This window comes from Lagopus leucura, unplaced genomic scaffold (assembly GCF_019238085.1).
Source record: "Lagopus leucura isolate 7727_CA_CO unplaced genomic scaffold, USGS_WTPT01 Super-Scaffold_100009, whole genome shotgun sequence".
Lineage (NCBI taxonomy): Eukaryota > Metazoa > Chordata > Aves > Galliformes > Phasianidae > Lagopus > Lagopus leucura.
Window position 1 is genome coordinate 27,996,803 of NW_024962266.1, and position 120,860 is coordinate 28,117,662.

General features: G+C 48.1%; 4 protein-coding genes and 1 long non-coding RNA gene across 6 annotated transcripts; 2 read left to right on the top strand and 3 right to left on the bottom strand.

Moving 5' to 3' along the window:
* Positions 1 to 10,330: 10,330 nt before the first annotated feature.
* WLS (Wnt ligand secretion mediator) lies at positions 10,331 to 34,364 on the bottom strand. The gene is made up of 12 exons (XM_042874009.1): positions 34,214 to 34,364; positions 25,615 to 25,887; positions 19,347 to 19,471; positions 18,078 to 18,239; positions 17,504 to 17,640; positions 16,981 to 17,149; positions 16,720 to 16,817; positions 16,302 to 16,365; positions 15,780 to 15,923; positions 14,094 to 14,177; positions 12,440 to 12,593; positions 10,331 to 11,836 (listed from the first exon to the last, which is right to left on the bottom strand). Exons 1-12 carry the CDS (start codon positions 34,317 to 34,319, stop codon positions 11,727 to 11,729), a joined length of 1,626 nt encoding a protein of 541 aa, XP_042729943.1. The 5' UTR covers positions 34,320 to 34,364; the 3' UTR covers positions 10,331 to 11,726.
* A 16,783-nt stretch (positions 34,365 to 51,147) lies between these two features.
* Positions 51,148 to 64,032, top strand: LOC122181231 (biotin-dependent 3-methylcrotonyl-coenzyme A carboxylase beta1 subunit-like). Its single transcript, XM_042873619.1, has 13 exons — positions 51,148 to 51,209; positions 52,277 to 52,588; positions 54,128 to 54,324; positions 55,149 to 55,327; positions 56,238 to 56,318; positions 56,731 to 56,909; positions 57,300 to 57,492; positions 58,503 to 58,594; positions 59,498 to 59,654; positions 60,398 to 60,520; positions 61,508 to 61,653; positions 62,103 to 62,184; positions 63,825 to 64,032. Exons 2-13 carry the CDS (start codon positions 52,281 to 52,283, stop codon positions 63,906 to 63,908), a joined length of 1,821 nt encoding a protein of 606 aa, XP_042729553.1. The 5' UTR covers positions 51,148 to 51,209; positions 52,277 to 52,280; the 3' UTR covers positions 63,909 to 64,032.
* An 876-nt stretch (positions 64,033 to 64,908) lies between these two features.
* Positions 64,909 to 70,881, bottom strand: RPE65 (retinoid isomerohydrolase RPE65). Its single transcript, XM_042874177.1, has 14 exons — positions 70,871 to 70,881; positions 70,305 to 70,387; positions 69,452 to 69,602; positions 68,824 to 68,931; positions 68,607 to 68,748; positions 68,354 to 68,501; positions 67,797 to 67,878; positions 67,386 to 67,518; positions 67,154 to 67,293; positions 66,713 to 66,842; positions 66,063 to 66,177; positions 65,878 to 65,972; positions 65,666 to 65,777; positions 64,909 to 65,060 (listed from the first exon to the last, which is right to left on the bottom strand). The coding sequence occupies exons 1-14, from the start codon at positions 70,879 to 70,881 to the stop codon at positions 64,909 to 64,911; spliced, it is 1,602 nt and encodes a 533-aa protein (XP_042730111.1).
* A 1,596-nt stretch (positions 70,882 to 72,477) lies between these two features.
* Positions 72,478 to 83,828, bottom strand: DEPDC1 (DEP domain containing 1). 2 transcript variants are annotated; one of them, XM_042873720.1, is made up of 12 exons: positions 83,773 to 83,828; positions 83,282 to 83,547; positions 82,408 to 82,552; positions 81,076 to 81,194; positions 80,531 to 80,661; positions 80,175 to 80,222; positions 79,194 to 79,334; positions 77,868 to 78,731; positions 77,088 to 77,260; positions 75,971 to 76,147; positions 75,515 to 75,700; positions 72,478 to 73,519 (listed from the first exon to the last, which is right to left on the bottom strand). In XM_042873720.1, exons 1-12 carry the CDS (start codon positions 83,818 to 83,820, stop codon positions 73,379 to 73,381), a joined length of 2,439 nt encoding a protein of 812 aa, XP_042729654.1. In that variant the 5' UTR covers positions 83,821 to 83,828; the 3' UTR covers positions 72,478 to 73,378. The 2 variants fall into 2 exon arrangements, with proteins under 2 accessions (XP_042729654.1, XP_042729656.1); XM_042873722.1 differs by lacking the exon at positions 77,868 to 78,731.
* Positions 83,829 to 87,125: 3,297 nt separating this feature from the next.
* On the top strand, positions 87,126 to 104,160 carry LOC122181608. The gene is made up of 3 exons (XR_006179502.1): positions 87,126 to 87,211; positions 101,195 to 101,437; positions 103,575 to 104,160. It is a non-coding gene; the product is annotated as an uncharacterized LOC122181608 (long non-coding RNA).
* The last annotated feature ends 16,700 nt before the right edge of the window (positions 104,161 to 120,860 follow it).

Consider the following 120,860-nt stretch of genomic DNA (forward strand, 5'->3'; position numbering starts at 1 on the left):
ACAGCTGCACGGGGGTGGGTGTCACAGCCCTGCGGGTGTTCGGAGCCGTGGGATGTGGCACTGAGGGATGTGGGCACGGTGGAGCGGGCTGGGGGCGGACTGGGGAGCTCAGGGGGCTTTTCCAACCGGAATGGTTATGCTGTGGTGCAGCTCAAACTTCAGGAACTGATACTTGAGTTTTGTAAGAGAGAGAAGGAGATAATCCTGGTTAGAGAAGCACTGAGCAAGAAGAATGCTTAATGTTATAAACTTACTCAGGGGTTTTAAACTGCAGGAGGGGAGTCGACTCTGAAACAGTAGATAACAGCAGGACAAGGGGAAATGGTTTGAAGTTGAGGGAGGGAAGATTAAGGTTGGATGTCAGGAAGTTCTTTGCTATGAGAGTGGTGAGGTGCTGGAACAGCTGCCCAGAGAGGCTGTGATGCCCCGTCCATCCCTGGAGGTGTTCAAGGCCAGGTTGGATGGGGCCCTGGGCAGCCTGGGCTGCTGTGAAATGGGGAGGTTGGTGGCCCTGCATGTTGAAGGGGGGCTGGAGACTCACCATCCTTGAGGTCCCTTCCAACCCGGGCCATGCTGTGATTACTCAGTGCCCACAGTCAATGAGAGCAGAATGGGAAGAAACGTTTGGACTCCAGTGGAAGCTCATCAGCAGACAGCCATGCCTGGCTCCTCCATGGCTCCTCCATGATGCCATCACCAGCCCAGCTCCACAGCACTCCTCCATTCCACAGTTGCACCACCAGATCCGGTGTCTCCGGCTCACCCAGTGTCCCAGGGCAGCACAGTGCTTTGCATGGGATTTGCATGAGCATGGCAGGGTGCAGCAGGCCTGGTGGCTGTCAGGGCTTGCCCAGCATCCCAGCAGCCCGGCCTTGTGCAGCTTGCAGGGTGTGGTGCTGCGGGCCCTGAGCTGCCTGCAATCTGAATGCAGCCCAGAAGCCTGCAGTGAGATCTGGCTACGGTTTGGTTCTATGCCAGGCCAATTTTTGTGATGTTTCAGGAGGACACAAGCAGCTGAGCTTCATACGTGCCCCGTGTTCCCCTTCTGTCCATTCCTAGCAGCGTTTCTCATTATCACCACAGTTTTTCAGACTTCCGACAATGGCAAGAAACCCTGTTTTTCAAGTTTTTTTTCCCAAAGTAGTGCAAAAGAGCCTGCTTTTATTCAACGTGAGCCATTTTTTGAGGGTTGCTGTTTGAATTTTGATGTAAAAAAGCCAGAGGGGGGAAAACGACACAGGAGATCTAAGGAACGGAACTTAGCGAATCTCTATTTAGAAAGGAGGGGTTTTGCTCAGCCTCCACCGCTGGCTCCCAGGAAGCAATGCCCTCTTGTGGGCTAACTCAGCAGCTCTCCTGGAATTCATTGATAGTCATCAGCTTCATTAAGCACTGCTGCCACGCTTCCTGGCCCCGTCCCACCCGGGCTGGCTCAGCAAGAGAAGAGGAGGAATAAACAGAGCCCACTTTACACCGTCAGGCAAACGGAAAGACCTCCTTGGAGCAGCTGTTCCCTGGGCTTTGAGAAACACCAAATAAGCTGCGCTGGGGCTGCACGACTGATGGAGGTTTTAGCAGCAAAACGATGGTTCTGGTCTGGCTGAGCAATTCCTCTGACAAACAACAGGATTTGCTGTTCCAGCCGTTCTCGCAGTGATGAATGAGATTCATTTCCTTTTATTCACTTATTCTTTTTTTTTTTTTTTTTTTTTTTAAGGTATTTTTATGCTATTTGCAACCTGTGCAATGCCTGACAAATAGTGACCGTATGTCTGAAAAATGACAGTGCCAGCATGGGGCCAGCGGGAACTCATAACCTGGGTGCAGAAATGTGAGCATCCCAACCTCCTGATTCTCACCAGAGCAGCTTTGGGGTGCTCCCCTCCCTCATAGGCACTGGTTGGGATCTCTGGGATGAGGAGGTCCTGGTGGTGGGCAGCAGCTGGATGGAGCGAGGCCACACAGCAAAGCACACAGCAGACCTGAGCTGTGCACCTTCTGTTAAGCTCACGCGTTGCTTTTCAGCCAGAAGGGAAAGGTGGCACGAGGGGACACTCCTGTGCCAGAGCCACCCTAACACTGCTCCCCTGTGTCAGTCCGAGTGCACTGGGCTGAGTTCTTCAGAATGGCACAAGCACAGTTATTCCTTTCTCCTCCAAATACTGATCTATTAAACTGTTTATTCTTGTTAGCGTGAACCAGAAGCCTAAATCAAAGACTGCACAATGTCAAATACCCTCAGTCCCTGTTTGAAGAACATGCCTGTATTCTGCATTTAATCCCACCAGGACGACTGGGGGAGGCAGGGTAAGGACGAAGTGCCTTCCTCAAGGCCTCATTAGCTCAGCAATGGGCTGAGTGGCAGCTGTGCAGCACAGCACACTGCTGCACCGAGGTTTGGTGGAGCAGCAGCCCCGACCCCCTCGTCCTTCTGTCCCTGTGTTGCTTCCACACGTACCCATAGCTGCTTCCTTCCAGCACAAAGTGTCAGTTTGCTGTTGCAGCTTGCTTGCTCCATATGACACCTGTGTTTCAGTCTTGGCTATTGCAAAGACTTCTTTTTCATTTGATTCTTTTGTTTTGCTGCCCTTAAACCATAGCAAAGTGCATAAACACCACCTTGAATGTGAGGTTTTGCAGCAGCCCATGCCTGTGGGATTTGCTGCAGCACCCAGGGCGGAATCCTGTCCACCACATTTATCTCCACTGAGCTCTTATTATTCTGTGTGTAACAACGTTCAGAGTTCAGCCAAGGGACACACTGCAATAACAAACCTGGAGAACAGAAGATCTGCTCTCAGCGCACACTTCGGCCACACTGATGCAAAGCAAGATTTCTTCCGTGCATCCTGAACACCAGCTCCTCCTGCTGTGTCAGCCACACTTTCGCCAGCTCCAGCAGTGAATGAAGAGATGCTCCAGCTCTGTTGTAGCACATGGCCGGAGCAAACCCCCAGCCATGGGGCAGGAGGACCCAGCAAAGCCCATGCCTGGGGAAGGGCTGCAAACTGGTGCCACAGTGCCACAGGTGAGGAGCACAAAGGGTGCTCCCAGCACCCCAGGGCACTTTCCTTGCAAAATAATCACACACTCAGTATGAAGAACACTCAGTGCACAATGAGCTGAACAAGAGAAACAGCAGCGGCTGCATCAATCGCTCCCTAAAAGCAATCAGCAGGGCTGCTGTTGGCAGGAGGATGCGTGGGGAGCAGTGTGTGCACATCTGAACAATTCAGCTCCTGGCAGGGAGGGGGACACGATGCTGCCCTTCCCCTGGCAGGAGCTGAGACAGGGCAGGAGGCAGCAAGCTCACACTTCCTAGGTTTTCTTCTTCCCAGGAAATCTCCAACATTTTCCCCCGTGCAAAAAAATCTTCAACATTTCCCCCCCCTATTTTATTTCCCTGCAAAACAGAGATTTTGACTTGACAGCTTCACTCAACTCACGCTTAACTGTAAGTACACAGAAAACAATCTGCAAACAGCCAGGAGCAGGCTGGGCTTTCCCCCAGCCAGAACACAGAGGTGTGCACCTGTGATTGCTTTTGGGAAGGCGTAGCCTCAGACACCTGGGTTTGGTTCACTGAGCAGTCTGGAGTAATATTGACAGAAAGGTAGTTCAGAAATAACAGAGAATGATACCCACAGCCACAGCAGAGCGAGGTTTACCCTCAAGCAGAGCAGCAACCAAGTTCTGACAGGCATCTGTGGAGGGAGAAGTGGAGGTGCAGGAGACGGTCTGCTACAGTTTGCAGGTCAAACATCACTCATCACTGCAGTGTGCTGGAGATCCCCACCATAAGTGTGCATGCATCCACGCACCCAAATTATGCTGGCAGCAGCCAGACAGCTCATGGCTGCTGTGATGTGGGCTGAGCACGTTCTCAGGGGTTCCCCCCAGCTCAGGGCAGAGCAGCTGGGGGTACAGACCCTTCTAGGCAGGATGCTGCCAAAATTGGGCCTCGCTCCCCGTCCGCCCCCAGCTCTGAGTCACGCTGGCTGTGGCATTGCTGCTGGCAGAGCCCATGACGGCAGTTGCTGCTGTTCCAGCGGTCCCAACGTGCCCCCTCACCCAGCACCCCATCCCAGCTGAGCAGCAGCCCTCCTCCCCCATGCTCTACCCCAGGGCCCTGGCACAGAGCTCCTTGCATTTGCACAACCTGAGTTAATGAGCCAAAATCTTGGCTGTGCTGGTGGATGCTGAATGCACTACTGAAGGAGACAGACCCAAAGGAAAGAAGGGTGATCGGGGAGCACAGAAGGAATGTCTCCTAATACCCAATCCAAACCTCCCCTGCTGCAGCTTAAATCCGTTACCTCTCATCCCTTATGAAGCATGTACATGGGAGCAGTTAAAGATAAGGTGATGCCAAATTGCTCAGTTGAGCCTTCAGTTTCTGAGCACACCCCAACACAGTTTTAGTGCAGGACAGCCCTGCAGTGCGTGGTGGGCACTACAGCAGGGGCTGCCTGAGAATACACACACCCTCTGCAAGAGCATCGCCTCCTGACCCCAGGCTAACAGCAGGAGCAGGCCACCATGCAGCAAAGAGGAGAGTTTTTTTCCTCCTGAAAGCTGCAATCATTGGGCAGACTTAAGAAACACATCTAGACAGATTTTTAAATGCTGCTTTTGGCATTATTTTCAATTTTCTGACCAGTTCCCCTCTTTCCTATAGCACACGTGGGTGGGGATTCAAGAAAAGAAAGTTGTTTTTCCCTCCCCTCTCCCATAAAGCTGAAGGCAGGGAATGAGGAACATGGCTGGACTGTAAATCAGTGCAATGCGGGCAGCATGTTAACACCATGCCTGGGGCTCCCGAGCACTGCCTCTACTCACAGATTTCTGGTGCTGCATTTCCTGCTGGTGTTGGGGGGAAGCCTCGCACCCGCCAGGTACAGACGTGCCCCAGCAATGAGGTTAGCCCTGCCTACAACAAGGATGAGCATTCCCTCCTGATTTTTCTGGAGCAAAACCTGCTGTTCCAAAAGCAAAGCAGCTCACAGAAAAGCTACAGATCTGCCTGGCCCGGAGGAGCAGCCTGGAACAACAGGATGAATTCTTTCTGTGTTACAGCTGGCACGAGGTCGTACCAGTTACTGCTGCTCGGGTCTGCTCTCCAGGGCCTGCTACAGCCAAGGTGCTCAGCAAAGGATGGGGTAATGGGGGTAATGGGGTAACAGAATCATAGAATTGCCTGTGTTGGAGGGGACCTCACAGATGAATCTCCAACCCCTCCCCACAAGCAGGGCCACCAACCTCCACATTTCACAGCAGCCCAGGCTGCCCAGGGCCCCATCCAACCTGGCCTTGAACACCTCCAGGGATGGACGGGGCATCACAGCCTCTCTGGGCAGCTGTTCCAGCACCTCAGCACTCTCATAGCAAAGAACTTCCTCCTGATATCCAACCTCAATCTAGCAGGTGGCTCAGGACAAAGCAGACTGAGAGCAGTGGCCATAGCAGTGCAGCACTGATGCCTGTAGCTTTGCCCTCCTTTCCTCATTCCTCCTGCTCTTCATTATGAGACGCAACCTCAGAAGTAAAAACATCAGAAGATGGGGTGCAGCAGTGCTAGTCCAGTGCCCAGCAATACCCATTAAGCAGGAGGTTGCTATGCTGCCACTCATTTCCATCTGTCTTCAGCATTTTCATTAGCACCTCGCTGCTTCAGGCATGCTTTGTTGACTTGCACTTCAAAGCACAGACAATGGCAGAAGGCAGAGATGTGCTTTTACTCTCGGGGAGCGCTCCGAGCACCGTGCAGCGACAGCCCACACATGTACAGCAACACTGCTTATTATCCAGAGCTGTTTGTTACATTAATAGGGCTCCTGCTTGGCTCTGGGAAGTAGGATACCTCGCTAAGCGGGCTGCTTGTTGCTGCCACACACGTGCAGGTGGGCACTCCTGTGCTCCCCACCTTTTCCTCTTGCAGAAGGGTTGTCCAATTCTCTGCCCCACGTGTACTGCTGGCATCGATTCACGGGCCGGGTCCAGATGCAGGAAGGAAGCAGCCCCAAGCCAGCAACAAATGCTGCGTGGAAATAATAAGCATCACTGATCGAGCAGCACTCAGGCTTCTGGGTGGCAGGGAGGAAGCCATGCAGCAGCTCTAAGAGGAATGCTGTCATAATCATTTTTCCTCTAGCAAAGCAGCAGGGGAAGTCTGCAGGGCTTCTTTCTGTCCATTAAACACTTCTGATTCGACACCTCCTAATCTGAGTGTTGTTTAACAGGTCCTCAGCAATTAACCACAGTGCTGCTGTCAGCATTTCTGAGAATTAAAAGAACTCTAGAATACAAAAAGGAAAAAAAAAACAAACCACAGAGATTAAGAATAAGATTTGAGGTATGCTTTAAACAAGCTCGAGATGCTGAGCTGCTGCTCTAAGGAAAGCCCACATTAATGCTCCATTGCCCCGTGTCACCTCCAGCTCCCAGCAGGCACAGCCCAGGACTTGGGCATCACATCACACCAGTTGTTTTCCAGCATCCCTGCTGCCAGCCTGGTTTTAAAGGCAAAACCCAGAGCAGTCCACTTGCTCTGGATGGAAAGGCACCTGCTGGCTCTGCACTGCTCCTGTGGGGAGGCAGCAGCTACCAGTGCTGCCCAGCTCCACACCACCAGCTGTAGTGATCTGAAACATCCTGATATGAAGGGTGTCCCCAGGTTGCAGAAGTTATAGGTGTGTGTTACATCAAGAACTGTACCATCACTCCCCAGAACGATGGCTCTCAGCCATCCAGCTCACAGCAAACAACCCCCCCCAGCCCAGCTGAGGCTGCAGGCTTCCGTGCACAAAGCAGCAGATCTGTAGCATGCAATGAAAAAAGAAATGAAGAAAGTAAGTATTCAATTAGTTCACAAATAAGTGAAGCTTATCATGTGTCTCTTGGTAACAGGAGCCCACACAACACAAGATATAAAAACTAAGTCCACTTCTGTCCTTGCATCTGTTGGAAGCGTCTGCCAGAAGTGGTGGCAGAGGAGTTTGCTTTAAACTTCTGTGCAGCTTCCAAGCCCAGATGTTTCCTCCCAGAGCAGTGTTACCTAAACCAGCCATTTCAAGCAACACCCGGGTAACTTGGATGAAATAAAGAGGGGGAAAAAGTACTCAAGGGAACTGTAGGACAACTGCCTAAGTAGCTCCAGTCTTATGCAAAGCCAGCTGACAGCAAAGAAAAGAAAGGTTCACTCTGTACTTGCTGCTCTCCAGAAGTACAAAGACAGAACTTGCTCATCTTCAGACCTCTCACAAGTGCAGCTTAAGAGAGCTTTAGAAGCGTTTGGCATTATTGCAGTTCTTCAGGCTCACGTGTGAAAGGAGAAATGAATTGCCTCTTCCCACCTGCTGGCCAGGCCATGAGCAGAGCTGAGCTCCTCAGGCTGCACATCTGCTCTCCTCCCACTCGGACCTGGAGGTGCTGTAGGTGATCAGTGCTGGGACTGAGGGACAGAGGGTGAGCAAGGCAGAAGCAAAATTGGTATCATAGTGTGCATGAAGATGTGGTAGCAAGGGGCAGAAAAAGCCTGATAACACACAGGCATGGCTCTAATCACTGCAGAAGTCTCATGAGCTGCAGAGCACGGGGGAAAACTTCACCTTCTACAGTGAAAAACAATGAGTGTGGGAGGCAAGCAGCCGTGCAGCCATAAAGGTAAGCACCTGGACACAGACACGGGCAGTGCTGCTCCCTTGCTTTGGAAGGATTTGCTCTGCTCAGACTCCTGAATACAATTTTTGAGGCACATGGGCTCCATCAGTAATGTGTGATTTCTTTCAAGCACGGCCTGGAAAAGCTTAAAAAGCAGTACATGCCCACAGAAACAGAGATACAGCTTTTAAAATGACATTTACAGGTCTGTCAGTTGCTGTCAGTCCAGCTCCCGTTCCCTAAGCTCTCCCCCAGATGTGTCTGCATCATGGCCACTCAGCAGACGGAGGACTTCTAACTGCTCTGGCTCTCATTAGGTGTGATGCTGGCTGCAGGTACCTGAGCATCATCTCACAGCCCTCACAAATCCTCTTTGCCCAAATCCCATCATTAACGGGGCTTCCAGAGATGATCTCTCAACCACCATTCCTGATGTTTAAGAGGTATTTATTAGCCTCAAGGACACACTAACTAGCAATTCCTAGCTTACCCACTCCTTCAGCTGTAGGCACTGCTGCTCAGAGGCAGACATCCCCTTTTCAAACAGCCCTTTCTCAGGGCAGTGTGATCTGGGGTGGCTGCTCCTCATCTGATCCCAATCAGCCAGCTCTGCCTGGGCTCCCCAGCTCTGACAGTTCTGACAGCAACCACATTTTCCATTCCAAATGGAAACCAGCTGTTTGCCAGAGCTCCTCCTGCAAGCAGGGCACGAGGAGAGGCACTGAGCAGTGCTGCACCAGGAAACCTCCAGGAGGATCCCAGCCCTTTTTTGCAGCAGAAAGCATTCCAGAGCCTCGTCTGTTCTGGAGCCCCAACGCCCACCCTTGCATGAGCCAGGGCTGTGCGTGGAGCAAAGCCTTTCTCCAAGGATGGAGAGAGCAGAGGAGAATGCCGATGCCTGCTCATGGAGTTTCCTTGACTTGAGATCACAAACTGGCTGTGGAGAAGATGGTATTTAAACTCCTGGTGTGGGAGCTCAGGAAGGCTTGCCCTGAGCAATCTTCACAGTTGGCACAGATGGGAGGCAGGAGGAGACTGCAACTGCAGCCAAGACAGAATCTTCATTTAAAACTACTTCATTTAAAACTCTGGATCTGAAGCCTGAAGTTCCTGTTGGTTTCCTACAGCAGTTAGTCTCTGAAACGTGAGCACTCAAGAAGACACCTCCTCCTGCAGAGTAACATCAGGTGCTGAGTAGAAAAGCAGCCTCTCACACACGAGAGCAAAATCCTTCCAGAAGTAAATCTGTTGGCAGCGGGCAGAGAAAGCAAAGTGCCCACATTCAGTCCTCAGGGGGTTGGCAAAGGCTGAGCACAAAGAACTGCTCCGGTGGCCCAGAGCTGGAGGAAATTCAGTACAAACCAACCTTCAGCCCGAGGCCACGTGTTGGCTTTGCAAGACTTGCAGCCCCCAGCTCGCACAAAGCTCTTGCAGATTGGCTCCTTCCACTAGCAGCATGGCTGCTCACAAACACCCCAGATGCCCTCCCTGTGCCTCCCCAGTGCTTGTGCCCCTGCCCAGCAGCACAGGACGAGGCTCTGGGGATACCTCTGAACCCGAGCAGCACTTGCAGGTAAAAAGAACTTCTACAAATACCCAAATTTCCCACACTTTTAGGGCTTTTTTTCCCTGTCATTAAATCCAATGAACACAACGCTGTCAGCAGAGGGCAGCAAAGGACCCCGGCTGGAGCCCGATGCCAAGCGCGAGGAGGGAGCCGCGGTGTGGGAGGCTGCTGGAGGCTTCATGGTTATTTAAAATTCATGAATTTGCTCTTTTGCAATCCATCACGGCCTGGAAGCACTGCCTTCCCTTCAGCTCCTCCCTGAGCCTCGGAGCAGTGCTCAGCAGGGAGCTCCCCTGCAAGGCGCTGTGTTATCGGGGCAGCTCCTGCTGCAGTGGTTCTGATTTCGAACTCAATCTGCTCTCACCAAGTTTTCTGTTGTTTCCCAAGCAGAACCACTGGGACACTTTTATTTCCCCATCTTGAAGGCAGCAGTCACGTAATTTAGTGAACACAGCATCCTTCAGCTGCTCCATGGCTGTCCTGAGAGCAGTTTGCCTCCTGTGGGACGGCTGTGCTGCTCAGACCAACCACACACCTGCTGGAGGCACCCGGAGCAAGCCAAAAGGCACCGCTTTGAGCATCCACACTCAGTTGTTGCCAGAAGGGTTGGAATTTTACTCCATGCCCGGAGCCTTCCTGGGGTGCAGGGAACAGCCCTGAGCAGCGGGCATTTGGAACATGGAATAGAGCAGCAATGGAGGCGGGCACGCAGACCTTTAGGGGCTGTGGTGGAGCCTGAAGGAAAACCAAACAGTGGTGCAGACATGCTCCCATCCCATGCTGTACATCCCCAGGGCTGTACCCACTGCAGCTGGAACTTGGCAGGCCCTACAGAAACCAGGGAGAATCAGCACTGCCAATGACTGCTCCTAAAGCAGAGAGCTGCAGGACAAAAAGCCATTGGCATTGCAGCCCAAAGCGTCTGAAAAATGAGGCAAGAGAATCATTCAAGTGAGTCATGGAATCATAGAATGGTTTGGTTGTAAGGGCCGAACGTTTTCCCAGCACCACGCTGCACAGCTGCTGCCTGCAGTGAGTGCCAAATGCAAGGAGCAACCCTAGTGGGAAGGCTGTAGCTCTGCAGCCATTGACCAGGCCTGCAAAAACCACAATATTGTATATTTTATTTAAATTAACAAATCTACATGTTTTCCAGGTTGCTTAAAAGCATTCTGTAAAAAGTGAACTCAACCTAAACAAAAAAAGGATATACTTTCATAAGATCCAGGAACTATTTCTGAGACATATGAGTAGGGCTTAGGAAGTAAGAAATAAAAAAGGACACACACACACACACACACACAAAGCTCACACATACACACGCCCCGTAAACAAGTTGTTAGTGTTTGACACAAAATTTGGTTTGAAAGCTGCAATGCCCCATCTGTAAAGAGCCTTTACAAAAAATGCAATGCTATACTACGCTGTAAAAGAAACCATGGACACATCTATGGGAACAACATAAATATCACATAAGAACCCAGCCTAAGAAGAACATTAAAGTTGCAAAGTCGAGCGCTCAGCCGAGGGAAATGCAGGAGCTGGGGCTGCATGCGTACATTTAACTCACTTTGTGTGACAGATCTGCTGCCACACGTCCTGCTGCTCTGCCTAGCACTTGTTTCCTCCAGCACGTGGCTCATGAGCTTCACTCTGCCACCTGAGCTGAAGGCCCCAGCACTTGCACTGGCAGTACAGGAGCACCAGCATCCCACCTCACAAAAACACAAACTTACCAAAAACGCTCAGTGTTCCAGTTCAAGTATCCAAACCCATCCAAAGGGACTTCTGGAAGTAGCATTCAGCACGTCTGTGCTACAGTGATTTCAGTCATTCAGACACAGCAGCAGATGAGTGCCTTCACTTGGAGCGGGGCACCCAACACCGCCCACAGCTCGGGTCAATGAGGACTGGGGCAGGAGCACACGCTGCTCCTGCAATCTGGTTTTCACATTCCCCTGTATTTAACAAACAGGTGTGAAGCCCACTGATGGAGCACGGGGGTTCTTCTTCTAGGACTTAAACAGGCAGCCTCTTTATTTTTAATGTTTTACTGGGCACGGTGGGGATGGGTCAATGGTTGGACCTGATGAGTTTTTCCAACCTTAATGATTCTATGAGAAATGAGGCCAGCCCGAGCCCTTGTTTGAAGTCACACACAAGGAGAAGAGCAGAAGTGCTCATCCACTCACCATCAGCACCAGCTTTGTGCTGCCCAACAAAAACTTGAGGTCAGGTCTGCCACCTCCTAACATCTGAATGTGCGACTTTGCGACGTTAATGCTTTTCTAGCAGATATTTATGTGCTTGAGAGTAACACAATATACACAGCCCTCCCCCAGAAATAACTACACCATATTAAAGTTTACAAATGTTCTGCTCGGTGTCACTGCTCTGTGAAAATACACAAGCTGTGGTGCTTAAGAGGCAAGGTACATCAGACACGGCCCCTGCAGGAGAGCACTGCGTCGTCCTGTGCCTGCCACTGCACCCCTCGGTGTCACTCCTGAGCCTCCTTGCGAGCCAGCTTATAAACCTCTGTGGGACCATCCACGTGGGTGATGGTGGTGGTGAGCTGGAGCTCCTCCCCGCTGCTCACCCCCAGGTCACCTGCAAAACACAGCGATGCCATCAGATGGTCCTCACAATGCACCGTTGCACGGTTCCAAGGCAAAAGATCTGTTTTACTCACTCTGGGCTCTCAGGAATTACCTGAGCCACGGGCTATTCTACGAACGCTGTGTCAGGGGATTGGAACTAGGTGATTTTTGAGGGCCCTTCCAACCCATTCTGTGCTTGTGTGAACACTTTTATCCGAGGCCATTACAGTGCCAGCATGTGGGCAGAGGAAGATCTCAGTGCTACTGTAGGTCACTGAAAGGCAAACAAGAGCACTGCCACTCTCCACTTGCCCAAGTTTCTGTTCCCTTCATTTTGGAGCTATGCGGTTACAACTGGGCAACACCAAAAAGTACAAAAAACCAAGCCACGAGATTTTAGACAGCTATGGCTGAATACTTAAACCTGTCTAAGCTAGTCAATAATTAGATGTCTGCTAAGACAACAGTGCTCTGAAGAACGAGCCGTCATCTGCACAACATTTCAGTGTGCTGGACGTGCAACTTCGCCAATAAGGATGCACAAAAAGCATCACCCACTTTACATCTTTCTTCCAATGTAACGTTTGCAAACAGAGCACTCGGGGCCACTTACCATTCGACTGATCCTCCCCGTAGTTCTTGTGCGACGGCGCATACAGGAACATGAGTGCAAAGACATAGAGGTTCCACATCCCGTAGATGCCGGTGAAGAAGGCACTGTTCACCTGTATCGTGATGTCCCCCCACTTCCAGTGGCCTTCTGTCACCTGCCCATCAGAAAGCAGTCAGTTAGCTGAGTTAGCTGAGCTATGAATTCAGCCTGCTAGAATGCAGATGTGATGCTACAGCTCCAACTTGGAGAAATGAGAGAGGTGTCAGTTCCATGAGACCAGGGCTCTAGGTACAAAGCAGTGCAGCTAGGCTGGAATTCTCTGCTTCAGTCCCAGTCTGCAAGGAAAAAACACTGCTTACAATGGGACTGCATCAGGCTTTCTTTAGTTTATCGTTCTTACACGAGATCAAATCCCTCGCGTTCTGCAATACATGGCTGCCACAGCTGATGTGTTCAGCAAAGGCCGCCACAGAAAGGGCAGTACCTCAGAGACAGCCACTTACATCTGAGAACATGAGACTTCTATAAATAGACCTTCTATACAAGGGGAAGTGGCATGAATAATGCCAAGAGTGATGTGCTGGGTGCCTTCCTGCTGCCTCTCTCTTATAAGGCCCAGGCTGCCTGCAGCAGCCCTCAACACACAGGGATTTGTCAGGACTTACCCAACCAATGCTAATATTACATGGACCATTCGCACTGAAATGCTGTCTTTCCATTAATGAAAATGACATGTGACAGTAGCATGCCTTCTCCTGATATGAAAATGACAGGACATTCTGCTCCAAAGAGAAGCCACAGCAGCACAACCTCGCCTTCAGGGGAAGACAAAAGCTCACCTTGAAAAGAGCTGCTGGACAAGAGCCTTTGTGTTATACCTAAAGTCACCGATACTCAGTGATGAACCAAATCACCAACTGGCATTGCTAAGGACTGCTTCAGCCTAGCAGGCTTTTAAGAACAAAATCCTTTGCTACTGTGTTTGCCACTGGGACCCACCATGTACCCCACAGCATAAGCAGGGCAGTGAAAGAGAACCTACTCCTCCAGGGATAATTCCATTGGATTGAATTTGCAAGGCTGTACACTACTGTTCTCCTGAAGCTGCAAGCTGCTTATGCTTAGGAACAGCCATAAATGGCAGCTTTGAAACAGATGCAATCTTAACTACAAACTGTTACTTGAAGTAAACCATCAAAGTATATTTAAACAGCTATATAAGCTCATGCATGATGCAGAGAGACTGCATCATAGCTCAGAATAAGTAGGTATATATCCTGCTAGAAACAACAGGGTTGTAAAGTCAGAGCCCGGAAAGACCGAATTCTGGCATTTCTTTGTGGGTACAGAAAGCCACCAGATTCTTTTAATGTGAACAGAACGATTTTGCTCTTGCTGAGTTCTCAGAAATGGCTGATATTTCAAAAAACAACAGAGCCTGCGAGCCAAAGGCCTCGGGGGAACTTTCAGCTGAAGCAACTTCATGGCAGTGTTTCAAATACATGAAAACAATTTCTTGAAAAGCGACTGATTACCAAACGTGCCTATAAGATGCACACCTGGTCTCTCTGAGCCTCAAGTGACTCCACCTCATCAGCCACTGGAGAAACTGGGGGTGAGATTCCCCAGCACAGCTGGGTTTTGTCACACTCACCTGGCTCACGATGAAGAAAATGACTGTCATAGCTGCACAGGCCAGGGTGATGAGCATCAGGAACTTGAACCGAAAGATCAGCCCCTGTTTGGAGAGAAATGTCACCGGTCACATTAACAGAATCCACAAAAACACGTTCTTGTTTTTAGCGTGTAAAGGACGCAAGGATAAAAAAAAAAAAAAAAGGAAGAAAGAAAGAAAGAAGAAAAAAAGGGTCCAACCCACGAAACCCCAAAGCAAAACAACCTCCACCCACTCCTCTGCGCTGCATTCATGACAGCCAATATTCTCCGCTCCCCACACGTCTGCATTCCTCCCCAATGCTCCGAGCAGCCGTTCGTGTCCTGACAGCTCTTGCTTTCCATTACAGCTGCTTTTGGGACTGATTGACGAAGAGTTAACGTGGGAGAGGAGGCAGGGCAGGCTGAGCTACGGGTTCCATCCATGGGACAGCCTACCTGAGGGCTCCCAGTCTTTGTTAAGCAAACACTGTGCAGTATTCAGGTTTTAGCAAGACAACAGGACACTGAGCTGTGATGGCAGGGGTCTGCTGGGCCAATTCCCACCCCAGAGCCTGCAGGAAGCTGCAGCACTGCTGAACCCTCACCAGAATTACAATTTACATTCTTCTGCAATGCAAAAAGCAAGACCAACTATTTAAGGCTCTCAGCTGGGAATCCTACTGTATTCTGCATTTGCTTTTGCCAGTTAAGTTTTTGCTTTAAAAATATTCGTATATTTTAAACAACTTCTGGAATTTTGATGGTAACGTCTGTGCATACACAATTACTGGGCTATAGAGTAACAATAAATGACCATTAGTTTTACTTTCCCAGACCAGGCTCATGCTTGCCAGATGGCTCTACGGCCACAACAGCTCTATAACAAAAGCTAACATCCTCTGCCTCTTGCTAAAGGGAAAGATGGAAAAAATGCTAAATGTCTGGTGTAAATTCTTTCAAGTGCCATTTTCTACTGTTCACGTGCATTCCTGATGAGTGATAACCAACCTGCTGAAAGCTGACCATACTGTACAGAAAGATGCTGGTCACAGATGTTTACAGAGCTGTGAAAACAACAGGCTCTCTCAGCTCAAGTACCTGAAGTGAGCTGCTCACGCTGCATAGCAAGTAAAGAGCGAGGACAGAAACAAGACTCAGGGGCTACAGAGGGGGGAAAATAAGCTGAATGCATCTGATTTTGACCCTAGTGTGACAGTTTCCCTCCTGCACTTTGGTTAGGAAAAGACAACCCCATAAATCTGAATTCATGTCATTAAAAAAAGAGGGTGGTGTTGGTAATATTTACCATTAAACATAATAATTAATGTTAGACAAGGAGAAACCAGGGAGCACTTTCATCACTTTAAATGGGGGTATGGGCAATTTTAATCTATCCCCCAACAGAGTTCAGCAAGCTGGGAGACAACCACCACTGACAAACCAAGAGCTGGTTTACATACCCTGAGAGATTAAAACGATCACAGCCAGAGACCCCAAGAAAGAAAAAGATGCCATGGCAGTCAGAGGGAACAAAAAGGCAGCTGGGAGATTTGAGCAGATAAGAAAACCAGCGAGGATCAAACCTCCCAGCTCAGGCCTGCAGTTAACAGTGAAGGTTCCAGTAGAGCCCTCAGGTGAAAAGCCATTTTAAAAACAAAGGCTCCATGCAGCAAGGAGTGACTACCTCGTAATGCAGGCGGCGGGCCTTGCTCATTGCTGGCAGGCTGGACTGCTTTCCACTGATGTTTCTGAACACTTGGAAGACCATAAAACACAGGAAGAGAAAATAGAGGCACAAGCAGATTCCTGCGACTATAATAAAGGCCATCTGAGTGGCAGAGTCAAAAGAAAATGGCATGAAATAACAGAAAAGATTATTTGGGTGATGATTCACTTCTAACATGATCCCAAGAGTCACTGTTAACCTCCTGGTGGGAAGTCTGTATTAACAGCAGGACCTGGACCCCCTGTGCTGCCTCACAGATTTCGATGTCTCCAAGCACAGCACCAGTCCCAGCATCTGGCACCAAACCTCCCACTACGGCTTCATTGTCCACCATGGGACCCTGCTGTGCCCGGCTCTGATCAGCCAGGAGGAAAAAGGCCTCCTATGGCTGCAGCTATCAGGCAGCAGCACCCACAGGGCAAGCCCACCTCCCTCAGCCACCAACAATGTGTGCTGGGCCTGGACTGGGTAGAAGGATACAGCCAGCTCTGTGCCAACCTCGGTGGTCCAGATGCTGTAGAAGGGATTTTTCAGCTGCACTCCCCTGCAAAAAGAAGACACAGAGCTGTCATAGAAGCCAAGAGGCTTACAGAGAACCCCACATCTGCTCTGCAGTCTGCAGAGAGCTGCCCCTGCTGCTTGTCCCCGTGGGGGAGGAGGACACAGAGGTGGGAGGCATGTCCTACAGGACAAGATGCACAGATGTGAGGAGCCCAAAAGCCTCAGCATCTTCACTAGGAGTCTACTCCCTCCTCATGAGACAGGGCTGCACATCCACCCACAAAGCTCCTTGCTCCCAAGGCACCATAAACCTATGTGCTTGAAATCAAACCCCAACCTCTGCCCACTGCTCAGGGAAGGCTCCTGGGGGACGTGGCTGGAGGGCAGTGACACCTACCTCTCACACATGTCAAAGATGAAGAGGCAGAAGGAGCCAACAGCTATGGGTCCAACCTGCTTCCAGTACCCCGAGAGGCGGTTCCGCTCATTTTGGTCCTAATGGAAGGATGGGGAGGAGAAAAGACGTGAGAAAGAACAAGTTAGCCTGCAGTCCTCTCACCTGGAACAAGTTCCCAGAGCACCGTTTGCAATGCCCACCGAGGGATTCTGGTATTGCTACAAGGGGGCACGGAAACGCCTTCTGTCCTGTCATACCCACCATCATGTGCTCTCCGCAGAAGATGATCCAAAACGACAGCAGCATGGCATAGAAAATGCCTTGTCGAATGTCTCCAAAGAGCAACATCCAAGTCCAGTCAAATCCGATGGAAAACCACTCCACTGGGATGTTAATGAATGTCATGGAAATTCCCAGAGCAAAGATGACCCTGCAGAGACAGAAACACCATCTCTGTCCAGTTTGCAAGGAGGGGACCTGGAGCCACAGTCAGAGCTGTTCCCAGCAGGGGACAAGAAAACCCCACACTGGGCAGCGGCAGCAGATTTTCAAGGAGGGACTCAGCTCCTCTGGGGTAAATGCAGCTATTCCTTTTCTGGGGGGTTTGTGTAACAGAAGAGAGATGCTATGGACATCTGCTGGAGTGGACAGGAGGGAGAAGAGACAGTTCCCAATCCTCAGCTGTTTGCCCTGCCTGGCACACTGACTGGCACGGTCAGGAGCTGCTCAGCATGGATCTCCTTTGCCTCAGGGCCACCCTTCCCAGCGCAGTGCCCTCACTCACTTCTCCAGCAGAACAGGAGCGCGCGTCATCAGCGTGATCCGCCTCCAGTACCAGACCATGATGATCAAAATGCTGGGGGTGAGGAAGGTCTTCATGGCAAACCACACTTTTGTAAAGCCGCCGTTTTGGTGGATACCCTGGGGAGAAACAAGGTGCAGTGTGACATCTGTATGACTTTTGATATCATGACTGTTTATGCTTAGGGGAGCTGGCAGGAGAGGCATGCATTTACTGCGCAAGCACACGTAGATGCAAGCACCCTTTGAAAGTCGTGGTCTGGCCAAGGCAGGAAGGGAGCAGCTGCCTGCTTAGCACCCAGACCATCCGAGGAGGCCTCAGAAGTCCCGGAAACAAAAGCCAAAACCCACAGCTTCCATCATGAGGCAGAAAGCGGTCAGAGAGGCACTTCTGACACAGCGTGGAAAAAAACGGACAGAACTGCTCTCAGACAAGTAACAAGATACTCGTGCAGCCAAGTCACCACGGGTGGGAAAAGCAGAGGCCAAATTAATGCAGCTCTCCAGACACAAGTCCTCCCACCGCCGTCTGCAGCCACCAGCAGCGGCCGGCTCACCACCAGGCGGATGTCCTTGATTTCCCCGATGCCCACATTAATGCCCTTCCTCTCGTTCACGGGCAGGCGGATGTTGATGAGGTAGTACTTGTGAGCCACGCTGCCGATCTCCATGAAGGGAAGGAAGTCGCAGTCGTAGTGACGGCCCTCAGACTCCAGGGTCTAAAGAAAGGGAGGTGGCAGCACAGTCAGCTGCGCCCCGCACAGCGCACGGCCACGCGAGCCCCAGCAGCAAACCGAGCATCACTGGTGCTGAGATCACCTGCTCATTCCCATCCTATCCTAAGGCCTGGGGAGAGCCTCGGGACACAGACATTTGAGGACGCAGGGATCTTTTAATTTTCTGTTGCTTTGGGTCATTGAGTCGATAGCATTCAAACTCAAACAGGTTCACATGTCAGGCTCCTAAGCCCGAATTCAAGTAAGTGCAGCCTTTCAAGATGGAAGATTACTTTGGGACCCAAAGTACCTCCACCAGCAAATATAGCTTGAGCCAAATCTGCAACCTCTCCCACATGATTGAATTTGGAGTGTCTGCAGTCCTGTTTTACCAGCAGCACTCCCCTCCACACCTTATACACATTTACTGTGCACGTATGGCTCTATGGAAGAGCAAAGGGGTTACTGGAGGTAGAGGTGAACTTCTGAGAGAGACTATGAGACAGGAGAACAAGGCATAGGGCTGAAAAGCATGCCGAAGACACCAGATTGATTTCAGCACAGGAATTACAGTCTGCAGCATGAGAAGAAATACATATTCAAACAAGATGCTCTGTTCTCACTGCTCGTTGTGCTCGTTACTTATAAGCTTTGTAGCTTTTATGCATAAGCTCTGTAGCTTGAGGCATTAAGAATTTATTTTAAGAAACTCCCACCCTGCCACATTCTGTGAGTGCTGCAGTATGCTTCTTTGCCACTCCTGAATAACAAGCTTTTGTGCATCACAGAAGCAGGAGACAGAAAGGTCTAACTGCTTTCGAGCAGTGTGGGGTACACAGATCCTAAAGCCTCCGACTCTGCCTGCAGCTGGATCTATGCACTGACCTCACACCTCTCTTACCTACTGTCTGACCTCATCTCTTACATCACCAAACAGAACCAGACTGCATGTGGAGCTCATTCGATTTTTAAAGCTTTGGAGCCAAGAACGGCAACAAGCTTGAAAGCTACAGGTGAACAATTCTAAGAAACACCAGAAAGAAAAGCAAGAGAACAATTCCCACTGCTCTCCCACACCTCCCCACCTCCAGCACCACCAGAACACCTTACTTTTGGGGAGCCAAAGGTGCATTTCAGCTTCCTGATCTCTATTGCATGTGCTATTTCTTCCCAATCATTAAACATGTCATCACGATACGCTAAGGACACATCCAGGGTAATTTCTGCATTTTCTTCTGTAAGAGAGAGGAAACATGGAGATTCTTAGGAGTGTTACAGACCACCACAAAGGTAGGACAGCCCCAGCATGTTGAAAGGACCTATGAGAGGCACATAGTTACAAAGGATGGAAATTTTTGCATTCCAAATGTCACAGTTCAAGTGATCTTTACCAAAACATTTATCTCCTCTATGGTAGAGAAGAAAGAACCTGAAGCTCTGGCATCTTGCTGACATACCGTGACATAGCTGTGCTATGGGTGTGGGTGAAGAGCATTACTTATTCATGCAGCATTAGGAGCAATAATCTGGAATCCAGACAGTTGCAGAGAGGCAGGCAGGCAGCCAGCCATCAGCAGCCCTCACTGCGGGCTGGCAGGGGGACAGAAGGACAGGCTGGCACACACTGCTGCTGCAGGCAGCACAGGGGTACACAACAGCCCCTTCCACAACAGGACGTGGCAGACTGCATCACAGCATTTGCTTCCAGTTGACACTGAAGCAGCATTTGCTTACACAAAATAAGATGAACCACACAACTGCATGTGCTGTGCACGGTTAGATGAACTGTGTAAAGGAGAAACTATGCAACTAGTGGTACCCCTTGTTCATCTGATAGCACTAGTCATCCATCAGCGTAATGCTGGGTTTCTGCTGGATGTAGATCACCTACCATAAATATTAAGGCTCAACACCTAAAATAAAAAGGCCTGGAATATGCTCCTTAACACAGCAGTTTTCTGCCAGAGATCTTAAATGGAAGAATAAAAGGGTTGCACTGATCCTCGGGTGGGGAAGGGGTCATGGAGACACTGCTGGAGAGTCACAATGCACTACAAGCACAAATCACTTAAAACTGCCCATAACTGCTCTCAGAAGGTAAATCAGGGTTCTTGGAGTGATGTGAAAGCATTACCCCAAGTAGCTTAAAAAAAAGAATAAGGAAAAAAGAGAAAAATTGCAACACAGCTATGTTGTCCTTGCTGGAAAAAGGAAAGGCTGCAACCTCAGAAATGACTCCTACACATACCATGTAAGTGAAGCCTTTCTACATCAGGATTTTGAGGTCCCCCCAACCCAGCACTGACAGCTTTCTTCCTGCACAGAGGCACCAGCTTGCACATCAAACACGCAGAGCTGATGCATCCAGCTATAGAACCACACAGCATGTTCATACTCTCCCTTAGCTGGAGGGAAAACTAGAGGGGCAAATAATGAATTAGGAAGGGAGGGTTCCTGGGCTTCGTGTCTCCCCTGGACCTCTTCCTAGGAAGAATATTGGGAATATGGGGCATACCTACCTTTAAAAATGCTCTTGCTAGGATCTTGCTGTAAGGAAGAAATGAGGCTAGAACACTTACTGAGGGACTCTAAGCGAGTCAGCTCATGAAACTGAAAGAGTTACAGCTGAAGTCTGCCAAGCAGCAACACAAACAGCTTAAAAACCCAAGGCAAGCCTGTACCAGCTCCACCAGATGTAAAATCCTCCTCTTTACCAGGCACGGCTCCAAGGGAAGGCTCTGAAAGAGGCACGCGTTCTGCAGCATGTGCGTGCTACAACCTAGCACTAAGTAAAAGCTTCCATCCATCAGCAGCCCCTCAGAGAGCTGCTGGAGCTTCACGTGCCCTGCTGCTCACTGTGCCAGGGCCCAAACGCTGCTCCTGCTGCAAGCTGCTCATGCTTTCACTGCTGCTAATTGCTCACACTCGCAGGTCCCTGGAAACATGCAGCAGCGTGCCTGTGGCTCCAGGCCAGCAGCCTGTGGGTGAGCTCACACACACACACACACGTGTCCCACTGCCCTGTGCAGGGAGATGAGGAGGTGTGCAAAGCTGTGGGCACCAACCAGAGCTTCCTGAGTAAGGGCTGTGCACAGGAATGGGCTGCAACGAAACACGAGCGCTTGGTGAGCTTTGAAGTGCAGCACAGAACGCTCTGCTGCTCCAAAAGAATCTGGCCTTCATAATGCTGCAGGAGAACCTTGCACGTCCACAAAGAACTGTGTGTATGGGATATGCACATCCCATATATTTGTCCACTTCTTCAGCCATTTGTGTGGGGACTAGGTGGTGGCATGCCCATCCAAAAGGATGGGAAGGGCCGTGGATGGGATCGGCGGTTTCAGCTTGCTATTTGTGTAGCGTTTGGAGGTGGTTCTGTTAGGTCTTAATGTGGATGCAACTCGATTCTTCTGAGCATTTTTTTTGCACACATGTGATCCATACCATCTTGACTGATATCGAGCTCCTTCCCACAGGCACTGATTAGGTTTCCATGAAACAAGCAGTTGCCATCTCAGATCCGCTATTTAGAAGACCAGTGCAAACAGATAAATGGGAACATAAGGTTGAACTTGGCCCAATTAGAAAGAACTGCAAACTCCATTTCAGAAGCCATAAAACCAACTGGAATGCTTGGGACTAAATCCAACAAAAACAGCTTTCGTTATTTCATCTCTGTAATCCAAGTGTTGCTGCTGCCACTGAGGATGAAAACCAGACAGCAGAAAATATATACCAGCGTATGTTTGTGAAATGATAGATTATCATCCATGCCTGAATTTCCATCTTTCTCTACATCAGGGTAACATCTCCCCTTAGATTAGAGTTTGGTGTGAATACCCTCCCTGGGGATCAATACATACATCTCTGTAGGGGAACAACCAAGGACCATGACTTGCTGTTCGGCTGAAACTGAATGAGGAAGAGTTCCTATTGCTGTACTCCACTGTTCCATGGAGGCGTCCACCTCCAGGCACCTCTGGCATCTTCAACCCCATCACACAAACCCATATGGGACAGTTCTGGGACCAGAAAGCGTGAGAGCAGCCACATCCCAAGAGATCTCTGGCCAGTGGTACAGGGTGAGTATTGCCACCTTGCCGACAGATAAGCAAACAATCTGTTATTTTGCTTTAAAAAAAAAGAAAAAGAAAAGAAAAAAAAGTGAATTCAGGCTGAGAACAGACTCAGAAAAGCAGGGAGAGAGTGCAGTGTTTTAATTATTCAAGGCTGAGGCACAGCAGGAGGGGGAGAACCGCGGAAGGAAGGAGGAGGACAAGCTGGCAGGCACCTACACTCCACCTTTCAGATGCTAAGGCATTCAAGGAAAGTCACTGCTTGGTTCCTCCATGCATGCCAAACAAGATCCTCCAGAAATTCCCAAAACAAAAGGTATGAATATGCAGACAGAGATCTGCTTATCCAGCACCAGAAGCCAGAGCTGTGCACTGCAAAGCCTCAGCAATCCTGGCCAGCACAGAGCATGGAGATAGTGCCTGGGTCATCCACAGCCTGGCAAACCAGCTCTGGGTTGGAAGCAGAGTGACACCCTCACCAGCATCACGGGTTTATCTGAAAACACTTCCAAGCTTGCCTGTGTTCATTTTGTGATGTGTTTGGTTGGTCTTACTATCTGTGTGTTCCACGGATGGCCAACCATGAGAAGATGCCATCCTGCTGGGGCTCCCAGCCCGGAGATCTGACACCCCCATCACAGGACTGTTAGGAAACAGCTCCTCTCCAATGAATGCTCAGCACTGCACAGCTACCCAGCTGTGAGGGGAATCCCTGTCCCTGGGGGTGCTGCAGAGCTGTGGGGATGTGGCACTGAGGGACGTGGGGGGATGGACTGGGCATCTTTGAGGTGTGCTTGGTTCTGTACGGGGCTGCTTTGTGCCTCTCGTGCTCTCAGCACTGCCAGAGTTTTGGTGCATTTTACTGCTGACTGTGCAGTACCCAAAACTCCCCCAGGATTCACTCTAGCACAGTACTCAGGGCATCTTCCCTCCCATTACAATAGTCTAAAAAGACAGAATTTGTTTGGGAGACAGCTGTGTGCCAGCTGCGTGCTAATCCAGCTATCTGGGAAGAAGCTCATGTAAGCAAACAGAAGAAACTTCACTATCATTTGCATTATGCTTCCACACTTCACTAACTCAAAAACTACAAAACCTACCACAGACCCAAAACACACAGATTTGAACAGGAACATGCAGCTGTGCACAATTTCTTTCTAAAGCAAAGCAGCCAGAAGTCTCTCACTTATTAATATTTTAAATTCACTGGATATAAAAAGAGAGGTAAACATTCTTCTGGAGACAGAAAACTTGATACATACCATACTGTTCTGCCCTCTGACAAATACAGGTGCCTGTAGCTGACACCCAGCTCTGAGCAGGGCTGGTGCACCCCATTAAGTGCAAACAGCCCAAACCTGTGGCAGTGCAGGTCAGAAAGTGAGTCGAAGATGAATCTCCCATGTGCACAGAAGCACCATTCTGTGTCACTGGGAAAGAAGAGGTAAGGTGATCCCTCCTGCTCTGCAGAGCCAGTTCCTATTGTACATTAAATGAAGCTCTCGAAGCTAAGTTAGCAGCAAGATTCAGCACACGTAATTATTTTAGGTTAAGAAGTGCCTTGCTTTTTTCTTTTTTTAAATCTGTTACAACACGATTTAGCAAGCAAGAAGCGTTATTTGCTTGTTTTGTAGACTTCACACTTCATTTGCATCTAACTTCAGCTTGACAAAAAGGGGAGGAAAGCAGCATTTCTAAGCTTTCTTCAGCCAATGAAAGGAAACCTTCAGGATGTGCCAGTAAGCTCACACAATGCACAGTATTGGCATGCCTCTCTCCAAACACTTCTCACAACCTGGGAGCACCAGCAGCCCCAACTGAGCCCCCAGCGCTGGGGACTGGGACAGCCCACCCCCAAAACAAGACCAGGCCACCTGCTCTGCTTTCAATCTTTCAGTTCCAGCCTTGAAGGAGTCGGTCACCGAGCTGCTTAAGTAAGAAGAGGAAGGAAAGGCTCTGCAATTGCAAGAGAAATGACTGTCAAAAAGCTCGTTTAGCATTTTAAGAGCCTGCCCCAGGTGCTGGCCAGGTGCTTATTCCAGCTCAGTGCTTCCAGCCTGAGAACAGTGATGGCTCTGTGCAGCAGCCCGGTGAAGCCTGGGAAGTGAGGAAGGCACAAAGCTTCTCTATATGTTAGAGATGATTATAGGGTTAAGAGCATCTGCAAGCTTTAGAAAGCCCAGTTTTTAACTTCTCTTGGTGACCATAAGCTACATGGCTGCTCCAGCAAAACAGCTGCCCACGCCCCAGTTCAGCCCAGTTTGAGAGGCAAATTGTTGGATTGCTGTCGGGTAATTGTTAAGAGAGGGATTTTCCACAACTTCAGAACACACAGACACACCTACAGCTGTCTTTTGGTAAGGGGCAGAGCAGACTGTGTGTGTGTGTGTGTGTGTGTGTGTGTGTGTGTGTGTTACACTTCACCTTCTCCCAGGCACAGGGTAAATCCCAGTAAGCTTCTTCCACGGTTCCCATACTGGTGTGGTTTGGCCATTTCATTTTGACCACTGCAGCTTCAAGGTGAACTACTTTGCATCCACATTTCTCAAATCCAATCCAAGCACAAATGCATCTCAGCACCTGACAGAACCTGTCTTGCATTCATGAAACACTCAGAAGTTGTACAAAGGGCCATGGCTCAGTGGGAAATACTGGTGGGAGGTGGATGGTTGGAGTGGATGACCTCAGAGGTCTTTTCCAACCTCAGTGATTCTATCACTATATGACTGGAGGCAAAAATTGCCCTCACAGGGACTTGATCTACTGCAAGCTGGGCACTCCACAACTTGAACTACCTGGGAAAACTGAAAAAAAAGAAAAAAAGAAATATACATATATATATATATATATATATATATATATATATATATATATATATATACACACACACACAAGAGTGCACACTATGAAAGCAAATTGCTGAATTTAAACCAGGGTAGGTCTTAACTTTACACGGTCTGAGAGCAATAAGGTAAGGGGGAATGGTTTTAAACTAAAAGAAGGGGTTGTGTTAGATATTACTGGAAAGTTCTTCCCTCAGAAGGCGGTGAGGCCCCAGTACTGCTGCCCAGAGCTGTGGGTGCCCCATCCCTGGAGGTGCCCAAGCCATGGATGGGGCCCTGAGCACCTGGGTTATGGAAGGGCCCACACTGTACCATCTCATTGCTAACATCCACCTTTCTGCATCATCTCCCTGAGTTTGGGCACTCAGCAATTAGCATATGGCACTGCATAAAGGCAACATGAAACTGATGCTGCAAAGCCTATGCACAGTAAGTAATAAAGGGCAAGGTGCAACTTACTCAGGTCATTGTCCATCTTGAAGGCGATGTCCAGCTGCATGATGAAGAGCATGAACTGGAACCAGGGGCTCATCTCCTTGTTGGGGAGAGGGATGTGCACAGCAAACACGATGTCATTGGCCTCGATCTGCCTGCTGACCGCCTCATCAAAGTCCTTGAGCTTCTCGCAGGGGTTGGATCCCCAGGGCATCAGCCACTTGGTCTTGTGGTGGTTTTTTCTTACATCAATGCACTTCACTGACATGTAAGGAACAGCTGTAGTGGGGCTGGGAGCTGCAAGTGAAAGAATCGTGCTTTTAGAATCAGCATTTCGTGCAGTGGTTTCCTCACCAAAACACGCAGCTCTCTTTTCAGCTATTTGAAGGCAACTCAAAACAAATGCATCCAGTGATCCTCCTTCACAGCTCCTTGATCCCACAGTTAGTTAGCCTTATTATGCCTGCAGATGTATTACTGACTCTGCAGTGTTATCAAAACAGAATTTAGCCCAAGCACTGGGAATCCTTCGAGACTGCTGCTATAGCTGTCCTGCCCCACCAGCAGGGGTGCAGGCACCCATCCACCTTGTGTCAGGGAGATGTCCAACACCTCACATCAGATAGCTAAGCTGTGGGCAATCAGCCTGCTCTGGCTTTACATCCAGGAGGAAATGGTTGGAAATGCAGAGTTCGAACAGGGATAAAAGCAGAAGAGAAATGCATTCAGCCATCAACCAGGCCTCCACTACCGAATGCCAGCACAAACACCTTCACATCTCCCTAAGAAAAGGCTTTTGAAGACTGAAATGTGTTTTCTAACACAGTTCTGCCCCTCAAAGCCTTTATGTGAAGGCAGTTCAGCCTTGCTTCTGTCGCCCTTTGGTAAATCAGCATTTCAATGCTACTTGCATGCACTGCAGAACTGGTGAACTCTGACTGCAGCCGACGTGACTTGGGGGTGCCAGCAGTCAGAGCTCAGCGACAACTCTCCTGCCCCTCACAGCCCTTGGTCACAAGAGGCAACACAAAGCAATGCATTCTGCTGCCACTGAAACAGGGCTGTCTTATTTTCCAAAGTATTATTCATGAAGCATCATCACATGCTCTCACTAACTTCTTCCAGGTTCACAGGCTTTGGAAAGCAGAAAGAACAGGTAAGCTCTTCTTAAGCTGTTAAAGAATTGTATTTATTTCTTTGAACTTCTGAGTCCAACCAAACCTGTTCTATCCCTTTTTAAAGGAAAACAGAGAGAAGTTAGAAAGTCAGGTGCAAATTCAATAATGTGAGAGTGCTCCAATGAAGAGCGAGGAGCACTGAAACATTCCTACGCTGTGAATTAAAGCAGGAGGAGCACGCAGTGCAACAGACAACTGGATGTCAACACCTGCAGGGAAGAAGGGGGCCAAGGAGGCCAGGAATGGTCTGAAATCAGCCAGCCAGCCCATGGGCTCCTACAGAACTATTTCCATGCTGTGACCATCATCCCTCTGACACACAGCTCAGGACTTCTGTGCAGATTCCAGCCCACCCAAAACACCCCCCCATCAGGTAACGGCACCCAGTGGACCAACTCAAGCCCTTCAATGAGACGAATGGAACAAGCCAATGCACCAGCACCCCTCAGATGCCAGAATGAAGCAGTAAAAGAAAATATATTGAGCATTCAAAAAAAAAAAAAAAAAAAAATAGCTTCACTGCAAGCCCAGGGTTACAGAATGTACAGAATGTACTCAAGGTGGACCAACAGTGCATTAAACACAAAAGTCATATGGTGCAATGTTCTCCTACCATGACTCAATGCAGAACCCGATAGCAGTGCCTAAAACTGAAGCTTTGAGCAAGAATGGAGAATGCTCTGAGAAATAAGCCAGAGAGTCAGGCCAAGCCCTCTCAGAGCTTCTTAACCTCGTAAGATCTATGTGATTTAGAAGTAGGCATTTCTGAATTAAGAGATACAGTTACTTCTGCAGGAAAGGCTCACATTTCCCACTTTGATGCAGCTCATTACAGCCATAAATACACGTTTTCATCACGGGCTGATTACGATTTTAAAGCCCTGGCATGCTAACATAAGTATCTCCCTGCCAAAGTTACAGCTTTGAGGAGCAAGAGACAATTCCTATACATTCTTCTTGTCGGGAGCCACGCACCAAACAAACGTCGGCACTTGGCTTGGGTTACTTGTCTGGCTCCATTCCCATTACATTCAAGCAAGTGTTGAACCCAGTGGAAAAAAAAAACACTTTGGGAAACTGCAGCCAAGTCAACTAACAGCATTACAAAGTGCTATGCAAAACAAAGCGAGCATCAAGGGATTGCAGCCGGCAGCGGTGCCAAGCAGGCTGCCTTCCGCCTGCTCCATCCGTGGGCTGCGAGGTGGGGTGGCTCTGACTGACGTATTATGTGATATATGCCTGCCCAGAAATAGTGCCATGGCACTTTTTGCTCAACAGCAGATAAGCCCCAGCCGTGCTCCCGCTGTGCTGGCTGGGATGAGAAGTCAGGCCCTTCCCCAGCCGCAGGGCTGGAGGCAGCCTCCGCCCTGTGGGGCTGCTGGGACCCACGGGAGCCCCAAGGACATCCCAGCTCCCAGGGCTGGGGCCACTCCATGGGTGCCGAGAAACCCTCCAAGCCACTGCCTATGAGGAAGTTTGTATGCTCAAGCTGGTGTAACTCTGTCCGCAGGACAAAGCAGCCCCTAAAAAGGACACGGGAAATCAGAAGCCGAATCGCTTTCAGCTTTGAATGATCCCAATCTGCTCAGCCTCGTGTTGAATCATGAGCTGTGATTCATCTGAGACTCAGAAGATGGCAAGGTTACACAAATGCTCCAAAGTAGAGGAGCTGAAGGAGGCATCTCAGCAGACTTCACATCTACTGACAGCAGTGGTCAGAGAAGCCAGAGATCCTGCAAGCTGATTCAGCACAGCGTTTCATCAGCACTGGCAGCCATCCCACTGCCAAACAGTGAGGATTTTTCTCCTCCATCTCAAGTGGAATCAAAATTCTTCCACTTCCCATAGACTACACAGAGCAGGAGGGAGCACCCATCACACAGCTGGGACCTCTCAGCTCACCAGCCCTGCATCCAACCCTGCCTTCTGCTTCCACCCCCACACCGCCTGGCCAAGCTCTGCAGGAACGGAGCATCCCCTGCCACGCACCCAGGGGAGCAGTGACAGCCATTTCCCCAGCAGGACAGGGGCAGGTGGGCTGCAGGTGCCTCGAGCTGCTCAGCCAGGGGCAGATTCAGTGAAACAAACAGCTCTTTTCCATCTGTTTTTCAGGAGAGAAAGACAGCCATCCCAGCTCGGCCGCTTAAAAAGGCGAGTGCCCATTCCCCAGCCAACGTGAGCACAATTAATGACAAAATCCTACCCACAGTTCTCAGGTTTTTTTGTATACAAATACTTACCAAAGCTTCACGTTACAGAACTGTGCTTCCTCGGCCAGCCTGTTAAAGATGAATGCAATGAATTCTCAAACAAATCTTTCCTTCCTCCCTAGCCCTGCAAACAGGGCGCTCAGCCCACGCACCACAGCAGCATCCTCTTCTCCCACGCATGTCCTTACCTCTGGGATATATATTTTGCACCTTCTCATCTAGAACACCTACAGCATTTCCAATTAACTACTGACCCTTGCTCTCGCACCATAAACAAACCCTTTACAAAATCTCAATTGCATTGTGTCTACATTGATTAAAGCTTGAATCCCACTGACCTCATGCAGTGTTAACTTCTCCCATGCACCGGGAGCATTCTGCTTTTCTACTCAATTACCCCCTTCTGTGCAGAGCCATCACTACCCAATGAGCACACACAATGGGCTTCTGCTTCATTACACTAACCAACAGCAGGATAGGAATAAACAAGCTAATTTATCATCCAACAGACTGAGGTTTTCCAGCGAGAGCGGTGAGAACCTGAATAACGTTATATTTACTTATAAATACATGTTTATTACAGCACAAAAGTTTTCTGCCTCCCTCTTCGCTAACCTTACTGCTACCAATCCAGTGTTAATGACTGCCCACCACAGAAATCCTTCCTTTTCTCTCGTTTAATGCTAGCTACTGTTTTTACAAGCCTACATAAAAGCCATTTTTCTTAAGACTGACGGCAGATTTTGCACACAGAATTGCTGTCTATTTAAATAATCGAATGGATCTCTAAAACAAAGGAAATCTCAGTACTGCTGTCCCAAAATTGGGTTCTTAGTTCCCCACTGATTTACTTTGAGTTCCTAATTCACTACTGCTTCACAGTATCCATTAAGCTACCATACAATCCAAGAAGCCCCTTGCCCTTGTGAAAAGCAAATCTTTTTTGTGATATTTCATCACCTTTTACTCCACTTCTGGAGCTGTAACTGCTTTTTCTGTCCAATGCAGTACAGGTAAGGCTCACAATAGGAAAATCCATTCCACTCCTGGTCAAGAGGGAGAGGGGTGTTTGCAGAAGGGCGCCAGCTCTGCACGTGGTCCCAGTGGAGCTGCTGGGGCAGATGAGCACTGCTGGCTCTGCCTTCCCCAGCACATCTCTCACTGCTGGGCCGTAGGAATGAACCTGTCCAAGCACACACGGCCTGGCTGTGTGATTCCCAACCCACATCTGCACCCTGCATCCAGGATTTCTGCACTTCCCTGCAGTCAGAAGCTGTGGGTGCCCCTTTGGAGCAGGAGGAGCCGTGAGCTGATTGTCACAGAGCTGCAGCCGCCCATGCCATGAGTGCCATCGGCGTCAGACACACAATCCCCATGGTGACACCCGAGGGCTGGAGCTGGCACAGAAGTGCTGTGACATCCCTTCCTCCTTCCCAGGCACCCTGCAGGACTGGTGCACCGACTTCAGAGGCCGGGGCTGTTACCTGCTGCACAGCACACTTCCTGCTGAGCAGTTCTCCCTGCAGGGCAGCCTGCCCACATCTGATAAAGCCTAGCGCAGGCAGCACCAAACAGAGGTGCAGGAGCAGCTCCTGCTGTACATCAGCTGTGAGGGACAGCATTTCTCTGACACAGCTCTCCCCAGAGAGCTCTAGTTTGAAAGTGATGCAACTGTGAGAAGAGTGGGGGAAGAAAATATAAAGAAAAAGATTACCCCAAAGGATTTACAGCCCTGACGGCCCGCTCCTCCCAGCCTCAGCATGGCCCTCTGCCTGGGAACTGCCAATTCCTGGCACATTTGCCCATTCTGTTACAGTTGCAGCTCTTACAAAGAGGAATCAGGCAGCGATGACCTTTCACGTCCTCTCTCCACCGCTCCCAGAGTTCTGCCAAGGCCGCAGTGCAGGGAATGCACTGCACAGGGCACAGCATTGGCACCGATGGCCATAGAGCAGCACTGTGCTGGAGGAGTGGGGGGGGGGGGGGGGGGGGCCCCGAAGGGGCCCCTGGAAGCTGCCATAGAACCACAGAATGGCCTGGGTTGCAAAGGAGCACAACGCTCACCGGTTCAACCCCCTGCTGTGTGCAGGTTGCCAACCAGCAGCCCAGGCTGCCCAGAGCCACATCCAGCCTGGCCTTGAATGCCTGCAGGGATGGGGCATCCATAGCCTCCTTGGGCAGCCTGTTCCAGTGCCTCACCACTTTTGGCTGAAAAACTTCCTCCTCATATCCAACCCAAACCTCCCCTGTCTCACTTTAAAACCATTCCCCCTTGTCCTATCACTATCCTCCCTTATAAGCAGCCGTTCCCCTCCTGTTCATACGCTCCCTACCATGGTAGGCCTGGTGGGCCCTGCTGCCTCCTGCCCCCACCTCAGCCCAAGGAAGGTAATGAAATCCCAGGAAAGGAAATTAAATCCTGGAAAGGCACTGCTTGGGAGCCAAACCCGACATGTAGATAATGAGCCGGGATTGTTGATAGCTGCTCAGCCATTTGCACTCATGACTCATTATCTCTCTGGGCAAGACACACGAGCAGCAGTTTTATTGGCTCCAGTCAAAACAACTCCGTTTTTTCCCCCCCTCGGTCTTAAAGCAAGAGAAGGAAGAGGCAGAGCTGCTCGCTCCCAAATGCATGCCTTCATCCCAGCGAGGAAATAAACGCCTTCACTTCTCCAACCAGTTACGTGTGCAGAATGTATGGTCAGCTGCTGTATCCACTACTGAGCGCTGGTACACAAAGCCAGCTCTGGAGCAGGACAGAGGGAATCCTGTCCGTCCTGAGGCCATCTGAAGCGCCTCCAAGCACGTTACTGAGCAGCTGCTCCAGGAGGGCTTTGGGGGCAGCTTCTTCCCCAGAGAGCAGCAAAGAAACAGCCCTGTAAAATCACCCCTTACGGCACTTCTCATGCCTCAGCTTCACTGAGCTCCCATAGATGCTGCTGGAGCTCTGCTCTGCAAGCTCTACTCCCGTACGCCTTCACCCCATGTTTTGCGAATGCACATTTCTAACCAAAGCCCACAGGGATGCTGATTGAAGTTCTGCACCTGGACAAAAGTGCCAGCAGAAACACATTCGAGTTTAATAAAGCTCGCATAAATAGTTTGTTGTTCACAAACTCCATCAAGGACCAGCACTGGCAGAAAACACAGTTCCAGAGGAACGAAGCTTTCTGGCCGTATCAGGTACGAATGTGTTGCATTTGTGTATTTTTTTTACTTGCAAAATAATCTGTTAAAATAGAGCACTTAGTCATTGTTTTGAAACATGACCTGACTCCCTGCTAGAGGAACGGCAGAGCTCGCTTTGTAGCTGCACTCCCGTTGTGTACATATTTTGGTTTGTCTAGACCTGAACAAACTAAAATAACCGGATTCTTGTTGTCTGTTTGGCGTGCTGGATCAAACCAGACCGGGTCACTATTTCAGTGGCACCTCAGCTCTCATCCCCCCATGCACTACAGGAGCAGCATTACTCACAGCCCTGCCCTGAGGCTACCAGCAGCGGTTCCAGCACCATCCTGGAGGGCTCGGCACTTTGCAGAACAGCCACCGACCCAGTCTGGGTGAGGCAATAACGCAGTTTGATCTGCCTGAAGACTCAAAGTGGGGTTTTCCAGTCATGGAAGGTCTGCCCGTAGCATCCCCCTAGGACCTGCCAGCAGGCAGAAGGCGTCCCTATATGATCAACAAACATCACCCTAGGTCTAAAAGAGGCATTGAGCCCTGAGCCACTGCCACACTGCCTGCAGGTCCCAGAGTCCAGCACTGGGCTGGGCCCTAATGCAGGAGGCGTGTATGGTGTATGTATGGCAGATCCAAGCTCCATTCGGGTTCAAAGGAATTTCAAGATGAAAGAAAGAGGCCTGTGTAGCCCATGCAATCCTAAACACAGATACATCTGTTTATCACACCTGTTCCCAGGTGAAGACAGAAACAGATCCTTCAATAGGTTTGCTCTTTACACACAGCTCATGCTTTATGAACTTGGAGAGCTCTGCTGCAAAACCCTTCTAGGAACAAAGACATCCTCATGACCATGGAGCACAGCTTCTCTGCACAACATGGGGCAAGAAAACACATCCAGCGAATCAGCATCGGGTTCAGTAACCTGCATCTGAACCAGCTCCATCCAAACCAGCTCCTTCAGAAGAAACTGGGCAGAAAACCCAGTCCTGGTGTTGAGCGGGTTTGGGCCTACAGGAGCAGAAAACTCAGTGTTGCCAGGGGCTGCTTTGTGATCGAGCACCAGAAGGATGAAAGCAAAGTTTTGCGCATTACACTTAGCAGAATTTCTCCAGCTCCCACAGAGCAGCAGTTCGCAGGGATAGGAACGCAGAACAATGGACCTGCCCTCGGAACGCCGGCTGCAGCTCTTTCTTCAGCGCCTCCGAAATGAAGATCGCTGCAAGAACGTTCCAGCCACGCTCCCCTCAACAAAAAGGGCGACGCGTCTCAGCCGCGGAGCGCAGAGGCGGCCAGGGGACGCAGCCGGGCTGCTGGACCCCGCGGGCCGCAGCGCTGGGGGGAGCCGGGCCGAGGGAACCCCAAGAGCGAACCGCGGGGGGCGGCGCCATCCCCGCCCGGAGCCGAGCCACCCCATCCCATCCCACCCCAACCCATCCCCGCCGCTGTGCCTTCCAGTACCACCGCCAGTCCCGGCTCTGCCCCCCGCCCGCCCTCCTCCATCTTTCTCCCTCCATTCCCCAGCGCTATCCGACGTCGCGCTGCGCGCTCCGGGTTCGGTGCTCAGCCCCGGGACAGGCGGCCCCCTCTCCATCCCCCCTCCCCGGTTTCCTTATGACTGCTAGCATCGCTTTACGCCTGGCGAGTGCTGCCGCAGGCAGGAAGGCTCCCTCCTCCCGCGGCCCGGAGATGGGGAGGCGGTAAGGAACGAGGGAAAGCAGAATTAACAATTAAAAAAAAAAAAAGGTGAAAAAAAAATAAAGAGGAAAAAAAAAAAAAAAAAAGGTTCGATGGTACGTTCAGCTCCAGGGCCCCGCGGCACCGGTCGCCATGCTGACGGCTCCCCTGCCTTTCTTCAGGCACGCCGCGAGCAGGCCGGGCAAACTTTTCTCTGCCCCTTCTCCAGCCCGGCACGCACAAAGGGGCCCGCGGAGCTCTGTTTGCTTAACGATAATGCCGCGCTAATGAGCTCATGGAGGCGCGGCGCTGACACCGGAACGAGCACCGGCACCGCGGCGGGGGGAGAAAGTTTGCCCCGGCCGCACTCACCGATCAGACCTCCCACCAGAAAGGCGATCACTTGGAACACCAGCAGGATCCCGCCGACGATGCACAGCTTTCGGGTGCTCATGTTCTCGATGATGGCCCCGGCCATGGTGGCGGCGGGGCCGGGCCGGGCGCGGCACTGATTGCCGGCGGGGCCGTGCGGCCGTGATTGTGGCGGGGCGGGCGCGGCGGGCGGCTTTAAGGAGCGGGGAAGCGCATCACGTGGCGCCGCCCCCCCCCCCCCCCCCGGCCCCGCACCCCCGCCCCGCCCGGCCCGGCTCCGCGCCGCTCGAGCTGCGGGCGCTGGGCGTGCGGCGGCCCCGGGGCGGCCGAGGACCGCGTGGCCTCCGGAGGGCCCCGCCGACCCGAGCGGTTCCGCGACGCTCTGAAACGCGGCACCGTGCTGGGGCGCGTAACCCTCGCGGGCCGGACGCGGTCACCGCACCCCCTGCGTCCCGGTCTCGCTCCGGTGTCCCCGTGCTGCTTTGTCCTCCTCGCACCGGCAGTCCCTCCCAGCCCCGCTGCCCTCCGAAGCTCAGAGCGGGGCTGCGGGCACGCGGGGATGTGGGTGCCGCTCTGTCCCCGGGCCGGGCGCGTCCCCGTGCGTGCCCCGTAAGAACGAGCACGTTCCACTGCCGTCATCTGCTTTGCAGCGTTTGCGCCTTGCGGCTACTGATGGGGCACCGCGAAGGTCCGCGCCACGCTGCTGTCGGACTTAGGAGGAAGAACATTGCCTCAGACAGAGCGTTTGCATTTTAGGTGGTCCCACGTGGAGCCAGGATGGCCCTTGTGGGTCCTTTCCAAAGAGCCCCGTGGCTCTGTGTAGGACGGGTCCAATGGGGAGTGGCTGAAAACACTCCTCGAGGACAACTATGCCACAAAGGGATGCAATCACTAACAAACAATGGGCAGGAATCATAGAACCATTTAGGCTGGAGAAGCTCTGAGATCCCCAACCCATCCTGCCCACTGACCGTGTGCTTCAGTGCCACACCTACACATCAAATGAAGGACAGGTCAAATATTTAGGGGGTACAACAAATAATAACCTGAAGCAAACAGTCAATAACAAGAAAAAAAACTAGAAGAAACACAAAAAAAAAAACCCCAAACCAACGATCCTCCCAGGCAGGAAAGGTGCAGCGCTGGCGGTGCAATTCAGCTGCTGCCCACCCAACCGCGGGCTCCCAGCACCATGCCCACATGTGGAATGCAGACCTCTGGGTGCTCATCCGCACTGCACAGCACCACGGCAGCTCTGTGCACCACAAGAGGCAGGGCACAGTGACAGCAAACACTTCTGGTCATAGAGTTGCGTGGTAGAGAAGCAGAGTGCAAGCTCTGCCTCAAAAGGAAAGACTGCAGCAACCAGTGCCTGACCCTTGCCCAACCACTGCATGGATGCACTGCTGGAGGCCAACAGCAGTGCAGCATTTTGGGTGATGTCACGGAATTGACACTGCCAAGCCCAAAATCCAATTGAAGAGGACAGCAGAAACCATCCCCCATGGCTATGCTGGTTTTCCAGCACCGTGGCTCTGGCTCCCGCTGTTGACCTCAGACCACCAGATGCCATCGTGCTGCTGCTGCTGCTGCTTTCTACTTCTGCAATCTCTGATTTGCAGGGCTGACCAGTTCTTCTCCCCCTCCGTGGTGCTAATGATCCCATCGGGGTGCAGGCATCCTGTGACAGTGGGACGGTTCAATCTTCTCAATCACCACAAGTTCAACTGTTTCAGCTTTGTTTTGGCTTTACTTTTACATTACAGTTATGACTTCACTGTTCAAAAATTGCTCTTAATGCACACGTGCTTTGTGCCCGTTATAAAGGCAGTGGGATCGCTGACACAGATGTGCTTTCAGGACCAAAGGCTGTCAGTGGATATTGGCCAAGGAATGGCCTTGCTTCTCATAACTGCTCCTGTGGGTGATGTGTTCCTGATCTCTTTAAGTAGTAGCATGAAACATTTTCTCAAAGAACGGGAAAAGGGCGTTTTGTGTTATTTCCAGTTCACGGATGGGAAGGGAAATGTTATCTTTGTAAGAAAACCCTATTCTATGGCTGGTAACACAGCACCCATCTAAAAAGGAAGTGTTGGTAGGGAGGGTTCATACCAACGAGCTGGCAGAGATCCACGGCCTGCGACTGCCCACAGCTCAGGGATCGAGGCAAACCAACAGCTGTGCACCACTCCATCCAAGCCCTGCCTGGGCTGCAAATATCCAGCAGAATTCCCAACCCACAGGGTAGGTCTGTGCAAAGCGTGCACCCGCTTGTAGGAACAGCAGTCAGCATCTCAGGAACAGCGAGAGGTGATGGCCTCACAGAGCCAGGGAGGGTCAGGTTGGATTTCAGGGGAAATTTCTTCTTGCAAAGAACACCGGCACAGAGTGAGCAGGGGTGGGGGGTCAGCATCCCCGGGGGTGTTCAGAGCCGAGGGATGTGGCACTGAGGGATGCGGGTGGTGGGCTGGCAGTGGGTTGGGGAGCTCAGAGGGTTTTTCCAACCTCAGCGATTCCATGGTTCTCTGACTCGCACCCCAGGTTTGCACAAACGGGGCAGCTGTGCCACAGCGGCCGTGCTGCACTCCCTGCTGGCAGCCCTTGTGTCAGCTGAGCAGGAGGAATGCTGCTGGTTAATTAATTCCTGTACATGAGCACCGGGCATGGGCTCCTGGTGCAGCTGCTCTGATGCCAACAGAGCAAAAATTGAACAGAACACAACCTTAGGAAAGGAATCACCTCCCCTCCATGGCTAGAAACAGCAAGCAACCACAGCTGCTTGAGAACAGATGTAGGGCACTGCATGGGCAGCAGTGGGCACTGGCAGCATCCCCACGACAGCTCTCACTGCTCAGCATCTCTGCCCTGCATGCCCTCACCTGCCCTCCTGTCCCCATGAGCAGCTGCACAAGCAGAGCCATGGGTGTGAACCCACTCATGGTGTGAACTTGGGAAGAACTGCTCAGAAGGCAGTGTCCAAGATCACTGTCCTGATGGCCTTTCTCTGATATGCTCTCAAAGCCTTCCCTGCATCACAGAGTGCCTGAAATGCACCAGGATGGAGCTCCAGTAGGGACAGTGAGGTTTCCAGTCTGCAGAGAAGACAAAATGGAGCTCACCATTTGACAGAGAGCACATCTTGGTTTGTCAGGCCGAAAATGCAGACTTGTGACACCCCGAAGGAGGAGCCAATAACAGAGTATTAAAATAAATTATATTTTATTAAAGGCTGCTTAAACTGGACTTTTAAATTTTATTTATAGTCTTTACCATTACTGTGTGGTTAGAAGGCGCAAGCCATCAAAAGCAAAGCTGCAGAAAGCCCAAATTTTCAGCATTTTTCTGTGCCTGCCAAACCAACTCTTTTGAGCATCATTCCAATCAGCAGAGCTGCTGCAGCAGGACCTGTGAGCAAGGCTGGGGCAGATCCATCACTGCTTTTCCAAGTTCCTCCTTCCAAACCTCTCCCCTGACCTTGAGCTCATCTGGCAGCAAGTGTGGCTCTGCTCAAACCCTTCTGTCTGCTTGAGTGATGATGCAGAGGCTCCCTAGGTTTAACTCATGCAAAGCAGCCCTGAGCTTCCCCGGCTCCACACTGCCACCCTTACAGGGTTACAGAGAATCAAGACCGCAGCAAGACTTCTGCAAACCAGATGTGCATGCTTTGCTTTCTCCCCTGCCCGCACAGAGCAGACAGCCCCTGTCAGATCTGCTTTATTAATTACTGTGTACTGTATTGACACGTTAAGAGCCGCAGGGATGTGGCGCTGAGGGACGTGGGCAGTGAGCACGGTGTGGTGGCATGGGGTGGGCTTGGGGGCCTCAGAGTGCTTTTCCAGCCTGAATGATTCTATGCTTCTATGAAAACCAGCTGTCAGACCGCATGTTTCACCTTCCTTCACAACTACTGCAGCCTGGCACTTCTCTCTGTAGGTGCCTGTGTTTCCTTTCTGCCCAGCAATGGGCATCGCTGATGTATGACCAAAGCAGGTGCAGGGCAGCAGCAGCAGCTCCGAGGAGGTGGCAGCCCAGGCTCAGGGCAGGCAGATGTCAGAAGGGCTGCAGATGTGCTGCCAGACCAGGGGGCCTTTCCGGGTTTGTGTTCTCCTCAAAAGCAAGCAAAGAATGTTATTTGTGTACCAGATATGGACACTTGAGTATGACAGAGTGATGCTCAGTTTGTTATTATAGGACAATAAGCTTAATGTCATCCAATTCCTTCTACCAGCTGAACCACACAGTTGTTTGCACTCAAGTCTTCATGCTGCCATCACTTCCACCAGAACACAAAGAACACATTGCAGAGGTTTTTTCAACCTCCTCTCGCCATTTCCCTGTTAAACCCTTATGTTCCCAAACATCCAATCCAATCCATTCAGTGGAGAAGACCAAATGAGCAGATAACGTAAAAACTGAAGCCAGCTTTCCTAGCCCCATGAGAAGTGAAATGCGCCCACATGGGGACGTGTTGCAGTACCTGCTTTGGAGACACAGCACCAAGGATCACACTCCTATTCAGTGCCAGTAGAAGCTGATGGGATTTGTTAATTAGCAAGATGGAATCAGGAGAGATCTACCGGAACGAACCAAATTCTGGTTGGTAACAGCTCTGTAATGCTGACTGAAAACAGTGACAAACATGGATTAGCTTTACTGCTCCATTCCTCTGCTAAGCAAGCGATGGAGCTCGCCTGTATCAGTTATTGGGAAAACAAACATGCAGATTCCCAACGTCTGCCTGACTGCATTCTGTGCAGAGATCTATCAGTTAATGCAATTGGAAGAGACGGAAGTCCTGAGAAGCTGGAAAGTTACATTAAAGCAATACATTCAGCCAGCTGTGTGGTGGTGAGGCGTTCTCAAAGCACCCTTTGAAAGCAAAGACAAGGCACGGGTTGGTTCTGGAGATCTCCTAGAAAGAGACATCTGTTTTGGAAGCACCACAAAGGGCCATCGCCAGAACCATCCCGTAATAGTTATGAGCTGTAATTTGACGTTTTAGATACACATTCCTCTTGCCAAATAATCTCATATTTTTGCTCTTGGCAGAGAAAAGAAAGAGAATCATATATCCAAGATGAGTAATTTAGTACGATGTAATCAAGGCAAGCTGCTCCAGACGAGGGACGGCCTTTGAGTAAGAGAGGGTTTTGTTCCCTTAAAATACAAGTGTGTGTCCGTTACAGAGGGAAATACTTAGAAAGAAGAACAGTTCTCTTTCTAATTTCACTTTCCATGCGAGGCGCAGGCTGTGCACAGAGATGGGCAGAGGTGGCTGCAGCATTGCCCCGCAGACACACATCTCCTGCTCCACATCCCCTCCTGCTCTGCAGCCCCTCAGGGCCTGGCTGCACCTCTCACCCACTGCCCTCCATACCAGCACACCAAACTGCAGCTGGAGCTGGTAGGGAACACCAAGGAGGGGAGCCTGGCACAGGGCACGCAGCAGCCAGTAGTGCCAGCTGCCTTGTTGGCACAGTTAATCCACCTTCAATTGCCTCTGTGTCCCAGGGCACTGAACTGCCTTGCACCTGGAGCTGTAGATTGTGGTCTGTGCCACCAACTGCTCCACCAGCATTCAGCTCAGCTAAGAAACAAAACATTTGCTGCGCCTATAGGAAAAAGGGTCGTGGGAATTTGCAGGGCTGGACCTCGCTATCCTTATTTTACACAGACTCTAAAACAGGTGATGAAAGACAGAGCTGACAAGGAAAAAAATTGCAGCTCTGTGGTCTCCGGTCATCATGCAGGGGTTCACATCCATACACAGCACTGTGAATTACCAGCCAGCCCAATGCCTGCTCTGCATTCTGCTCCCAGACAACAGGGCAGCAGAATGGCAGTGTCGGTGTTGGGACTGCTGCAAACCCAACAGGTCAGCTGTAGGGGCACAGCTCAGGTTTGGGACTGCTGCAACCCTCCCAGGTCAGCTGTAAGGCCGCAGTGTGTTACAGTGCAGCACGCAGAGCAGCTGGGGCTGTCTGTCGGCATTCCTGGAGCTCTCCGCTCCAGTTGCAAGATGTGATGACCCAGATACTTCTTAATATTGACCTCTCATGCACTCACTTCACCTGGAAAAGACCCATTTGGTTATATATTGTATTGCTGCCAGTGCACAGTTCTGTTGGTGTGCATTTACCCATTCACGTGGGGGAAAAGAATGAGATGAAAGGTGAGAAAATAACTCAGTTCCTTAACTCCAGTGTTGCTCATGAGTTTAGAGAATGAATAAATTCATGGAGAGACTTCTGCTGCAGTAACAGCCGTGTCAAGAGTGGAAGTGCATGGAGAGAGCTGAAAGAACACATTCTGCTCCAGTCTACCTATAAAGGCAGTGTATTTTCAGGTTGTCTGTAACTGAAGAACAACCCAAACCAGGTGTGACATGTCACTCTGGGCCACGTTTTTGCCTTAAGGCAAAAAAGAAACCTGAAATCACTGCCCTGTATCAAAACCTCAGGAAAGAGTTCCAGAAATATTCATGCATATTAAGGAAACTTGTTAGGGTGCACTGTTTAGCTGTTACCTGCCATGTGTGTGCTCCCCACTGAGCTCCAGAGGTGCTGGGCACCCAGCTGGGGCCGGATCTGTGGGTCCCTTCCAACACAACCATGCTGGGATTCTGTGGAAGATGAGAACACCAAGGACAGATGCACACAGGCACAGCAGCTCAGTGCCACTTCTCCCCACTGCTTCTCCAAGTGTGTCTCACACCACGGGGCTGTGTGCCTCGGGCTGGCCAGGTGAGTTCCCCTGCGTGAGTCCGTGCTATTTAGGGAGGTTTAAGGCCACGGAACCTCACAGCAACTTTGCATTAAGTGCTGGAACAAAGCACTAGAGAGGCCGCTGTTGAAATGTTTATGCCTTTTGCAGAGACATAAATATTTGGAGAACAACAAAAAGGCACTGTTTGAAGTAGGGAGAAAGAAAGACCATACCTGCCCACCTCCCCGTGTCCAAAGGCACTCCAGCTGGCAGGGCTTTGGCTCAGGCAGCCCCTGCACTCCCAGCCGTGCTCACACAACCCTGCTCCCACGGGCAGAGCACCCCGCAGCCACGCCGAGCCTTAAAGGTCGCTGCAGAGAAAGGAAGAAATCAAAAATCGAAGGGGAGAGAAAATTGCTGCCAGGTGTGGCCCCGGGCTGTTCCATATTCATTTGGCCGGGCTGCGGCAGTGCGGCTCTCCCTTCGCCCTGTCGGTGCGCAGCTTCTCCTTCGGCTCCGCGTGGGACGGCCGAGGAGCTGATCCGGCCGCAGGCTGGTCTTTGTGTCGGGATGGGGGTGTAGATGTGTTTTTGCAGCTGTTTTGCTTTCCCATCTGGTTCAGCCAGAGGCTGCGCCAATTCCTGCACGAACGTTTCGTGGGGTGAACAGGGTGAGGAATCCATCTGCGTTACAGACAAAGAAGGGGAGGACGAGCTGTGATGTTTTAGTGCTTCCAACCTAATTCTCAGCGCAGCGACACAACCAGCACTGCAGCGTGACACGAGCAAGAGCCGCAGGGCTGCCTCCCCGTCTCCGCTCCAAGGCAGCGCCCGTCCTGCGCGGCCCCGGCTGCAGAACCAGCCGCACGTCGCACCCTGCAGAGCCGCTTGTCCATTCTGGGTGCTTTCCTAACCGGGCGGCTCCTGGAAGTCCCGCAGCTCTTTTTCCCAGGGGACGCCGCCAGCCGCCAGCGTTCAGCGCTCAGCGCTCAGCCACGGCGCTGCGTGTGATCCGCCGGGACTTGAGCCGCCTCCGGGGGTCTCTGCTGGCTGATGCTGGGGGGGCAGAAGGATGGAAAAAGAATTGCTGCTCCTCATCCAAAGCCGGTGCCAAGCGCTTTCATAGCCCAAGTTCCTCCTCTGGTGCTGCAGCAGCCACGACGTGGAACCACAGAATCGTTTAGGTCGGAAAGGCCCTCTGAGATCTCCAAGCCCACCCCGTGCCCACTGCCCACGTCCCTCAGTGCCACCTCCCCACAGCTCTGAACACCCCCAGGGATGCTGACCCCCCACCCCTGGGCAGCTGTGCGGTGCTGAGCGCTCTTTGGAGCAGAGATGTCCCCCAGCACCCAGCCTGCCCTGCCCTGCACAGCGTGAGCCGTCACCTCTCATCCCGCGGCTGTTCCCCCATCTCTCCCCATCCTCCCGTTGCCCAACCAGCCCGCGCTGCACCCGGATCCCGCAGCGGGTTGTGCGGGCAGCAGAGGGCAGCACGGCAGGCGGACCCGGACCCGACGCCGCGTCCCGGAGCTCCGCAGCTGTTATCGCTGCGCAAGCCGCACGTTTTGTGCAACACGTACGCACGCAGTTTTCCCTGTTTCTAATCTGCTGATTTACAGTTGCATAAACGCAAGTGCTCTTGGAATGAAAATTGCTTCATAAGGCAAAAGCGAAGTTAAAGGTCATTTCCTTCGAGTGAGTGAAGGACACCACCGTGCGATCTGCGGGCTGGGAGCTTCTGTGCTGCTGCTGCTCCTCGCCGAGTTCAGTGACTTCATGTCTCCTCTGTTTGGAAAGGAGATCCAGCGAGAACTTTGCAGAACGATGGGAGCACAGGACGCGCTCCCATGGCACAGCACTCTGCAGTGGGACCCTCCTGCAGATAATGACTGCTGGTCTCATGGGACATGTGTCATGATCTGAAAGTCTGCCTGGTTTTGTAGGTGTGGCAGCTTATTCTGGATTTGCTCCGTCTGACACCGAGCTGAAAACGTGGCAGAAATGGAGTCCTTCTGCAGGGCTGCCTCTCGTGAAAGTTGCCCTCCCATCCAGATGTGCGTGCTTTGCTGATGCTGTGCGGCCCAGCGTGCCTGCTGTGCTGAGCTCATCCCCTCTGCTCACATCAAACTTAGCGCTCACTTTTAGCCCATCATTGTATGCCATCATTTTATGTGTGCAAAAGAAATAGGAATATAGAAATGGGAAAGAAATGGAAGTGGCCTGCTGTAGGGAACTGCTTTAGCAGGGGGTTGGGCTCAATAACCTCTTGAGGTCCCTTCCAGCCCCTGAGATTCGGTGATTTCTCATGTTTCTGACCATTTAGGGACTGAAGGCTTTCTCTTCTGAGGCTGTTATCAACTCCTATCTCAGCCAAAGGCAATGATGAAATGGAATTTTTACGGTAGATATTCATCATGTTTAAAGCTGAGCTGCTGCTCTGAAGGAGCTCTGCCAAAATCCCTGAAATTTAATGAATGCACGACATATTTCAGCTTTTAAAGGGGAGCTGGAAGAAAGAAGGGGAAAGATTATTTAGCAGACTGTGTGGTGCTAGAATGAGGGGAAATGGTTTCAGAATGAAAGAGGGGAGATTTAGGCTGGATATAAGGAAATATATACAGTAAGGGTGCTGAGGACATAGAGTGCCCAGAGAGGCAGTGGTGCCCCATCCCTGCAGATACCCAAAGTTGGGCTGGATGGGGCTCTGAGCACCCGGTGGAGCTGTGGGTGTCCCTGTTCATTGCAGGGAGTGAGACCAGATTGCCCCCAAAGGGCCCTTCTGACTAAGGATTCTATGATTCTGTGATATTATTCATGGAACTAAAACAAGGAAATACACAGAACAAGCCAAGAGAGAGCTGTTAGGGAAGAAAGAAAACTCTCCTGGCATCAGCAGCTGAGATTCCCTGCCCAGCCTCTGGCTCTGGCAGCCTGTTCCCTCGTCACCAACCAGCCGACTGTTCCAGTGAGGCACACGGTGGGAAGTTCAGGGTGAAGTTATGGGAGATGTGAGCTGATGGTACCTCAAGGGGAGGCACTGCTCCTTCCTCCAGCCGTGCATTCCTGGGGGTGCTGCTGCTGTGTGATGGCCACAGAACGGCACGGGGCTGGGTGGGAGGTCGAGGCACAGCCCAAACCCTGTGCCAGGCAGCAGCAATGCTCTGTGCAGTCAGACATGGAGGGGAAAGGAGCACAGCTCCCACAGCTCGTGCCCAGGGTGACAGCAGGGCGACTGCACACCCCTGCAGCAAAACCCCTCTGCCTGCATCCCGCCCTGCACTTTTCCCCGTTTCTTATCAGAATAATAGTGATGAGCACAGGGAAGATCTTACAAAACAGAGCAGTTTGCTGCTGCCAACGGATGGTTGCCGCTAACATTTATTTTTCCACAATTATAGTCGGGGCTGTTGGCCCGTCCTTTCGAGACGGAGCAGATGAAGGCGCGGCGCACGCCGTCCCTGTCCCGGGATAGATCCGGGCAGGCTCCATGACTCACTTGTGACTCACTGCTCCTCCGTTCCTTCCAGACTCTTGGGGGCGTTCGCATGCGTTGCCGGTCTGTACCTGCAGGAAGCCGTTATCCCCGGCTCGGGCTGGGAGGCATCGGGTGCTGCTCCCACTGCCACGCAGAGACCCGCGGCCGCGGCAGCCCCCGCAGGGATGGCAGGGGGAAGGAGACGAGAGGGGAGTTATTTTTTCTTCCTGACATGACACGTTGTCCCAGCGTATTATTTGGATCGAGGTCATTCCCACTAATTCCAAAAACCCCAATTGCTAAACTAAGATTAACCTTTTGGAGAGTTATTTCGAAGAACGGGGATAAAATAAGGTGGTATGACTCAAATCAAGGGGAGGAAAGTGTTGATCACAGTTAATCACAGTTAAGCCACACGAGTTGCTTTCCCTGTCAGAATCAAGAGTTCTGAAAACACCAGGAATGATTAGCTATCATTTCTCTTTGGCAGGGCGGGTTGAGGAGCTCCAGCAGAGCCTCAGCACTGCTCCTCCACCTCCAGCAGCACGACTGGCAGCAGAGCAGGCATCGCATCAGAAAGGAGAACAGTCACTGGAAGGAGAGGTTTTTATACCTGTGCGTATGAGAGAAGTGTATGCAGAGAATCACAGAAAAGCAAGAAAAGCCACTGAATAGCAAAGAGTTCATTGCACCCAAAGGTCAGAGGCCTGAGGACACGGAGGTTCCAGCAGGAAGGCACACGGATGGGCACACGCACCTGGACCCAGGACTGCAGGGCTCTCAGCTGTGTTCTTCAGGACGCAGCCAGCCCACATCCACTCCTGGGCCATGCACTGTGCCATCCCACCAGCTGCTGCACTTGAACCAGCAGCTGTACAAAGGCTCACCATAGGAGCGGTAAGGCTGGAAATGACCTCCAAGACCACCAAGCCCACTCCAGCCCACCCCCAGAGCCCACTGCCCACAATGCTCATCCAGTTCCAACCCACTGCTGTGTGCAGGTCGCCAACCAGCAGACCAGGCTGCCCAGAGCCACATCCAGCCTGGCCTGGAATGCCTCCAGGGATGGGGCATCCACAGCCTTTTCATCACACTTCTTGGCAGTGATGTTTCCCAGCAGCCCCCTGCCTCACTGCTCCCCGTGGAGGATCACTACTGTCCATGAGATGCTGCTGCTGGCCCAGAGCAGCTCTGATGTGGGCAGCACAGCAGGAGATCCTTGTGCACTGCTGTGCCTAAAACATGGAAGGATCAGAGGCAGCACTGCTGCAGAGCCCAGTCAGGAGCCATAGCAGGGAGACTGCTGGGCATTGCCTCTTCTCCTGCTGTTCTGCATTCATTTCTGAGCACTGTTCACCGTTGGATTTCAGTAGAGCACTTTTGTGACAAATATGCCACAATAAAAATCTCCTAGCAGCATGGGTTCTACCCAGTGTCTTCCGTACGTGATGGCAGCACAGCTAGGTAATAGTGGGCAAGATGGTGGGGCTGGAGAAAAGAAAAAGATTAGTACATATAGTGGGATTCTATGAAGAAAGAAAAGGAAAAAATCAGCTTTATCCATTGGTATTTTACCACGACTGAAAGCTACGACAATAAGTTGCAGCCAAACAATGACATCCTATAGAAAACAATTTCCCATAAAAAGCTCCTTAAGAATAGCTTTCCTGTTACATCACGGGAACCTCATTTAGGGAATTTAAGAGCAGAAAGAGAATACCTCTGTGGTGCTGAGCAAACGGGCTGTGAACAAACCGCCCCACCTCCAGCCCCTGCGATGCTGCGCTCCAATCTTCAGAAACACATCCATTCTAATTTGTCTTAGGGAATCTGGAAACCCCTAAAAATAGATGGAGGACTGGAACATAGAGGTGTACTCGAATTTGGATTCCTCCTGCATATCATCTGGCAGAAGGAAAGAGCACCAGAGTTACCAAATGAGGCCAATTCATGCCCTGGAATGCGGCCGCCCAAGTAACGATGATGGATAGTGACAGCATGGCTTTCATGTGGCAAGATCCCCACCACCAGCTGTGCCAGGGGAAGAAAGAGCGTGCTGGAATTCACAGCATTCCCCCTCGGATTAATCCCCGGCCTTCCTGCTGCGCCTGAATGAATTGTGAGAGGTATTCGTGGCTCTGCTGGGGGAGATTTGCTGATTTCTTTGGGCCTCCTGGGGGGCAGTGATATAGAGAGCAAATAACCAGCATGCAGCACCAAAGTGATGTAATGGGCAGGGAAACTGCTCTGCTGTGCCCACGGCTGCTGTTCTGCTCTCTGCACGCTATGGGCACGGGGAAAAACTGCAGCTGGGCTGGTGATCTGCAAAGCACACTGTGGCTCACCCAGCTGGGAGTGCTCATCAGTACAAGGATGGGAAAATGCACAGAATGTGCAGCCGATCTTGGGAGCACAAAGATGAGCTGGCTGCAACCTGAACCGTAGGGCCACAGAAGTCCAAGAAGTCATTAAGGAGGTATCCACATCTGCCACAAACATTTTGTACATCAGCTGTTCCTACAGCATCAATACCGGATTTACTTCATGATTCATCTTCTTCCTCTGCATGTTGATCTAACTCCCCTGACCACATCCAGTCTCTGATTACTAGCTATTACAGCCTTACAAACTGCCTTCAGGGGACAGTAAACATCCAGCACGGTCTGAGGCTTTGGTGTCACCACTCAGCAGCAAACACTCACGGCATAATAAATCCATCAGCGATTTCCTAGAATATAGGCCCAGCAATAAACCCAGCTGCTTGGAACTAACATCTCCTCCAAACAATAAAGAGCTTTCAGATGACTTTAGAAGACTCCTGGTTCCACCATTAACATGGGAGAAGCAGCAGACCTTCTCATAGGTGCTGTATGCTGAATCTATCAGACAGTTTTTCAGGAGCCACCCCGTGATTTTAGATGTGTTTTGCCAGCTCTGCCATTCCAACCCAAACCACGAAAGAGGCATTTGTTCTTCCCCTGCTTTGGCTGTCACACCAGCTACCTGGAGCCTCAGAAGAGAATCCTTTCCTCACCAGTTTGTGTTGGTGCAGCTCAGGACAAACTGTGACCTTGCAGCTGGGAACTGTACGCACCACTAGGGATATAATTCTACTCCTTTAATTCTCTGCATTGTATGAGAATCAGACAAATCAGTGTCTAACATCTCTCAGCAACATGGCAAGTGTACACTCTCCTGGTCATTTCTATATGAGTTACGTTTCCATAATTATAATTATTATGTCATTATTCACGGTTTTGTAAGTTCTCTGTGGCACGAGACAAACACACGATTTTTGGATCACAGTTGGATCTGTGTTGGATCACAGCTCCAACTGCTGTGGAACTGATTGCCACTGTCACATCTCCTCCTCATCCCAGCAATCTCCCCCTGCAGTTCAGTCTCCCAGCACGTACAGGAGGGGCAGAGACTGAGGCAGAGGAGCTTCCAGGCATGAACTGAGTTGCACAGGACTTCATTCTTTCAGGTGTTTCTCTTTTACTATATTTGCAATACATATGTAGGCCTACCTGATGTCCTTTAGCTCGAAAGATAAATGATGAAGTCCCAAAATCTCTCATTTGCTGAACCTTCTATCTTCCTCCTCCAACAGATTTAACACTTTGCCACAGGACATTCCAGTAACAGCAGATGTGGGGTTTAAAGGACCAAGAACAAGAAGCTAAATAGGATGGGAGCAGCCACATATCTACCTGATGTGTCCTGTGGAACCAGGGTGACAGCATGCCCTGCTTGGGGAGCTGTCTCCTAACTCCTCTACCTTCAGTTCATTTAATTTCTGTTCTTGCTTCTCTTCCAGCAACCGAAGTGAGGCCCATCGCATCTCCTACCGATTCCAGACACTATGCCCAGCATACAACTTCATAGATGTCCCACTTGTGTACATACAAATACTTCGAGTGGCCAAAGAAAAAGACTTTTTGTCATATTTGTTCTGAATCAACTGAACCTATTTCAGGATTATGCAACCCCTAAAAAATGCTGTCTGTCAGTAGTTTTAAGTAAATAAACAAGACCCGCTTTAATTTAGACAAATTTCCAGGCCACAGCTGTCAGAATGCCACTACAAGCTTTTCGGTATTAAGAAACAAAACCTAAATAAGAAACAGAAGCTGCATCAGGAGCAGGGCCCTGTGGGAACCTTCCTGCCTTTGGTCTGACAATCTAAGAAGTGTGTTCTGGTTTCCCCCGGCATCCGGTGCACTCCAGCAAGTTTCTAAATAAAGTGGAGCAAAAACTTCACTCAGATCTTTAGTGCTCCTTAAATGGCACGTTCCTTCCTTGGCACAGCTGCAGTTCACGTTAAAGCAGGCAACCACGCTAACATTTTTCCTAAATGCTGCCCTATATATTCTGAATTCTCAGCACTCAAAAGTCTCCAAAATAAGTGCTTAAAGTAATGACTGCAAACACTTGCACAAGGCTGCACCCATCCAGAACAGCTATTTTAACCACCTCACTCCATTTACCTTCGGTGACCATTAAACACAGGATGCTCCACGTGAGGACTACCAAGGATAAATTAGCATCCCATTACAGGATTTGCCATCATACCAGGCTGCCTCTTGCTACAAAAAAAGAGTGACAGGTGCTGAATCTTCCTGATAAACTTACACACAAGCACACACCAAGGCTCAAATGCAGCAAAGAGAAAGGTTTGCTTTATCAAGCAGCGTTCAGCCTGCATGAGAATGCTTAGTCCCTTCCATACCTGAGTAAAGCAACCTGTATTACATACAGCATCTTCTGACTGTGAACACAGATGCTGGGAAATCTGTATCACAAGATAACTCATTACAACTGCAAAAGGCATTCCTAAAAATATATATATATATATCCCCAAATTAAAATGAAATCGCTGGCATTTCAAAGATAAGGGATCTCATGAAAGTCTAACAGCTATGGAAAATGAAATAAGAAGCAAGAAGATTATAATTGAATAGCTGTCTCTCTAATGCATTCACAGAACAGAATACTGAAAATATGCAGGGAAATTATATATGGGTCAACTCAAGAAAAAAAAGAACCCTAAATCTCACATTAAATGCATGTTTGAGCATTTCACTGCATTTCATCAGCACTCCCTTCTTCAAAAAGCTGAGCACCATCACTGCCATCCACACATCTCAGCAGCTCTGACCTCTGCTGTATTTCCTGCTTTACACACATTTCTGTCACCACTTTCTTTCTCTGTCTCCACCTGCTCCACAGAGAGCTCCAGCGTTCACAGAAAATGCCCCAGCACATAAAAACGATCCACAGAAAGCTGCTAAGTGCCTTCTGCCTCCCATCTTCAGCTCTCTACAAGTTGCTCAAATCAGTGAGAGAGATTGCACCACAGAAGTAGAGACTGAATGAACTGGAATAATCAATTCCAGTTCCAATTCTAAACCCCAGAACAAGGAATGCCCCGTATCGGCCTGGATGGTGTAACAGGCTGCTGATGTTCCTCATGGGCTGTGCCAGGAACCCTTCTGTGGCTGCACCAGTGCTTGTGGCACACTTTCTGAGTGGGATTATTCATTCACCAGTTTCATTGGCACAGCTGCCCAGGGAGCGAGGGAGTCACCGTCCCTGGGGGTGTTCAGAGCCGTGGGGATGTGGCACTGAAGGATGTGGGCAGTGGGAACAGGGGGTGGGCTGGGGCTGGGTTGGGGATCCTTCCTGGATGATTCCATGAGCATCAGTAACATACACCCACTGCTCACCTCAGTTTGTCTGGTCCAGTATTACTGAGAATTTTAGGAACGTGCAAACAAGAGCTGCATTCCCAGTTCATGCACCACCTCTTCTTGCTGTGCAGTGCCCACAAGTGCCTGCAGCCCCACACATCCCCTGGCAGTGCCATGCAGCCATTCCAGGCTGCAGAGGGCACCCCACCGGATGGATCCTCCCAAACCCTGCCTGCTGAGCTGCAGCTCCTCAGGGCAGCGGGATGCTGCTTCCAGCAACCCCATTCTCAGCACAAAGGGAAAGAACATCAAAGGTGATCCTACCTGTTTTGTGCATAAGAGAAAAAAAATAGAACGTTTTACACTACTATAGCGCATCCAGTCTTGATTATTATCACCAAGATTTTTTAATTACATATCCAATGTATCTACCTGCAAAATCTCTCTCATGCTTACGCTGGATACTTGCGTTCGCTGCTGTATTAGTCATTGCTTAATTACCTCTGCGGAGCCTAATTAACAAGGATGGCGGAGGAGCTCCGGCACGTGTTAACAAGGCTGCCGACAGCAACGAGCTGCAAGCTCCAGGCGACGTCAGGACTAAGGACGGCCGAGGGGCTGTCAGAGCCCGGGGACAGCGCGGGGCGTGGAAGGGAAGCAAATTCCCGGGGTATTTCTGTGACACAGAGCACAGGGAGCGCCGGCACCCCTGGGCCAAGTGCTGCAGCACCCAGCGATGGAGCGAGCGGACACGGTGGACTGCGGCCCTGAAACTCCAGCTTTGCGTGCTTAACGGCGGGTGAGGCTCTATAGCGCGGTGCTCCTGGGGCTGCGCCGTGTGATCTGAAACACCAAATACGTGCAGTGCGTGTGTGTGCAGCCATGTGCCGCGCCGTGCCGCCGCGACGTTCGCACTCGGAGAGCTGGGCCTTCAGGGGGGCGGCAGGCGGCGTGCGGGGCCGCGAAGGACCGAGGCGGGGAAGCCGGGGTCGGGCAGGGCCCCGAGCCGGAGGGGCCTTCGGGCTGTGCGAGGCCTGCGGCGGAGGCGGGCCCGGGCACAGGCCTCGGGAGGCGGAGCCGCCCTCGGGGCGGGCCCGGAGCGGTCGGCGCGGCGTTGGCTGCCAGTAAGGCTCGGCGGGGCGCGGGGTTGAGGCGGGAGGAGGCGGGCGCGCAGGGCGTGCAGGGCCCGGGCCGATCCGCGACCCGCAGCTCGGCGCCGGGCCGGGCGGGCCCCGCTCGCCCCCAGGAACCCTCGGTACCCCCGGTACCCTGGGCCCTGCCGCTGCTGGGCGGAAGGCCGCGCTGCGGTCCCTGCCGGCCCTCCCGCCCTGCCCGCCCGCGAGGCGATGCCGGGTTACAGCGAACCTGGGGCCTCTGTTGCGTGCACGGAGTTCGGGTGGAAATATCCAAATAATTTTCTAGGACGGTATCTCTGATCAAGCAGATTTTATTCGCAGTTGCGATGGCGGGCCTCCTGCAAGCAGGAGAGCGCCCAGAAAACGGCGTTACACCCTTGATTCCCTATCGCCTGACGCTGATCTCTTTCTCCCCTGCTTCCTCACTGGCTGAGTACTGCAGGTTCACAACCTTCTCGACGCTTCACTAAACATGCAAACACTGGACAAATACAAATTTTTGCTGCCTAAGCACAAATCAGTAGTTAATTAATTAACTTATTGCACACTTGATCACTACTTTGCCGGTATCTGCTTGTCCTTTCCACACAGATAAGCTTGGGAGAAAGACAGGGGAGTATCTCAGTGCCTTCCTGTCAGTCCCAACCTTCTCACAGAGTGAGGCAGTTCGGCCTTGTGTAGAGGCCCTGGCTGCTTTGATGTTTGCTAAATCTGTTTTTCTTTTGCTGGGATTTTCTTAACAGAACAACGCTACAATATGTTTTCTAATCCTTAAACCCTATACTCGCATTGTTTGGAACATTTAAAAGGAAGAATTAATCACATAATTCAGTAATAATGTTTTTAAAACATGCCGCTAACATATGCAGTACTTTTACTTCTTAGATCAACTGTTTCTAAGGATAAGTTACAGAATACAAATGCATTATGTTCTACTTCTTCAAACCAGTTGCTCTTTTCAGTATCAAATGCAGAAACAAGGTTCCATTCCCACATGGGGGATCTGAATGGTCGTGCTGGAAGTGAGCACCCTTTCATTGCGCTTCGATTCCCAGGGTCATGTGGAACAAGGTCGCCCTGTGCTCTGTTTGCAAGCACTCCCCTCACCCAGCATCATTACTGCTGCCGAGACTCCCACCCCTAACTCATGCCTTCAAAAGGACGTGCTTGGGCTCCAGCAGCGATAGGCAGTGGGCACGGATAGCACAGAATGGGACACGCGGCGCGCTGCCCGGCTGCTTGGGAGGCAGCAAAGCCAAACGCAGGCGTTGTGCTCAGATGTACCCACTGCTGGATGGACGCGTCCTGCCTGTGCACCGACACGTGTTTGAGGAGAACGTCAGGAACAGTGAGGCTGTCATTAAAAGGTACTAGTAGCTTTTGTGATGTTTTCAGCATGGTTGGTACCTGTGAGGTGATGGGAGAGTTACGCACGGGTGCTTTTAGGAGCTTTTAACCTAGATTGCTAATTAAAAACTAAAGCTGCAAACAACCTGTTGGTTGTTTTTTCTCCTGCCCGCTTTGAAGCCCTGGCTGTTTTCCTTTCTGCTGCTTCCTGGGCAGTTCCTCTTGACTGCAGTGCCCAAATCTGGGTTCGCATTGTATCTCAATGTTATCCTATGACATTGTTCTGCATGTATTGCCAAGAATTATTTTCTGGGCCTTCATGAGGTAAGTTTCACAGTTAATTTTGAGTGAAAACTTAATCATTTGAAGAATTGCGATTTGTTAGCAAAACAGGACAATATATATTCTTGTGGATCCGATGGCAGAATTCAAAGGCCTTTGTTCAGAGGGATGGTGCTTGAGCTGGAAGCACGGCTATGGAAAACACACTGTGCCCTCCTGTGGTGGCGTTTGCAATATTGCTAAAAACCCTTGCCCTTTTTTTTCCTGAGGTTTTTCAACCTCTGCAGTCTGCAGGAACCCTTAGTAAGGTGCTGGAGTCATACACAGAGTGGTTGGTAAGTAGTTGTGTCAGGAGGTGTTTTTGTTTACAGATGATGCGTCTTGGTGAAAAAGAATGTTTTACTTTAAATACACAACCTGGTTTGTTTCAGATCAAAGTTATTTGAAGTACCACGTTTGTTTCCAGTTTTATTCCATTCATTGTCTGCAATTTATGTTCTCCAGTAATGAATGGTAATGAGTTTCTCTATTTGATGATCCTAGTGACAGTGCAATATTCAGTGTTATTAAAGCACATCCTCTGTGCTGCTCATTAGGCCTGCCAGGTAAACTTTCAGCACTTGCTGAGGGGGAGCAGCAGAGGAAACCCTCGGCTGGATTCTGCCCTGGAGCAGTTGGAACCTGGGGTTGATGTCTGTGCTGAATTAGGACTGGCACATTGTGATAGCTTTACTCCTATCTGCAAGCTCAGGGGCTCAGGTTGCTGCTGTAAGGCAGCATCTCTCAAAGTGTGCTTTGGTGGCTGGTGTCAGACCCTTCACTGTGCTCCGTTCACGGGTTTGCTGATAGGAGCCAAATATGGTCACATATATTGTGAAGTAATGTGTTGGAGGCACAAGGCAACTGCTGGGAGGGGAGTGGGCTTAATGATGTCTACTAGCTGATCATGAGCTCCAAATAGAACATTTGTATTACTCCACTTTTTTGGGGTGGGTTGCTGCTAGGCTTGGAGAGGTGACTTCTGAAGAATGAAACTGAACTATTTGCTTGAAATAACATATCTCTGCTTTTTGTTATATCTAGTGAATATATATAGCTATGAATAGTGTGGCCTGTGGGCCAGTTCTTCTCTGTCGTTACCAGGCTGTGTGAGTTCATCTTTGTTCCCATGTCACTGGGATGAAACCTGTGCAATACATTGAAGTACTGTGCAAAACCTATGGAAAGCTAATGTGTAAGGGAAGGTTTCATTCACTGGAACTTTCTTTTCAAACCAGATACTCAGAGTTGCTGCAGGTGGTCAGTAAAGGAGGGGGAGAGAACGCCGTCCTGCGTCACACCCAGAGAAACAAGAAGCTGTTTGTTCGGGAGCGCCTGAAGCTGCTTCTGGATGAGGAGTCTTTCCTCGAGCTGTCCCCCCTTGCAGGCCTCAGTCTGCCATATGGTGACGTCCCTGCTGCTGGATGCCTCACTGGTAATTGCTAGGAAATGTAACGGGAAATTCATGAAGTTCATTTGCTTAATTGTTTGAATCTTTAATTAAGTTTCGTATTAGATCTCGAGATGCACGTGGGGTGAGGGTATTGTTGGGATAAGCCCATGCTGGAGATGCAGCTTGGGAAGGAGGAGGGTTTTGAACCAAAGTAATTTGAGAGGTGATGTTTGAATGTGTTGTCAGTGGCTGTAGGCAGCGTGCAATGGTTGCAGTCTGCAGGCTTAAAAGTCGTCTAAAAGATTTAGAATGGTGTGTCACATACACTGATGTCTGTGCAATGAGAGGTGACCAAGTTACTGCATGGCACAGCCCCTGTGGCATTTATTTTGTAATGTTTTTCAAATCACAGAGTTTCTCAAGTTCATTGCTCTTTGAGGAGCAGTTCCAGTTTACAAAGCGACTAGAAGAATGGATTGTGAAATCCTGCCTTTCCTTAACCACAGCCTTATGTTCTTCAGTTTTGTATCAGTAGTTTTTAATTCCCTTCCCTGTTAACTCAGTCCAAGAGCTGGAAGTCACCTTTTTTTTTTTTTCCTCTTATACTGTCACCAGGTGAAAGCTGTATTTTAAGTTCTGTCTTGTGTAATTTAGATGTATTTGTTTGTTTGTTGTCTGTGTGTCATTATCCCCCCGTTTCTTATTCCAGAAAAGAGCTATAGATTTCTTCTAGGTTTGGTATTTGCAAGTTAATTTGCAGCTTCCTGAAACAGTGTTAACAAAACAATGCCCTAGTTATAACTTGGCCTCCTCGTTTCATTTACGGTGTCTCAGAGTCTGATACATTTCTGTGTTGCCTCTTGTAGGAATTGGAAAGATCTGTGGGATTTGGTGTGTCTTCATAGCGAATGATGCAACTGTAAAAGGAGGAACTATTTATCCAATAGGAGTGAAGAAACAGCTGAGAGCTCAGGAAATAGCCATGCAGAACAGACTGGTGTCTGTGTACCTTGTTGACAGTGGGGGAGCGTTCCTACCACTGCAGGTAATTCCAGAACCACTTTGCAAAGGAATATTCTCACTTCTTGTCTCCATCATATTGATTCTGTAGAAATCTGAGATTTCTGTTGTGTTTTCTTGGTGGGCTGGCTTGCACTGTGTTGAGCTTTGTCTGAAAATCTGAGTCCAGGAGGTGATTTCAAGACACATAACAGCAGTGATGGCTTTGGCTAATTTTGCATCTAGTGTCAAAATGTGGCAGCTTTAGTATCAGTGTTGGGAGGAATTGGTGACCAAGCAGGCAGCATGGCTGCTTCTCAGTGCACCAAAATGCTTTGATGCCCTTAATAACTCAGAAACGTTGTTTGAAATACCTGTTTTCAACTTGAGAATCTTCGAAGTTACTGTGTTCTGTTACAAAGTCTGTGATAGTGATGTGCAAACCTCCATAGCTTCTGAAAATAGAATTTTTAGAATTCTTGCTATAGTGGCCTTGAAGACTTGAACAGGTTGCTTCCCCATGCACAGAGGTCATATTATCACAGACTGGTTGTTCCCTCTCCAGACTGAAAGCAAATGGGTAGAAAAAGGTTTTATCTGAGCTGAACCAAGAACTATGCAAAAAGGGAAACTCCTGAAGTCATTTCACAGCTTAAGTGTGAACATGAGCTTACCCTTCCCCATGGTTACAGTTGAAGCTTTTGTGGAATAAATTGGTTTCACAAAACACAAGAAACTTTCCTGTGCTTTTGAAACACAGAGGCCAGGGGTATTTTTGTGGAACTGCACGACGTGTAGGGACAACAAATGCAGCAGAGAATGCTGTGCATGAAACTTTCAGGTGTGACTGTTAGTGTGGCCTTCTCAAAATTGTTACAATGCTTTTGTGAATGAATGAAGTGTTGTCTTTTGTAGCTGATACTGAAATTCACTGTGTCTCTTCTCTCTAACGTCAGTCAGAGCTGTTCCCTGACAAGCTGCATGGTGGAAGAATTTTTTACAATGAAGCAATAATATCTGCTATGAAAATCCCTCAGGTATGGTGTCATTTTGAATGCAAGTATGTGTAGTAAAATTCTCTTCTAATACAGCTTCTAGGAGCAGCTCTAAAACGTGCAATACATTTTTGAAAGCTCACCTTTTCTATTTGAGGGGCAGAGTGATGCAAATGGCATCTCACATAATAGAACACTTCAGCATTAAGAATGTTCTGAGTGCTTACTGACTGGTTTGCATGGGAAGCATCAAATCATCAGGTGGTTTCAGAGTAAACATTGAGCTCTGTGTTGCCAAGAGCAGCCACGTCCATGCTGGTATTTGTACCTTTAGTTCATGGCTTTGCAGGCTGTGGTTCAGTCTCTTGAACATTTCTGAAGTAAAGGTAATGACTTGGCCTTCCACTCTGCTCTCTTTAGCATGTTGGTTTGGTCTTGGTTCTGTATCCCCCAGGTGGCAGTGGTGTGTGGCTCCTGTGTAGCAGGAGGTGCCTATGTCCCAACCATGGCAGAAGAAGCGGTGATTGTAGATAAAATTGGAACTCTGTTCCTTGCTGGCCCACCTCTGGTCAGAGCTGCTACTGGAGAATATGTGTCTCCAGAGGACCTAGGAGGAGCTACACTTCACTCTAGGTATGCATGAAAACTGTAGAGAGCTGAGCACACTTAGCTTTAAGGAAGTACCATTCCATCCCAAATTGACATGACTGAAGCTGTCTCCAGTGACTGAACTTGCTGTGGTTCTCAAGGACTTGCAAAAGATGTTAGAAATGATAGGTGAATTATGACAAAAGTTAGTGATATTCAGTTGTATATGTGGGGGAGTAACTTGATTTTTGGGTTGGTTTGCACAGAAATCCCACTGACTGTAATGTTTTGAGCTCATTCATACAGGAGCAAAAGTGCACGATGTTGTCAGAGATGTCAAATATTCACGTAGAGATGAAGGTTCTTCCTTTAGTTTGGGTTTTCTATCAGAACTCAGATTTCATTACTACTAATTAATGTTGCTTCCTCTCTTAGAGTCAGTGGCTGCAGTGACCATTTTGCATCTTCAGAAAAGGAAGCCTACGAGTGTGTTCGAAATATCATCTCAACGTTGAATTATGAGCCCGTGCCAGAAGAGCTCGTGGAGCATGACCATCCTCTCTATAGCTCTGATGAGCTCTTGGGGCTGGCACCACGAGATTATGGCTGTACTCTTCCTGTAAAATTGGTAGGCTGGCAGATCCCATTATTCCTTCATTCTTTTGGTCTGCTCTAGCTGTTATCTTCAGACTGATAGGCAATGAGGAGTTCTTCCCCCATAGGGAAATCACAAAGTACCTGAGAGATTTCATATAGTTGCCTAATCAGTTGCCACCCAGTCTTGAGTCTGCTGCAAAACAGAATAGCACTGATTCTGTAGAGTTGTTGAAAATGTTTAAACAGAAAGCCTGCTAGAGACAAGATGATTACAGATCACACCAGCTGATACCCATCTGTTTCTGTGCTCTGTTGGCTGCTTTAGAACATGCATCCCTTTAGAAAGGGGCTTGTGTCGTGTTGTGTCCTGTCTCCCATCTCTGTGTTGTTGTTTTTTTAAGGGGTCTAGGCTCTATGTGTAAATCAAATGCCTAATGAAAAATGCAAAAACAAAGAAATTGAAGCTAGATTTGTTTGAGGTTGGGGTAACCACCTCTGCAGAGACGTGCAGAACTGCACAGCACTGTGGTTATTGTGTGATTCTAGGTGAGGCTTGGTCTTCTCTGAGGATGTGAGCCCCTTATCTGTACCAGTGGTAAGCTCCTGGAGTTAAGGGGATTGGCTGTAATCAGCAGTGTAGCTTTGTAGCTTTGACTAGCAGCTCTTAAATCTGCATTCAGAAGAAGTGTGAGCACTATGCTGCTGGGTGTCCTTAGGCAGGCAAACTGCAACTGTATGTGCTGCTGTTTTAGCAAGGCTTTTATGCACAGGAGCAGCTGTGGTCTGTAACTTTGAAATAATTGTGGGGTTGAACTGTGTCTCGGGAGATATGGTTGGTAATCAAACAAAAACACAGATTTGATGCTTTGTGCATATGGAGTATTTATTGGAGCATAAGACATGAAAGGAGCGTTGTGATCATTTCGTTTGACTATTTGTGTAATAGAGGTCTCTCCACTGCTTGAACAGAGCATATCTTTCATCAGGACTGGTCTGTTTTCACCTAGATTTCTATAGGCAAGACTGTGTATTTCTTTGCAGGTTCTGAGCCGCCTGCTGGATGGAAGCAGGTTCCAGGAGTTCAAGGCTGACTATGGAACAACATTAGTAACAGGATTTGGCCACGTGGAAGGGTAAGGCTATGAGATTCACCATCACTATGCATGGATGTGTATGTCCAAATAGCTTTTGTACCACTATCAGGATCTACAATATTCCCAGAACAATATTTAAGGAGTTCTGACTCAATGAGGAATTGATGATAAGTACTTCCAGAAAGCCTCATCCTTTATCTTTGGGCCCCACATTCGCTGTGTCTCAGGCTGATTGCAGCAGAGGGATTACAAATGAATCGTTTCATGACTTTGTGAAATTATTTATTTGGGCACTTAAGTCACTGGACAGTTGGAACTTTGACATTTCAGCAGATTCTCTGAGAAGTAAGAAACAGCATCTGTAAGTGTTCCTTCCCAGACTCAGCCCAAAGTTATCCCATCTCCTGCAGGATGGAGATGGAATAGTGGAACAGTATCCGTACTGTAGAACCTAGCATAGTTCAGGGCAGACTCAGTCTTACAGCACACTCATAAAACATACAACATTCCAGCCAAAAATTTAATTAAAAAAAAAAAAAAGTAGTAAAATGTACTTTAGGGAGTTTTTTGGCAAAAAATATAAACTTTTCATCTTGACTGTTGTGATATATGTTAGAGGAAACAGAGGGCACCCAGAATCCTGGCACCTAGTTTGCCATCTTGCAGTGTGAGCTGTGGCAGATCACCTGTACCCTTACCTGCCTTCTTGTGAGTGTTAATGCTTCTGTGCTTTGTACATAGGGAGTGCTATAAAAAGTCTCATTTGTTAGGGGTAGAAGGTTCCATGAATGAAATGGTGCCTGTGATGGCATCCTTTTAGAGTCTGGATCTTTGCAAAAGGGCAGATCCACGCCATCCATTTATGTTTCCACCCCTCAGCAGGATGCTGCATGCTATCTTTTCTTCATTTCTGGGGAAAACATTCATGTGTCTGTTTTGTAGGCACTTGGTGGGAGTGGTGGCTAACAATGGGGAGCTTTCTCATGATGCTGCTCTCAAGGGCAGCCATTTCGTACAGCTGTGCAGTCACCGGGGCATTCCCATCCTCTTCTTCCAAAATACTGCTCCACATGCAGCAGAGCCAACCAGCACCTCTCAGGTATGGCGTGTCAATCTGCCCTGCTTCATTCAGGCAATGCCTGGCTCTTGTTTTAACTAACACACATTTTGAAAACTATTAATTACGAGGAAAACTAATTTTTAATCCACTTTTGGTGGTCAAATCAAGAAGTTTCATAATTAACTTTCTTAAATCTTCCCTTTGCTTTCTCACTTGATTTTGATTTTAGGCAGGCCTGCAGCCAGGCTGGTAGTGCAGGCTGTGACATTCAGAATTTGTGGTGCTCTTCCCTTTGAGATGGTTGGTTCTTGAGCCTGTTGGTTCTTCTGCTACCACTGTGATCCACAGAAAATAAATATTTCCCTTGTCTAAAGTGAAGGCATTGAAGTACAGCATGCTGTGTCCTGGGCTTTAGAAAGCCTCCTTGTAGAGCCTATGTTAAGAGACTTTTGCAGCTCCATTCCCCCAGCTGTCACCAGCACTTAAGACAAACCCTGCTGCAATTCTGTTGTATCTGAGCTCTGCTGATGCCTGGGAGACCCAGAGTTGCTCTGTATCGCAGGTTTCTGCACACTGGTTGTAACAGTTCTGCTGATTTACACTGTAAAATAAGTAGCACTGTGGGTCCTGGTGGTTAGTTCACTGATCCCACCTTGCTGTTTTGGAAGAAATGATCACATGGCATCGTGAAGAAAGAATTGTTTTAGAAGTAGGTTGCAAGTTTGGGGGAAGTGGAAGGAATCTAAAAAAGCGCAGCACTAAAATGCTTCTTTTCATTTCAGGCAGAGGCTCAGGCCAACAGGTTGAAAGCCCAGGCCTCCATGATGGCTGCTGTCGCTTGTGCAGCTGTTCCCAAAATCACCATAGTGATTGGTGGCTGTTTTGGGAGCGAAAGTTATGCGATGGTAAGGATGCCATGGAGGTCAGGGGGGTTGGCACTCGACTTAACGCTTTGCCCAGCGCTCGTGGCGCTTTCATCTTTTCAGCATCGTCAGCTGCTGTGCAGACATTTAACTTGATTGGTGATCCTAATTAATTGTAAGTAAGAACTGCATCACAAGGCGTGATTACAGCAGATTTGATCTGCAATGAACCTGGAGCGGGTTCTGAAAATCAGATTGTCTGAAAAGGTCAGTACTGAGGATTCAGCACTGCTGTTTGCTCTGCACACGCTGTTTTCAGTGGTCGAGAACTGCATCTTTTCAGTTGTGTTGCTGTGTGTGCTACTTACGCCACTAGGAGGTGCACTGGGCTCTTTGCTCACTTGGGATTAGACAGGGTGAAATAAACACCAGTATTGAATGCAGTGGGATGTGGTGGTTACTTCTGCAGGGGATCTGGAGAAGAGAAGGCTGTGAGGTGACCTGATGGTGGCCTGTCAGTATCTAAAGGGGAGCTACAGGAAAGAAGGAGACAAACTCTGATGGTGGGGTCTGTGGTGACGGGACAAGGGGAAATGGCTTCAGGCTCAGGGAGGTTGGATTTAGGTTAGATGTAAGGAAAAAATCTTTTTCAGTGAGGTGGTGAGGCACTGGAACAGGCTGCCGGAGATGTGATTAATGCCCCGTCCCTGCAAGGCTTTCAAGGCCAGGCTGGATCAGGCCCTGGGCATCCTGACCTAGCTGTGGTGTGCCTGTGCACTGCAGGGCAGTTGGACTTGATGGCCCTCAGAGGTCCCTTCCAGCTCTAAGGATTCTAGCATTCTGTGATCTGTACTAATAGAGAACCTGGAGCTGTAATGGGAAAGGATGTGCATCCCTATTGCTTTAGAAATGTAACTGTTACATTTTGTCTCTAACTTGATAGTGGCACTGTAGGCCCTTTTTTTTTTTTTTTGGTGATTAAATTCAGTGAATTTCTACTGTATTTTTTTTACTGTTTTATTTTTGCAGTGTGGGAGGTCGTTCAGTCCAAACTTTCTGTTCTTATGGCCTAATGCAAGAGTTGCTCTTGTGGATTCAAGACATTTGTCCATGGTCCCACAAGCTGGAGACAGCGATTGTACAGATGAATCTGAGCTAAAACGTTTGAAACAAAAGTAAGGACATTAAGCAGTAAAATCCTGCAGTTATGCTGACTTTTATACCTACCTATGCTCATATTTCAGGTCAACACATCCCAAACAACTGAAACAGACCTGGATTTGATGAAAACTATTTTAGAATTCTGTATAATTCCATGTGTACTCTTAGGATCTTGCCAGGGAAATGCAAAACTTTTACTTAGAAAATCCTGCAATCACAAAACAAGTCAGTGCTGTAAATTAACCTGTAGTGATCTTCTGAATGCAGAGGATCATCTTTGAGCTACAGAAGGATCGGATCTGTTATGTGTTTGCTGGATACTAGTGGATTTTAACACTAGAACAGCACATTCACTTGAAATAGAAACGTATGCCTTTTTTATCTTCAGCTTTGTTTTACCAGCCTGCTGCTCTTTTGGTTAAACTTTTCTGCTTCTAAGCGTGTTTCATGTTCTCTTCTCCAGGCTAGAGGAAGAGAGCAGTGCGTTTTACTCTTCTGCCAGACTCTGGGATGATGGTGTAGTTCTCCCCCAGGATACCAGGAAGGTAGCTGGCTTTGTTTTTTTCCCAGTGTATGTTCTGTGATACATTTTCATCCCCAGATCTCACCTTGTGATGAATGTGCAAGCCTCTGGTTCATTCACTTGCGGTCAGCTAGCATGCTGATTTCCAGAACCAGCTCTCTGAGTTCTTACTCTGTTTTTCCTGGTATTTAGCTTTGGATTCTCATCTGTTTCTACCCTATCTGAAGATATAGATCTATTTGTTCTTCCAAAAATTTTCTGTTGAACTCTGGGTGCATTCTGACTACAGGATTTCCTCAGTGAACCTCAACTGACTTTCCAGTTTGGTTCAGTCTCCCACTCCTTCCTTTTTATGGTCTTGCACATGACCCATGTTTGCTCTCTTAAGTTTCCTCTTCACTGCCTGCATTGTTTTTGTTCTTTTGTTACAGGATGTTTTCTCAGTTGGTAGGCATCTTCTCCAAGATGTTCTTTCTAAAAGCCACCACTGCTGTTTTGCAGTGTTGCACTGTTTGTTAGCAGTGTGTGGATGTTCTTTGCACTTCTGAAGGCTTTCTTTAAAAAACAAAACAAAAAAAAACCCAACCCCAAACGATCACAAATACACCCTGATACCAATTAATGTTTCTAACTAGGGCACATGTTTATGGTGCAACCCATGTTCAATATTTTCTGGAGTGTATATAGGGACTTTGATAATGGGATTGGCCTGAGAAGCGTTTTACAGAATCACAGAATCACAAGGCTGGAAACGACCTGCAAGATCATCCAGTCCAACCACCCTCCCATTCCTATCAGTGCCACAAGCTACTAAACCATCTCTCATAGCTCCTCATCCGGGCGTTTCCTAGTGCTTGAGACCCTGCCTTTCTCTGGGAACCACTTGAGTGAAGAAAAGTGTGACAGTTGGACTGAATTGCTGTGATTCTCTTCAGGCAGTACAGGTTTCACCAGCATGCCACAATTCATGTTCACATATTTAGTTGTTCAGTCATTTATTTAACACTGTGGTTTTGCTATTTTATCCTGGCTCTTGCTCCTAGATGGGGTTTCAGTTTAGCTTTGTCTGAACTGACAGCACGTGCCTGGATTTAGCATGCCTTTAAAAAACAATAATTTTTTCAGGACAGCGCATGCTGCTGTGCCAGCAGTCAAATACACACTGAAATTGGGAAAATCCTTATCCCAACTCTTAAATTTTCAGCAAAAAGCTTTTCCAGAGAAAAGGTTTTGGCAAAGCCAACTACTGCGTGTGCCAGGTGATGAAAGTTAAACCGCTCCGAGATTTTGTTCAAGGCCCAAAACCAGTTCTGTGTATTCTTTCCCTGCTCTCACGAGGCACCAAGAAATATCACCTATTAGAAGATGGACACTTAAGGAGAAGAGCAGAACATCTTGATATTGGAAATCTTAGGTGTGTAGCTATGAAATAACTGAAAGAAACGTTCAGGCATCTTTTTTCTTTGCATTTCCTATGACCCAGTGTCACATCACACTGATGTCTGTTTCTGCAAACTGCAGCTGTACATTTTAAATGCACACTGATTTGCAGAAATAAGAACAAATGTATTATTGAATAACTGCTTAGCTGGTGACCTTTCCTGACTTCTGTTTCAGAGGCTCATTGCTTATCTTGTTTGTGGTTGTTTTTGTTTTAATCAGGTAATTGCACAGTGCTTGCAGATCATAGAGCAGCAGAAGTACCAGGTGCCACCTCCTTACCAGTATCCTGTGATGAGAATGTAAATGCAGCCCTTCTCCAGTAATCACCCTTTGAAGATAGCACCTTATATTGGAAAGCTTTAATGTAAATGATTTTCTAATTCTTTGATACCATGAATAAAAACGTTAAACCAATGCAAACAAACAATCCTGGATTTCAAGTCTGTTTACAAAGAAGTTTGTATTTTGGGACATAGTCTGTTAGTACTGCACAGTCATTTTGTGGAAAGAAGGGATTAAGTTTTGATTCTGTAGCACTCTAACAAAGCAGATTCACCCTAAGCTGTAACAATTGCTTGATTTTTTTGTTTTTATTTTTTTTCATATTAAGAATATGCAGAACTCAAACAGCACTTTGAGCAAAGAAATGAGAAAGAGAGGACATATGTGGCTGAAAACTAGAAGAGAGTAATGCATGTAAGATTTAGCAAAGCACAGAATGCTGCCTGCAAAGTGAGATTGCCAGAGCACCGTGGAAAGGCTCCCCTCAGCTTGCTCTGAGGATGCTGGGCAGTGACCAGGAGGTGAGTTCAATCCAAAACACCCCCATAGGATACAGATTACCTCTTCTCAAAGGATGCAACAGCACGTTGTCTTCTACATGTTACCATGTGTAGAGGCACTGAGGTTGCACTGTGCTATTTTGTGCATCTTTCTCTCTGTTGCATCTACAACATTTAATTTTGTAAAAGAAACCGTGTGGTTTATTGTATTGCATTGTACATCTTGCAATTAGGCCGTGGAGTACATCTGAGAAATGTCTGGGTGAGTATTCTGAGAAATAAGCAGCCAAACTGAAATGTTCAGTCTCAATTAGGGCAGTGAGGCACCTGTGGGTACCTGAGGCAGGGGTTTGGGGGCTGTAACATCCCTTCCAACCGAAACCATTCCATAGTTCTGTGAACTAAGTACTCACAAATAAATGTCCTAAATTCCTTCAATGTCACTTTCTGTGTGCTTGCAAATGGAGACTGCATCTTTTTGAAGCTGGAAGAAGCCTCACACGGCGTGTTGCAGGCAGCACTCACGCTCTTTTGAAGAGTCCATGGAAAGTCACAGGGATGTTCACCTCCACTTCAGCCCTGGCCACTTCGCTCATGTCCTTGGCATTCAGGATCAGGAGGTAGGCAGGCTTTGGCCCTGAGCCGGGGCTGATCACAATGCTCAGCACCACCCCTGGGAGGTGACAAACACAGGCACTCAGCACAGCCAAGGGCTCTCCTGGCTTCACGTGTTTCTGCTCAGGAAATGAGCAAATGAGGAATTTGGGGAATGAATAGATTTAAGCCTAGTGCTGCCACCTTCAGAAGTAGGTACAGGGCTGGCAGTGTGTGAATAAATGCGTGCAGTGCTTGGCATGAACGCAGCTCTGTGTCCTCCACATCCAAAGCCTGAATTTGTCCCCCTTCTACACAGGGAGGAGGGCTTTAGAAGTAAAAACATCCTTGGTTTAAGACAGGTTAAATTTCACAAAGCTTGGCCATCTGGAATTCTTTTAGTAGTGTGGTTCCTGATGGAAAAAGGCTGGGAAATGAGAACAGATGATCTGAACCTACAGATTTTTTCCTATGTTTTCATTCAATTCTGATTTTTCCGTGCTCTCAGAAACTCTCCTGCAGCATTAGAGCAGGGCACATCTCACCCAGGAGCAGCCTGCAGGTCCCCTGGCTCCTGCCTGTCCCTGGTACACCATGGAAGTAGGTCTTAGCACCAGCACACCTGGGGCCAGCGGACACAGACTGCAATCAACTCCAATTAACAAGCCAAAAATCATTACTTACCATCATCCTCCTCCAGAGCATCTGGATGGGAAACGAAGATTGGCTCTGATGGGTACGAATCTGGCTCCTGCCACACCCAGGTCTCCTTTGTTTTAACATTCAGCTTGCAAAGCTAAGTGGAGAAAATAAAACCACATCTCAAAAATGCCCTAACTTGCCATTAAGCAAAGGCTCATCAAAAAGATGTGCCTCACCCCTTTTCTGATAGTTACCCTGTCTGGAACAAAGTGATTCAGTCCAAGCCCATATGTGTATGTATATGGTTTCCCACCATATTTCTTGTAATTGATCTGTGGAAATTCAAAGGCTGCAAAAATAAGTATATGCATGAGGATTAGCAGGACATGGATGGCTGATGGGACCTGTGCTGCTCTGTGGCTCAGAGCTGTCATCTTACCATGGCGTGGCCCTGAGAAAATAACTTCTGGCTCCAGCCAGATGGTCTCATCGCTGCGCAGCGTCGCCGTGGCTGTCGTGTAGGGCAGGGTGACCAGGTTCTTGCCTGTGTCGGCCTGGGACAAAGAACAACACCCAAGACAAATGGAGAAACAAAGTTCTGAGTGTACTTGCATGGAAGCTGGCAATGTGCAGCAAAGCCTCGTGAAGCTGCAGAATAGAAACATGCGCAGGAATGGTTGATTCTTTTGTTTTCTTAGTCAGCTTTTAGTGTAATAAGAATGCCTATCAATAAGGCTAAATCCAGCCTGTATTTCTGCTCTCAGCATGCTTATTAGGTGAACACACATGTAACTTTTCCCCCTCGACAGGACAGTTGGAGGCTTGTTATGGTCTGCATGGTTTGCTTGAGCAGCAGAGCGAGACAGAATACAGCTCAGATAGACTCATCCAGTGAGGAGGGGGACCACAGCAGGGGGAGCTGGAAATCACACAGCTCTGCACCAAGCTGACTACTGCTTTAAGGGGTAAACGTTGTAATGGGAAGGAAAAGTTTGAAGTAAGCATGACCAGGAAAAGCACTGGGAGTACTTGGCCACAGAGTGCAGGGGCTGTGCAGACAGCAGTGCTGGTGGCAGGGCTGGGCAGTACCTTGTCGATGCGGAGGGGCAGCACGTATCTGCGGGCTTCGGGCTGGGGGGCTTTCTCTGCCTGCTTCTTTACCTCATCCCAGTTTGCTCGGAGGTTGGCTAAGTAGAGGTAATTGTAAACAAACTCAAATCTGCACAGAAATGGGATCAGAGACAGCAAAGAAGTCATTGCCAGGAACGAGTTCCAAAACAGCTATTTTTTTCCCCTAGAATTCAATTAAGTGACACGAGCCCTGTTCTGATCCACTGAAAGTCACAGGGCCAGACCAGATGAGCTGTTTCCATCTTGATGTGGGGCCTTGATATGGAAGCATTGGCACACGCTGCCCAGGGGGTGTCCAGAACCGTGGCGATGTGGTATTGAGGGACGTGGGCAGTGGGCATGGGGGGCAGGCTGGGGGTCTCAGAGGAGTGATTCTATGAAGGCAGTGTTGGCACCCACCCCTTCCACGTGCAGAGGTCGACAATGAGGAACCCGTTATCCTCAAAGGTGTTGATGTGATGGAAGAGGTTGAAGGCTGAGGTCCGGTACTTGATGTTGAGGAGCCGTCCTTTCTTTTTCTCTGCCACGTGAAGCCAGACCTGAAAGGCAAGCAGCAGGTCAGTCTCACTGGTGAGTGGGCATGGTGTGGTGGGCACAGGCCCTATGTGACCCATGGTCTCCTTGGACTTACCCCCATGGTCTCGTTGGACTCAAAGCAGTCCATGTAGTTGGCTCCCCAGAGGCTCCAGGAGGAGAGGAACTTGAGGAGGTTGATCTTCACCGGGGTTTCGACAAATACGATGTAATTTGGGGTCAGGCCAAAGCTGTGGGAACACAGAGCACGTGGAGCACAGTGCAGCACGGGACGCAGTACGGAGCTAAATGCTACAGCCATGCAGGCACCCCGACGTCGGTACCAGCTCTTGCTGTAGTTGCTCATTACAAGCAAAACCAAGTCCTGCTGCCACTTCTAGAAGGGAGCTCTGTCAGGGAAGACTCATTTGCCAAAGCAGCTGGTTTGAGATGGCGAGGAGGCTGCATGCAACAAGGAACCAGAGCGCAGTGAGTCTGCAGTCAGCCAGCTGAGCCTGGCAGGAGTTACCTGTGCACGTAGGAGGGCTTAAATCTGTCACTGCAAGGGAACTGCACCACCACCTCTGACTTGTTCATTGGGTCCTCCTTGTCTGCAAAGGACAGCCACATGGTTACAGGAGAGCTTCCAGCCACACGCTGCCTGCATTAGCAGTGCTTGCCCTGCAAGGCCTCTGCCTCTAGCACAAAGGAAGCTTGTGAGCTAGGGCATGTATCCAGCTTGCTAGTTCTATGGTTTTGGTGTCTTCTTTTCTTTTAATGCTTTAATAGAAAAAAAAAAGTTTTGTTATTTACATACATTAACTATCTTATGATTTATATGTGGCCCACGACAGTTCCTCTTTGCTCAGTTTGGCCCATGCAGGCCAAAAGGTTGGACACTCATCGTCTAGAATCACATAAATAACTGTGTTAAAGATAACATTTCTACTGCTGAAAGAAAGAAGGAAGGACAAACGAAGAAATCTGGTGACAAAATGCATTTGAATAATAAGAAGTAATTTATAGAACAAGATTTTCACTCATTTGGAGCTCATTGGAGCTCGTTTGGAGGTGTGTTGAACTGACCTGCTTGGAGTGGAGGAATCCGTATGATGTTGTAGGCCAGTGAGAAATTTTTCCCAAAGCAATTGCCAATGTTGTAAACGGTGCCATCGTTCTCCACGTGGGGGTGAGCTGTGGCCCCATTGACAGAGACGTATTTGCAGAGATCCACCTGGGGACGGAGTGTGGGGAGGCATTGTCTGTCTGGGATGAGGGTGAGCGATGTGGGAAGAGAGGTGAGGCTGCCCTGTGTTAGGAGCTGATTGCCAAAACCTACCTGCTTAATTGTCTCTAGAGTGTCTGGGTTAATTCTGGTGATAAAGTTGGTCTCTGTACAGGCGTAGTAGTCCTCGCCAACGGGGTAGACATTAACGAGGGCATTATCTGTGACCTCCACCCCTTTAAAGTAGGAGAAAAACCTGTGTGGAGGAAGGCAGCAGGGTCAGCAGAGGCCCCGTGGCACGAAGCTGCAGTGCTTGGCAGAGCCCCGATACCTGGAGAAAATGTTCTTGCATGGGTCTGGGTAGGCGTAGGTACCAAATTCAGTTATCACGATCCTCTTCTCTGTCATGGCTCGCACGTAAGCATCTGTCCTAACAAACCTAAGGAGGTGAAGCACATTACAGACAGTCACACCAATGCAACAAGCAAGGCAATTCAATTAAAATAAACACAAATACTTTTTGTGATGAGGCTCATGAGAGCTCAGTCCAGCCCCTGGCAGTGACCAGGGTTGCATTGCAGCATGTGAAGTGCTGGAGCCCTGGACATGGCAGGCAGCTGCAACCCCCAGGAGCACGTTGTCAGTGCAGCTGCAGGCAGCCCCTGCTGCCCTCATCTTCACAGAACATTTCTGAACTGTAAAAAGGCTGCATTTTTTGCCATGTGCTGTTGTTCACAGAACTGTAGAATGGCTGAGTTAGAAGGACCTTCCATCCTGTCCAGTTCCAACCCCGTGCCATGGGCAGCTCAAGGTTCCATCCAGCCTGGCCTCGGCACCTCTGGGAACGGGGCACCCCCACTTTTCTGCCCCAGTACCTCACTTGGGCACAGCTCCCTGCTGGAGCTCCTCCAGTGAGCACAGACCCCAGAAGAACAGCAGTCCTTGGCTGCGTCCCACACCTGCGGTGGTAGGTGACGTGTCCCTCCTTGAAGTCAAACTTGTGCAGCAGTGCCTGGCCATCGAACAGGTGGTAAAATGGCTCTGCCCCGACCTCAAAGAGGCCAGGCCCGCATCGCAGAAGGCTGCCCCTGAGCCAGGTGGGAATCCTGCCTGCAGCAGATGTAGAAGAATAGTCAAAATATTTTGTCTTCTATTTTTTTTTTTATCCTGTGTTTATTCATTTTTAAAAGTCGTTATTATTTAAGGACGAGATCATGGATGCTTTTGTGGAATCACAGAATCATTCAGGTTGGAAAAGCCCTCTAAGATCCCTAAGCCCAACTACTGCCCACGTCCCTCAGTGCCACCTCCCCACAGCTCTGAACACCCCCAGGGATGCTGACCCCCCACCCCTGGGCGGCTGTGCGGTGCTGAGCGCTCTTTGGAGCAGAGATGTCCCCCAGCACCCAGCCTGCCCTGCCCTGCACAGCGCGAGGCCGTCATCTCATCCCATTGCTGTTCCCTGGGAGCAGAGGTTGATCCCCTCTCACCCCAACCTCCTGCCAGGAGCTGTGAGGAGAAATGAGGTCTCCCTTGAGCCTTCTCCCCTCCAGAGAGAAGCCCTTGATGAGCCTTTAGGACTATGATTTCTTCTTACCCCCACAGAGCCATACAACAGGGATCCTTGGAAGCCAAAGATCACTCAACTGCTCTGTCCTTCCTCTACTCCCAGTACATCAACTCAGCCACGTCCCAAACGTGTGAACTTCCTTGATCTCATTTATCCCTGTGTCCCAGGACCTGCAAGTCCCCCAGACCTGACCAAGAACAGCATGGGGCTCCCAGGGCAGGAGGTGGTGAGGGCACACAAACCTGTGACGTGGGCAGTGACGGGGGAGGACAGCTCCTCCACTGTCTCAAAGAGCTTCTTGTAGCCTCCTGCGGGATGCTCCACCCTGCAAGGGACACCAGACCTATGTTTGCAGCTTCCGAGTGGTGCTGGGAGGACAAAGCTGTCGCTTGCAAAAACCAGTGAGGAGAGCAGGGAGAAACAACAGGAGGTCTTGGGGGTACAGAGGGGAAACCAGCAGCAGGACAGCAGGCAGCTCATCATACAAGTGGTCTATTGCAGGCACAAGGGACAAACCGAGGACATTTGATGCAGGAAGCAGGACACCTTTCAGTAGCAAACATCCACCTTACCTCTCCCAATAATTCCTAACATTTTTAAGCAAAGTGTTTTGCAGTACACAGCTGAGAATTATTTGCTAAGCTCCAATTCCTACCTCTAGCAAAGCACATAGTTTGCATGGCACTTGGTCCTTGCCTCCAACACGGACCAGCACCTCGGTGCCCCAAAACCCCACGCGATCCCAACCTCACCGCCCCAAGGAGCAACAACCCCCCCAGCCCACGTAAGGAGCCCCGGCAGCACTCACTGGCTGTACATTGTCTCGCTGCAGGATTTGAGGCTCCTGGAGCCACATGGGGGTTTTTATGGGTGTGCAGGAAGGAGTGCTGGGAGCTGCGTGCAGCCAACGGGCTCAGTGCTGGAACAGAGGTGGCTTTCAGGCCAAAATCCTCCTGATGCCTTGCGGGGCTTTGTCTTGCTGTTCACACAAAAAGCAGCTTTGAGGGTTTTTTCAGAGACCTAAATTCTTCCCGAGCAGAAGAGATTACAAAGAAAGAAAAAAAAAACAACAAAAAAGAGGAACTGGAGCTGCACTCATCTCAGCTCTGCACTGCAGTCACTGAGTCCCCATCCTGCGCCGTGCTGAGAAACCAGGTGACACCAGTGATGGCAGGGGAGAGGTGTCACTGCCAGCATCACCAGGCACTGCTGGCTCCTCTCTCCTACAACCACAGAATCACTGAGGTTGGAAAAGCTCTCCAAGCTCCCCAGCCACCCCCAGTGCCACCCCCACAGCTGTGGGACGCCCCCAGGATGCTGACCTCCACCCCAGGCAGTCGTGCAGTGCTGAGCACTCTTTGGAGAAAAAGCATCTCCAAATACCCAACCCAAGCTATCCATGAGATCTAACCCTTGTTGGAAGTGACAGCTTAACATGTTTTTCAAATAAATCTACTCCAAACGCACCACGACACTCAAACGCAGTTGAGGGCTTTAAAAAAAGCAGACTAAACACGCTTCTAGGAGTTTAATTCTCACATGAAAGCAAATTAAAAAGCCACAGTGCGGATACAGGAACACGTGGACTTTGGTAAGTGTGGGGTGGAACCTGAGAAGCAGCCCTGAGCCCTTTGCTCACACCAGCCTCCCCTCTCAGAGCAAAGGGGAGCAAAGCAGAACCAAACCTTTGCTCAGCTGTGCAGCACTGAGCCCTCATTGGCAGTGTGTGTGCTGGTACAGCCACACCAAAACATTTTCTCTTCCCCAGTGAATGGAAGGCAACCATGAATCCTTCCTCCTATCACTGCTCTTAGAGCAAAGCTACGCTCCAAGCAACAGATAATCCTTTTACACCTCATTGACAGCTTACAGCCTGCCATTTCGTGCCTGATGAGCTGCTTCCAAACAGAATTACAGAAATGCAAAAGGAAAGAGTGGTTAAAAGCTCACTGGAGACAAAATGATTGATTTTTAGCGTAAGCCCTTCTTGGCTATTTCCATCTGTGGAAACTTCCCACTGCTGGTCAACTTCTGTTTATTGTTTAAGTTTTTCTTAAGTTTGTTAAAAGCTCAGAAGGGAACATTAAATAATTAAATGACATTAAATAACATGGATCAAGGACCGAGCAACGAGGGCAAGCTGCTGAAAGGCAAGTCCTGAGAAACGTGAGCCTAGTAAGTTGCTTAATTAGAACACAACTAACTAATGCATTTATGAAACACCCAACAGCCCAAGGAGCAGAAGCAAGTTTCTGCAGGCGGGGGATGCTTAGCAGCTGTCCACAGGCATTACAAATGGTTTGTCCAGCAGCTGGGTAAGCACCGGGGTAGCACAGGACAGTGAAGTGGGACCAATATTGGCTGAAATTAAGGGTGAACACTCTAAGCCAGGAACACCCAAAGGACAAAACCACATAGGAATGATGTACAATGCAGAAGTGACAATCGTGAGCTGAGAGCCTTATGAATAACACTAAAGTATGTGTGTGTATATATACATATATAAATACAAATGCTGAGTTGGAACCTTATTATGGAAACACTTGAAGCTGCTCTCTCACAGAAGCACTGACACAGATCCACTTCTTACTCCTGGAAACAAAACAGGGAAGCTCAGTGCATGAGGATTCTGTTCACTGCCCCATCTGATGTCACCCAGTGCTGTTTGAGAAGTGTCTCATTACACCCAAAATACGCATTCAGGGAAACAGCAGAAATACACAGAATGCTTTAATATAAATAAATATTTTAAGAACTGTTTTGGATGAGAGGAAACAAGAATTTCAAGGAGCCAGATAATCCCTTTCTGGTGAATTTCTGGCCCCCTTAGAAATAACAAAAACAAGTTTTAGTTTAGTTCCAAACTGAACTTTGCTTTCTCAAAATGTTTGTCTTTAAACAAAACAAGGCAGGCACTTATTCACACCAAGCAAACAATTAGGAGTGCACACAAACTGTAACTCATGGCACACCAGCTCCCGAATAAACATTACAGACATTACAATATGCACATCATTAGTTTCCCATATAAAAACCATATACAAATTTTTGGTAATTAGTAGCTTCATTTCCACGCTTATTTCGCTTGGCACAATAGATTGATTAATTTGTAAACAGTTAAATAACTTCTAGGAAAACAATAAATATAAGTAACTCCCCCCCCCCCCCCCAAAAAAAACCAAACAAGTTATTTGGCACTTCTCAGCATAGTGTTCATGTAAACATTCCTTCCTTCTGCATGCACAGCCACTGCAGACTCCCTTCCATTGCAAGCACCCCTTGGTCAGGCACACCCCCAGGCAATGTGCAGCAGACATTAATATCTCAGGCTGCGAAATTTGGGTTTCCTTAGGCTGAGCATGGGTTGTTTGATGGTAGGTTTGTTCTCAAACAGCACTGCTTCATTTTCTGTGGTTGGAAATCTGTTCTGGTATATCAGAGGATATTCCTTCTGGAACTAGAAGGTACACAAGAAAGCATTAAATCAGACAAAGAAAGGCAACAAAAACACATGCAAGCCAGCGATGCAGGACGCAAGCAGGAATGACTGCATACAGATACATCAGCAGGAAGGGCAAGGCATCAGGCTGTGTCACACCTCTGCTGTGACACCTGACCAAAGCTGCAGCCCTTTGCACTCCTGAGCTCGACTGATAAACAGTGAATGAGAAGTTCTGTCAGACCTTCATCTGCTGTTGAAGTGAGAGAAGTCATTTGATTCTCGTGGTTCTCAGCTGTGGTAACCAGCACAGCCCTTCCAACAGACCCACACCACTCCATCTCCAACCTGCGACCGCCTGCCCTCATCTCCATTTGAAATGGCAGCTGCTTGCAATGATGTTGAACAACTGAATAAAAGCAAACACAGCTCTGTCCCCAGCCATTTCATCCTGAACACCGTGACCAGTTTTTACCCTATAAGTAAGACTGAGCGGTCACCATTTGAAGACATGCTGTCAGCATGGGTATGTACTTGGCTTATGCTTGGACAAGTGTCTTTCAAACAGAAAAAACCACAATGATGAACATGTTTCACCAAAAAGAAGTTAGGATGCAGAAGATTTCTGCAGGCATTCTCTCAGAGAGATAACTGCTTCACCAGAGGAGTTATTTTTCAGTTCCTGCAGAGACGGGGATGGACAGAAATCTCTGGCATTAGAGATATTGTGGTTGTATCCTTTGCTTTCCTTTGGAAGGTTGATTAGGAGTCTTAAGTAGAATTCACAGCCTACTGAAAATTATCACATCATTTGTAATTTTGATGTTGATGTAAGCTGGCTGTAACCCCCTTGGAAGCAGCATGCATTTGGCTTCTCCTAATTCAAAGCATCAAAACTGTATAATCATTGCAGAGAGATGAGATTGATCACACTGCTCACTGTCCCAGCACAGCCAGCATGACCTTAATACAGCTATCCTACAGTTTGACACAAACCCTGCTAATCCATGGCCCATACAGTACAAGCTGCTTCTGGATTTTGGTGGGAGCTCACAGAAATGTAAGCATATACTTCAAGTTTTACATTAGACTGTTGTAGTTTATTTCCTTTCTTCCTGCTTCACCTGCTCTATGTGCTGCCATGCATCACTTCTTACTGCTTGCTTACTCGGAAGTTGAGGTTTAAGTCAGCTGTAATTAACTACTCTTCTTTACATGCAGGAAGTTCCCATGAACTTGAACAACAGGCCAGGCTTCTCAAGTTCAGTCCTGGGAAAATGAAGCTCCCAGAACACATGTGGGAGTCCCTGCTGCAGAGGCTGGTGGTGGAAAGGGCATCAGAACAAACATGCTTGCTTTGGAAAGCTGCTTTTTCAAACTTGAGTCACGAGATTTGCTTAAGAGATTCTAGGACAAGTACAATACTACAATACTGTTCAGTTGGTCAGAAACACTTGCCAAAGTTTTTCTCAACAAGAAAAAAACTCCAGTGTTAAATCCTGCCAGAACTGCTGCACTGCAGCTTTAGTATTAGGCAACATGCTGGTAGGCCACAGAAATGCCAGATAATCTTGAGCAACATACACGTTACAAAACAGAGCTAATGCCACAGAAAAGAATGCTTCAGACTTGTGAATAGATTGAGTTTGACCTTTTAAGGGAAGAAAAAAGCCACCATTTGTCTCCTCTTAACTTTATGTCCATTTACACCATTTTAATGACCATCTGTGTAGTCAGTAACATCTTATTAAATAAAGAGCATCAAAGTTTTGTGCTGTTTTGAATCGCTGAACATCACTGTTGCTAGACAGATTCAAATGCTATTTTAGACATTGCTCTTAGAAGAGTCATCCCATACAGCCCAAAAAACCACTAAACAGCACTTAGTGCTCCCTGTAGAACAGGCATTTTCTCAATAGTCTGCTCACGCTCTGACAGCAGCGTCTCATGACTGAGCTCTTCTTTCACACAAAGTGCTTTCAGAATTGCTGAAATATCCACTAAGTTCCTCACCTGCTTTAACTTTTTCTTTTTCTCTTTCACAGATAAGTTCTTATCTTTGATGATGTTCTCCAACAGCTCTGCCACAGCAGCTTGAGAAGTAGAAACCTTTTGTTCTTCAAACTCCTGAGGGGTTATTTGTTCACAGTACGAATAGGTTGGTAATATGGCACAGATTTCTTCCCCTGGATGTTTGCACTGAAATAAAAACCAAAGAAAGGGGCTTCTAAAGTCAAACAACGTCCCGCTCTGGTAAGAAGCTACCATATTTAACATCCAAACACACAGACTTACAGCCACAAGTTGCAAGGGATTATAAAGTAGCTGATGTCTATGATTGCACCAACAGCTTAATACAAGTTTGCTTTTATTATACTGGAGCTTTATCAGCAGTTCTCATCCACCCCATAGAAGTAACAAATACTCTGCAGCCAGCAAAGGTACTTAAACTTCTGCTATGCCACCAACCTGAGCCATCTTCATGTGTTCTATGTGATCTTGCACTGCAGCCTGCAGGTAAGTTGGTACTTTAAATATTTCCTGCTGATGGTCCATGAGAAATGAAACTAATCGTGTAGAAAGCAGCTCGTCAAGATCCACTTCTTCTGCACAGCACAACACACAGCGAGAGAAAGTCTGTATCATCTACAAGCACGTAGCAGATCGTTAGTATGAGCAGCTGAGGGATCTGCCCTCCATTCCACACAGTGGCACAATGAATCCGCCAATGACTGCTTTCACTGCAGTCTCTCTCGCCCACACTGACTGGTCAAGAGAGGAGGAAAACTGATAATTTCCGATGAGGAAACAAGAAACCCCCCAAACACTGTTCAGTACAGAAGAGTACAAGTCCTACAGTCATATTTTTAAGAAATGCCTTTTAAAGATGGTAATAAGTCTTCCCTCCAATTGAAAAATGTACCTGCCCTATTAGCTGTCTCGAGCCACTGGGATGGCAGGTGAGGCTGGCTCTAAAGGCGTTCAAGAAACAGTGATTATCAACGATCAGTTTGAAATAACTTTTAAAAACATTTTTACAGTTTCCTTATTTCCTCATCTTCAGTAGCCTTACGTAGCATGCACAGATAACGTTCTTTAATGTTATTTGGTACAAGCATTGCTAACAACTTGAATCGTCCCAGTAAAGACTTACTTTCAGACCCAGAAGCTGGCCTATGAGCTTGCTAGGCAAAGTCTTCCTTTTTCTCTGGAATGGATTATGTCATAACTTCAGCTACACAAATATTTAGCCCAAGAAAGGTCATCCACAAGCACTGCTGCCAACAGTTTTTAATCTGAGATGACAGCGGATTGAGAAAGCAGACTGAACAATCACACCCTTTGGTTTTTTGAGGAGTTCCTTCCCTTCTCCCAGAAGAAGCAAAAACAACATCAGTATTTGCAACATATTAGTATGGGACAAGGAAATGCCTCAAGTTAGATTTCTGTAAACGCTTCAGAGATCAATGATCTGTCCATTAATTACTGTTTAATTACAAGCCAGTGACACTGAAGTCCTGATTACTGCTGGTATCCTCAGCACTCGTTCAGCAGCATTTTCAGCATGCAGACACACTTCTCTCACCAAAGAGCGCGTGCCCATGGCGTCGTGCAGCCGCGGCATGTCGACGTTCTCACTGATGCGAGCCATCATCCTCACCAGGAGCTGCATCTTCCTGCGGTTTGGTGGTGGAAGCAGCAAGCAGCAGATCTGCAGGGCCTCAACAGCAATCCTTTCTAAGTGAGGCTGAAGGAGACCTACAAGGTGATCGTAATGCAGATGTCATGAAGACTTGAACAAGCTTTTCAGATTGTTATTCAGTAAAATAATTTCCCCCCTCCAATGAAGACGATCTGTGTTTGTTTCATCTTCACAGCAATCTAAAGCTGTGATGCTGTAGATCAACGTTATGTGTTTGTTTTTTTTTTTGTGGGGGGGGGTCCCCAAATCACTTCACTGTTATGAACTGCTTGTGCAATTAGTGCCATAGTACAGTGGAGGTAATAGCCTAATGCTATTTCTGAGAGCATCCCCAAAAAGCACGTTTCAAAGGTTCTAAAAAGATGTCTCCAAAGGGCAGATCTGTGCGAGTTCTCCTCCAGATGATGTTGAGGTCAGAAGCATCACTGCTTACCTGGACAGGAAGGTTCTGGCAGATCCAATTTGAGAAGCCAAAGGTAACACGACCATTTGGTAACAGAGCTATGAAAATAGTTTTAAACGCTACAACTTCTCAACTCTTTCAAACCCTCATGTTACACAGATACAAAAAACCACTAGTAACCATGTCAAAGATAGTAAGGAAGCAGAGATTAGTTAGTCAACACAATAAGCCAATACAACATGCTTGTAAAGCCATCTTACTTTGCGTGCCAGTCAACACATAAGAGTGAGCAAAAGAGCATTCTGAAAGTGCTGTGGTACTTCTGCAGAGCCTCTGACTGATGGTTACATCAGGAACCTCAGTCCTGATGCCCACTGAAGCAGCCGCTGAGGTATTTGGTCTTCCTTGCCCACAGAATTGAGACCTTGGCTTTACTGTGATTTCAGCAATGGGGGCATTGATGCTGGTGCAACTTCTGGAGTTCCTGCTCCCAAGTAAACTCTGAGACCTGCATATTTGCTTGGATTTAAGATTTTCCTTAAATAGCTCTCTATCCTGAAGAACTGAGGCAGACACTCTCTTTGAGCCATCACTTTGTTTTTGGCATGCGTTTTCACAACCCAACTCCAACACAGACTCAGTCTTAGCCACACATGGTAGCCATTGCTCCTTATTTCTTGTGCTCAAGACATTAGTTTCCCCGAGGGAATCCGATTCTCCTTTATGATGTACTCTTGAGGCAGCGTTTCCAATTCTTTCCAAAGAGTAACATCTCGTCTTCAGTGTTAGAGACAGATCTTGTTCATTCCTGAAACCTGAAAGATTCTGACAACTTCCTCCTATGAGACTGTCAGCACTGCCTCGTTTACTTGTCAGCTCACACTGCTGCAATTTCCTTGCACGCTGTGTCTGAACAGCTAACTCTTCTGAAGAGGACTTCCAGGAAGCTCCATACTCCTCCTTCTTTCCCTTTGGCTCCTTGCGAAGTAGGCTTAGAAGAAGACATTCAGTTGACTTGAAAGAGTTCAAGTGAAGAATTTTTGAAGGCTGTGGGTCACAGGTCTCATCTCGGACTGAATGTTTTCCATTGCATTTATTTGGAATTGTGATGAAGCCACACATAACTATCAGAAAATGAAATATAAATTAAGATGCAAGTGGTATGAAAGCAAACATTCAGAAAGAAATGTAGTCGCTACCTGAACAGAGGACAACAAATAAGACACTAAGTAGTTAGTAAAATAAGGGAAAAAATGAGCTCAATCCCCAAGCAGTCAATTGCAACCAACATGCAAGAATAAAGAATGCCAACAGACTGCAAAAGCGAGGGACAAAGATGAGCATGTGTTTTTAAATGGTTACTGAACATTTAGAAAGTTCTCTCAGATGGTGATTTGCACAGAATGAGATACAATTGCATTCCTGTTAATGATGCAATACAGAATGTCAGCATTGAAGACAAGCCCCAGATTCAAGCTGCCATACAGACTACTGGGCTCACGGTTCACTTTGAGTTACAGATATGTTCTTCCCCCCACTAGATATAAACTTATAGCTTGCCCTGTTATTTCTAAATTCATACATACCCAAAATATTAACAAAAAGTTCATAGTATTCAAAAGTAAGCAATGGTTCAGGAAGATTGAGAAAATAATCAGCAACTGTTCTGAAGACATCCCGTTCAAACCCACTGTAAGTTGGCTGGCTCATATCATTATTTCTGGGCCCTAAAGAGAGGTGAAGAAAGGAAATTCAGTATTTATTAAAAACAAAACAAAACAAAACAAACAAACACAGTGTAAATAGAATCGTGAAAGCTTGTTCCTGTAGGAATAACTGTGTCACAAGAGAAGAATCATAGAATCATAGAATCACCAAGGTTGGAAAAGACCTCAAAGCTCATCCAGTCCAACCGTTCACCTATTCCCAATAGCTCCTACTAAACCATGTCCCTCAACACAACATCCAGCCTTTCCTTGAACACCCCCAGGGTCGGTGACTCCACCACCTCCCTGGGCATCCATTGCAGTGCCTGACCACCCTTTCTGAAAAGTAATACTTCCTCATGTCCAGCCTGAATCTCCCCTGCCGTAGCTTGAAACCATTCCCTCTGCTCCTATCACTGATGACACGAGAGAAGAGGCCGACCCCCAGCTCACTACAACCTCCCTTCAGGAAGTTATAGAGAGCAATGAGGTCTCCTCTGAGCCTCCTCTTCTCCAGGCTGAATCATGCCAGCAATATGCACGTGAATTGTTTAGTTCAGCACTACATCATCTGTAAGCAGAAGTAGCATCAAATACTTTCTGTATCCACCGAGTTCTGCTCACTTTCAACAGGCTGTTCTGCCCCACTGCGCTGAGTGAAAACTCACTTATCCCTTTACACAGTCCTCATCCAAACAGTCACGTATACTGAACGTTTCCCTTCATCTCTGAACTACAATAATGCTGATCTTCCCACAGAGTTTGAAAATGAAATTCACAATTGATCTGAACATGCTGGAATATTTCACTTTCAACTCCCACGATAAGTTTCTGGAACTTGAAAGCTCTGCCATTACTCACAGTAGGCGAGGCACTTCATAGCTGACAGCACCCAGTGAGGGAGGTCTTCTAAAATAAATAAGTGCATTTGTTATACAAAATACTAAAGACCTGATGCAAACAGTAACATGCAGGCTTTAAATACCGTAACCACATTAGTTTGAAAGTGAGTCTACTTACAAATATTACTATGCATATGTACTTACAAAGTAATGTAACTCACCTACAACATTTTCTAGACGAGCAAACTGAAATGTATTCTAATTTAGAGAAGGAAATTTAAAAGCCTCACTATGAAATATATTACCATAGTCAATTCCTACCTTTGCTGTAACTGTATAACCCAGAAACTTTAAGCAAAGCTAGGAGAATCTTACCTGATTTGTTCTGCAAAATTACAACACCGTGTTTGCTTGTGTGTGTCATATTGTATATGATGTGCTCAGGAACTATCTGTGTTGGCTGCAGGACTGCTTCCAAGGATGGGAGGCCTAAAATGGTTTGCAAACTGTAGAGAGAAAGAAAACAGATGCTGTTTAAGAAGCCTGTTATAAAAAAAACAAAACCAAACCAAACAAGATCTTAGCATCTATTCAAACAAGAGCTGTTTGGTAAGTTGATTTGCAGTTTGGTGGAACCTCTCTTACAGAAGAGGTTGAGGGCACGCTTGTTGTTGAGACAAGCACCAAAAAACAATGAACAGGGAGCAGAAAGAACAGCTGTTGGGTTAAAATATAACTCAAACAATAAGGTTCTTAAGTACAAAAGAAGATGTTAGAAAATACATTGGAAAGCATATATAAATAATAGTAAATATTCACCTTTATTCTTTAGAAGTTCAAGAGTTTGTAAGTGAAACCCTTCACTGGGCCATGACAAAGAGCATGCATACACACAGGAAGAGAAGGCATTCCTTACTTACTGTATTAGAATGATATTCCTCCAGGTTTCTTGCACGCATTCCTGGCTTACTTCCTTCCTGCACTGTGCATCCTCTTCATTTTCTGCTGTTTTATCCAGCTTTGTTTTCTCCACATTTTCCTGAAAGTGAGTGGTTTATTCATGTTATACTGAAAGAAAGGAAGCCCCTAAGAGAAATAAACACCTCACTTTGTGAAGAATTAAATTCCAAAATATGATTCAGCAAATGACCTTAATCATGTCAGCACTGAAATGCAAGCATATGCACTTGGAAAGCCAAAACCAACACTGTGCATAAAGACCTTGTGTGCAAGCCCTTCAGGAGACAGTAACTTAAAGGATAGAAACACATAAAATTTAAGTATATTAGTCAGCAAGGAGCCTGTCTTTAGGACCACAAAGTATGTGCACTAAATAACCTGAAAAACAAAAAACGGCCAAGCACATTCAAAGTTTCCTAAAAAAGCAAGCAGAATAGTTAGCACATTTGTGCCTTTTATTGGTCCTAAATGAAAAGAACACATCTAAAGTTTCACCGAGAACATATTGTGCTGCTCATTTCTAGAGCTCCACATTCCAGCATTCCCAATGCTTTGAAATATTATGAGCAGGGATAATTCTGCACTGAACAAGCCAAAATGAAGAATCAATAAGAAAGCAAAGTTTCCCATATTGATGGGATTAGATGCTTGAGTGCTGGAACATAAACTCAATTAAAACTCCACTTCATGCCAGATCATTCAGAAGCAGTTCCAAGACTGTGACTTGTGGGGTGGAGGGCAAGTCATCTTTCTCTGCACCTAGATTACGTGCCAGCGTTAAGAACACTCAGCGTTAAGAACACTCAGCGTTAAGAACACTCTCCTCACATTTTCCTGCCAACAAACCTGTTGCCATTAAATTGAGGAAAAGGCAGCTTCATGTAAGGAGTACTTAAAGTTCTTCTGCCAGAAGCACAATCCTGCATTTCAGAAATGCTGTGCTGCAGTTGTGCCTGCTGCACATACCTTACATTCCTGCATGGTTTACATATAGGAATTTCACTTGAATATTTACCAATTGCTTAACACAACCTTTTTGTACACGCAAGAAGAACAGCTTCATCACATCACTTCATTACCAAACAGAACTGCATCTTCCTGTCAAACCTATATGAATGCTCCGTACTGCTGACCACAAGAACCTACCAACTTACTGCTGCACTTACATGGGAATGAGACACAACCGTGTCCCCATAGGATGACTGCTACCAGCTGTGAGGGTTTTTTAGTTTGTTTTTAAAAGACAAAGGAAATGTGTGGTAACTAAGGTTAGGTAAGAAACATTCTACTACCAGAGCTCTCAGCAATTCGTGTTTTTTCGGAGTTCTCCTTGATAAATGTGGCAGCTTAAGAAGTCTGTCTCTAGGGAAGGTTCCTAAGTTTTCATTTTGGCGACATGAAGCTGGTAGAGGTTTAACTGGAGAGGTTGAAGGAAACCTGGAATTAATAGGAAAGATATTAAGTGCATTTAGAATACATTAAAAAAATACAAGCAGTCGTTTACCTGAAGCCATACCTTACCAGCATGATTTGATACGTTTCTGAGAAGATTCAGGGAATTAAAACTGCTGAATTAAAATTAAATTAATTTTTTCTTTTCTCCTTAGAACACTGATTAACATAATCATTTTATAAAGCATACTCTGGCCTATTCTTAATTCCAAAGTCAAGTTGGAGATGGCTGAGCCGCTTACACAGCGCTAAGATCAGACTCAGAGAAGTGATGGCCATCAGCACTGCAGCATGGAGCTACTAAAATAAATTTGCTTTGGGTTCCCTCTGAAGCCCTTCCATGGAGCACCCACGTCAAGGAAAAAACCAGACAGACAGAAGCACGAGCACAGCTTTCAGTAAGCAGGGTATATACTCAACAAGACAGTGGAGGAAAATTCTGTCAATAATTGCTTTTGACTCAACTTTCATCCTGAAGTGGGGTGTTTTTGGTTTTTTTTTTTGTTAATAGTTCTGAACACGGAATAAAATTCTTTCCCAAGGAGGCTGTGGATGCCCCATCCCTGCAGGCATTCAAGGCCAGGCTGGATGTGGCTCTGGGCAGCCTGGGCTGCTGGTTGGCGACCTGCACACAGCAGGGGTTGGAACTGATGAGCGTTGTGCTCCTGTGCACCCCAGGCCATTCTGCGGTTCCGCTGGTTCTCAGTGCAGTACCTGTATAGCACACCATTGTCTTCGAGGCTTTCTGACCCCCACCTTCCTTTAATATCTTCAATTACGTGATTCTTGAGGAACTTCCTCAGCAGCTGGACAGTCTGCTGCCTGCTCACTTCAGGCCCGAAGTTGCTGTTGTTCCTCAGCGCTTCGTGCAGCCAATCTACAGCTTCGGAGGCGGTGAAACAGCTGCCGTGCTTTCTGAAGTGCTGCCTGTGCGTCCTCAGCGGCACGCCGGCTCGGAAGTACCTGGTGATTTCGTTCCACTGCACAGGAGACAAAGCGACGGAGGACAGAAGGTTAAAGCTGAAAGCTGATAGCAATAAACGGCAATAAGACAAAGCGGCAGGAACAACCACAGGAGCAAAATGAGGTTAAAGCGTCGCCGCCAACGCGGCACGTCCCTCCCCACAGCCGTGACACAGGCCCACGAGGCCCATCGGCGGCCCAGAGCCCAGCCGGCCGCCCCCTCCCGGTGCCGCCGTCCTCACCAGCTCGGTGGCACGGTAAGGACCCGGCGCTGCCGGGCGGCGCTCCATCGCTGACCCCGGGGCGCCCGCCCGGACGCGGCCCAACCGCCGCACGGTTTGAATTTGCTGCGCGGCCACCGATTGGGCGAGCGGGGCGGGCGCTCGTCGAGGGCGGGCTGCAGCACCGCCTCGAGGCGGAGGCGGGAGCGGCACCTCCCCTCAGGGCGGCGAGGGGGGTGGAGGAGCTGTGCGCGCAGCCGGGCGGCGTGAGTCGCTGCTTGTGGTTCGTGGGGCGGCGGTTCGGGCAGCCCAGTGGTATCGGAACTCTCCCGTCCTCCCCCCGCAGGGCGGCATCTCAGCGAGTGTGACGGGAAGCTGAAGGAAGACAAGGTTCTGAACCGGCGAGCGCCGCAACTGCGCAGCTTTCAACGCGCGGACCGAGCGATTGCACGCAGCCGCCTGTGGAGGCGCTTGTCACCATTCCCGTGCTTCAACGACCGACCGCCTGCTCGTCCAACAAAATCACCTGATGAGCGGCTGCCCAGGCAGAAAGTGGTGTCGGTTTTTGCAGTGACCCGGGCTGTAAAGCTGCTCGAGCGCACAAACCAATGCTCTGAGCGTCTCGGGGAAACCTCCATGAGTAAACCCTGAAGGAAGCGGCGAGCGCAGCCCTTCCGACGCTGATTGCTCCCATATTCCCTCTTTTAGCCCATTTTGAAACATACCGTGCTTGATACATTTGCATTCAATGCGTTTTGTGAAACGTAGATCGAGTAAAGAGGCTTGGGATTCACCTCAGGAAAGTACAGCGAGAGGGATGGCTGGGAGACACTGGGTCCTCACAGCTGTGAGCAGGGCTAAGCTGTGCGTAATTCCCTCAGAGATGAAAACTGCAGTCCTTCCTGCTTTACAATTCAGTTTCAAGCCTGCTGTTGCCTGTAGGTTTCCCTGCTTGGAGAAAAATGTCTGCGCAGAGGCAGATCTGCTGTGTTTCTGTCACTGCACGGTCTGAAGGCGAGGAGCTTGCTGGGAAATACAAGCAGTCTTTTAGAATTACAAAACAGTACTTCTGGGTCACTACAGATATTCCTAAAGCCAGTTTTACGAGTTCACAGTGAGGTTTCCTTACATTCCACATGTTTTTATCTCTTTTTTCTCATTGGAGAGGCATACAAGTACCAGCCCAGCCGAGCTGCAGGAGGGCATCGGGGCAACTCCGCACGTGAAGCTCTGCAAAACATGAGGTAAAGGCATGGGAAAAGAGAGCGCTGTTCCCTTTCCCCTCAGCCTCCTTCATAACTGATGTTGGTGTTGTCTGCCACTGGTTATGGTAGAAAGCAGAACAGAAATGAGTGGAGTTCATTTAAAGCGTCAAGGTGGTGGCTGTCCCTCTGGCTCACTGGTACGGTGTGTTACTGCACAAAGAGGTCTGTGCTCTAAGTCTTTCTTTTTCTGGTTTTAAACATAGGAATGAAGCTAATTAGAAACTCTTCTTATTGATCTGCTGATGTTTAGTGCAGCTGGATTAACATCCCTGCCCATGAGTTCAAATAGAAGGTGATGTTAAAGCATGAAGGAATAGATGGTGGAGACTGCTGGTGGTAACGAAAGCTTTCAGCATTTGTCTCTAAGGAGTACAGGTACCTAATACATGTGGATTGTGGGGACAAGGCAGTAAATAGATCCAATGTAAAGTTTTAATTTGCATCTCTGCCCCTCCACTAACAGCACCTTCTAACTGCAAAGGCTAGCCCCCATTTAATTGCTCTTGTTATCATGTGTAGAAGCAGTAGAGCCTGAAAAGCCCATAGCAGTGCCTAAACTGTCAGTGAACGGTGTGTGTATTTACTTGACCAAGCCTATCTTTAACTGTTACTTAGAACAAGATGCTCAAGAAGAAAATACATTACCCTTGGTTTTCCCTTCCCTCCCTCAAAGCATTTGCTTTTATTCAATTTGGAAACGGACACCGGGTGCGTGTATGTTTCATTTTGTACAAATGCTTATATATGCATGCAGTGTTAGGTAGAATCACAGAATTGTGTAGTTTGGAGATGACACCTTGCAAAAGTCACCCAGTCTGGAGTTTTGCTCAGTGAATTGATGAGGACCTTGGCCAGTCAAGTTTTGAATATCCCAGGGATGGAGGTCCCACAGACATTCTGGGCTCCTGCTTCTGTTTGTCCGCCCTCCTGGGAAAGGTGTTCATGTAGAGTCAGAACTGATGCTGCTTGTCCTTCCATTGTGTGCTCTGACAAGAGCTGGCTCCCATGAGATGGCTGCAGACAGTAGCACAATGTCTTCATACTGAACAAACCCACTGTCTCAGCTTCTCATATGTCATTGTCTGGTCCTTTTACAAGACTGTTAGATGATTTGTTCCTAAAGTGAGGGGTTACACAGTAGAGCTAAATGGTATGGAAAAAAAAGGGCATTTTCAACCCACTCAACTGAACTGAAGTCTTTTTCATGTCTTGTGAGACATGCAGCAGAGATCTGATTTCTCCAAAGCATTTGCTGCCTACTCCACTTTTGTCACTTCTGCTTTGTCATTGTAAGTCATGCAAAGTAAGCTAGACTGAACCTTTTTCTCCATACAGTTTTTCCCATGCCTTCATTCACTTCTATTCCTCTTTTCTACGCTCTCATCCAGTGTGCTGAATGACAAAGACAATACTCAGTTACTCCAGACTAAATTGAATCACTGTTTTGGGTGAGTTTTCAGAGTGTGCTGAATTCCTTTCTGTCATTCCTTACCTGAGTCCCTGCACATTCAGTGCTGTACCAGCTATTCTGCTACATGCTGAGCAAAAGAGTCCTCAATGATGGACGTATGCACATAGGTAGTGCAGTACTGAGAATGATGAAGACCTCTCATATCATCTATGAACGTTCTTTTTTAACTCAAGTTAAATTCTTGGGTTACAGATAGGTGAGAAGTACAGCCTTCCAAGATCTGTCAGAATGGGCTGCTGTAGGTGGGGGCTCAGAAGAGTGGGGCAAGGAAAGGAAGGCCTGAGGGGCTGCTTCTGCTCTGCAGGAGGCTGGGAGGGAGTGGCCAGAATAAATCCTGCCTCTGGGTTCTGGGTTTTCATGCACGTCTGTTCAAATTTTGAGTTTAAGGGGATTGTTTCTGTGCTTACAGTGTGCAAAACAAACCTGCCTAAGGCTTAGTGAAATGAAACAAAAAGCACAAAGATGCTTCGTGCTTGAAAGATGTGTGCTCCCCGAGTTGCTCAGCTGTCCTCTGTACACAATTTGGGTCCCAGCTGCAGCGTGTTCTCTGTGATAAGGCTGGGGTCGCTCCCAGGTGTGTTGGTCAGCAGAAGTAATAAAGAGCACACAGCTTAGTAGCTACTCCTATTCCTGGTTCTTGCTGGTAGTTGCTGAGGTTGTTGCAGCGCGTAATGTCCATTGGAGGGCATTAACCACTGCGGCTGTACACCTTCTCTTCAACCAGGTAGGATGAACATCGCTCAGTTCCTTCTCTTGTCTGGGTGCTTTTTCTCCTGGATGTGTTTTAAGTAGATATTCTGTCCTGAATTATAAAAATACAGCAATGTTCTGTGGAAGCTGTAGAGAGGAGTCATGAAGTCTTCAATAACGTTTGTTTTTAGGGTTATGCAACCTCTTAGCTTGTAGGAGTTTCATTTCTTTTGTGTTTTAAAGATGTAAACTCTTCTTAATGCTGGCTCAAATGAAGTTGTTAACAAAATGCTCTTGATGCACTTTAGGAGCTGAAGCAACAATCAAGGCGCACTTCCTTATTAATATTAACATTAATTGGTACAAAAGACAAAAGAATCTTTCAAGTGGATGGGAGAATTGTGCTTAACTCATGAGCATCTGTGCCACAAGTAGTCATGAAACAAATACTGTTCTTCTGTAAGGTGCTGTGTGCTGAGAGTCTTTTTGCAAGAGGTCCTTCATGTTGTACCAAATACGTGCAAACAACTGAAGAGGGCATGAAGCTGTGTGATCTTTGGATTTCCAGCTCCACTGAGCTCAGAGCTCAGCTTATTGGGGTTAGTTCCAAGTATGATTTCAAAGGCTTGTGGAAATGTTTAATCTATAATTAACAGCTGGTGCTTGTAACCATCTTAGGGGAAGGCTGCGAGCTTAGTGAAAACCTATTTTATTTTTAATAGGCTTCAGAGGTACCAAGTACAAAAGTGACATTGCTATCTATTTCAGTTACTATGCTTGAGATGATTAAGCACTGATACTGTGTGCATCTGAAGTTCTAGTTGTAAATAAAGTCTTTGCAAGTGTAGGCATGAAATGCTTTGGGTTCAAGCGATTAATACAGATTGTTTAAGGCCTGAGGTATTTTTGAAGTAATCCTAAATGAGGACTCTCTCGCTTTGCCTTTCATATATCATTTATATAACCTCCTGCCAAAGGTTCTGTATATACTGGATCATGATATATTAATCAACTCATGTGCTTTTTCCCTAGTTGTTTGGCTGAAGGCTTAATTAAATGGTGCTGGTGAAGGCAGTCAGCTGGGTGTGCTTCTTGTTAGCTCAGCTCCACAGGAGGAGCGCAGAGCTGCTTGCTTGCTTCGCTCTGCAGGGCTCTGGGGTCCAGCCTGCCTTGCTGAGGCACAGAAGTACCTAAATATCAGGTGCCTACTGCAGGCCTGTATGGTCCTGGGGAAAATACAGCCTGTATGGGGAGCAGAAATTACAGAGAAAAGGGCCGTAGGTGGATGCTGACATCTCCAGCTGGAGCTCCCTGAGCTGCTGGTGGCTGCCTGGGGTTCCTCCCTGCAGGGCTCAGTGCCTTGTGCACCTGATGCCTGTGTGCAAGTCAGGCGTGCGCACGTTTTCCCCTTGGGCTTCTCAGCTGGGATAGGAGTAATCGTGGCCAGGTGTGGTTGCAGGCATTTCAAACTAATGTGCAGATTTGTTGATTTTCCTACCCTGCAGTGTTCTCTTTTCTTTTCGTAACATTTAAATAATAAAAAAAAAAAAATCAGTTTTGATACATCTCTTAAATGTTCTTTGGTTTATGCAATCCACAAACCAAGTTTTCCAGAAGTAGTGAGATGCATGGAGAGGTTTTAAAATTCTCAGCCATCTGGGGTAGAAGAGCTGGATTTTGTGTTTTTCTTTTTGGTGTGTGTAGTGCTTGTGGCTCGCTATGTAGATCCCAAAGGCATTGTGGAGTCTAACTCCTCTGTATCTGCTGGCTTGAAAAGATGAACTAAATACACTTTTTAAGGATAAAAGCTGTTCTACATTGTTTCATTATCAGAATCTGCTTGAGTATGGGAACTGCTGAGTCACAGCCTGAAGCTCTGATCACCTGAGGAAAGGATCTGCTCAGCCCTGGGAGCACAGGTGAAGGCAGCTCACTGATGGGGGTGGGAGGGGTGGAGCCTGGCTGCTCCTCTCCTAGGGCTGACTGCCACTGGGGAAGGATCTCTAGGTGCACATCCCTCCTTGGTACAGTTTTCCTTGTGAGCCTGTAAAATCTTGAGCTGCCTGCACTGACGTGGTTACTTTTCCTGTGGAGGGGATGTGAGGGATCTGTTAGGTAACTGCAGCACAGGAAGACTCAGAGTATGAGGCGTGCTGGTCCTGCCTGATGTGATGGCATGCCCGATGGACTGAGCAGTTGCTCTTCAGTTTCTCATAGTGAGATTTGGATAGCTTGAGGCTATTGAAAATCCTCCTATGACTTGCTGAGAGCTACAGTTTCTGCACCAACAAAATGCAGAATGAAACCTTGGGGAGGATAAACAGGCAGAGGAAGAAGGAGAGATCCTTGGGAGCAGGCTACCTCTGCTGTAATATGTGAAATCAATAGCTTTTCTTGTGCAAAATCATTCTTTTTCCTGCTGTCAGCTGTACTGTGTGGGCTGCTGTGTTACTGTGCGCTGCAGCAGGTTATTAGTGAAGTAATTCTGCTGAAGTATGTTCTAAGAATAAATTATAACGTTATCTCCGTCCTGTAGAGCGTTATTGCTCTGCCTACAGCTTGCTAGCAGATGTACAAAGGTAAGGTGATGCTTCTGGTTGTTGTGATGGATTTTGTATCTGAGCAGTTACTCTTTTACCCTGAAAAGCATTTCTCCAATCATTTATGTTACTGCTACAATAAAAATAATAAAGCCTATAGAACTTGGCTGTTTGATGGAAGTGTCAGCATCTTTTGCTCTTCTTGCTTATGCTGATCTCTGAATTCCTTGAAAGTTCTTTGTGAAATGAAACATGAGCAGTGCAGCAAATCAGCTATCAGCTCCTGTGAAGGCTGGATGTCCTCCTGCTTTTGAAGCACCCCCCTCTGATGGAAACAGTGAAACCACCTAACTAGATGTTTTTCTTTTATTCCTGGGAGAGAATATGGATGAGCAGAGAATCAAGGTGTGTGGCTAATTGCTTCTGCTTGGGACTTGAGGAAGATGGCTGGAATTCTGTACTTCGTTTCGGGCCTTGTTTGTGCAGCAATCTGCAGTGAGGGGTTACACTGCGGGGCAATGACTGGTGCTGTTTCCATCCAGTAAGGGCACTTCTTGTGGTGCCTTTTTTGAACTGATGGTGTGATTTCTATTAACCCAATGTTACGTGCATTTCTCTTCGGCCATCTTCGGTTTAAATGCAGCTCCAAGTGATTAAACTGCTCTTTTTGCTCTGATCTTTTCAAGAGTTATCAGCAGAATAGCATAGTTTGTCACTGAATCTAAAGTGTGCTTCCATAATGGCTTTGTGCAACTCCTGAGGTGTGTGACATCCTGTCGAGGTCATTTTTAGAAGAGAAGGTGCAGACGACAGCTTCCTTCTGGTAAGAGTGGAAGAAAAGTTCATCTGGTAATTCAGTGTTTTTACTTGGTATGCTAGGATTTTGCTTCCATGGTGTTCTGGACAAAAAGCAGACCTTCCTTCAGTATGTCTGTCCGTGTAGCTTTTACTGAACACTGATGGCCCTTGTGCTGGGGAAGAAGAGTGATTACCTGACTCTGCTGCAGGCCTGTAAGTAGCAGATGCTCCAGATATGGGCACATTGCCTCCTGGTTCCCTCAGCTACCAAATAACTGAAGCAAAACCTGACAAAAACCAGGCGTGTGGATTTGGTGAGGTTGGTCTGGAAAACAGTCCTTTATGTGGTTGCTTATTTGTTGCTTTCATTTGTGAACTGCACTGCAGCTGTGCCCAGTTCTTCACAAAGTAGTTCATCAGGTCTATTATTCTGCAAATGCGTAGCAGCTGTTGCTCAAATCCAGCCTGATTGCAGGTGCCCTCTGCAGTTTTACGCGATTGGTTTACTCCAAACACTTTGTTACTGAATCATTCATTTGCTCGTAACCATCCATACCAAGTGTACATTAAAATGCTGCTTGTGCTGCAGTTCGAAGGCAGTTGCTGAAAAGATGAAAGGATGGGATCCTACGGACGGTACGGCTCTCTTACTGAGCACGTTCACGCCTCCTGGCTGCTGGTGGGAGGCGGAGGCTCGCGTCCAAAAGGGGAAATGCTCAGATCGGAGCATTTACCATTTCTCATCTTGCCGTTGTCTGGGAGCAGCCGGGAAACAGTAGGCGTGGATGCTGTGCCTGCTTGCAGGCATCCGTCCCAGCGGGTCCTGGTGCTTCCTCGCTCTCCACGAGCCTCTGAAGGGCCGGTGTTGCTGGGGGGGGCAGCCGGCAGGCACGACAGCAGAAGGGAGATGCTGGGAGGAGCCGGGAAGGAGCGTCCTGAAGCTAGAAATAACGCCACGATTTTCTTAGATCTTCTGTAGTGTCTGCAGGACTCTCCAGCAAAGCGAGTGGCGTTTGTGTGCGCGGTGTCGCGGGGGCTGGTGGCGGTGTTAGCCCTGCTGCCTTCACCAGCTGAGGCTGCACTGCTGTAATTCCCAATTTGGAGCACGGCTGTCTCTCCAACTGTTAAAGTGAATTGGAAGATCCAAACACCTTGAAAAAAGTGAAGAATGTATTAAAACACAAAGCAGGTTTTTTTCATTGGGACTTGTCTGTAGTCTTCTCAAATACTACACATTTTGCAGAGATGATGAGGAAACTTGAAGAGGACTTGTGCCTGGCTGCTTGGTGGATGTGTCAGCGCTGAGTGCTGAGCTGTAGGACTGGAGTCCAAGCCCCGAGGGTCTGAAAGTCTAAGGGTGCAGGCATACTTTCTATGACATCTGTTGTCTTGTGTCTATTAATGCCTGAAAAATCCACTGGGCACTGGGGTGACTCTAATAGAAAGTCAGAGCAGACAAGTGATTCCTGGCTCAGAGTTCAAAGCACGATGTCCTGCACTGCAGCGAGCAATAGAACCAGAAGTACGCCCTGAGTGCTTCTGAGAGCTTCTATCGGCGGGCTCGGGAGCCTGCTCGAGGGAGTCTGACTGCTTCCAAAGGAGATGGAGCGAGCCCTTGCTTCTCGGGATTCCTGTCCTTCCTTGGCGTGATCGATTTCTGCCGCATGGTGGTGGTAGTGCTTTTTTCTAATCCTGAAAAGTTGTTTCTAGGATCAGCTGCTTTGTTTAATGCAACTTAATAACAGCGGGTTGATTTAGTAAAGGTTTCGTGCGATTCTCATGCTGCTTTTGCAAGCAGTGTGTTACAGGGCTGTGTCAGCTTTGTACAACAGATCTGTTGTGCTGTTGCAAGGCTGCTATTGCCAGCTTCCTCTGCACTTAATATTTTACATTGCTCTTGGTGATCTATGACAGCTTTGTTCTGTTGGAGAGAACTTTTTTTCAAATAACCAGCAGGCAATTTATTTTGAGTCATTAAACATGAGTTTATATAAGCTTTCTTTGTAGAAGTGTGATTTAGGTGTTGTATTATGGGAATGTATTAGTTCCAGTTTGTAGTAACACATCTGAAACCTGCAGATACCCTGCTTGTCAGCCTGGGAGCCATCTTGCTCAGGGTCAATGACTGGTGTGCTGTTGCTCAGCAGCAGAGGCAGCAGCACGTGCATGTGTGAGCTCCTGCAGTGGGCTGGTGTGGTCAGGTCTCCTTGACCAGGTATTTTACTGGATCTGTAAGGATATGAAAGCCTGGGAAGCAGCTTGGTGAGATGGTGCAGAAAGGTAATTGAAAAGGTGTGCGTATCCAGCAGTCTCTACCTGGCTGTCTGTGGGCTGGGATTTGGGGCAGGAACTCAAGTAGGAGTTCAAATAAGCTTAATTATAGTCACTGAAGGAAGTATGAAAGTGCCGTGGCCCTCTTCCATTCATCCCTTGTTAGTCTTGCTCTGAAGTTTCCTTGTGTGCTGTAGCCTGGTGGTACGGACAGGTGATGCTTATCTTTCTAGTGGACACTGAAACTAGAACTGGTCCTCTGGTTTTGCCCTAATTGCAGGCAGAGGATTTCCTCAGACAAAAGGATGAATCTGTGGAAGCAGTAGGCTCAGAGCAAGCCTTTGCTTCTCTCCTGTTCCCTCCCTCATTACTGAGCCTTCTGGCAAAGGCTGGGCAGGCCTGGACCACGAGGAGGGAGCCCTGGAGCATCCATGTCAGTAGCTGTCTGGGCTGGCAGTGCTGGCAGGAGCAAAGGACAACACAAAGTTTATATTCTGCTGCAACCAGCTTATTCCATCTCCTACTGTGTGATTTCTTTTTATCTTGTTTCTATTATTCTTCCTAATCTGTGGGTGATGTGTATGCAGAAAACGTTTAGAAGATGGGCCTTCTTTATGCAAGCATTTTTCTCAGAGGACTGATTCAGGGGAGGAAAAAAAAGGAAATTTTTCAAGTAGAAGGGAAACCACTTGAAAATCACCGTGGTTTGATTAGAAACAACACTTGAAGAAAAATCCTGGATGGAAGATGGGAGCAAATTGGCCATGTGAAACAGGGACAGGAGGAACTGAGGAGGGGAGAGGCTTGGTGAGCTTTCTCTCAGCTAACATTAACTGCTGCTTCTGGTGGGATAGGGCCTCTGCTGAAGTTTTTGTTGTCTTCTCTCTGTTGCACCCTAAGGAAGCCATACACTTTAGTTTTAATTACGTATGCTATGCACATCAGAGCATCACTTGTGTGCTGGTTCCTGTAAGGATGAAATGCATTGAGCAGCTGAAGTGCTGCTTGATGTGGGTACTACTGTTTCAGTTCAGTATAGTTGGAGAAAGAAGGCACCTTTGTAACTGAAGAGCATTCAGTCAACACAACTCTTGCATACCTGCAATAGACTTACAGTAATGCTGCAGTACAATCTGTAGTGAGTAGGATTTGAGTTGTACAGAGTTAAAGGCTTTTTCAAATTTCTGTACCTGATTTGTAAGCTGTGGACAAAAATGTCCGTCTCTTGAATATTTTTCTGGGTCACAGTGCACTATTATCAACTGGTATCCTGTACAGCAGATTACAACTATTCAATTTCCAGCCAACTGTTTTTTAAAAAAACCAAATATTCTCTGACTCAGAGACAAGGTACTATTCTAAAATTGTTAGAGCTTGTTGTTAAAAATGACCTTCATGCAGTAGTAGGTTATTTTGTTTAAATAGAAGGCTAAAAATAAGTTTTTCATTTCGGCAGGGTAGATTTGGATAGACCAAAAGAATTGTTGGGCTGTTAACTGAGTGGGGAAATTTGAACCTGAAGAAATGCCAGAATTTCTCTAGGTTTGGTGGCAGCTGTTGGAGCGGTTGAGAAGAAAGACTCGATCCTCTCTGTGGTGCTTGGTTAGAAAGAACCTCGTGAATGACTATTGGACCCAGAAAGGCTGGAAAGAGAAGGCCAGATTTGTGAAGGCACCAACATGATAAAGCTGGGGACTTCTGGTAGTTTTGTTTCATGTTGGACTCTGATGGTGTGTCCTAATGGACAGAAACCTTTGTGTCCGGTTCTGAAGTCTGGCTCCTCTCACCTTAGGCATACCTCAGATTCATCTTCCCTTCAAAATCCAGCTGTTCCCATCTTCGTGCAGCCAGTCTGAGGTATTCATGCCCTAGCTTCTTTTCAGCTGCTTCTGATGAATATTTATGCGCAGTAGAGCTGTCTGACAGGAATGCCCTTCATCCTGTGCAGAATAGATGGTGCCATAGAGGTTGTGGTAGATGGAGTCCTTGGTCCACCTGGGAGTTGGCATCTCTATCCCAAGGGTGCCTCAGCTCCAGTTTCAACACTGCTTTTGGGAAGTGGGTTTTCTTCCCTCTGGACTTGCATTTTAAAAACTATCAACAATCTTTTTTTTTTTTTTTTTTTTAACCTGAAGTGGGTGGAAACAGTAAGAAAATAGAGTAAGTTTTTTAATATGAGCTCTGCTACGGAAATGCATTCTTAAGTCTTGAGCAGTCTCAGTAACCGGAAGCAACCAATCCCATCCACAATTAGTTCATTATTCTTTTCAGCCTGTTTTTCCCCTGATAACACATTTTCAACAACTCTAATTTTAGACTAGATACACAGGCACATTCAGCAATGCCAAAAGTGTTGTAGTAATGTGCTGAAGATTGTCTTGATTTCATGTTGAATGATGCTGATGGGAACGTGCCAGGCTACCCACGTATCTGCAGCCAAAGAGCAAACTGAAGGAGTCATGCTTTGCATTGCATGTTACATTTCCAGCTTTCTGTGTGCAGAACAGCTATCTGCTTACCCGCTGTTTGCTAAGCACGCACGTGGGTTAGTCACTGCACTGAGCTCTGCTTTTCACCCAGTAGGGTCTGCTCCTGTTTGTCCATGAATTTTTCAGTAATGTTAATATCCTGCAAATAGTGCTGTTAACATCGTGCACGCGGGTTAGCAGGCGTTCCTTAAGGCTGGCATCTGAATTCAGGCTGATTAGAAGCCACGCAGGGAGTGAATTCAGGTTTGTGCTCAGGGTGAAGGCATACAGTCCTTTCATTTCTATGCTTCCAAAGCGATGGTGAAGCTTTTGCTTCACAGCTACTCTTGATTTCAGTGCAGTACTATGAGTGCTCTGTAAGTGTCAAGTTTGGGCAGTTCGGCTTCTGAAGCCTTTAGATTAGGACTCTGCTCTCATAGGTGAAGTTTCAAGAAAATAGGAAACTTATTTTCTACAGAGACTTCAACCACTGAAAAGTGACAGCTCCTGGATGTTTTCACCTACAGCCCTGTACACGCAGGAGAAATGATTGTGGCTTACATTGGTGATTAAAAAAACAAAAACAAACAGGTCTTCTGTTTGGACCATAACTCATGGAAAATGAGATTTTTCTTCACACGTGAGCATTTTAAAAGTAGTTGAGTGTGTTTTTTTTCTCTTTTTCTTAACAGCTTTTTCTTAACAGCTGTTGAGATAAACAGATGTGCTCTGAGGTGATCATGGCCTCATTTAGCTCTAGCTTTCCTAAATTTAGACTTTTCAAGCATAATTGTTGTCCTGGTATTTTCAAAGGGAAGTGTGAGTGTGGGAAGACCAACGCGCACCTCAGGCTGCAGAGCTTTGGTCCGGCAGCAGCCAAGCTGTGCTTGGTCCTTCTTCCTCAAGAATGAAAGAGCTGATGTGTGTTCACCTGTTTGTGCTTGTGAAGGTCCATGGAAACACAGCCTTTTGGGCTTCATGAAGTGCCATCCCTCACTGGTAGCACAGCTGAGAGCAGAGCAGACAGCGCAGACCTGGATTTGGGACACCTCAGAGCGAGGATCTCAGTTAATTCTAACCTTCGCTGCTGCATATTTGAAAAGGGCATAGTGACAAAATCAGATCCAGATCCAAGCACTGAACTGGAATTGTACAACTTTTCATAGATGTCTCATTTGGAATCTGGAATTTGGCTCGGATCCATTTTATTTAAGACATCTCCAAACTAAGGGTTTTACCAGAAGTTTCTAATGGAATATTCTCTTAATGAAGACAAATGGCTTCAATACAACTTTCTTAAGCAGGGCTTCCTTGGGAGCTCTCACAGGCAGCAGAGCAGGTGGGCAATGGCACAGTGTGATCCCTGGCTCTCAGACCTGCCCTGTGCCACCTGTGCTCTGCTTCCCTGCTGCTGTGTGCACCGGGTGGGTTAAAACCTGTGGATCCCTGCCAGGCTGTCAGTCTGTCACCTACAGCAAAGTTCAGTTTCTCTGTATGTGATGTGCTCTCGTTAAAGCCAGGAAAGAATTTTGAAAGTACTTTGTAAGTTTAGAGTGCATATAGAAAAGTTTTGAGGAGTGGTGGATCCTTGGTGTAGCATTGGGGTTCAGGTTGTATCCAGAGCATGGATGTTAGTGGGGGTGGTGCTCAGCCACAGCTTCAGCCGTATAGCTTAATATTCTGCTCTTACAAAAGGGCAAAAACTGTAGCTAAATTTGTTGCTTGATCTCTCTTGTCTTAAAGGATATAATTTGTAGGTTATGCAAGATTTCACTGAATTAAAAAATAAAAAAAGCAAACCCAACTGCTCCTTCTTGTTCTGCTTGTGCTGTAGACTTGTCCAAGCAATCCTGGGCTGAACTCCAGCCCCCAGCTCAGCTGCAAAGGGCTGAAGCACACAGACTGAAGCTGTCACAGAATCGTGGAACTGTAGGGCCTGGAAGGGACCTTTGGAGAACATCCAGCCCTGCCCCCTACTGCAGGTTACAGTGAAAGTGCTGCTATGTCTGAACAGAGGTGCATGGGCAGTGTGCTGTCCCCACCTGCAGGCGCACAGGGCTGGGCCAGCAGTGCTGTCCTGTGCCATCCCAACAGGTCGTTGCTGTGCCTGAGTTTGGTACCTTGTCTCATCTCATTTGTATGCTGTTGTTGTTTTGTAGCTGTAGGGATAATTCTGTGGTTTGCTATCCAGCAAGCAGTTGTGTGATGTTGAGTAAATGCATGTGGAGCACCTCAGCAGGGCCCACAAAGCAGGGCGAGTGATGCGAGAAAGGTGTGTGTCCAAAGCTTACGTGGGCAATGAAATATTATCTCAAAGGTGGTGTTCATCCTGAACAATTACAGAATGGTGAATCATGCAGCACAAATTATATTTTAAAGAGTAGTCTGCAGAACTGCCCACTTATGATAATGCTCAGAGATTTCTGGGGCTTTGTCCTACGAGTTATTGAACAATTCTAATGTGAGAAACACAAAAAGTCAATTTATAACTAGCTATCTATATTTACTGTCAGTAATAGTGAGTAATGGTGCTTAACTGGTGTTTTGTTGACTGCTTTAGAACCAAGAGACTATTTAGAGAATTAGCCATGCCACAAACATGTAGATTAAAAGGAAAACAAACAATCTGTGAGTTTTTATTCAGTCGAGAGATCTTCCTTTTCCTTAACTGAAATTCTCTCAAGATTCAGGGCTTCCCTTCTGAATTGTGGCCGTGGTGATTACATCCCATGTGTCACACAGATGCGCTGCCCACCGATATTGAAGTTATCAGAAATCATAATGGACAAAGACAGATGTTGCCAGGTTTAGAAATAAAACTAAAGCAACAGGAACAACGTAGCAGCTCATCAGAATTCATCAGCATCCAAGGTTTAATTCCACGGTGCTGTACTGTTATCTGTCAACCATTCATGCAATTAAGAGAAAATATCTCCCAACGTTTCCATGGTGCTAAAGCACTCCAGGAGAACAGCCAGCCCACACAGGGCCTGGGAGCAATAAAATATTAATTCAGAACAAGCACATGTTCGATAATCTCAACATTTAATACAGGCGATAGTAATTCGGTCCTAGCAAATTATTCAGTTAAACAAAGCTGTGCCAGATAGTATACTACTTGGCAGTGGGTTTATTTGCAAAAAATAAAGCCTATTTACTGTGGGATTAGGACCACAGATATGGAAGCAGTGCCATGTGAGCAAAGCAGATACTGTGGCTGCTGGGCTCGGACTGACTGGCTGTAGGGAAAGCACTGCTCTCAGGATGTGCATCTCCAAAAGGGAGGGAGTTGGATGTGCTGCGCCAAGGAGAGAATGATTCACCTGCTGCACGCTTTGGAGGTGACAAAGGGGGCTGGTTTCAGTGTCTGCTGCAAGAAGTTGCAAATGGAAATACAGTTCTGAGTTTTGGATGATGCTGTGTGGAGCTGGGGGTCAGACTTGATGATCCCCGTGGGTCCCTTTCATCCTGGGATGTTCTGGGAGATCCAGAGTGGATGTGGTGCTGGGTTGTGCCTCCACTCAACACCACTGCTCCTGCTGTCCATGCACTCCCCTGCAGCCAGCTGCATACACCCTGCTGCTGAAGCATTGCCTGGCACTGCATGAGCAGTGCATCAGACATGATGCAGCCAGGGTGAGGCGTAGCTGGAATGCTCCACAGGCAGGGAGGCTGGATGGTCCCTTCCAAACTCAACCAGACTGTGATTCTGTGCTGCGAGCTCCACTAACAGAACGTGGCTGTGCTAGAGTTGCCACCTTCTCTTGAAAATAAATCATGCTTGAGATGTCAGCTTTTCAGATTGCTTTCCTTAAGAAATTTTGAGAGTGGTGCAGCATCTCTACATCATGCGTCTCGTATCTTGATATAAGGAAGAAGGGTGTTTTATTTATGTGTATTTTTAATGATAGTGAGGTGCAGGCATACACTGTCCAGGGAGGTGGTGGGTGCCTCCATCCCTGCAGACACTCAAAGTTAGGCTGGATGGGGCTCTGAGCACATGATGGACACCATGGATATCCGTGTTCGCTGGGAGGAGGTGAGACGAGATGGCCCTTAGAGGTCCTGTACTGCTCAAGTGATTCTGTGATTGTGAGCTCCTGGAGCCCAAATGCAGTCTGTGGTGCCTGGAGCTCTGTGCTCCTGTGTGTTCACAGCACAGTCTGTGTGCTCAGTGCTGTGGGTAGAGGCAGGAGCCCTGCTGGGGTTTTGAAGAGCTGCAGATGATGAAAGGGCCATCAGAAGCCCTTGGTTTCCTTTCATCTGTTCTTCACAAAGTGATGTTTTTGTTCAGGTTCCCTAAAAAAGGAGAGCTGGAAAGCTGTGGGGGGAAAGACCCACCGTGAGCTCAGGGTGCGAGTGTCCGATTAGCAGGGTAACATGGTAACTTGTTCTCAATTGCCTGGTAATAAAAAGGACAAGCTCACAGTTAACACTGTTTGTCAAGAGTTGCAGATACATTTGCAACGTGAGTAATGTGCTTTGAGAATGGGTATTTATAGTGACAATTTGTGGAGAACTTGCAACTCTTCTCATGTTCTTATAGCCTGTAAATGCCTGGCAGATAGGGCTCTGCTGGCTCCCTTAATAAGCCAGACCGTGTCAGAAACCAGGCATTGCTGGCTGGGAAAAGGCTTTAAGAGGCTGAAGGGTGTTTTAAACTTCTTAGGTGACGATCTAAAAAAAAAAAAAAAACACCCTGAAAAAATAAATGAGGATAGCTTCAGCAAGAAAGGATGTCAAAACTGTGCTTAAAAAGGAAAGGTTGAGAGGAAAATATTGTGAATTTCTGCTTTTTTCCCCTAAAATTTTCCACTTCAGTGGCTAATTAACATTTCAGAGAAAGGAAGGTTTTGCTAAAAATCCAGTATTTCTGCTTAAGGCTTGGCTTCAAAGTGTGTCCTTGGGATCTTCAGGAAATCTGTAGAAAAATAGGCTAATATTGGCATTCCTGGTATTTTAAAGACAAAACAAAGAGCAAACACAGCAAAGCCATTGCAGGCAGTCTTACAAGGCCATTCACAAGCAAATTCACACAAGTGTTTTTTTTAAATACTTGGCAGCTCATCTTTAATGTGAGCTGCACTGCTCTTCCCGTGTTGTTCTGAATAATGCATCCTGGGTATTCGGTCCCTTAAGATACTTTTAGACTTATTTCCGCTTTGACGTTGAGCCAAGTTAGTGTACTATTGGTAGTAGCTAAAATTAGTTCCTTTCTTTTTTTTTTTTCAGTACATCAACTCTTAGCAGTTTTATTTCAACCCTCTGAACCTCATTTTTCCTGGGTCCCTCTGACAGAGCCCAGCATAGGGCAATGCTGACGTGGGAGAGCACGGGTCTGGAAGAGAAAGAGGAGGCAAGGAAATGGGGGTCAGGATTGGAGCAATCTTGTTGGGAACACTTCATGACAAGCTCCTATATCAGAGATTTGTCCTGCAAACTGAGTTGTCAAAAGAAGCTTTGTGCTTCTTGGAGCCAGTGTAACAGGCTGACTGAACAGAGCAGTTGGACAAGCAGATCAACAACCAGAGCTACAGTGCTTTTGAGGCCTGGGTTATGTGCTCTTGTATCTGTGGTTTTCACTTTGCCCAGAACAGATCAGCAATCCTGCTGCTTCTCCAGCGCACTGCACAGCATCACTCAGCACGTACTGCAGTCTGTTGCCTGACTGCAGCTGCTCAGTGGGCTGTGGCACTGCTGGTTTCTGCTAGCTGCAGTTAACTGCTGCAACCCATGTTGGTGTGTGGGAGAATGAAATGCATAAAAGCAGGTGAATGTTTCAGTACAGAAACGAGCCAGACTTTTGTTCTGCAGATCACCTTTACGCTCAGTTTGGTTATGTGAAATTTTATTAGACAACTTATCCATCTTTGTCCCACTAGTGTGACACAAAAAGGAGTAATTATGAATGTTAATGTGCTCTCATTTTTTCTTTTTTAGTAAGAATAGTTCTTGTTAGGGTGAGAAATACAATCCAACAAAGACTTCTTTCTCCATCATGTCTTACTGCTACAACAAAGCCTCAAATGCAGAAGCTCTCAGAAGATGAAGACAATATTCATTGACCTTCTCTGATGTGAGACTGACAGCACTGCAGAAAAATTGCAACTTCAAGCTTATTTATGTGAAACTTCTCAGAAGTCATTTATCACCAGTTATTCGCAGAATGTTTGTTCTAATAAGGTATTTCACCCTTAATGCTTTGTCAAAGCTTCTGCTGTATGTTAATATGTCAGCTGTTTGTACACTTCTGACGTGACGCTAAATTGTGTCTGTGACAGCACTGTCATCAATAAGTGCTCTGGGTTTCCATCTTCTGGAGTTGCTTTCCTCTTCAATGCTGTACTTTGTGCTCTTGCTTCATCCTCCCTGGGGAAAATGGTTGCAGGAGCCCAAATTCACAGCTGTGGGCACTGCTCTGTTCCTGTAGCTGTTGTAGCATTACTTGGCCTTGTTTATGCCAAAACAATGTTTCTCCAACCTGTTGAAGAAAAGAAAATCCATTCTTCTGGGAGGTGGCTGTGATTGGAATATTGAGGATCGTAATCTAGGATGTGGGATGTTTTGGCTTTTTTCTGAGCGCTCTCTGCCTCTTCAGGCTGTATGGTTTCCTAGCTACCTCCAAATCATGAGGTCTGTTGGTTTTGGACCTCCATTTCTGGCTTACAGCTTTATTTACAAAGACTTCTTGCCATGATTTTGCCATCTTTCTCTGAAGGGCAAACCCTTTTTATTTTGGCCCTGCTGAAGTTCAGTGCTGCTCGTCCCCCGGTGCCCAGGGACAGGCCCGTCTGTGACAAGGCAGCTTCCTCCTCCGGGCAGAGCTGAGAGGCTGCTGTGCAGATGAGGATTATGGCAAGCATGGTTGCTGTGTGGAAGTCACTGAGCCGTAAAGGACTTTAAATACAATGCTGTGTACACTGGCTTAGCCGTGAGAACTCAGCTGTGGTCTTTGTGTTTTTCTTTTGATTTTTCCTAACTAATCCAGTCCTAGGGCCAAGGCAAAGCCAGGAATCCTTTGGCTCTTTGTAGATTATGGCTGTGCTTCTGAAAGCAGCTCTGAGCTTGAGGATTGCTCCTAATATGCTGCCCTCATTTAGTTGAAATACTCCGGATTTCAACTGTTCTGCCCCTTTCATGCTATATTTCTCCTTTGCTTTTGTTCCCTTGCTCCATCTGTCTCAGTTTTCTGCCTCATCAAGGGGGAGCTATGGGTCACAGCCAAATTCTTCCTGCTGCCTGCTGAAAGTTCTGGTGGGGCTTTTTGCCTCGAGTTTCTACAAAGATTTCAGTGTGGAGGCTGTAAAAATGGACCCATGTTACCTTGTTGAAGTTACCACGCTTTTGGTTGAGCTCTGCAGGCCATTAAACTGAAAGAATGTCACTTGTCTTACAGCACGAGTTGCAGAGAGCAGCAGCCTGCTTTATGTATCACTGGGAAGTGGGGCTTTTCTCCTCTTATTTACTGCAGGTGTCTGGGAATTAGTGTGCTTTTAGCTGGGAGTATCAGTGCAACTGCAGTTTACTGGAGGCAATCCAGTTTTTTAGGTCCAATTCTCTCTAATGCTCATTCTAACACTGAAGTAATTAATGCTACTCATTGATGATGTGGCGCTTAGGGCCACCGTCAGTGAGCATGGTGGGGATGGTTGGGAGGTAGGACTTCATGACCTTAGAGTTCTTTCCTGACCTTAATGATTATATGATCACTTCCAGCAGTGGATGCCTTGCCGGATTTCTGCAGTGCATGGGGGAGATGGTGGGGCAGCCACGTTCCTGTGCTTCCTCAGACCTCTTGCACCATACATCTCTGTGCTTGGCTCTGTCCTTACTGCTTCCGTTGTGCTGCAACTCATCCATAAACATATCATGCTGCCTCTTAATTAAGTGTATTAATTCTGTATTCATAGGTTGTTTGAGGCTTACTTGAATGCTTAAGATCACTTCATGACACTTAAAAAAATGTGAATAATGAAGGCTTATTATTTGAAGACCATGTGTTTCTCTTTCCTGCTGGACTAGGATATATTTTTGCTTGCACATGTAGGCCATCATTCCTGACTTTTATGTCCTTTTCAGTATCGTATTGCTATCTGAAACATCCTTTCAGCACTGTGTATTATGGTGTAAACACAACAAAGATTGTGTTTCATGGGTTAAGTGAATATGAGCCTGGCAGTCTGGAAACTTGCTGGTTTATGGGTGCCCAGCCCACCTCCTTGATTTAATTGAGGTAAATGGATTATCAGGCTCCTTTTAATTGCATTCTCTGTGTAAAGACTCTGATACCTCCTCTGTTGCTTTTCTTGCCCCCTTCCAGCTGGGTCTGAGCCTGCTGCAGACCTCTGTCCACCATGTGCTTGTTTGAGGTGCCTTTGCCTCCAACCTCCCTACGGCCCAGCCAGAAACCCACATCTGTCTCTGATCTCACAAAGGATGAACGTTAATCAGAACGTCTGCAAACCAAGCCCCTCTCTAGGGACTTTCAGAGAGGATGGCCCAAGCTCCAGCACAGCTGACCTCACAGCACACCAGTTCTGAGCATGGCTCTTGCACCTCCCGAATGAGAGAGGACAACTGTGCAGCTCTGGTTTCCAGTGGGAATTATCCCTACCGAACTTACTGCTTCAAATGCTTGTTCAGAAAGCCCAGAAAGTGTGAGAAGAGAAAACAAAGCGATGGCTGAGTTGTCACAGTTTTACTGGCAGAATGTCAACATCATATTTTACACAGTGCGCATGCTGGTAAGGTAGTGAGATAAGCAGGAAGTCTGAGATTTCCCTGCCTAACAGCTCTCTGATGCTCTTGATTTTGTAAATCTCTTTATTCTGTAGTATGTGATGGGAAAAGGCCACCTCGATGATGAGAAAAGCCACTGTAGGGAATGACAATAATATGTGCTTATGTCCAGCTTTGGTTCTAAGCTCTTTTGTGCTTGGATTTATAAAAGCTGCTTTTATTATTGTTGTTTTATCTCTTCAGCTGGTCTGGAGACAGTGTATTAGTCAGATGTGTGGGTAGCGAATCACCCGTGATGTCAAACTATATGCTGTTAATTAAAAATACGTGCCTTTGACATATTAAGCATCCATTAAGAGCCCCATCATTTGTCTGGAACGGCACTGTGCATTGTGCTGGAGGAATTGGATGAGCTGTAGAGACCTGAGGGCTGGCTTCTGGAGAGTCCAACTGGGCAGATTAAATGTGAAGGACAGGTCTGTTGCTTGGGATTGTACACTTGGTGTTGCTTTTGCTTTTCGGGCAAGGAATAAATCTCAAGGGCTTAGCTGGGTGTCTGGGTGAGAACTAGCAGGTGAAGTACAGCCTTCTTCTACTGGTGGAATTGCTTTTCTGATTTGATCAGAGTAGTGCAGGTGGTGCCTGTTGGTGATCATATCTTTATAGCTGGGGGTTTTCAGGGAGGTGAGAAATTGGATTTTTTTAAACTTGATGTGACGTGCTGCTAATTCAAGCAATATTTGTTTTCCCACAGGCAGTGTTTCCAGAGGTGTGTGCAAACAGATTTGCAGCACTGTGGTATTGCCTTAAAACAGAGAGCTGGCTTCCTTGCTCTTGAGAAGCAGGCATATGAAGCATAAGGTATCAAGTGTACCTTTGTTCATGCAAAATGTGCCCAGCTGTTGTTCCTCAGCACCAACTAGGCTGGCTAGCAGCAGCTCTGGCCTCAGCTCAGGGCTGTGGTGTCCCCAGTGCCAGGCATGGGTGCTGGGCCAGTGCCCCAAACAGGGCAGATGCACCCAGCGGAGGCTTCTCTCCGCTTCTTCTCCAGGTCCCAGCAGCTGGGAGTTGGAGCCCTGGCAGTGGTTGGGGCCCTGCTTCCTGCAGTGCTCCTGGAGGCAGCTCTGGGCGAGGTGTCGGGGTGGGCATGGATGATAGAGGCTTGAGTTTGTTTTGTCAGAGAACAATCATGAAATAAAAGGCATTTTTTAAATTAAAAAAATCGGAACAATTGAATTGTAATTACCCCAAGGATGGTGGTGTTGTCTTTGCTGTCAACCTGAGCCCAGATTTTAATGGGCTTCACTGTTGCAAGCAGTTATTCCAAGGAAAATGGTGAAACCCCAGAAGTGGGTGTTACTGAAAGGCTGCAGCTTAGTAACGCATGGGCTCCTGGGATTGCTATCAAATTCAATTTTGTAGCAATAGAGAGTAGACAGTTGCTTATTAACATGGCTAAAGTTGAGCCACCTGTAATATTTGCTGTAGGACTGGTTTCATTCTAAGGTGACTGCTGAATCTGGAGTCATTTCCCAGCCTGTGAGGCAGTGCGTGCTGATGCCATGGTGCAGCAGGGTCTGAGGTCTGCCTTGTGACAGCCATCAAGCAGAGTGAGAGAACTTCCCAAACAGGGGTGTGCTCTGCTCTTGCCATTTGTGTTGGGAGGCTGTGCTGCTGTTTTCACCGAGCAGAGGGAGGCAGACGTTATTTTGAGCTTCTCCCGAAGATTCTGAATAAAACTTATTTAATCGACTTTGAATTTAAATTGATTATTTAATAAAATGTGGTCTTTATATGCATAGCCCTTTTTTGAATTAAATCAGTTATGATTTTCCACTAAAAACATGCAATATTGCATAGCTATGAGTGTTGTGCTTTATAGTTGATGCTTGCTGTACTTGAAGCGGGGCTTCATTTGTGAAGCTGTTGCTTGAATGGATATGTGGGAGCTCAAAATAGATTGTGCCTCGCTGCGTGTGTGTAAGAATGAGGCAAACAGTTGCTTAAGCGTAAGGAAGAATGGTGCTACCAGAGCTGTACCAGGGCCACAGAGTGATCCCTTGTGACAGGACACAAAGAAATGGTTTCAAATTAAGAGGGGAGCTTTAGATCAGGTATAAGGAAGAAGCTCTTTATGCTAAGGCAGGTGAGGCACTGGCACGGGATGCCCAGAAAGGCACTGGTGCCCCATCCCTGCAGACACCCAAGGTCAGGAGATGGAATCTGAGCACCTATGGAGCTGTGGGTGTTCCTGTTTGTTGAGAAGGAGTGGGACCAGATGGCTTTTAAAGGGTCCTTCCATCTCACATGGTTCTGTGATCCTGTGACTTCCAAGTGAGCTGCTGTGCTGCAGATGCTGTGAATCCTGGAGGAAACTGCTGAGCTGCAGCCCAGCCCTGGGAGTGTTTTGTGATCTGTGGGCTGAGGCTGGGTGATAACTGCAGAGACCTCTGCATCAGGGCCAGGTGGGGAAGCCTGTCTGTGCCAACACGTCACTCTGAAAGAGAACTGATACTGCTACCATAGTGATGTGACATTTTTATTAGCATTTAAGAGAGGAAGTGGGAGCAATGTTACACTTACTGATGCCTGGCATGAATAAGAGCCTGAGAGGAAAGAAGAGGGAAATTACACTTGGCGGGCAGCGCTGGGCAACACCGAGGGCTAGCAGTGCTGATAAGGAGAGTGGCTCTGAAGTGCAATTCCGGACTAAGAAATTGCTTTGTGATAGCACAAAGTGAGGCTTGGGTGGTGTTTTCCTGACTGCTGTGTCTGAAGATACACTCTGAGCCCCCAGAGCAACTCCAGCTGTTAACAAACTCTGAGGCAGCTCCGAATTTCAGGAGTGAGCACTGAGTGGTGACCTGTGGGGGTGCAGCAGACCTCATTTCAGCTTTGGCTGTACACAGACTGTAGAATTGGTGGAATAAAAGTCAGAACTTATTTCTGTCCCTAATGCCAACAGCCAGCACTGTGAATGCACGTGGGGAGCTGACCTGCTGAGTCAGGTGGAGCCTTTCTGAAAACTACTTTTCAGAGAGAAAAATGCTTTTTGATGAGATGTGAGTTCCATGAAGATCCAAACCTCAGTGTGAGATTCAACTGGAAGAAAATATGCAGGAAAATGATGTATCTATATATAGATACATGAAATAACAGGACTCTCAGCATGATTAGAGGCAATGTAGCAAGACCTGGAGTGGTCTTGGATGGGTTTCTGCACACGGGAGACCTGCTGCCATACAGAGCGCTGCATTAATCGACAGAAGCCCTTTTTGTATGTTATATGAGAAATGCATGCTACTAAAAGTGTGTGTGGGTTTTATCCACTCTCCTGTGGATGAATTTAGAGTGTAGTGAGTGAGAAGCTGATAAGGAAAGGTGAAGTTTATGAAGCTGCAGTTGTAAGGCACTCCAGCCACTTACCAAAACACTTGGCTTGGGGAGATTGCGGGGTCATCTGGCTGGGAATTGGCTGTTTGTGGGTTTGGTATCAAAGAAATTTCAGAACAGGTTCAGGTGAAAGACGGCAAAGAGATGGGATGAAGGGTGTCCAGATCAAATAGTGCTTATGGCACCGCGGGAGTGCTCAGTTCCCTGGAAGAAGCACAGCCCAAGGAGCGACTGCTCTGTGCCCTCCTTGGCATGCAGGGGATCCCGGGCTGATCTGCAGCACTGTGAGCCGCTTCACATTTTGCTTTGTACCTGCAGGGTCCTCTTCAATACATGTTAATCCTTCTTGGCCTGAGCAGGCTCCACAAAATGCTGCAGTGAGGAGAAAATGGGGGAACCTGAGGTGCTGGGGTGCAGCAGGCGAGCATGCAGCACTGGGAGCTGAGGCTGTGCTGGAAGCAGGGTTGCTTAGCAATGCAGCGAGGCTGGTGCGAAGAAACAGAGTAAATGAGGTTTGAATAGCAGTCACCTCAAGAATTTCTCCTCTGTGTGCTTTTACTCCAGGTGAAGGCAGTGTGCTGCTCCTCCAGGTTGTGGTGGCTTTGCTGTGCTGGTGCTTGCTGGTGTGTTTCCGTGGCTTCTCACTGAGTGCACAGGACAGCAGCACCATGAAGCCACTGCTTGGGTGCTTGCACTCAATGGCATTTTCATGGGGTTCTGCAGCACCTGTAATTGGTTTGATGTGAGAATGCCAGCAATATTTCTGGCTGTACATCCAGCCTGCCATCACAGGCTGCATGGGCTGTGTTTAGTAAACTGGGGCTTTGTAAGCCAGACCATTTATATTTTTCAGATGTAAGCGTGGAGCTGCAAGCTTTGTTTTCTTGCATTGTAGCAGAGATCATAATGGTCCCCTGGTGTCTTCTGAGCAGAAGAAATATCTAATTAAGGAAAAGTACTTTAGGCACATACAAGATTCACAGCAGAACTACTTGATGCCTTTGAGGCTTTTCCTGGAATCACAGCACGGTGGGGTTAGAAGGGACCCTTCCAACTCAAATGGTTCTATGCTTTAAAAAATACCAAAACCCAAAAAACAAACCTACTAAGTTTAGAGTTGAAATTTAAACTCTGGGAGCTGGTTTTTATAGCTAGTGAAGTTTAACGTAGATAAATGTAGGAGCTTATAACCATGGATTGAGGTAGGGGAGCAGTATGTCTCTTTGTGTCAGTGTGCTGCTGAGCTCCAGCCAAGCTCACTGCTGGCCCCTGGGCTCTGTGTCCATGGAGCAGCCCCAGGGTCTGCAGTGTTTTCAGCCAAACAATGTTCAGAAGAATTTAAGCCATGGCAAATGCTTGCCTTTAACCAATGGCTTACTGTAAAGGCATCTCCAGGGATGTGGAGATTCCTCACCATAGAGCCTGTTGCACCTGCTGGTCCTGAAAGCTGCTACAGGTGTGAGAGCTGTGATTTGTTCAGGGTGGCTCTCACTGTCTGGAGATGTATTGGTCTGTGTCACCCAGACATGTAGGACCAGTTGTGCATAGAATGAAGAGCTCTTCTTAGGATGCTCAGCTGCATGCAAAAAGGACTTTTTTCAGATTGGATATTAGGAGAAATCTCCTCTCCGAAGAGAGGTCAGCACCTGCACTGCCTACCCAGGGGTGGGGAATCGGGGTGTCAGCAGCCCTGGGGGTGTTCCAGAGCTGTGGGGATGTGGCCCTGAGGGACGTGTGTAGGGGTGGGCTGGGGTTGGGCTTGTGGGGGATCCTAGAGGTCTTCCAACCTTAATGATTCAATGGTTCTGATTTCTTTTTCTTTTCTTTTTTTTTGTTTTTTTTTTCTTTAAATGAAAGAATCTAGGGCTTTCAACTGCAGCTTGAGATTGAGCCTTTGTGCCCTGCTTGGCTCATTGGTAGAAGGCAGGAGGTGAGCCCACAGCCCCTGGCTCAGCTGGGGCTGCCAGCTCAGGTTGGGTGAGAGTAAAACACATATAATGGTAATTACAGGGAGATAAAGAACCTGAGGGGGCTGAGCTCTGGGATGAGCTGTGCTGCACGCAGGGTTTTGAAACAAGCTAAATCTAAGAATGAAGCTGAACTGGTGCTTACGTGGTGCTTTGAAGACAGCTTGGGCCCTGAGCAGTGCTGCGTCTGGAAAATGAACTTTCTGTAAGCAGTCTCTGTGATTCAGTCTTTTTCTGTGTAACACATCTCTTTGCTAATTCTGCTCCTTACAAGACAGCAGTGTTTTGTAAATGAGGATTTTATTTTCCTAATTAGCCATGTAATTTTAGATTTTTTTTGTTTCCTGATTTTATTGATGCATTTGGAGGCATCTTATTGAAGTTTTGTTTCTGCTCCAGCTCCTCTATAACTTCCAGCATTGCAGCCAGTGGTTCACAGCTGATACCACAGCTCACTGTTGCAGACTTTTTGATAAGGAGTCCAAGCCCAGCAGTGCAGCATCTGTATGGAACTGGTGGGCCAAGCTGCAAGTGCTGGTATTGGAAGGGCTGTCAACAGATCTATGATGCTGGGAAGTGTCTCGGGAACAGGTCAGACCATGAAGTGATCTCATCTTTTAACCTCTTCATTCCTCCTTTTGTGTCCTGGGGAGAGTCTCCCTCCAGGGCTCATTTGTGCTGACAACCTGTATTGTGCTGGGAAAAAAAAAAAGCATGTTTAATTTATGGAAGGACCACAGAGATTACAGTTATTGAGGGCTGCTTACTCCATCTATGCTTATGAGTTGGCTGATCATCCTCAGGAGTCACGTGAGCCCCATGTGTATGTTATGCCCAGAAATGACTGGAAGTGTCCCGTGCTTTCTCAGGAAAAAGCAGTGAATTGGAACCCAAAATCTTGAGCTGTGGGAAGTGCTGCTATTTGTATGAAGCAACCCTAAGAAACCAGGAGATACAACCTGCATCCTCAGACAGTTTTCTTTTTGCTTTGGAAAAAAAAATAATCTCATTAGAGCTTTTGCTTTGGAAATTAGGAGTGAGCTGGGCAGAGGCTGCATGCAGGATAACCTGAGCTGGTTTACCTTGCTCAGCTGGTCCACTGCTGGAGTTGGAGCAATTATGTTGTGAAATGTCATTGTATGCTCCTCAAATGGAGAAAATGCTGTAAGAGTCCTGAAGATCTGCTTGCAGATGGGCAGTGGCAGGGTGCTGCTTGCTCCTACGCTGATGTGGACAGCCCTATGTGCTGGGCCAACCTGGTATCATGAAGATTGGAAAAGCCCCCTCAGATCCCACTGCTCATGTCCCTCAGTGCCACGTCCCCACGGCTCTGGAGCACCTCCAGGGAAGGTGACCCCCCACACCTTCTGGGCAGTGTCTGATTGCTCTCTTGGGGAATGAATATTTCCTAGTATCTCACTTCAAATGTGGGGGCTCCAGGGCCATGTGCTGGGACTGGTGCTTGGCAGCACCTTGAGGAAGAGCCTGGCACACCCAAAGTAGTGTGGATTCAGAAGGACGGCAGGGTTTGAAGTGGCAAAGAAGCCAGGTGACAAGAAGGTCCCTGCGATGTGTCAGCTGTTTGTTTGGTGCTTCAGCCCAAACCAGCTTTGTTAGTCAAAGTGAAATACTGTGGGCGGTTAATCCTAAACCCACCAGGGATCCTGAGCAAAATGGCAGCACGAGGCAGACACAGCAGCGTGGGAGCATCTGTTGCCATGCCAACCTTTTAATTTAAATCTATAGCCGAGCAGATGCTATCACATCACAAATATAGGTTTACCTTGTAGTAATGATGCTGTTCTAGGCATTAGGTTTGCTTGTGTGTAGGGATGCTCGGGACCTGAAGTATGCATAATAAATCACAGTTCTGTGATAGCAGTATTTATCTTCTGTGAAATAAGAATTAGGCTTTCTCGGTCTCATTGCTTTGCATGGAAAATAGTGAGTTCCAGTTTTTTTTTTTTTTACAAGACACCTTTGCACATCTCTTGCCTGGAAGCACTGCTACCTAACATCCCCTTTGGCCATCACACCACGTACCCCATCCACACAGCATCCTGTTCCGTGCACCCCCATCTCCTCTGCCCCTCCCCCAGTGCTCTGCTCCATGGTAGCATTAATTGCCTTTTTACTTTAAGAGATCTTCTGTAAGCCAAGCTTTTCAGTCAGTAGGCTTTTTGTGCTCTTGTGGTGAAGAGAGCAGCAGAGCAGTGCAACCTCTGTAGGCAGGGGGCTCCCCATTGTGTGCTGCTGTGTGTGCCTCAGAGATGGAGGTGCTGTGAGAAGGTGGGAATCCGCCTTAAATTTAGCAAGAAGAGATCAGCTGTAGCCTCTCCTTTTCTGAGTAGGACAAAGCAGAAATGCACGAATACTGTACCCTGAGGCTGATGGGTGCTTAGTGTTCCTGAGGGGTGGGCAAGAGGTGCAGTGTTGCCAGTGCAGTGGGTAGATCTGCTACAAGTCAGCTGGAAATGATATAGCAAAGTGGGCTGTCTGGCTTCTGGGGGTGAGGGCATATGTAGAAGTCACTGTGTGGCAAATAATGTCCCTGTTGTGTCTGGAAATGATCAGGAAGATGGATATATTCTGCTCAAAGCACGGTTTTCACCTTTACCTCAAGTATGACCAGGAAACCATCACTCAGCTCCCATGTGCTTATGGCAGAGCAAGTGCAATGAGCTGCCAGAGGTGGGGCCAGGAGAGAAGCTTCGCCCTAAAGTTGAGGCAGCACTGCGTGCATTGACTCCATGTCCTGCAGTTCAGTGGAAATAGTGAATGCCATAAAGCTTTTGGAGCGTTAACTATTGCCCTTACGTGCTTGCATGAGAAACATGAGCAAAAACAACTACAGTTAGGTGAGAATTCCTTCCCATATTCCCTTTTCTGATCTCAATTTGAACAGATATGGCAGAAAGTGATGTTTGGATGAGGCTCAAAAGGTCTCATTCAGGGAGACCTATTGGAACTGTGGATTTGTACTGCGTGGTGCGAGAGCAGTGATGTGGCTCAGGGGATGGGGCACGCTGTACAGTGATGCTCTGGGGAGCGCTTGGTTGCAGTCCAGTATTTCCTCATTAGTAGTTGGCCAACAACATGTTCTGGAAGCCCCAAACCCCTCCAGAAGCCCCATCTCTCTGATGGGTGTTGGAAGTCAGCAATTTCCACTGGAAACCTGCTGTTCTGTCTGTCACTATGAGATGTTCTGGGATTTTGGGTAACTGGCATTAAAAACAAAACAACAAACTTAATGGAATGTTGAAGTAGCAGAGAGTGCTGTTCAAGAAATGGGAAGTTTGCTTTTTAAAATTCCAAGTCTGCTGTGGGGAGCAGCTCCTCTGCCAGCCGCAGCCACTCGCCCGTTTGATGAATCATGGCAATTAGCACGGAATTAGCCACTGAGCAGGAAATTGCTGCTGCCCTACAAACCTCGAAAACCGGTGTGTTTAAGAGAGGGGGACAAAAGGCACTCATTTTTTAAGACCATATTGCATAGAAGGATGCTGGTCCCAGTGCCAGAGCAGCTCTCAGCACTTTGTCAGCTGAAACAGGTAAAAACACAAAACGATGGGACCCAAAGTGGGAAAATACGTGCATGTGCAAAGAACTTGAAGAGGAGGGTGCAATGAAAGCAGCTGTCTTGATTTTTGACAAGGCCCAGCTCTGTGCTACCAGCCTGTCCTCGCTCATAGGGCCGGGTGTTTTAAACTATTTTATTCACTTTTTAAATGGATTTGCCTCTGGGTTGCACCTCTCTGCTGTATCCATGGAGTTTTACTACTAAACTTGTTAGGAGAAAGGGGCGGAGAATGGCTGTGTCACCCTATGGCTGTTTTGCTTTGTATGGTCATTTTATGCTCTAGCAGAGGAGGCTCAGGGGAGACCTCATCACTCCTTACAGCTCGTGATGGGAGGCTGGGGGTGGGGGGGAGGGCCGGCCACTGCTCCTGGGAAGGGGGTTTGGGTGAGAGGCCATGGCCTCATGCTGTGCTGGGGCAGGCTGGGCGCTGCAGGAATTGCCTTCTGTGGAAGAGTGGCACTGGGACAGGCTGCCTGGGGGGGGCGGTGGGGTCACTGTCCTTGGAGGTGCTCAGGGACTGAGGGATGAGCATGAGATGGGGCAGGGGGCTGGGCTTGGGCAGCTTAGAGGTCTTTTTCAACCTCAGTGATTCTGTGACTGTTTATACTGCTGTCTCCATACTGACCACAGGCAGGCACCTGTGCAGGGCCGTCACTCAGATGTGCTCTGGAACTTCTCTAGCACATCCAGCTTTGTCCTGTAGTGAGGTTGACCTCTAGTATAAACACTTAGAAAAGCTTAACGCTGTTTCTCAAACTCAAAGCAGCATCTGTTCTGACCAAGGTGCACTAATGCTCTGCAGCGTGCCTTATGGCAGCAATGGTCTCATTTACGAGCCAGTGCTTTTACCTTCCTTTAGCTCTGGCCCATCTAACATTTCTATTTTCACAGCTGCTTCCCCATTCTCATCCCCCACAAATTCCCTGCTACCCTATTGCAGCCATTTAAAGCAATTTGTTCACTAAGTCTCTTCTGAGTAAGAGGAAATTCGTTAGCAAATAGCACAGGCTGTGTCAAGGCAACCCCACAGGGACTTTTTACCTGTTTGACTCAATGGGCAGTGGCAATTTGATAGATCTCCATGCAAGCGTGTCACTTGGCAGCTATTGCTCCTAGATGAAATATGATGTGGAAACAGCAAGTGAAAGACCAGAGAGAGGGGAATAACCCCCCCTTGCTCTTGTGGATGAGGCCAGGCACAATTGATATGTTCTTCTCTTTTTAAGGCTGTCGCCATGCTACCCTAAGGTAGGGGAGAAGAGAGTGTTTAAGAATTCAGCTCATTTAGAGCGATTTTTCAATCTCTCTTCCCAATTATTTAATCACTGAAATAGCACTGAGGATGTGTCATAAATAATGCTGTGTCTGTTTGTTCAAGCTAGCTGCTCTCTTCTCAGCTGTGCACACTGCAGCAAGACAGAGTTCCTTCATCTTTTATTCTGATTGATCTGAATCTTGTTACCCAGTAATGTTAAAGCAATTTGGGAAGGAAACCATAACTGTTTTCCATGCGTTAACAAACACTACTGGTAGTCACCAACACGTGGACAATAGTCACCTTGCACAGCCAGATAGATGCCCAGTGCCTCCAGTAGCACTGCTCACCTCCATACTGGCTGCTTGTTACAGCTCTCCTGCTTTAAGCTGAGAAAAGAATCGCTTCACTGTTTGTGTAGCAGCTGCATGGGCGTGTGCTTGTGAGATGCCTTCTGCCTGCAGAGTGCTTTCAGCTCCTTGTTGGTTACCCTCAACGTCCTCAGCAGATGAATGAGCTCTGGGGTTTGGCCTCTTCCATGCCATGGTCAGCAAAATATGGGCATGAAGCAGTGCTCCTGCAGTGGGCTATGTGCCAGCACAGCCCTGGCATTGCATGGGTTGGGGTTTACTCTGTGCTTGTGCAGAAAATCCCTGCATGGAGTTCTGGAAATACATCCTTGAAAGCACTGTGGGCTGGTGCTTTGCCACTCTTCAGATTGCTTCCAATTTGCTTTATTTTCCTTTTCCCACGCCCTCTGCTCTGCCATGAAGTTGAAGTATGCCTTGGAGTACTGCTTCCCAGGATCCTGGGCACAGGTAGAGCAGCCATGGCTGCTGCCCCTTGTCCTGCTGGGTACAGGGATTGCAGCTCTGGGGAGCCCAACCACTGAGGGTGCAGCAGGAAAAGCAAACTTAAGGAAGGAGCCAGTGCAAGCAAGAGATGCATGCAAGGGCTGTGCAGCATCCCATGCACAGCAGGCAGCTCTTGCTTGTAGTTATTCTTCCCTGAGAGCTCCTTTTGCTGCTGGCTCTCACACGTTGCACAACAACCAAATGTAGAAAATCACGTTTCCACCATTGCAGTGGTGTTGCAGTGCAGTCTTTGCCTCCAGGCTGGTGCCTGCCGGATGCGTTACCCAGTAGCCTGCTCTTAAGGACAAAAACATGGGCATGTCCCTGTCCCTGAGCTCCTGGTGAGCAGCTTGAGTGAGCAGCTTCCTCCCTGCTGGCTGCTGTGCCACCCAGGTGTCTGCTTTCCAGGAATGCAGTTCAGCTCAAAGAGGAGAGTGTGCCAGCTTAATGGAAAGCATCTGGCACCAGTCCATTTTTCTACAGTACATGATTCTCTGATAAAATGCAGTAGCCATCCCCAGTTAAGGGTGCACATTTATTTTGTCGCTTCCAGCTGGATTTGTGCTGTGCCGCAGCTCCCATGCTGTAGGCCCAGCTCTGGGGAAAATTGTAGCATCACAGAATCGTTAAGGTTGGACAAGAGCTGTAGGATCATGGAGTCCAACTGCCACCCCATCCCCAGCGTGCCAATCAAAGCAAAAGGCACAGAGTGCTGCAGGGAGCTGTCCTGCAAAACGGGGCGACTGCTTCGCTTTGTTAATCAGTTCCTCCTGAAAATCAATTAGCTGGCAGAGGCAGCCCAGCCAGTCTTGGTAACTATGGAGACAGACTGACGAACCGGAGGGGAAAAAGTGTGGTTTTATTCATGGAAACGCCCAAAACTTGTGTCCTAGTATTTTTAACCTCTTGGAGAAAATCAAGATCTGTTTTCGTTAGGAAAGCTGCTTGTCTGCTGAGGAGCGGTGCAGCTGGGATGAGGCACGGCCCCCTGGCAGGTCGTCCAGCTGGGGAGAAATGTGCTGGTTCCTGCTGTTGGAACCCAGCTGCTGCCGTGAACACACAGATCCCACTGCTGGGGGGGCTTTGGGTGCCCTGGTGCTGGTTGGGGCTGTGCTGTCCCTCTGCCTCAGTGCCGCTTTCAGGCTGCGATTTATGCAGAAATATGCTGAGTACTTTCTGTTCCTATTAAAATAACAATATTTTTGCGCTGAAAGCCAAATGAGAAAAGCTGATGATTTAAGCATGGAGCATGGTAATTAGTACCAGGCTGGCAGTGTGCTTCACATAGGTTCCTCAAGTCCTGCTCCAGCACCTGGGTGTCTGCTGCTGCACTCCAAAGGGACCCAGCTGGGAATGTCTTGGGAGCTGGGGCAAGCCTAAAGATCCAGCTCCTGTCCGTAGAATTCATGCCAGCGTCTGACTGAGGCAGCAGCAAGAAGTGACAGTAGAGGTGACACCTCAGGGTTCTGTAATCATTCAGCCAGTGATTTTTGCATCCAATCTGCCTGTTGTGCAAGGTAAAGTATATTTCTTCCAGCATCTTATTTCCTGCATTTTAAGCTGGCCGTGAAAAATGTAGGTATCTTATTTGCCCTTATATTCAGTAGCCAGCCCCATGCTGGAATCAGTGTCTGCTGTCTTGTGAAGGCAGGAGAGGAGCAGCGTGGTGTTGGCTCTGCAGATCCCACTGCCCACATCCCTCAGTGGTTCTGGAACAGCCCCAGGGGTGACGCCCCCCCACACCCTGGGCAGCTGTGCTGACTCTTTGGAGATGAGATTTCTCCTGGCACAGTGTGAGGCCATCACCTCTCATCCCATCTCTAGTTACCACAGGGCAATACTGGCTTGAACTTGCAGGAAGCACCTTAGCGCAGGGAAAAGCTCTGCTTCCCTGGACGTTTCCTAGAGGGAAAAAAAATTGCTTGGTGGTTCTTTTTTTTAAATTTTCTTTTGTAGGTGTCCTAACTGGAGTATTTTAGCTGCAGCTAAGTGCTTGTGCCCATTGCAGTAGTGTTCTGGCCTATTGCACCCCCAGTCTTGGTGCTTCCTACTGCCAAAATCTGGGTGCTGCAGGGAAGAGAAGGGGAGAAGTTTGCTGAGCTTTGAATTGCAAAATCAAATGAATGAATAATTCTGTATGAATAAACAAAATATTTACGATGGCTTGCAGTTGGAAGGTATGGAGGTGATTTAGATCAGTGCTTTTGGCAGTCTCACAGTGCTCGTGACCAGAAATAGTCCTGCTTTATGGACAAGAGAGAGTGGATGAAAACAGCTTGGTACAATTTTGGAGAAAGTCCTAAAATGAATTATGTGCACCTCAGTGAAGATGACCCATTAGATGGTCGAGAGACTCCAGAAGGCAAGTAAAACATACCATACAAAGAGAGAGTTTATCAAGTCTTCATAGTTGCATTGTTTTTAGAGTAAAAAATATCATGCTTAACTTTTCTGAGCATCTCCATCTGGAGAGTTGACCACACTGCAGCACGGCTGTGTGCTCCGTCCCTGCTGACCGTGGGTTCCTCTTCCTGCTGGGTCAGAACAGTTCAGCTCTGTGAGGCTGCAGTCGGGGCGTGCAGGCAGTGAGACTGATGGGTGACAGGGTGACAACATGGCGTGCATTGGGACCTTTGGGGGCAGCACAGGCTCAGGGGTTTGTGCTGGCTTTGTAGGGTTTGCAGCAGGGTCCGAGGATGTGTGCAGGGCTGGTGAGTGGCTGGGTCAGAAAGACATCACCTTACTTCTGCAGTGCATCACAGGAGAACACTATAAGTTAAGGAGTACTGCTTTAGCAGAACCACTCAAAAACTTTTCCTCCATAGCAGTCCAGAATTGGGGAATTGGTAATGTAAAAGCAATATATATGTTTTCCTCTCTCGCATTAGAATCACAGAATATCCTAAGTTGGAAGGGATCCATAAGGATCACAGAGTTCAACTTGTGGCTCCTCTTGATAGTGAAGTGAAAATGGATCTGATAAACTAGGGATTGAAGCGGTGTGGAAGGAGTGAGTCCCAGTGGTGCTGTGCTGGGTGCAGCCTGAGTCCTGTGAGCCGGACCCTGTGTGCGTGCTGGGGATGATGCTGGGGAATCACGGAGGTCCAATGCGCTCTGCTCTGTTCAGGCTGAGCCCTGGGGCAAGTTGCAGCAGAGCTTCTTCCTTGTGTGTTTCCTGGCGCTTTGGCTGTCACTGAGGTAAATTAGGAGGCCTCTTCCCAGGAGGATTTTTCAGGCAGACCGTGCTGGCTTTGGGAAGCAGCGCCCAGGAGCCTGAGTTTCACTAAGTGGGTGGCATTGAGCAGGTTTTGGTCTTGCTTAAAATAATACAGCGAGCTGCTGCCGTGCGATGCCTTCAGATGCAGCACTGCATTTGGGACACTCAGTGTATTCTTTTGTACCCCTGTGATACGTGGCAGAGACTTCTTTCATTGCTGCAAACTGAAAACCTTCACTATTGGCATTGAGAAACCCGAGGGTGACAGCAGCAGCTGCTCCCTGTGGGGACTGCAGTGCATTTCCCTGTAGAAAAATGTCTTTTTTCCCTGCTCTCTTTCCAGTGCAGCACTTGTAGAAGCTTTCAACAGCATCCTCTGATAGAGTGCTGCTCAGCTGGGCACAGAAAAACAAGGTCTGAGGTGCAGCTTGGTGCCTGAGGGTGATTTGGTCCCTCACCCCACACCTGTAAGGGAACAGGCAGCTATAATCAAAGCCTTTCTTTCAGAAGCTTTTTAATAAAACCTGGCAGTGGCACCAGGCTTATTGGTACAATGTACCTGCACAGAGGCGCAATGTTCTCCACTGTATTTTGTGTCTTTTCTCCTGTGTTTTCATATAAAATGTGCCAAGTGACAAACTGTCAGTGTTGCACATTTACAGAAATGCTGAGCTCAGTGCTGGGGTAGCAGGGATGTGTTCTGGGTGCTGCAGCCAAGGCTTCCGTTCAGCGAAGCATCTCCAGGAAGAAGGAAGTCATCTTGTTTAGTTTAAGTGCAGCAACCCCGCCTCTAATTAAAAAGAGACATTCCCGATGGCACCCTAACAGGATCCTTTGTTGATCTGAAGTGGCAAAGCGACTCTGTCAGTGTGTGATGTGTGACCAGTTTGGATGGTGGCTCCTTCCCCAAGTGCCTCGAACAGGGCTGGCTCTCGGCGCTCCTCTCCTCCTATGTCCTGGCAGGGAACTGGTGTGGGAGGAGAGCTGTGTGCTAATGGAGTGCCTTGCATTTGGATCAGGCTGTGGATGCTGGGAAGAGATGCTGTGCCTTGCTCTCATGTCCCAAGTGTGTTGGTCATCTCCAGACCCCAGATCATTGGTTGTGGAGGAAAAATTTTTGCTGCTGAAAGACATACCCAAGGGCAGTCAGGGATCTGGGGCAATGTTCTTCCAATTCCATGGAAGGTGGCAGGCAGGGAGGAAACTTTTGACTTTTTGATGGATTCCTTCATTTGATGACTAGAAAAATGTTTTGAATTGAAAGTTGTCATGTACAAGTCTGAAATATTTGGAAGCTTTATGCTTTTGTTTTTCTTCATGCTCCTCTGGGCGTGCTGAAGGTTTGAGCCCTGCTATGGGTGAGGTCCTGCAGCGGAGCTGTTAAGTGACTCTATAAAGTCTTTACCTCTGTCAGGCTCAGGATTATAGAACAATAAAACCGTTTGAGTTGGAGTGGTCCTTTGGAGGCCATCCGGTCCCACTCCCAGCAATGAGCAGGGACACCCACAGCTCCACCAGGTGCTCGGACTCCCTCCCTTGACCTTGGATGTCTGCAGGGATGGGGCACCACTGCCTCTCTGGGCACCCTGTGCCAATGCCTCTCCACCTTTACCACAAACAACTTCTTCCTTATATCCAATCTAAATCTCATGTCTCTACAGAGCCTTGTCTGCACAGCCCCAGCCCTCAGGCTGTTGTAGCACCCAGCACATTGTCTCCTAGCATTTTTGGGAGCTGATAGAAACCTCATCTTCCACACTCAGTACAGCTGAAGCTGATGGCTCTCAGACAATGCACTTCATTCAGAAGCTTTCTGGATGTCAGAATTGCTCCCTATTCTCCAATTGCTGTCAGCATAATTATTCTTGTGTCATAACTAAGTCCTGACATCTGCTTTTTGCAGGGGCGTTGGAGAGGATGCGGACGATAATTCCAGAAATTGTTTTATTGCCCCCTTCAGATTATGCCCACCCAGAGAGCACTCAGAACTGCTGCCATAGCGAAGCTCCTGGGCCCTTCTTGTCCCTTAGACCAGATGGAAGTGTCGTCTGTATTTGAGATTTCTTGCAGTTGTACAAAAACTTTAAACTCCCCTACAGGTTTATAAGATTACAAGTATGTGGGTTTCTGGCTTGCTGGCAGTAATGATCCATGCCCAGGCTGCAGTTGGCCTTCCACACACTGCTGGCTCATCTCCAGCGTTTTGTTCACCATGGGGCAGCTCTGAAGGAGTTCTCCCGTTCTGTACACGTAGTTGGGATTGCACAGATCCAGCTGCAACGCCTTGCACTTGGCTTTGTTGAGTTTACACGGGCACAACTTCTGAGTTTGTCAAGGTCCCCCTGCATGGCACCCCTTCCTTCTCTTGTGTCAGCTGCACCACTCTGCTTGGTGTTGTCTGCAGGCTGCTGAGGGTACGCTGCATCCTACTGCCTGTGTCACTGATAAAGAGTCCCAGTCTCAAAGCAGGCTCCTAAGGGACACTGCTCATCACCAGCTTCCACCTGGACATACAGCCACTGACCACCACCCTCTGTGTGAGCTGCCTTTGCATGGAGCAGCATGGCATTGAGTCATGGTGTGGTTATGTTAAGAGGGAAG

Excerpts from the sequence above, each read along its gene's own strand:
- WLS (XM_042874009.1), bottom strand. The coding sequence starts at position 34,319 with ATGGCCGGGGCCATCATCGAGAACATGAGCACCCGAAAGCTGTGCATC. Across the intron at positions 17,641-18,077 it reads TCAAGGACATCCGCCTGGTG|GGTATCCACCAAAACGGCGG; the intron begins GTGAGCCGGCCG and ends GTTTCTCCCCAG. Across the intron at positions 15,924-16,301 it reads AGGTTGGCACAGAGCTGGCT|ATGGCCTTTATTATAGTCGC; the intron begins GTATCCTTCTAC and ends TCTGCCACTCAG.
- LOC122181231 (XM_042873619.1), top strand. The coding sequence starts at position 52,281 with ATGTGGAACAAGGTCGCCCTGTGCTCTGTTTGCAAGCACTCCCCTCAC. Across the intron at positions 59,655-60,397 it reads AGCCAACCAGCACCTCTCAG|GCAGAGGCTCAGGCCAACAG; the intron begins GTATGGCGTGTC and ends TTTTCATTTCAG. Across the intron at positions 62,185-63,824 it reads TCCCCCAGGATACCAGGAAG|GTAATTGCACAGTGCTTGCA; the intron begins GTAGCTGGCTTT and ends TGTTTTAATCAG.
- RPE65 (XM_042874177.1), bottom strand. Across the intron at positions 68,932-69,451 it reads CACGTCACCTACCACCGCAG|GTTTGTTAGGACAGATGCTT; the intron begins GTGTGGGACGCA and ends TCACCTCCTTAG. Across the intron at positions 65,973-66,062 it reads TTTCTCAGGGCCACGCCATG|CCTTTGAATTTCCACAGATC; the intron begins GTAAGATGACAG and ends TTATTTTTGCAG.
- DEPDC1 (XM_042873720.1), bottom strand. The coding sequence starts at position 83,820 with ATGGAGCGCCGCCCGGCAGCGCCGGGTCCTTACCGTGCCACCGAGCTG. Across the intron at positions 79,335-80,174 it reads TATGAAGTGCCTCGCCTACT|GGCCCAGAAATAATGATATG; the intron begins GTGAGTAATGGC and ends ACCTCTCTTTAG. Across the intron at positions 73,520-75,514 it reads AAAAGAAAAAGTTAAAGCAG|TTCCAGAAGGAATATCCTCT; the intron begins GTGAGGAACTTA and ends TGTACCTTCTAG.